Source organism: Heptranchias perlo, unplaced genomic scaffold, assembly GCF_035084215.1.
Source record: "Heptranchias perlo isolate sHepPer1 unplaced genomic scaffold, sHepPer1.hap1 HAP1_SCAFFOLD_50, whole genome shotgun sequence".
Taxonomy (NCBI): Eukaryota; Metazoa; Chordata; class Chondrichthyes; order Hexanchiformes; family Hexanchidae; genus Heptranchias; species Heptranchias perlo.
The window spans coordinates 7,507,529-7,651,707 of NW_027139516.1; the positions used below are offsets into that span (position 1 = coordinate 7,507,529).

The following is a 144,179-nucleotide window of genomic DNA, read 5'->3' on the forward strand; positions in this document are numbered from 1 at the left end:
GATCTTGAACTTCAAAGACTGAAAAGTACCCAATCACCCCACATGAGTGAAACAATTCCTCTGTTTCATACTATTACCTAACACAGCTGCCCAACTTGGTTTTGATGAAAGGTCATTGACCTGAAACATTAACTCTGTTTCTCTCTCCACAGATGCTGCCTGACCTGCTGAGGGTTTCCAGCATTTTCCATGTTATCAGAGTTTCACTTCCCTCATCACCGAACTACACTCCTCCACTAGATGCAGCCTTGTGGTGCAAGCAGGCTCCTTCCGCACAGCCAGGTGTTCTGCTTCAGGCATTAATTATCACTATAACTTTTTAACTTGTTAGTTGAACCATATGGCCTTGCCCATTGACCAGAAAGCAGAATGGTGTTTATCTCTCATCAGTACAGCCCTTTCCCGCTGCATCAGCTTGGAATGATACGGATCAATCATACAGATGTCACACCTCTCCTGCTTCCCTGTGAAGCTGGTAAGACGAATAGCACACAATGCTGTCTGACACACATACACACCAGCTCTGAATGATTTAAAGGCCTTGTTATGATTGTCAGAGAATTGTTTATATCAAAAGGATAATTAAACTTACGAGTATTATGATATCAGCTACAATCCAAGAGTTTCTGGACTTCAGAATCTACTATTAACCATATGCATGCATATAAAATGAAGCAAATCCGTCTTATGTTTGCAGTTTCATTCTCCCAAAAGAGATTTATAGTTCCTTACCTAAGAAGCAAAAGTTAAAGGTTAATATTACTTCAATATAAAGACTAAATCTTTCCTGACAATACAGCTACCCAAAACTAATATAACACCTCAAACTGATAGAGCTTCTCAAATTAAACAGTACCTCAAACTAATACCGTACCTCAAACAAATACAACACCTTAAACTAATACAGTACCTCAAATCGATACAGAACCTGAAACTAATATAATACCTCAAACTAATACAGCATCTCAATCTAATATAGCATCTCAAACTAATAAAGTACCTCAAATTAATAGAGCACATCAAACGAATACAACACCTTAATCTAATACAGCACCTCAAATTGATACAGAATCTGAAACTAATTCAATACCACAAAACTACTACAACACCTCAAAGTAATATAGCACCTCAAGCTCATACAGTATCTCAAACTAATACAGTACCTCAAACTAATACAGCACCTCAAGCTAATACAGTATCGCAAACTAATACAGCACCTCAAACTAATACAGCACCTCAAACTGATACAGCCCCTCAAACTGATACAGCACCTCAAACTAATACAGCACCTCAAACTGATACAACACCTCAAACTGATATAGTACCTCAAACTAATGTAGTACCTCAAATTAGTACAGCATCTTAATCGAATACAGCACCTCAAACTAATACTGTACATCGAATTAATACAGTATCTCAAACAAATACAGTACCTCAAATTAATACAGTACCTCAAACTAATACCATATCTCCGATTAATACAGTACCTCAAACAAATACAGCACTTCAAACTAATAGAGTACCTCAAACAATACAGCACCTCAAAGTAATAGCTTTCCTCAAACTAATACAGTACCTCGAATTAATGCAGTGCCTCAAACTAATACAGCACGTCAACCTAATAGTGTTCCACAAACAAATCCAGCACCTCAAACTAATAGTGTACCTCAAACAAATACAGCACCTCAAACTAATAGTGTTCCTCAAACAAATACAGCACCTCAAACTAATAGTGTTCCTCAAACAAATACAGCACCTCAAACTAATAGTGTTCCTCAAACAAATACAGCACCTCAAACTAATAGTGTTCCTCAAACAAGTACAGCACCTCAAACTAATAGTGTTCCTCAAACAAATCCAGCACCTCAAACTAATAGTGTACCTCAAACAAATACAGCACCTCAAACTAATAGTGTTCCTCAAACAAATCCAGCACCTCAAACTAATAGTGTACCTCAAACAAATACAGCACCTCAAACTAATAGTGTTCCTCAAACAAATCCAGCACCTCAAACTAATAGTGTACCTCAAACAAATACAGCACCTCAAACTAATAGTGTTCCTCAAACAAATCCAGCACCTCAAACTAATAGTGTACCTCAAACAAATACAGCACCTCAAACTAATAGTGTTCCTCAAACAAATACAGCACCTCAAACTAATAGTGTACCTCAAACAAATACAGCACCTCAAACTAATAGTGTTCCTCAAACAAATACAGCACCTCAAACTAATAGTGTTCCTCAAACAAATACAGCACCTCAAACTAATAGTGTTCCTCAAACTAATCCAGCACTTCAAACTAATAGTGTTCCTCAAACAAATACAGCACCTCAAACTAATAGTGTACCTCAAACAAATACAGCACCTCAAACTAATAGTGTACCTCAAACAAATACAGCACCTCAAACTAATAGTGTTCCTCAAACAAATACAGCACCTCAAACTAATAGTGTTCCTCAAACAAATACAGCACCTCAAACTAATAGTGTTCCTCAAACTAATCCAGCACTTCAAACTAATAGTGTTCCTCAAACAAATACAGCACCTCAAACTAATAGTGTACCTCAAACAAATACAGCACCTCAAACTAATAGTGTTCCTCAAACAAATACAGCACCTCAAACTAATAGTGTTCCTCAAACAAATACAGCACCTCAAACTAATAGTGTTCCTCAAACAAATACAGCACCTCAAACTAATAGTGTTCCTCAAACAAATACAGCACCTCAAACTAATAGTGTTCCTCAAACAAATACAGCACCTCAAACTAATAATGTTCCTCAAACTAATCCAGCACTTCAAACTAATAGTGTTCCTCAAACAAATACAGCACCTCAAACTAATAGTGTTCCTCAAACAAATACAGCACCTCAAACTAATAGTGTTCCTAAAACAAATACAGCACCTCAAACTAATCGTGTTCCTCAAACACATACAGCACCTCAAACTAATACATTACCCCAAAACTAATCATTAACTGAAATGTCAAAGTCCGAACAGGACAAGCAGGTTGACCTTGACTGGCGGCGGATCTGTTAAGAGGATATTAAGCTGCAGGAGAAAGTCCCGTTGAGGAACTGCAGTTGTATTCAATTAATTTCGAGTCTTTTCTCAACATTAGAGCAGAGAAACACGTGGTACGTAATATCACCACAGGGCCTTCCATTGTCGGCCTAATTCAGTGCAACATCCCCAGAACATTTCGTCTGAATCTCATCACCAGATGTCTTTCAAGTCATCTTTGCTGATTTGTTGCAGTTCAGTTTGGGTGTAAATAGAATTGTTTGTTTACCAGCATAGCTTTCTTGGGGCGAGGGGTATTTGAGTTTGTACCGGGCAATTTGCAGCTGCCCATTGCTAATTGATCCTCAATTGACTCAATACATTTCAATTAAACTATCACAAAAAGACGGACTATTCCTGCACCCACTCCCCGCCGCCCCCCCACCCCCCGCCAATGTTCCAAATTACGCCACTTCTCCATCGCAACTTCTGCAAATCTCTAACTCTGTCTCTATTTATAAATCTGTCTATCGTGCTCTCTTTCTACTAATTTTATGTTCCTTTATCTCTATCAAATATATACATTTTTTCCAAAAGGTTGGCCGCGCTGTCCTCCATTTTGTCCAAGGTGGTGGCCAAGCTGGCCTCCATTTTGTCCAAGGTGGTGGCCAAGCTGTCCTCCATTTTGTCCAAGGTGGTGGCCAAGCTGGCCTCCACTTTGTCCAAGGTGGTGGCCAAGCTGTCCTCCATTTTGTCCAATGTGGTGGCCAAGCTGTCCTCCATTTTGTCCAAGATGGTGGCCAAGCTGTCCTCCATTTTGTCCAATGTGGTATCCAAGCTGGCTTCCATTTTGGCATGGGAGCCGCGCCAGCGGCCTTTTTTTTAAATGGTGGTCGCGCTCGCCCCCATTTTGTCCGGGACGGACTCCCCGCTGGCCTCCATTTCGTCCAAGCCCGGCTGCCGTACCTGCAGCCGTGCTGACCCTGTGCAAATACACTTCAAAATATAACAAAACATCATAAATATACAGGTAATATACATATATTATAAACACAAGTTGTTGTTGTTGTTGGTGGCGGTGGTGGTCTGAAGATAAAGACCGCCACTCTGGCATCACTCTGGGCTGACTGGGTGCACCCTGGCATCATTCTGGTTTCACTGCGGGATCACTGGGGACACTCTGTTGGCTACTTGCTGCCATCTGACCAAGATGGCGGCGGCGCAGAAGCCTTTTTTCCAAAAGATTGGCCGCGCTGTGCTCCATTTTGTTCAAGGTGTCCGTCCCCTAATATCACCCAGTCATTTCTAGGATGCAATCCTCAACCTGCCCTTTAACTGTCCTCGTCTCAGAGACTCACAATTCATATTTTAACTGGGAAACTGCAGGAACAGAGTGAAACGGGTCTGCTTGTGTCCCTGGATTCAGTGCACACTGCGGAGACATCTGTCTAAATTATAAATGAAACACCAGGAGTGAACATGGTCAATATAGTTATATAAAAGCTGTAAATGAAGCCGTTTATTATTGTTGGATCAGTCCTGTATGAGAACAGATTTAAACGTTATTCCTGAGAGAGGTCTGATTAAGTAATATCGTGGACTTTGAGATGTTTGTGTTTTATTCACAACATTATTTACATCGGAGTCAAAGCTGCTGATATAATCTGTTTGTTAAACTGACTGTAACTAATAGCAATGTTCAGGAGTATAACCGTGTCAGTGGAGACTTATCCCCTGTATAAATCAGGGCTTGTTGGAATGGATCAGCTCAGAGTGCCTGCTGGAGCTGTGGTTTCCAGGCCAACAGAAGTCAGTGCTTCTCACAGAAATGGGACATTCAGTAATGATTCAGATAATGCTCATTTATTATCCTGTTCTTGCAGCCATTGGAGTTCCAGGTAAGCCGTTATCCTAGCTGTTAATGGTGTAAATCGGTGTTAACTCTGCTGCTGTACTTGGCAAATTGTTTTTTGTCCCTACATATTTTACACAGTGACCTGTTCTGTTCTATTGGTTGAATGATGGAATGTGTTAAGTCTCTGCTCTTTCGGTCTTGTTGGCGCTGCATTATATCTGTCATGAATTTGTCTATCCAACCCTGGCATTGTTACTCCATTATTCTCTGTACTGAACGTATTGGGATAAGAGTTGGTATCAGACCAACAGGAGATGATAACACTTTCATGTTGTGGAACTAACCTGTCCTGGAATATGTTTTCATCAATGTGTTTTCAGTGATTGATAATGAGACAGCTCACGGTCTCAGTGTTGCAAGGAGGCAGCGGAATGTCCTCCCTCTCCAATAACATGCTTCAGTTTAACTGGGATTTCAATGTATTTATTGGTGATCACTGTTATGAAATATTATTTCATTATGTGTGTATCTGACGCCGCCTCAAATGTCTGGTTATTGAACTGAGTTTTCTGCTGACTCTTTCACATCTCATTCTCTGCTTCACTGTGGATGAATTCACTGACTGTCACTGGACTTCACTGTAAAATGAAATGTTTTGATGTTTTGTGGTCTCAATTTGCACTGTCCCTGTTGGAATCAGCAGCCCTTCTATGTACCTGTAGGTTATAAGTATGATGTTGGCGTTTTGTTAATTGAACAATCCCGCCATCTATCCCTATACCCTATAATTACTGGAGAAGGAATCTCAATTATTGTGAGATCTGCCTGGGAGAGGGATTCGATTCTGTTCATTCCATGATTTGTTGATGAAGTGAACAGTGTAGGTGAACAGGTGGAGACTTGGACGATCTGTAGAAACATTAAACTATTCCACAAAGGCATCAGTATTTAACGAACTAACACTGAGAATAGGATCGGTGAAACACGGGGCTGGTGAACAGAATGCAGGCACAGGATGATAGGATTTAACCCGATATGAAAATGGACATGAGATAGGGAGTAGAGTGAGTGATGGAGAGGGCGACTGAGAGGGAAAGCGAGAGGCTGTGGTGTGAATAATTCATCAGAATGAGCTGCTGAAACTTCCAGTACAATTAAACAGAGAAAAAATGACTTGAAGGTGTTATTATGATGTGGTCAGATTGGGTGAGTTTTTATTGTGGGACTCGGTCCTCATGTTTATATCCCTGTCAGGTCTTCAGTCTGCTTTTGTGAATGTTCTTTGTTTTTCAACTTAACACTAAACATAATTAAAATTTGCTGAAAAAAATATGATCAGAAATGTCTTGATCGTAATGAATTGTTCGGATACATTACGTTAAAGTTAGGTGAATTCAATAAACAACGAGGTTGATTTAATTAAAACTTTTAAATTTAATTTCAAGTGAATTACAAAGTAAATTTATTGTACACATTTTAAACCCAACACATGTTTTCTGACACAAATAACCACAGAAATGAAATATTGAATGTAATAGTTGGATTGTGTTAGTGGGACCGATAGATTAGATTTCCTCTAACTCTCTGCTGCAATCTCTTCCTGCTAATCCCAGCCTCTCCTCTCACTGCATTGAATCCTCTGGCCACTCATCCCTTGGTTCACTTCATTCGCTTTCCAAACCATCTGCTCCTGACTCCCCTCCAGCTCCTACGTGTCCTTTTCCTTCTCTCCCTCCCAATCTCACTCACGGGCTCGGTCTCCAGCTGCCTTTCCCGTTTAGTGCCAGCCCCTGTCGGCTCACTTAACCCAGAAAAATAAACCAGCTGTACCTCCCTCTGTCCCCTCATATTCCCGACCCTTCCCTCTCTTTCCCCGTCCGTCTGGAATCCAAATCCGGCGTTAATCCACTGGATTCACGGTCTGTAAAACCCCTTCTCCCTTCCCCACAGGCACTGCGCCCTCACTCAGCCCTTCCAGTGGATCCGGTGCTCACTTTATTCACTTTCTGTCTCCATCTCCCAATTCATTATTGATCATTGTGTTTAAAAACATCTCTCTGCCCGAAAGCGCTGCCCAGGTCAATGAATCACTTTCCACCCTTCGATGCAGCAACAAAGCTGGAAATTTCACCCCAGATCCTCTCAAACTGCTGCTTTGGCTCCAGGTCTGATCAGTAATTTCTCTGATTCCTTTTCTTTCTCTTACAGTTAATTTGGTTGCGATTGTGATCCTGTCCCGAGGAAAGTGCGGTCTCTCCAAATGTATCAGTCGCTATCTGGTGGGAATGGCAGTGGCCGATCTCCTGGTCGTTATCATTCGTGTGGTATTGGTGGTAATTAATGCGCTATATTGCCCATGGCCATTCCTGCACATTACTCCTGTGTGTAGTCTTATTATCGTCTTGAGTGCTGCAGCCATCGTGGTTTCTGTCTGGTTCACAGTCGCTTTCACCTTTGATCGATTTGTGGCCATTTGTTGCGAGAAGCTGGAAACTAAATATTGCACCGAGAGAACGGCGGCTGTGGTTCTGGGAACAGTGAGTGTGCTGGGCTGTTTGGAGAGTGTCCCCTGGTACTTTACACTTGGACCTGGATACATAATTGATGACGTTCCCTGGTTTTGTGTGACTAACCCGAGCTTCCGTACTTCCCCCGCATGGGCCGCATTTGAGATGTTTCACCTCATTTTAACCCCTTGTGTCCCGTTCTGTCTGATTTTGCTGTTCAATGTTCTGACTGTCAGGCGTATTCTAATGTCCAGTCGAGTCCGCAGGGGACTCCGGGGCCGCAGCAATGGAGAGAATCAGCGTGATCCAGAGATGGAGAACCGAAAGAAATCCATCATTTTACTCTTCAGTATATCGGGCAATTTTATACTGTTGTGGCTGACAAAGGTTGTATTTAACATTTATGTGCGAATTGCAGACATTCAGTATTTTAACTCCTTCACTGACCCTGTTTTTCTCACAGATCAATCAGCAATAATGCTGCAGCTTCTCAGTTCCTGCACAAACACGTGTATTTATGTCCTGACCCAGACTAAATTCAGAGAGGAGCTGAAGAACGCGGTGAAATACCCACTCAATCTAATTGTGAAATTCGTGAAATCATAGAAAGAGCTGAAGGGTTTCAAGGACTAGAACGAAATCCCATTTCATACTCCATCCCTACACTTCCCGGGGGATGGAAAGTACATTTTATATTAGCAGCACAGAGCCATTAAATGATCTTAAATCTGAATCTGAGATTATATTTTATTGATAATCTGACCTATTGTGGCGGGATTTGCTTTGCAGATGATCCATGAATTGTTGTTCAAAATGACGGCACTAAAGAGCTCAGCTGGACTTTAATTAACTGACCGCAAGACCAAATGGATAAAGCTGGAAATCAAAGTCACTTCTGTGGACCTGATCAGGATGTGTGTACTTCACATAAATGGTGAGAGAGAGGGAGAGAGGAGGGGAGAGAGAGAGGGGAGACAGAGAGAGGGACAGAGAGAGAGGGGAGGGGGAGAACGGGAGAGAGAGAGTGAGAAAGAGGGAGTGGAGCAGCGAGAAAGAGCGAGAGAAAGGGCGAGGCAATTAGAGAGAGACAGAGACATAGAGAGGGAGACAGAGAGAAAGAGTGAGGGAGAGGCAGAGACAAAGAGAGAGTTGGAGAGAGACAGAGAGAGAGAGACAGAGAAAGAGAGACAAAGGGGAAGAGAGGGGGAGAGAGAGTGGGAGAGAGAGTGGGAGAGAAAGAAGGAGAGAAAGAAGGAGTGGCAGAGAGACAGAGAGGGAGATATAGAGAGAGGGAAGCGAGGGAAAGAGAGAGGCAGAGAGAGAGAAACAGAGAGAGTGGCACAGAGAGAGGCAGAGAGAGAGAGAGAGACCAGGAGAAAGACAAAGTGAGAGGTAGGGAGAGAGACACAGAGAGAGGGAGACAGAGAGAGTGGCACAGAGACCGAGAGAGAGACAGAGATAGAGACCAGGAGAAAGACGAAGAGAGAGGCAGGGAGAGAGAGAGACAGAGAGAGTGAGAGACAGAGAGGGCAGAGAGAGGGAGAGAAAGAGATAGATAGAGAGGCAGAGGGAGAGAGACGAGAGACAGAGAGAGGGACAGACAGAGAGAGAACCCAAGGACAAAATAAATGTACCACTGAGAAAACTGCAGAAATAAAGAGGGGCAGAGACAGATTTACTCAGAGACGGAGATAAATAAAGAGTAAGTTATTAAGACAAGAGAGAAAAATAAAGAGAGAACGAAATCATATCGATATATATTATATATATATATATATATTTTATATATATATACATATACACACATAATGAGAGTGAGAGACACTGCTGAATAATTACAAAGTGATTTGAGAGGAGAGGTAAATGGACAGATGAAATCAATTCAAAATAACTAGAGACTGAGGGAGAGTCAGAGCAGGAGAGTGTCAGACATAAAACGACAAAGAGAAAGAGAAAAATAGATACAGAACGCAGGGAGAAAATAGAAAAGTGGAGAGAGGAGGAGAAATACAAATATTAAAACAGACTGAGAAAGATGGAATGAAATACAGAAACAGATTCAAAGAAGAGTTCGAGAAGTCAGATAGAAACAGAGAGAAAGAAGTGGACAGAAGCAGAGCTGGAGAGAGTGAGAAGCAAACAGAATTAAATAAAGACAGATGGAAAGGGAAGGAGGAAGAGACAGATAGAGAGAAGGAAAAGGGAAAAGTAGATCCACAGGGAGAAACAAAGATAGAGGTTATGCCAGGAGGCTGCACAATAAAGTCACTCAGCCTTGTGTACCTGACCCTGACCATTACTCACTGCCGGAGTTTCCCAGCTGCTCTGTGCAGTAAACATTCATCTGATAAACGAAAGCCTGAGACTAAATCGGCTTCAGCATGTTCGAAGGAAAAGGACGATTAAAAGGAGGAAGGGCTGTTAGAAGGATTGTTAATGACACGTTGTGAAAGACCACACAGCAGAGGATAGATCACCATAGCAATAATAACGATTCCAGGAGGGCTGGAGATGGTTTGAACTCCTGCCGGCTTGAATTGGTTACGTTGTGGACACTGAGAGAAAACAAGTGAAGTGTCAATCAATCGTGGGTTGTATTTGTAGAAACTATTGTTGATAAACTAACGTCCCAGAGTTGTGTTTCTATGTTACAAAGAAGCTGAGCAGAAGTTGAGTGGAGAGAGACACAGATCCACCACTGCTGCTCCAACCTCATCTTTCGTTTCCTGGCAGCACCACCTCACCTGGAATCTACATGACTGCTCGCTACCTCCCAGCTTGATGCCTCGATGCTGGTTTACAGATTGCCTGTGAAGCAGATGACCTGGATACAAGAGAAAGACAGGCGACACTACAACGGTATCCATCAAAACGCCTTGAATCATCCAGGCAAGCTTGTGTCAACCATAAGGATATAACTTTTGTTATCAGCTTAGTCGAAGATAGACATTGGATTTCCAAACGGTTATGCATTTTGGGAATTCAGAATGTGTTGTTTTATTGGTGTTGAAGCAATTCTAAATCGGTTATAATCGCAAGATTTTGATGAAATTCTAATTTGAATTTTTCGAGTGTGTTAAGAATAATAAATGATTGTTTTGTTCATAAAGCCATGGTTTGTGCCTGAAGCTTCTTTAGGATAAAGAGCCAATTATTTAAATATAAATTTTAAACTTTTGGAGATAAAAAGGCACTGCCCCAAATTAAAGTGTAAAATCACTTTGCACCTTTTTATTCCTCCATCTGGACCATGTGTAACTTTCCCATTGAGCTGCTGGATTCTGTAATAAATCACAATGTACTCTTACCCCTTCTGCTGTGTTACTAAACTGGACAGGGTCCTGCAGCTCTCTCCTGATCTGTTACTGTTACAAATACTGTTTTTGTTTCAGATTAAAGAAAAATATGAATAATGGAGAAATGAACCAAATCCCAGATCAGAACTACATTCAGATTGAGTCCAATTTTACTCTGATTTATTTAATAGAAGCTAGAATTACATTCTCTACACAAAAATGGCTCATTTGACCTTCACTCCCAATGTCTGGTCTTTCCTTCTCCAGAAGCATTACGTCAAAATAACCAAATGTGAATCCATTTTTTTGCAGAAGTTCACATTTTGGACCTTGATTTCCTCACTGCTCTGCTGTCTTTGTGTTAAACACCAGCTAGTGCAAGTCTCACTCAGTTTGTATCTTTAACGATAGTTCAACAGTGATTTAACAGGACCAGCAAATGAACCCTCTCCGTGTCTCACAACACAACGAGCTTCATCTTGCCCCTCAGTAAGATGGCTGCCTTATTGGTGGCCATTAGGTTTCAGGATCAAGGCGCCCAACTTGTTTAAACTTCATGGCGGCAAATTTGATCAATATGACCATCTTGCCCCTCAGTTAAATGGCCGCCATGCCTCACAGTTAAATGGCCGCCTTGCCCCTCAGTTAAATGGCCGCCTTGCCCCTCAGTTAAATGGCCGACTTGCCCCTCCGTTAAATGGCCGCCTTGCCCCTCAGTTAAATGGCCGCCTTGCCCCTCAGTTAAATGGCCGCCTTGCCCCTCAGTTAAATGGCCGCCTTGCCCCTCAGTTAACTGGCCGCCTTGCCCCTCAGTTAAATGGCCACCTTGCCCCTCATTTAAAGGGCAGCCTTGCCCCTCAGTTAAATGGCCGTCTTGCCCCTCAGATAAATGGCAGACTTGCACATCAGTTAAATGGCCGCCTTGCCCCTCAGTTAAATGGCCGCCTTGCCCCTCAGTTAAATGGCCGCTTTGCCCTCAGTTAAATGGCCGACTTTCCCCTCAGTAAAATGCAGACTTGCACCTCAGTTAAATGGCCGCCTTGCCCCTCAGTTAAATGGCCGCCTTGCCCCTCAGTTAAATGGCCGCCTTGCCCCTCAATTAAATGGCCGCCTTGCCTCTCAGTTAAATGGCCGCCTTGCCCCTCATTTAAATGGCCGCCTTGCCCCTCAGTGAAATGGCCGCCTTGCCCCTCAGTTGAATGGCCGCCTTGCCCCTCAGTTAAATGGCCGACTTGCTCCTCAGTTAAATGGCCGCCTTGCCCCTCAGTTAAATGGCCGCCTTGCCTCACATTTAAATGGCCGACTTGCCCCTCAGTTAAATGGCCGCCATGCCTCACATTTAAATGGCCGCCTTGCCCCTCAGTTAAATGTCCACCTTGCTCCTCAGTTAAATGGCCGCCTTGCCCCTCATTTAAATGGCCGCTTTGCCCCTCAGTTAAATGGCCGCCTTGCCCCTCAGTTAAATGGCCGCCTTGCCCCTCTGTTAAATGGCCGCCTTGCCCCTCAGTTACATTGCCGCCTTGCCCCTCTGTTAATTGGCCGCCTTACTTCTCAATTAAATGGCCGCCTTGCCCCTCAGTTAAATGGCCGCCTTGCCCCTCAGTTAAATGGCCGCCTTGCTGCTCAGTTGAATGGCCGCCGTACACATCAGGTTAATGGCCGCCTTGCATCTCAGTTAAATGGCCCCTTGCCACTCAGTTAAATGTCCGCCTTGCCGCACCGTTAAATGGCCGCCTTGCCTTACAGTTAATGGCCGCCTTGACCCTCAGTTAAATGTCCACCTTGCCCCTCAGTTAAATGTCCGCCTTGCCGCACCGTTAAATGGCCGCCTTGCCTTACAGTTAAATGGCCGCCTTGCCCCTCAGTTAAATGGCCGCCTTGCCCCTCATTTAAATGGCCGCCTTGCCCCTCAGTTAAATGGCCGCCTTGCCCCTCAGTTAAATGGCCCCTTGCCACTCAGTTAAATGTCCGACTTGCCGCACCGTTAAATGGCCGCCTTGCCTTACAGTTAAATGGCCGCCTTGCCCCTCAGTTAAATGGCGGCCTTGCCCCTCAATTAAATGGGCGCCTTGCCCCTCAGTTAAATGGCCGCCTTGCCCCTCTGTAAATGGCCGCCTTGCCCCTCAGTTAAATGGCCGCCTTGCTCCTCAGTTGAATGGCCGCCTTGACCCTCAGTTAAATGGCCGCCTTGTCCCTCAATTAAATGGCCGCCTTGCCCCTCAGTTGAATGGCTGCCTTGCCCCTCAGTTAAATGGCCGACTTGCTCCTCAGTTAAATGGCCGCCTTGCCCCTCAGTTAAATGGCCGTCTTGCCTCACATTTAAATGGCCGACTTGCCCCTCAGTTCAATTTCCGCCATGCCTCACATTTAAATGGCCGCCTTGCCCCTCAGTTAAATGTCCACCTTGCTCCTCAGTTAAATGGCCGCTTTGCCCCTCATTTAAATGGCCGCTTTGCCCCTCAGTTAAATGGCCGCCTTGCCCCTCAGTTAAATGGCCGCCTTGCCCCTCTGTTAAATGGCCGCCTTGCCCCTCAGTTAAATTGCCGCCTTGCCCCTCTGTTAATTGGCCGCCTTACTTCTCAATTAAATGGCCGCCTTGCCCCTCAGTTAAATGGCCGCCTTGCCCCTCAGTTAAATGGCCGCCTTGCTGCTCAGTTGAATGGCCGCCGTACACATCAGGTTAATGGCCGCCTTGCCCCTCAGTTAAATGGCCCCTTGCCACTCAGTTAAATGTCCGACTTGCCGCACCGTTAAATGGCCGCCATGCCTTACAGTTAAATGGCCGCCTTGCCCCTCAGTTAAATGGCGGCCTTGCCCCTCAATTAAATGGGCGCCTTGCCCCTCAGTTAAATGGCCGCCTTGCCCCTCTGTAAATGGCCGCCTTGCCCCTCAGTTAAATGGCCGCCTTGCTCCTCAGTTGAATGGCCGCCTTGACCCTCAGTTAAATGGCCGCCTTGTCCCTCAATTAAATGGCCGTCTTGCCCCTCAGTTAAATGGCCGCCTTGCCCCTCAGTTAAATGGCCGCCTTGCCCCTCAGTTAAATGGCCGCCCTGCCCCTCAGTTAAATGTCCACCTTGCCCCTCAGTTAAATGGCGGCCTTGCCCCTCAAATAAATGGGCGCCTTGCCCGTCAGTTAAATGGCCGTCTTGCCCCTCATTTAAATGGCCGCCTTGCCCCTCAGTTAAATGGCCGCCTTGCCCCTCAGTTAAATGGCCGCCTTGCAACTCAGTTAATTGGCCGCCTTGCCCCTCTGTATATGGCCGACTTGCCCCTCAGTTAAATGGCCGCCTTGCCGCTCAGTTAAATGGCCGCCTTGCTGCTCAGTTGAATGGCCGCCTTGACCCTCAGTTAAATGGCCGCCTTGTCCCTCAGTTAAATGGCCGCCTTGCCCCTCAGTTAAATGGCCGACTTGCCCCTCAGTTAAATGGCCGCCTTGACCCTCAGTTAAATGGCCGACTTGCCCCTCAGTTAAATGGCAACCTTGCCCCTCAGTTAAATGGTCGCCTTGCCGCTCAATTAATTGGCAGCCTTGTCCCTCAGTTAAATGGCCGCCTTGTCCCACAGTTAAATGGCCGCCTTGCCCCTCAGTTAAATGGACGCCTTGCCCCTCAGTTAAATGGCCGACTTGCCCCTCAGTTAAATGGCCGCCTTGACCCTCAGTTAAATGGCCGCCTTGACCCTCAGTTAAATGGCCGCCTTGACCCTCAGTTAAATGGCCGCCTTGCCCCTCAGTTAAATGACCGCCTTGCCCCTCAGTTAAATGGCCGCCTTGCCCCTCAGTTAAATGGCCGCCTTGCCCCTCAGTTAAATGGCCGCCTTGCCCCTCAGTTAAATGGCCGCATTGCCCCTCAGTTAAATGGCAGCCTTGCTCCTCAGTTAAATGGCCGTCTTGCCTCACAGTTGAATGGCCGCCTTGCCCCTCAGTTAAATGGCCGCCTTGCCCCTCAGTTAAATGGACGCCTTGACCCTCACTTAAATGGCCGCCTTGCCCCTCAGTTAAATGGCCGACTTGCCCCTCAGTTAAATGGCCGCATTGCCCATCAGTAAATTGACAGCCTTGCTCCTCAGTTAAATGGCCGTCTTGCCTCACAGTTTAATGGCCGCCTTGCCCCTCAGTTAAATGGCCGCCTTGCCTCACAGTTAAATGGCCGCCTTGCCCCTCAGTTAAATGGCCGCCTTGCCCCTCAGTTAATTGGCTTCCTTGCCCCTCATTTAAATGGCCGCCTTGCCGCTCAGTTAAATGGCCGCCTTGCCCCTCAGTTAAATGGCCGCCTTGCCCCTCTGTTAAATGGACGCCTTGCCCCTCACTTAAATGGCCGCCTTGCCCCTCAGTTAAATGGCCGACTTGCCCCTCAGTTAAATGGCCGCATTGCCCCTCAGTTAAATGGCAGCCTTGCTCCTCAGTTAAATGGCCGTCTTGCCTCACAGTTGAATGGCCGCCTTGCCCGTCAGTTAAATGGCCGCCTTGCCTCACAGTTAAATGGCCGCCTTGCCCCTCAGTTAAATGGCCGCCTTGCCCCTCAGTTAATTGGACGCCTTGCCCCGCACTTAAATGGCCGCCTTGCCCCTCAGTTAAATGGCCGCCTTGCCCCTCAGTTAAATGGCCGCCTTGCCCCTCTGTTAATTGGCCGCCTTACCCCTCAGTTAAATGGCCGCCTTGCCCCTCAATTAAATGGCCGCCTTGCCCCTCAGTTAAATGGCCACCTTGCCCCTCAGTTACATGTCAGCCTTGTCCCTCAGTTAAATGGCAGCCTTGCCCCTCAGTTAAATGGCCGCCTTGCCCCTCAGTTAAATGGCCGCTTTGCCCCTCAGTTGAATGTCCGACTTGCCCTCAGTTAAATGGCCGCCTTGCCCCTCAGTTAAATGGCCGCCTTGCGCCTCAGTTAAATGTCAGCCTTGTCCCTCAGTTTAATGGCAGCCGTGCCCCTCAGTTAAATGGCCGCCTTGCCCCTCAGTTAAATGGCCGCATTGCCCCTCAGTTAAATGGCCGACTTGCCCCACAGTTAAATGGCCGCCTTGCCCCTCAGTTAAATGGCCGCCTTGCCCCTCAGTTAAATGGCCGCCTTGCCCCTCAGTTAAATGGCCGCCTTGCCCTTCAGTTAAGTGGCCTACTTGCCCCTCAGTTAAATGGCAACCTTGCCCCTCAGTTAAATGGCCGCCTTGCACCTCAATTAATTGTCAGCCTTGCCCCTCAGTGAAATGTCCGCCTTGTCCCACAGTTAAATGGCCGCCTTGCCCCTCAGTTAAATGGACGCCTTGCCCCTCACTTAAATGGCCGCCTTGCCCCTCAGTTAAATGGCCGCCTTGCCCCTCAGTTAAATGGCCGCCCTGCCCCTCAGTTAAATGGCAACCTTTCCCCTCAGTTAAATGGCAGCCTTGCCGCTCAATTAATTGGCAGCCTTGCCCCTCAGTTAAATGGCCGCCTTGTCCCACAGTTAAATGGCCGCCTTGTCCCTCAGTTAAATGTCCACCTTGCCCCTCAGTTAAATGGCCGCCTTGCCCCTCAATTAAATGGGCGCCTTGCCCGTCAGTTAAATGGCCGTCTTGCCCCTCATTTAAATGGCCGCCTTGCCCCTCAATTAAATGGCCGCCTTGCCCCTCAGTTAAATGGCCGCCTTGCAACTCAGTTAATTGGCCGCCTTGCCCCTCTGTATATGGCCGCCTTGCCCCTTAGTTAAATGGCCGCCTTGCCGCTCAGTTAAATGGCCGCCTTGCTGCTCAGTTGAATGGCCGCCTTGACCCTCAGTTAAATGGCCGCCTTGTCCCTCAGTTAAATGGCCGTCTTGCCCCTCAGTTAAATGGCCGCCTTGCCCCTCAGTTAAATGGCCGCCTTGCCCCTCAGTTAAATGGCCGCCCTGCCCCTCAGTTAAATGGCAACCTTGCCCCTCAGTTAAATGGTCGCCATGCCGCTCAATTAATTGGCAGCCTTGCCCCTCAGTTAAATGGCCGCCTTGTCCCACAGTTAAATGGCCGCCTTGCCCCTCAGTTAAATGGACGCCTTGCCCCTCACTTAAATGGCCACCTTGCCCCTCAGTTAAATGGCCGACTTGCCCCTCAGTTAAATGGCCGCCTTGACCCTCAGTTAAATGGCCGCCTTGACCCTCAGTTAAATGGCCGCCTTGACCCTCAGTTAAATGGCCGCCTTGCCCCTCAGTTAAATGACCGCCTTGCCCCTCAGTTAAATGGCCGCCTTGCCCCTCAGTTAAATGGCCGCCTTGCCCCTCAGTTAAATGGCCGCCTTGCCCCTCAGTTAAATGTCCGACTTGCCACTCAGTTAAATGGCCGCATTGCCCCTCAGTTAAATGGCAGCCTTGCTCCTCAGTTAAATGGCCGTCTTGCCTCACAGTTGAGTGGCCGCCTTGCCCCTCAGTTAAATGGCCGCCTTGCCCCTCAGTTAAATGGACGCCTTGACCCTCACTTAAATGGCCGCCTTGCCCCTCAGTTAAATGGCCGACTTGCCCCTCAGTTAAATGGCCGCATTGCCCATCAGTAAAATGACAGCCTTGCTCCTCAGTTAAATGGCCGTCTTGCCTCACAGTTTAATGGCCGCCTTGCCGCTCAGTTAAATGGCCGCCTTGCCTCACAGTTAAATGGCCGCCTTGCCCCTCAGTTAAATGGCCGCCTTGCCCCTCAGTTAATTGGCTTCCTTGCCCCTCAATTAAATGGCCGCCTTGCCGCTCAGTTAAATGGCCGCCTTGCCCCTCAGTTAAATGGCCGCCTTGCCCCTCTGTTAAATGGACGCCTTGCCCCTCACTTAAATGGCCGCCTTGCCCCTCAGTTAAATGGCCGACTTGCCCCTCAGTTAAATGGCCGCATTGCCCCTCAGTTAAATGGCAGCCTTGCTCCTCAGTTAAATGGCCGTCTTGCCTCACAGTTGAATGGCCGCCTTGCCCCTCAGTTAAATGGCCGCCTTGCCTCACAGTTAAATGGCCGCCTTGCCCCTCAGTTAAATGGCCGCCTTGCCCCTCAGTTAATTGGACGCCTTGCCCCGCACTTAAATGGCCGCCTTGCCCCTCAGTTAAATGGCCGCCTTGCCCCTCAGTTAAATGGCCGCCTTGCCCCTCTGTTAATTGGCCGCCTTACCCCTCAGTTAAATGGCCGCCTTGCCCCTCAATTAAATGGCCGCCTTGTCCCTCAGTTAAATGGCAGCCTTGCCCCTCAGTTAAATGGCCGCCTTGCCCCTCAGTTAAATGGCCGCTTTGCCCCTCAGTTGAATGTCCGACTTGCCCTCAGTTAAATGGCCGCCTTGCCCCTCAGTTAAATGGCCGCCTTGCGCCTCAGTTAAATGTCAGCCTTGTCCCTCAGTTAAATGGCAGCCGTGCCCCTCAGTTAAATGGCCGCCTTGCCCCTCAGTTAAATGGCCGCATTGCCCCTCAGTTAAATGGCCGACTTGCCCCACAGTTAAATGGCCGCCTTGCCCCTCAGTTAAATGGCCGCCTTGCCCCTCAGTTAAATGGCCGCCTTGCCCCTCAGTTAAATGGCCGCCTTGCCCTTCAGTTAAGTGGCCTACTTGCCCCTCAGTTAAATGGCAACCTTGCCCCTCAGTTAAATGGCCGCCTTGCACCTCAATTAATTGTCAGCCTTGCCCCTCAGTTAAATGGCCGCCTTGTCCCACAGTTAAATGGCCGCCTTGCCCCTCAGTTAAATGGACGCCTTGCCCCTCACTTAAATGGCCGCCTTGCCCCTCAGTTAAATGGCCGACTTGCCCCTCAGTTAAATGGCCGCCTTGACCCTCAGTTAAATGGCCGCCTTGCCCCTCAGTTAAATGGCCGCCTTGCCCCTCAGTTAAATGGCAGCCTTGCCCCTCAGTTAAATGACCGCCTTGCCTCTCATTTAAATGGCCGCCTTGCCCCTCAGTTAAATGGCCGCCTTGCCCCTCAGTTAAATGGCCGCCTTTCCCCTCAGTTAAATGGCAGCCTTGCCCCTCAGTTAAATGACCGCCGTGCCCCTCAGTTAAATGGCCGCCTTGACCCTCAGTTAAATGGCCGCCTTGACCCTCAGTTAAATGGCCGCCTTGACCCTCAGTTAAATGGCCGCCTTGACCCTCAGTTAAATGGCCGCCTTGCCCCTCAGTTAAATGGCCGCCTTGCCCCTCAGTTAAATGGCCGCCTTGCCCCTCAGTTAAATGGCCGCCTTGCCCCTCAGTTAAATGTCCGACTTGCCACTCAGTTAAATGGCCGCATTGCCCCTCAGTTAAATGGCAGCCTTGCTCCTCAGTTAAATGGTCGTCTTGCCTCACAGTTGAATGGCCGCCTTGCCCCTCAGTTAAATGGCCGCCTTGCCCCTCAGTTAAATGGACGCCTTGCCCCTCACTTAAATGGCCGCCTTGCCCCTCAGTTAAATGGCCGACTTGCCCCTCAGTTAAATGGCCGCATTGCCCATCAGTAAAATGACAGCCTTGCTCCTCAGTTAAATGGCCGTCTTGCCTCACAGTTGAATGGCCGCCTTGCCCCTCACTTAAATGGCCGCCTTGCCTCACAGTTAAATGGCCGCCTTGCCCCTCAGGTAAATGGCCGCCTTGCCCCTCAGTTAATTGGCTTCCTTGCCCCTCATTTAAATGGCCGCCTTGCCGCTCAGTTAAATGGCCGCCTTGCCCCTCAGTTAAATGGCCGCCTTGCCCCTCTGTTAAATGGACGCCTTGCCCCTCACTTAAATGGCCGCCTTGCCCCTCAGTTAAATGGCCGACTTGCCCCTCAGTTAAATGGCCGCATTGCCCCTCAGTTAAATGGCAGCCTTGCTCCTCAGTTAAATGGCCGTCTTGCCTCACAGTTGAATGGCCGCCTTGCCCCTCAGTTAAATGGCCGCCTTGCCTCACAGTTAAATGGCCGCCTTGCCCCTCAGTTAAATGGCCGCCTTGCCCCTCAGTTAATTGGACGCCTTGCCCCGCACTTGAATGGCCGCCTTGCCCCTCAGTTAAATGGCCGCCTTGCCCCTCAGTTAAATGGCCGCCTTGCCCCTCTGTTAATTGGCCGCCTTACCCCTCAGTTAAATGGCCGCCTTGCCCCTCAATTAAATGGCCGCCTTGCCCCTCAGTTAAATGGCCACCTTGCCCCTCAGTTACATGTCAGCCTTGTCCCTCAGTTAAATGGCAGCCTTGCCCCTCAGTTAAATGGCCGCCTTGCCCCTCAGTTAAATGGCCGCTTTGCCCCTCAGTTGAATGTCCGACTTGCCCTCAGTTAAATGGCCGCCTTGCCCCTCAGTTAAATGGCCGCCTTGCGCCTCAGTTAAATGTCAGCCTTGTCCCTCAGTTAAATGGCAGCCGTGCCCCTCAGTTAAATGGCCGCCTTGCCCCTCAGTTAAATGGCAGCATTGCCCCTCAGTTAAATGGCCGACTTGCCCCACAGTTAAATGGCCGCCTTGCCCCTCAGTTAAATGGCCGCCTTGCCCCTCAGTTAAATGGCCGCCTTGCCCCTCAGTTAAATGGCCGCCTTGCCCTTCAGTTAAGTGGCCTACTTGCCCCTCAGTTAAATGGCAACCTTGCCCCTCAGTTAAATGGCCGCCTTGCACCTCAATTAATTGTCAGCCTTGCCCCTCAGTTAAATGGCCGCCTTGTCCCACAGTTAAATGGCCGCCTTGCCCCTCAGTTAAATGGACGCCTTGCCCCTCACTTAAATGGCCGACTTGCCCCTCAGTTAAATGGCCGACTTGCCCCTCAGTTAAATGGCCGCCTTGACCCTCAGTTAAATGGCCGCCTTGACCCTCAGTTAAATGGCCGCCTTGACCCTCAGTTAAATGGCCGCCTTGCCCCTCAGTTAAATGGCCGCCTTGCCCCTCAGTTAAATGGCAGCCTTGCCCCTCAGTTAAATGACCGCCTTGCCTCTCAGTTAAATGGCCGCCTTGCCCCTCAGTTAAATGGCCGCCTTGCCTCACAGTTAAATGGCCGCCTTGCCCCTCAGTTAAATGGCCGCCTTGCCCCTCAGTTAATTGGCTTCCTTGCCCCTCAATTAAATGGCCGCCTTGCCGCTCAGTTAAATGGCCGCCTTGCCCCTCAGTTAAATGGCCGCCTTGCCCCTCTGTTAAATGGACGCCTTGCCCCTCACTTAAATGGCCGCCTTGCCCCTCAGTTAAATGGCCGACTTGCCCCTCAGTTAAATGGCCGCATTGCCCCTCAGTTAAATGGCAGCCTTGCTCCTCAGTTAAATGGCCGTCTTGCCTCACAGTTGAATGGCCGCCTTGCCCCTCAGTTAAATGGCCGCCTTGCCTCACAGTTAAATGGCCGCCTTGCCCCTCAGTTAAATGGCCGCCTTGCCCCTCAGTTAATTGGACGCCTTGCCCCGCACTTAAATGGCCGCCTTGCCCCTCAGTTAAATGGCCGCCTTGCCCCTCAGTTAAATGGCCGCCTTGCCCCTCTGTTAATTGGCCGCCTTACCCCTCAGTTAAATGGCCGCCTTGCCCCTCAATTAAATGGCCGCCTTGTCCCTCAGTTAAATGGCAGCCTTGCCCCTCAGTTAAATGGCCGCCTTGCCCCTCAGTTAAATGGCCGCTTTGCCCCTCAGTTGAATGTCCGACTTGCCCTCAGTTAAATGGCCGCCTTGCCCCTCAGTTAAATGGCCGCCTTGCGCCTCAGTTAAATGTCAGCCTTGTCCCTCAGTTAAATGGCAGCCGTGCCCCTCAGTTAAATGGCCGCCTTGCCCCTCAGTTAAATGGCCGCATTGCCCCTCAGTTAAATGGCCGACTTGCCCCACAGTTAAATGGCCGCCTTGCCCCTCAGTTAAATGGCCGCCTTGCCCCTCAGTTAAATGGCCGCCTTGCCCCTCAGTTAAATGGCCGCCTTGCCCTTCAGTTAAGTGGCCTACTTGCCCCTCAGTTAAATGGCAACCTTGCCCCTCAGTTAAATGGCCGCCTTGCACCTCAATTAATTGTCAGCCTTGCCCCTCAGTTAAATGGCCGCCTTGTCCCACAGTTAAATGGCCGCCTTGCCCCTCAGTTAAATGGACGCCTTGCCCCTCACTTAAATGCCCGCCTTGCCCCTCAGTTAAATGGCCGACTTGCCCCTCAGTTAAATGGCCGCCTTGACCCTCAGTTAAATGGCCGCCTTGCCCCTCAGTTAAATGGCCGCCTTGCCCCTCAGTTAAATGGCAGCCTTGCCCCTCAGTTAAATGACCGCCTTGCCTCTCATTTAAATGGCCGCCTTGCCCCTCAGTTAAATGGCCGCCTTGCCCCTCAGTTAAATGGCCGCCTTTCCCCTCAGTTAAATGGCAGCCTTGCCCCTCAGTTAAATGACCGCCTTGCCCCTCAGTTAAATGGCCGCCTTGACCCTCAGTTAAATGGCCGCCTTGACCCTCAGTTAAATGGCCGCCTTGACCCTCAGTTAAATGGCCGCCTTGACCCTCAGTTAAATGGCCGCCTTGCCCCTCAGTTAAATGGCCGCCTTGCCCCTCAGTTAAATGGCCGCCTTGCCCCTAAGTTAAATGGCCGCCTTGCCCCTCAGTTAAATGTCCGACTTGCCACTCAGTTAAATGGCCGCATTGCCCCTCAGTTAAATGGCAGCCTTGCTCCTCAGTTAAATGGCCGTCTTGCCTCACAGTTGAATGGCCGCCTTGCCCCTCAGTTAAATGGCCGCCTTGCCCCTCAGTTAAATGGACGCCTTGCCCCTCACTTAAATGGCCGCCTTGCCCCTCAGTTAAATGGCCGACTTGCCCCTCAGTTAAATGGCCGCATTGCCCATCAGTAAAATGACAGCCTTGCTCCTCAGTTAAATGGCCGTCTTGCCTCACAGTTGAATGGCCGCCTTGCCCCTCACTTAAATGGCCGCCTTGCCTCACAGTTAAATGGCCGCCTTGCCCCTCAGGTAAATGGCCGCCTTGCCCCTCAGTTAATTGGCTTCCTTGCCCCTCATTTAAATGGCCGCCTTGCCGCTCAGTTAAATGGCCGCCTTGCCCCTCAGTTAAATGGCCGCCTTGCCCCTCTGTTAAATGGACGCCTTGCCCCTCACTTAAATGGCCGCCTTGCCCCTCAGTTAAATGGCCGACTTGCCCCTCAGTTAAATGGCCGCATTGCCCCTCAGTTAAATGGCAGCCTTGCTCCTCAGTTAAATGGCCGTCTTGCCTCACAGTTGAATGGCCGCCTTGCCCCTCAGTTAAATGGCCGCCTTGCCTCACAGTTAAATGGCCGCCTTGCCCCTCAGTTAAATGGCCGCCTTGCCCCTCAGTTAATTGGACGCCTTGCCCCGCACTTGAATGGCCGCCTTGCACCTCAGTTAAATGGCCGCCTTGCCCCTCAGTTAAATGGCCGCCTTGCCCCTCTGTTAATTGGCCGCCTTACCCCTCAGTTAAATGGCCGCCTTGCCCCTCAATTAAATGGCCGCCTTGCCCCTCAGTTAAATGGCCACCTTGCCCCTCAGTTACATGTCAGCCTTGTCCCTCAGTTAAATGGCAGCCTTGCCCCTCAGTTAAATGGCCGCCTTGCCCCTCAGTTAAATGGCCGCTTTGCCCCTCAGTTGAATGTCCGACTTGCCCTCAGTTAAATGGCCGCCTTGCCCCTCAGTTAAATGGCCGCCTTGCGCCTCAGTTAAATGTCAGCCTTGTCCCTCAGTTAAATGGCAGCCGTGCCCCTCAGTTAAATGGCCGCCTTGCCCCTCAGTTAAATGGCAGCATTGCCCCTCAGTTAAATGGCCGACTTGCCCCACAGTTAAATGGCCGCCTTGCCCCTCAGTTAAATGGCCGCCTTGCCCCTCAGTTAAATGGCCGCCTTGCCCCTCAGTTAAATGGCCGCCTTGCCCTTCAGTTAAGTGGCCTACTTGCCCCTCAGTTAAATGGCAACCTTGCCCCTCAGTTAAATGGCCGCCTTGCACCTCAATTAATTGTCAGCCTTGCCCCTCAGTTAAATGGCCGCCTTGTCCCACAGTTAAATGGCCGCCTTGCCCCTCAGTTAAATGGACGCCTTGCCCCTCACTTAAATGGCCGACTTGCCCCTCAGTTAAATGGCCGACTTGCCCCTCAGTTAAATGGCCGCCTTGACCCTCAGTTAAATGGCCGCCTTGACCCTCAGTTAAATGGCCGCCTTGACCCTCAGTTAAATGGCCGCCTTGCCCCTCAGTTAAATGGCCGCCTTGCCCCTCAGTTAAATGGCAGCCTTGCCCCTCAGTTAAATGACCGCCTTGCCTCTCAGTTAAATGGCCGCCTTGCCCCTCAGTTAAATGGCCGCCTTGCCCCTCAGTTAAATGGCCGCCTTGCCCCTCAGTTAAATGGCAGCCTTGCCCCTCAGTTAAATGACCGCCTTGCCCCTCAGTTAAATGGCCGCCTTGGCCCTCAGTTAAATGGCCGCCTTGCCCCTGAGTTAAATGGCAGCCTTGTTCCTCAGTTAAATCGCCGTCTTGCCTCACAGTTGAATGGCAGCCTTGCCCCTCAGTTAAATGGCCGCCTTGCCTCACAGTTAAATGGCCGCCTTGCCCCTCAGTTAAATGGGCGCCTTGACCCTCAGTTCATTGGCTTCCTTGCCCCTCATTTAAATGGCCGCCTTGCCCCTCAGTTAAATGGCCGCCTTGCCCCTCAGTTAAATGGCCGCCTTGCCCCTCTGTTGATTGGCCGCCTTACCCCTCAGTTAAATGGCCGTCTTGCCCCTCAATTAAATGGCCGCCTTGCCCCTCAGTTAAATGGCCACCTTGCCCCTCAGTTGCATGTCAGCCTTGTCCCTCAGTTAAATGGCAGCCTTGCCCCTCAGTTAAATGGCCGCCTTGCCCCTCAGTTAAATGGCCGCCTTGCCCCTCAGTTCAATGTCCGACTTGCCCTCAGTTAAATGGCCGCCTTGCCCCTCAGTTAAATGGCCGCCTTGCGCATCAGTTCAATGTCAGCCTTGTCCCTCAGTTAAATGGCAGCCTTGCCCCTCAGTTAAATGGCCGCCTTGCCCCTCAGTTAAATGGCCGCATTGCCCCTCAGTTAAATGGCCGCCTTCCCCCTCAGTTAAATGGCCGCCTTGCCCCTCAGTTAAATGGCCGCCTTGCACCTCAGTTAAATGTCCGCCTTGCCCCTCAGTTAAATGGCAGCCTTGCCCCTCAGTCAGATGTCCAGCTTGCCCCTCAGTTAAATGGCAGCCTTGCCCCTCAGTTAAATGGCAGCCTTGCCCCTCAGTAAGATGTCCAGCTTGCCCCTCAGTTGAATGGCAGCCTTGCCCCTCACTAAGATGTGCAGCTTGCCCCTCATTAAGATGACTGCCTTCGTGGTGTCCATTGTGTTGCAGGTTCATGACATTGAAGTTGTTGTTCATCATTTTAAGGTTTCATGGTAACTATTGCAAAAGAGGAGGCCTTTTGGCCCACTGTGGCTGTGTCAGCTCTTTGAAAGGGCAGAGGAATTCTTCACATTTCCCCTTCTGCTCTTTCCCCACATACTTTATGGAGGCTTTGTAATCGTAGTTGTATTATGCAAATACATATGTATGTATACATGCAAATTTATGTTGTAGTCGTTGCTGTAATATATAAATACAAGTTGTTGTCGATAAATATTGTTTCTCAATCTTTTACTGCTTCGATTCTTCTCCTTTATAAACTGGGCTTTCTTTTTGTGTTAATGAATGTTGCTGAGAGATTGTCCCTGTAACTGAGTGAGGGATCATGCTGTGTGTTAGGTTTTTTAAAAAACGTTTTGCTTTGGCTGTTTTCAATGTCATGAATTTGTTTGAACTCGTTGGCTGATTGGAAAGAGCCACAAACTATAAGTTGACCACAAACTACAGGCTTTCTCTCCACAGGGCACTGACCGAGGCCTTTAACACAGGCTGCACCCAATGGGACTCACGTGAGTTTTGTCTGGGTCACTGTGGGGTCACAGGTTGCTGTGGGATAACTGGGACACTGCAGGTTCACTAGGATATTTTGGGATCACTGGGACACTGTGGGATCAGTGGGATCACTTTGAGAGAACTGGGGCACTTTGGGATCACTGAGACACTTTGGATCACTGCGGCAATATCACTGGGTGCACTGTCGGGTCACTGGGTCACGCTGCGATCACTGTGGGATCACTGGGTGCACTGTAGGATCACTGGGTCACGCTGCGATCACTGTGGGATCACTGGGTGCACTGTAGGATCACTGGGTCACGCTGCGATCACTGTGGGATCACTGGGTGCACTGTGGATCATTGGGACACTGTGCATGACTGAGGCAATATCATGAATGCACTGTGGTATCAATGGATCACTCTGCAATCACATTGGGATCACTTGGTGCACTTTAGATCACTGGGACACTGTGGATCAATGGGGCACTATCACTGGGTGTACTGTGGGATCACTTGGTCACTGTGGGAACACAGTGGGATATTTATTTACCCAGACGGGCGGAATGGCCTGTTTCTGTGACGTGCTGAATTCTATGTAATATTTATATAAAGATATATTGTATTGTCTTTTATATAAAAGAAGTAGCTGTCGTAAAACATACATATTAGTCCGGCCGAATGGACACTGCACTGTGCTGTACTGTGCATTCGATTTTAAATATATATAAATATAATATTTGATTATATATTGTATTATATTTCCTACTCCAGAAGTTGTTGTCAAATAAGAAATTCAGGGGAACTTCTTTACCCAGATGGGCTGAATGGCCTGTTTCTGTGTCGTGCTGTATTACATGCAAAATATATATAAAGATATGTACGGGGTTAAATTCGATAACCCCCGAATCCGGGTGCAGGGGGCGATGAACCCCCACGTGGTTAACCTGCACTCGGTCGTTGAGATGCATACAGCCCGTGAGATTGGTGCTGCCTGGTGATTTACCTGATTCCTGCGACCAGGGTGGCCACGATATTGCGTGAGTGGTTAACACCTCTTAAAGGTCGGCCGCACCTCTTAAAGGCAGGCTGTACCTCACAAAGTCAAACATTTGGTTCAGATACAAACCTCCGGGGTCATTTCTTCTCGTACAGTTTTGATTGGCAGTTTCTTTTCAATTAAACAGACCATTGTTTAAAATGACTGGCTCCCAGTCACTGTTTTGAAGCCATTTACCAGCCTGTCTTTTTCAAACTGGTGAGTCTGTTTGGAATCTCTGAGAATGTTCATCAAGTCGACAGCTTCCATAGTTTGTGAGAAAAAGACAACATAGAACCAGGATGTTCGAAAGTTCGGTCACAGTTTCGTATAGTATTTGTGAATTATTCATTATTTTCTTTTCCAATAAGGATCTGGTTGAGCTTTACAGTAAAACTGTTGTCTTACTGCTACTATTCTGTTTGTTCTCTTCCTGTTTCATCAATTTGTTTGGCAGTTAAAGTCTAAAACAAGGTCGAGTGTAGTGTGAATCTGTCACCCTCTGAAGAGCAGGCACTATTAGTTACTGGATAGAACGAGTGGGCTGAGATAATCTGAAGGGGTTTCACTGTTCATTACCTGGAGCCCTTCAAATGTTACATTGATATCAGGACAAGCGGAAACACTGAGACATTGGGAGTGAAGCCTCACCTAACAGAGGAGCTGATTCTTCAAGCTTAGAAATACAGCTGATTTTAAATCAGCAAAATTTAACTTTATTAAACTAGACAAAAAGGCAACTATCTCTGAACTGTCTCCACTATCTGAAAAACACGGACATTTTACTGATCGGGGAATAATGATCTCGTTCAAAAAGTACAAAATAAAAATCGGTTGCAATCGTTTTATAATAAAGACCTGATAGAATGCATTCCCCAACGAAACAAAAGCACCAAGCATCCCCAGGACATTGAGAGATAATGTGAGTGGGCAAAACTGTGGCAAATGGAATGCAATGTGGGGAAATGTGAGGTCATCCACTTCGGATCTAAGAAAGATAGATCAGAGAGTTTTCTAAATGGTGAGGAGCTCGGAACTGTGGGGAGCAGAGCGATTTCGGGGTCCAAGTACAGAAATCATTAAAAGCTAGTCGACAGTTTCAAAAATAATTAAAAAGGCTAATAGAATATCGGCCTTTATTTCAAGAGGGCTGGAATATAAGAACATGAGAACATAAGAAATAGGAGCAGGAGTAGGCCAATCGGCCCCTCGAGCCTGCTCCGCCATTCAATAAGATCATGGCTGATCTGATCCTAACCTCAAATCTAAATTGATGTCCAACTTCCTGCCCGCTCCCCGTAACCCCTAGTTCCCTTTCCTTCTAGGAAACTTTCTATTTCAAATAATATAAAGGGGTGGAAGTTATGTTACAGAAGTACAGAACTCTGGTTAGAGCCCATCTGGATGACTGCATTCAGTTCTGGGCACTGACCCTCAGGAAGGATATATTGGCCTTGGAGGGGTGCAGCTCAGATTCACCAGAATTATAGCCGGGCTAAAAAGTTTATATTATGAGGACAGGCTGCATCGACAAGGCTTGTATTCCCCTTAATATGGAAGAATAAGGGGTGATCTAATTGAAGTGTTTAAGATGATTGAAGGAGTTGATAGGGTGGATAGAGAGAAACTACTTCCTCTTATGGGGGAGTCCAGAACAAGGGAGCATAACCTTAAAATTAGAGTTGGGCCGTCCAGGGTTGATGTCAGGAAGCACTTCTTCACACTAAGGGTAGTGGAAATCTGGAACTCTCTCTCCCAAAAGTCTGTTGAGGCTGGAGGGTCAATATGAAATTTTAAAACGGAGATTGATAGATTTTTGTTAGGCAAGGTTATTAAGGATCAAGGAACCAAGGCGGGTAGATGGAATTAAGATACAGATCAGTCATCATCTAATTGAATGGCGGAACAGGCTCAAGGAATTGAATGGTCCACTCCTGTTCTTATATAACAGGCTCGTGGGGCTGAATGACCTCCTCCTGTTCGTGTGTAACAGGACCGAGGGGCTAAATGGCCTCGTCCTGTTCCAGTGTCATCGGCCGAAGGGACTGCATGACCTTCAGTTCCTGTATAACAGGCTCCAATGGCTGAAAAGCCTCATCCTGTTCCTATCCAATAGGCTCGAGGGGTTGAATGACCTCCTCCTGTTACTGTGTAACAGGTTGGAAGGGCTCAATGGCCTCCTCCTGCTCCTGTCCAATAGCCTTGAGGTGCTTTCCGCCATATTGACCAAGATGGCCGCCATACTTTCGGCAATAAATGGCCGCTGAACGCACGGCCGTTTTGTCCAAGATGGCCGCTGAACTTGCTGACATTTTGTCCTAGAGCGCCGTCATATTTTCCGCCACTCTGGGACCACTGTGGAGTGACTGGGTTTACTCTGGGATCCCCAGGTGCAATCTGGTATCACTCTAGGGTGACTGGGTGCATTCTGGGATCACAGGGTGCTTTCTGGAATTACTCTGGGGAGACGAGGTGCACCCTACGATCCCTGAGTGCAATCTGAGATCTCTCTGGGGTGACTGGCTGCACTCTGGGATCCCTGTGTGCACTCTGGTTTAACTCTGGTGTCACAGGGATATTGTGTGGTCACTGTGGGCTCACTGGGGACACTCTGTGCTGTACTTGCCGCCACTTTGATTAAGCTGGCTGCCGTACTCGCCTCCATTTTGTCCAATATGGCCTCCACACATGCCGCCATTTTGTCCAAGATGGCAGCTCTACTTGCCGCCATTTTGTCCAACATGTCTGCCTACTTTCCGCCATGTTGTCCGAGATGGCCGCCGTACTTGCCGCCACGCTGGCACTGTGTAAATACTCTGGGAAAATATTGGGGTGACTGGGTCCACTCTCAGATCAGTGGGTGCACTCTGGGATCCCAGTGTGCACTCAGGAATCACTCTTGTCCATGATGGCTGCTGTAATTGTCGTCGCTTTGTCCAAGATGGCCGAAAATGGTTGAGGGAGGGGCAAGACTGGCAGCTCAATATTCCGGGGTACAGAATCTTCAGGCGAGACAGAGGGGGAGGTATAATAGGAGGGGGGGTCGCAATATTAATTAAAGAATCAATTACTGCCATAAGGAGGGATGATATATTAGCAGGTTCCTCTAATGAGGCCATATGGGTGGAGCTTAAAAACAAAAAGGGGGCAAGCACTTTGATGGGAGTGTACTATAGGCCCCCAAACAGTCAGGGGGAGATCGAGGAACAGATATGTAGGCAAATCTCAGAAAATTGTGCAAATAATAGGGTAATAATAGTGGGGGATTTCAACTTCCCCAATATTAACTGGGATACTCAGAGTGTAAAAGGCTTAGAGGGTACAAAATTCTTAACGTGCATCCAGGAGAGCTTTTTGAGCCAGCATGCAGAAAGTCCGACAAGAGAGGGGGCGGTACTGGACCTAATTCTAGGGAATGTGGCCGGCCAAGTGGAAGAAGTGCTCGTAGGTGAGCACTTTGGTGACAGTGACCATAATTCGGTGAGATTTAAGGTGGTCATGGAAAAGGACAGGGAGCGGCCGGAAATAAAGGTTCTAAATTGGGGGAAGGCCGATTTTAATAGGATAAGGCAGGATCTGGCCAAAATGGACTGGGATCAGCTGCTTGTAGGAAAATCCGCATCGGAGCAATGGGAGTCTTTCAGAAGGGAGATTGAGACCATACAATGGCAACATGTTCCCGTAAAGGTCAAGGGTGGTTCCAAGAACTCCAGGGAAACTTGGATGTCAGGGGATATACGAGAATGGATTAGGAAAAAAATGAGGGCTTTTGGCAGATACAAAAGGCTAAAGACGGAGGAAGCCCGAGAGGAGTACAAAAAGTGCAGGGGGATACATAAAAAAGAAATTAGGAGATCAAGGAGGGGCCATGAAATAACACTGGCGAGCAAAATAAAGGAAAATCCTAAGATGTTTTATAAGTATATTAAGGGTAAGAGGATGACTAGGGAAAAAATAGGGCCCATTAGGGACAAAAATGGCAATCTGTGTGTGGAGCCGGCAGATGTAGGAGGGGTTCTAAATGAATTTTTTGCATCTGTTTTCACTATGGAGAAGGACGATGTAGACATAGAAATACGGCAGGGGGACTGTGATATACTCGAACATATTAACATCGAGCGAGAGGTGGTATTGGCGGTTTTAACAGGCCTAAAAATGGATAAATCCCCAGGCCCGGACGAAATGTATCCCAGGCTACTGTGTGAGGCAAAGGAGGAGATTGCGGGGGCTCTGACACATATATTCAGAACCTCTCTGGCCACAGGGGATGTGCCAGAGGACTGGAGAACTGCTAATGTAATACCATTATTCAAGAAGGGGAGTAGGGAAAAACCGGGGAACTACAGGCCAGTGAGCCTAACATCAGTGGTAGGAAAATTATTGGAAAAAATTCTGAAGGACAAAATTAGTCTCCACTTGGAGAAGCAAGGATTAATCAGGGATAGTCAACATGGCTTTGTCAAGGGAAGATCATGTCTGACTAATTTGATTGAATTTTTTGAGGGGGTGACTAGGCGTGTGGATGAGGGTAACGCAGTGGATGTGGTATACATGGATTTCAGTAAGGCCTTCGATAAAGTCCCCCACAGGAGACTGGTCAAGAAGGTACGAGCCCATGGAATCCAGGGTGCCTTGGCACTTTGGATACAAAACTGGCTTAGTGGCAGAAGGCAGAGGGTGATGGTCGAAGGTTGTTTTTGTGACTGGAAGCCTGTGGCCAGTGGGGTACCACAGGGATCGGTGCTGGGTCCCTTGCTGTTTGTGGTCTACATTAATGACTTGGATATGAATGTAAAAGGTATGATCAGTAATTTCGCTGATGATACAAAGATTGGTAGGGTGGTAAATAGTGAGGAGGATAGCCTCAGTCTGCAGGACGATATAGATGGGTTGGTCAGATGGGCGGAACAGTGGCAAATGGAATTTAACCCGGAAAAGTGCGAGGTGATGCACTTTGGAGGGACTAACAAGGCAAGGGAATACACAATGAATGGGAGGACCCTAGGCAAGACAGAGGGTCAGAGGGATCTTGGTGTGCAAGTTCACAGATCCCTGAAGGCGGCGGAACAGGTAGATAAGGTGGTAAAGAAGGCATATGGGATACTTGCCTTTATTAGCCGAGGCATAGAATATAAGAGCAAGGAGGTTATGATGGAGCTGTATAAAACACTGGTTAGGCCACAGCTGGAGTACTGTGTGCAGTTCTGGTCGCCACACTACAGGAAGGATGTGATCGCTTTGGAGATTCACCAGGATGTTACCAGGGCTGGAGCGCTTCAGCTATGAAGAGAGACTGGGAAGATTGGGTTTGTTTTCCTTGGAGCAGAGGAGGCTGAGGGGGGACATGATTGAGGTGTACAAAATTATGAGGGGCACAGATAGGATGGATACTAAGGAGCTTTTTCCCTTCGTTGAGGGTTCTATAACAAGGGGACATAGATTCAAGGTAAAAGGCGGGAGGTTTAGAGGGGATTTGAGAAAGAACTTTTTCACCCAGAGGGTGGTTGGAGTCTGGAACTCACTGCCTGAAAGGGTTGTGGAGGCAGAAACCCTCACAACATTCAAGAAGCATTTGGATGAGCACTTGAAATGCCATAGCATACAAGGCTACGGACCAAATGCTGGAATATGGGATTAGAGTAGACAGGGCTGATGGCCGGCGCGGACACGATGGGCCGAAGGGCCTCTATCCGTGCTGTATGACTCTATGACTCTAACTACTTGCCGCCATCTTGTCCAAGATGTTCACCGTACTTGCTGGCCCTCGTGTAAATACACATATACATCTCATATATAATATATATTATAAGTACAAGTTGTTTTTGTTGTAGTAGTAGTTGTTGTGATGTTTGAAATACAAAGACAGCCACTTGGGATCTCTCTGGGGTGAGAGGATGCACTCCGGGGTCAATTTGGGGTCACTGGTGCATTCGGGGTCACTGTGGGATCACTGGGGAAACTTTGCACGTGAATTGCCGGCATTTGGTCCAAGATGGCCGCCATTTTGTCCAAGATGCCGCCATGCTGGCCGTGTGTAAATATATATGTACATGGAATATATATGTATTATAAATACAAATTGTTGTTGTTGCAGTAGTAGTAGTGGTGTTGGGCTAAATATAAAGACTGCCACTCTGGGATCGCTGGGTGCATTCAGGGATCACTCTGGGGTGACTGGGTGCACTCCGAGATCACTGGATGCACTCTGGGATTAATCTTTGTTGACTTGGTGCACCCTGGTTTCACTCGTTTCACTCAGGAATCACTCTGGTCTTCCTGGGTGCACTCTGGGGTCACTGTGTGATCACTGAGCAATCTGTGCGCAGTACTTGCCTCCGTTTTGTACAAGATGGCCACCGTACTTGTCGCCATTTTGTCCAAAATGCCGACATGCTGGCCGTTTGCAAATAGACATATACAGTATATACATGTATATATATATTATAAATACGAGTTGTCGTTGTAGTAGTAGTAATTGTTGTGGTGGTGATCTAAATATAAAGATTGCCAATCTGCGATCACTCTGAGGTAACTGCGTGCAATATGGGATCCCTGCTGCACTCTGGGGTCACTGTTGTATCACTGGGGATACGCTGTGCGGTACTTTCCCGCCATTTCGTCCAAGATGGCTGCCATACTCGTGACATTTGTCCCAGATGGCCGCCGTACTTGCCACTGTTTTTATCCAATATGGCCGCCGAAATTTCCGCCATTTGTCCAAGATGTCGCCTTGCTGGCCGTCTGTAGTTGTTGTTCTGGTCGTGTTCCAAATCTAAAGGCTGCCACTCTTTGATCACACTGGGGTGCCCATTGCCTCCCTGACAGGGGAACGGCCGAGACCTCCTCCAAAGGCTGCATCCAAGTAGGGCCCAAGTGAGTTCAATCTGTTTATTGCCCTGGGGTTTAATTTCCTCTCTGAGCCCTGGTTTTGGGGCCTCGGTTTAACATGTTCCTGTTCGATTGTGACCGTTGTGAATTAATCAGGTTAAAGTAGCCCGGCCTGCAATGTTATACAAACACGTTAACCCAGTGTGAGACAAACAGGGGCCGAGAGGAGAATAACATCGGAAAATGAACTCCTGTACGGGCTTCGAGGGTTTGTTATAATTTCAAAATGATGATTGTGTTTCGGGGAGATGGAACAACTTTGAGGGGACAGAGCGGCCATTTGAGGTGTTTTGGTGGAGTAAATGAGGAGAAACTGTTTCCAGTGGCAGAGGGTCGGTAACCAGAGGACACAGATTCAAAATAATTATCAGAAGAGCCAGAGGTGAGATGAGGAAGGATTATTTTTTCTGCAGCGAGTTGTAATGATCTGCAATTCACTGCCTGAAAGGGAGGTGGAAGCAGATTCAATAGTAACTTTCAAAAGGGAATTAGATAATTACTGGAAAAGGAAAAGTGTGTTGGCCACGAGGAAATATCAGGGTAATGGGACTATCTGGTTAGCTTTTTAAAAGAGCCGACACCGGCACGATGGGCCGAATGGCTTCCTTTTGTGATCGATCATTCTGTGATTTTGCAGCGGGTCCACGTCGGCCATTTTGGGGCAGGTGTCTGGCGGCCATTTTGCGTTGCATGTCGGCAGGCCATTTTGTGGGGTCCCTGCTGAGTTCTTTTGCTCACAGTCCATCTCATCATTTCGTGTAAACAGCACATCCAGCCTCCCGAATAAGACTCCCCCGCCGTCCGCCCCGCTCACACACACACGTTTCACTCGACCAAACAGTCACGTCTGCGATGCCTCTTGGAGGAGGAGGGATGTAATTTCAAGGATCCCTTATTCAATATTTTAAAACACGAACACCATTAAGAAAAATAACGAGGTCAGGCCTGAGCTGAAGTAAGCGGTGGAGTTTTATTAAAACAGCACACAAACAACAACTTACATTTATATTGCACCTTTATAGTAGTAAAACGTCACAGGGCGCATCACAGGAGCGAATCCTGTGACACCGAGCCACACAAGGAGGTATTCGGACAGATGACCAAAAGCTTGGGCAAAGAGGTAGGTTTTAAGAAGGCTTTTAAAGGAGGAGAGAGAGGCGGAGAGGTTTAGGGAGGGAATTCCAGAGATTAGGGCCGAGACGGCTAAAGGTACGACCGCCAATGGTGGAGCAAAGGGAGTGTGGGATGTACAAGAGGCCAAAATTGGAGGATCACAGAGGTTATGGAGGGTTGCAGGGATACTTGTTACAGAGTCCGACTCATCACTGGGGGGGACTTACACCGTACAGAGGGACACTTGTTGCACTGGAAACTTCTCGTTTGATCATTCACCCAGTGTCCCACTGCAGCCCAGACTGAGCCCCACCCTGGGCCCTTCCTGTCTGTACATTGATCCAGTGTCCCACTGAAGCCCAGACTGAGCCCCACCCTGGGCCCTTCCTGTCTGTACATTGACCTAGTGTCTCACTGCAGTCCAGACTAAGCCCCACCCTGGTCTCTTCCTGTCTGTACCTTGACCCCGTGTCTCACTGCAGCCCAGACTGAGCCCCACCCTAGGCCCTTCCTGTCTGTATATTGACCCAGTGTCCCACTGCACCCCAGACTGAGCCCCACCCTAGGCCCTTCCTGTCTGTACATTGACCCAGTGTCTCACTGCAGCCCAGACTGAGCCCCACCCTGGGCCCTTCCTGTCTGTACATTTATCCAGTGTCCCACTACAGCCCAGACTGAGCCCCACCCTGGGCCCTTCCTGTCAGTACATTGACACAGTGCCCCACTGCAGCCCAGACTGAGCCCCACCCTGGGCCCTTCCTGTCTGTACATTGACCCAGTGTCCCACTACAGCCCAGACTGAGCCCCACCCTGGGCCCTTCCTGTCTGTACATTGACCCAGTGTCCCACTGCAGCCCAGACTGAGCTCCACTCTGGGCACTTCCTGTCTGTACATTGACCCAGTTTCCCACTGCAGCCCAGACTGAGCCCCACCCTGGGCCCTTCCTGTCTGTCCATTGACCCAGTGCCCCATTGGTGACCATCCAGCCCCGGATATCCGGCAGAATCAGCGCTGTGGGACCGGGTGACTGAGTCTCGTGACCCTGTCGCTGGGCCTCTGACGTCACAATGGGAGACGACGCTCGCTCAGCTCGAGCTGGAAATCGTTAAAGGGCAGTTAGGATTTAAACCTGGAGCGCGGCCGGTTAAAGGGGAGGGACAGAGAATCGGCCGAAATGTCCAGTTAATGAGACCAGGAATGGTTATAAATTGAAATGTTCATATAATGAGACCAGGAATGGTTATAAATTGAAATGTTCATATAATGAGACCAGGACTGGTTATAAATTGAAATGTTCATATAATGAGACCAGGAATGGTTATAAATTGACATGTTCATATAATGAGACCAGGAATGGTTATAAATTGAAATGTTCACACTCCCACTTTCAGTCCGGGTCTGGATTCCCGCAGTGACTTCAGCTGATTCTTTCCGTTTGAACCGAACTGATTCCCCCCCAGCCTGAAACAGATTAAAGATTAAACAGGAAATAAACAGATTGAACAACAGTGTAAATAACAGGGAGACTGGGGTTAATATTTCAATGATAATTACACACAAATATTCCCCATAAAAGGGACTGAATCCCAGTGATATTTTATTTATTGCATTAAACATTCACACAAACACTCACCAGATCCGCTCCAGACTCCTGCAGGTCAGTATAAGGGAGCGGAGAGCGGGGACAGATCGGTCTGTGAAGGAGTTTGATCCCAGGTTCAGACCCGTCAATGACCGGTTTGTACTGAGAGCGGAGACGAGATCCTCGGTACAAGAATCTGAGAGACCGACATTGTACAGACTGGGGATCAGAGAGAGAGAAATAACAGGAATCAGGGTGAATTCCCAGTATTTATTTGTATTATTATTGCTGATACTGATATTAATATACAGTGTTAGACATTCAGTTATTATAAACACAATCTCACAGTCTGATACTTACCCGAGTGTCTGTATTTTACAGTCTGGGTTCCTCAGAGCCGCAGACAGTAGTTTCACTCCTGAATCTCCCAGTTTATTATTACCCAGGTCCAGAACCATCAGTGACCGGTTTGTAATGAGAGCGGAGGAGAGATCCTCGGTACAAGAATCTGTAAGATCGTTATCACATAACCTGGAGATCAGAGAGAGAGGAGAGAGGGGGAGACAGAGGAATCAGAGTAAATTCCCAGTGTTTATTGAATTATTATTACTTGCACTGACATTAATGTACAGTGTTAGACATCCAGTTATTATAAACACAATCTCACACAGTCTGATACTTACCGCAGTTCCTGTATTTTACAGTCCGGGTTCCTCAGAGCCGCAGACAATAGTTTCACTCCTGAATCTCCCAGTTTATTATCACTCAGGTCCAGACCCGTCAGTGACCGGTTTGTACTGAGAGCGGAGGAGAGAACGTCGGTACAAGAAACTGTGAGATCGTTATCACATAACCTGGTGATCACAAAGAGAGGAGAGAGAGAGAAATAGAGGAATCAGAGTCAATTCCCAGTGTTTTTTGTAGTATTATATCTTATACTGATATTAATGTACCGTGTTCGACATCCAGTTATTTTGAACACAATCTCACACAGTCTGATACTTACCCCAGTTCCTGTATTTTACAGTCCGGGTTCCTCAGAGCCGCAGACAGCAGTTTCACTCCTGAATCTCCCAGTTTATTATTACTCAGGTCCAGAACCATCAGTGACCGGTTTGTACTGAGAGCGGAGACGAGATCCTCGGTACAAGAAATTGTGAGATCGTTAGCGCGTAACCTGGAGATCAGCGAGAGAGAAAAAGAGAGAGACGAGCAGAGATAATAGAAATCAGAGTAAATCCCAAGTATTTATTTGTATTATTATTACTTATACTGACATTAATGTAGAGTGTTAGACATCCAGTTATTATAAATACAATCTCACACAGTCTGATACTTACTCCAGTTCGTGTATTTTACAGTCCGGGTTCCTCAGAGCCTCAGACAGTAGTTTCACTCCTGAATCTCCCAGTTTATTATAACCCAGGTCCAGAACCGTCAGTGACCGGTTTGTACTTAGAGCGGAGGAGAGATCCTCGGTACAAGAAGCTGTGAGATCATTATCACATAACCTGGAGATCAGAGAGAGGAGAGAGACGAGCAGAGATAATAGAAATCAGAGTAAATTTCCAGTATTTATATGTATTATTATTACTTATACTGACATTAATGTACCGTGTTAGACATCCAGTTATTATAAACACAATCTCACACAGTCTGATACTTACTCCAGTTTCTGTATTTCACAGTCCGGGTTCCTCAGAGCCGCAGACAGTAGTTTCATTCCTGAATCTCCCAGTTCATTTCTCCCCAGTCTAAACACAAACAGACAGAGAGTGAGAAACAAACTGAATCCAATCCCCGATCTCACAATTTCTCTCTGATATTACAGGAAACACTGAAAAATCTTCAGGAAATTAATAACCAGATTTCCCTGTCACTGACAATGAATCTCATTCTGTCCAATGATCCATGTATTCAGCCATTGTCAGTAAATGTATTTACTAAATAAAGTGCTGACTGTGTGAAACCTTTAAATGTCCCTCAGTTCGGTCTCATTCCCTGATGATCAGAATCACCCTCCTGGAGGTCAGTGACCGGTCCCGTCATGTTTGGGGAAACTTTCTGCTGTTTCTCAAATCCGAGATTTTATGGGAATGGGGCGATTTTCACTTAATTAAATGATAAAGCGGTGATTACCTGTACTTTATGTAGTATTATATTAATCTATATAATATCTCGGGGTTAGGGATATATTGTGAAACGGCGTGAACTGCTGGTGCAAAATCCGTCCCCCAGGATTTTATGTAACAAGGAAAGTTTATTCTGTCCTGTTACAAGTTTTAAATGTCCCTGTACTCCTAGTTTATCGGGGAGGGGAGTCTCTCACTTTATTCCCATTAAACTGTCTCTACATTTATTTCAGGTGTAACGGGCCCGACAGTTTTTGGGGAATTTTCTGAAGTTCCCTCCTCGAGCGGGGCCTCACACACGTAACAGATTACGAGTAATTCCCGGGTTCACTGCTCCTGGTTAACCCAGGAGCCTCCCGCTGTGTCTGAGGCCCCACCGCTGACCGGTGTGTGTCTGTACTCATGGACTTTCAAAACCTGTTAGATTGGAAGCTTTTTACCGGCAGATTTTAGTTCCCAAATCCCACTGAAGTGTCGGCCTGGATTAATGAGCGAGGGGCCTGAATCCACGACATTCTGACTCAGAGGCACGAGTGCTGCCAGCTGGGTGAAGAGATGATGGATGTATTGGAGAGTGTGAAGGGCTGTGTCATTGATGAGTTAAGATAACGGACCGACGTCCTGCGGGGATAGCTCAGCCCACCCACTGGCGGTTGACTGCCCGAAAGCTGTGTTTTGCTCTTTGTTACTAAATGTTTGGTGTTTCTGCTTCCCTCTCCCACACACGATCACAGTCCGGTGACTGTTACTTGTCCACACACCTCGGTAAGAGGGTGGGATGCCCAGACACACAGACTGCTGCAGTTTGTGTCGGTCTACGTGTAAGTAACAGTGAGAAGGAGCCTCTTCAATGGACGTATCTCAGGCAGTGAGAAAAACAGCAATAAATATCATTTATTACAATTAAATTATCAGACTCTTTCAGTGACCTGTATTTACTGATCCGATAAAGACTGTAAAATCCCGACTTGATCACAAGGATCCATTTTAGATTCTCCAGTCCTCAGGGAATCACTAACCGATCCTCTTATCATTTGTCATATTTGTGTTGAATCTTCTTCTCTCTGGTTTAACTGAACTGTTTGTTTCCCTTCATTACGGAGCAACAATACAATCCGTGACTGTTCTACAATTGGCCGAACAGTAAGAGACAAATAAACAGTTACCTCAACACCTGACATTTGTGCAGTGCGGGTCCCAGCCGCTGGAGTCCTTCACACAGAATGAAGCAGTTCTCCAGATCGAGGACTTTTATTGTGTCACAGAGTCCAATGACATGAGACAGCACCGCACAGTCAATCGGAGTCAGTCCCAATTCCATAAATGTAAGTGTTTCCACAGATCCCACTGTTACCCGAGCCAGTGTTTGATTCTGAGACTCAAACAGGTAGTGGAATGTGTTCAGGAGGTCCCTTTTACCAGTTTCACTCGCTATGTTTCCAATCTGGACTTCAACCTTCTCCTTCACCCAGTCAATCACTCCGCAGATTGTTTGATGAAGAAATGGACCGAGAAACTCCTCCAGGGGCCGAGCTGACTGTGAGGAGGAGAGACCAACAACAAAACGGAGAAATATCTCAAATCGCCCATCTTCCTTGCTGTGGGCTTCAGTGAGGAGTTTCCGGATGTCCCCTGGATCTGGAGTCAGGAATTGTGCGAGTGCGGCTACAAACTCTTGGATTGTGAGGTGCGGGAATGTGTAAACCACACTCTGGGCAGAATCATCTCTCTCCAAAAGTTCCATCATGAACCCAGACAGGAACTGGGAAGGTTGCAGATTGTACTTGATCAAATCTCCATTTCTAAACACAATCTTCTTCTCGGAGACTCCTGTGAAGGCCATTTCACCGATCTTCAGTAACACATCACGGGGGGATTCAATCTCTCGGCCATGGTTTTTCAGAATGTTGTAAATATAGTAGGAATATAGTTGGGTGATGGTCTTGGGAACTCGCTGCTGTTTCCTGTCTCTTTGTGTGAAGAAGGGACCCAGTGACAGACCGAGGATCCAGCAGTAGGAAGGGTTGTAACACATGGTGTACAGGATCTCGTTCTCCTCCACATGTTTGAAAACAGCTGCTGCCACAGACTGATCTTCAAAAAACTTGTTGAAATATTCCTTCCGTTCTTCACCAACAAATCCCAGGATTTCAGCCCAGACACTGATCTCAGCCTTTTCCAATAAATGTAATGCAGTGGGGCGGCTGGTCACGAGCACTGAACATCCTGGGAGCAGCCTGTGCTGTATTAAACTGTACACAATGTCAGACACTTCACACTGGTCTTCAGGATCTGTGCACATGTACTGACTTTCTGTATTTCTCCGTTTGTCAGCAAAATCGATGCTGTCATTGAATTCATCTAAACCATCGAATATAAACAGTAATCTCTCTGGGTTCTTCCAGAGCTCTCCCAGAATATTCACAAAGTAAGGATGCAGATCCAGGATCAGATTTCTCAGGTTTATTCTACAGTTAATAGTGTTCAAATCCCGGAATTTAAAACTGAACAGAAATTGAAAGTGTGGGTATATTTTCCCAGTGGCCCAGTCATAAACAATCTTTTGTACCATTGTTGTTTTTCCAATCCCCGCGACTCCGCTCACTGCTGCTGAACTCCCTGATTTGGATTTTCTCCTGGAAAAACTGCTCTGGAACAATTGATCAGTTCGGATTTTTTCCAGTTCTCTCCGGAGATGTTTCTCTCTCCACTCTTCATGGTCTCGGCCTCTTGCCAGCAGTTCATGTTCTACAAGTGTCCGATCTCGAACAGTAGAAATGACCGTTAGCTCAGTGTATAGAGTGACCAGCTGGAAAATCTTAACCTTCTCCTTTATTAGGATCGTGTTCACTCTCAGTGTTTCAGTTTGGACCCGGAGTGTTTCCTTGTGTTTCTGTTGAACATCTTCAATTAGAACAGACAGAAAGTGGTTCTTAATGTTAGTTGTATTGACATAAAAAAAACGTTCTCAATATCACTTTACTATTCAGTAAAATGTTCCGAGAGTTAATTCACAGCTTCAATAGAGGTGCGAGCAGGAAATTAATCTCAGTTACTGAAAATCTCGCTTGAAATTGAACAACGGCAGAGACAAGTTTCAAATCCTCACTTGATTGTAATATTTATTGAACATGGAGATTTCTATGAAGGTGATATTTTCCGTCCAATGGTTAATACTGTCAGCCCTGCCCTGTACTACAGAAATCTCATTGCAAATCATCACATCGTCCTGGTTATATGAAAATTGAGGTTCTAATTTTCATTTGGAGAGGCAGGGAATGATTAGGAACAGTCAGCATGGTTTTGTGAGAGGAAAATCATGTCTCACGAATTTGATTGAGTTTTTTGAAGGGGTAACTAAGAAGATAGATGAGGGCTGTGCAGTAGACGTGGTCTACATGGACTTCAGCAAAGCCTTTGACAAGGTACCCCATGGTAGGTTGTTACATAAGTTTAAATCTCACGGGATCCAAGGTGAGGTAGCCAATTGGATACAAGATTGGCTTGAAGACAGAAGACAGAGGGTGGGTGTAGAGGGTTGTTATCAAACTGGAGGCCTGTGACCAGCGGTGTGCCTCTGGGATCGGTGCTGGGTCCGCTTATATTTGTTATTTATATTAATGATTTGGATGAGAATTTAGGAGGCATGGTTAGTAAGTTTGCAGATGACACCAAGATTGGTGGCATTGTGGACAGTGAAGAAGGTTATCTAGGATTGCAACGGGATCTTGATAAATTGGGCCAGTGGATCGATGATTGGCAGATGGAGTTTAATTTAGATAAATGTGAGGTGATGCATTTTGGTAGATCGAATCGGGCCAGGACCTACTCCGTTAATGGTAGAGCGTTGGGGAGAGTTATAGAACAAAGAGATCTAGGAGTACAGGTTCATAGCTCCTTGAAAGTGGAGTCACAGGTGTATAGGATGGTGAAGAAGGCATTCGGCATGCTTGGTTTCATTGGTCAGAACATTGAATACAGGAGTTGGGATGTCTTGTTGAAGTTGTACAAGACATTAGTAAGGCCACACTTGGAAAGCTGTGTACAGTTCTGGTCACCCTATTATAGAAAGGATATTATTAAACTAGAAAGAGTGCAGATCAGATTTACTAGGATGCTACCGGGACTTGATGGTTTGACTTATAGGGAGAGATTAGATAGACTGGGACTTTTTTCCCTGGAGATAAGGAGGTTAAGGGGTGATCTTATTGAAGTCTATAAAATAATGAGGGGCATCGATAAGGTCGATAGTCAAAATCTTTTCCCAAACGTAGGGGAGTCTATAACGAGGGGGCATAGATTTAAGGTGAGAGGGCAGAGATACAAAAGGGTCCAGAGGGGCAATTTTTTCACTCAAAGGGTGGTGAGTGTCTGGAACGAGCTGCCAGAGGCAGTAGTAGAGGCGGGTACAATTTTGTCTTTTAAAAAGCATTTGGACAGTTACATGGGGAAGATGGGTATAGAGGGATATGGGCCAAGTGCAGGCAATTGGGACTAGCTTAGTGGTATAAACTGGGCGACATGGACATGTTGGGCCGAAGGGCCTGTTTCCATGTTGTAACTTCTGTGATTCTATGATTCTGTAATGTATCAATCTATGAAACTCTCAGTGTTGCTCACCTTTTGTGGAAGTGGGAAATACGGTTTTGGGATAGGGACAGAATGTGAATGGACAGAAGTCCCAATATTATTGTATCAGACCTCGGGAAGGTTATCTGGGATATTGTGGGCACTGTGAGAGGGACAGACTGTGAATGGACCGAAGTTCCACTGTTATTGTATCAGACCTGGGGCAGGTTATCTGGGATATTGTGGGCATTGGGAGAGGGACAGATTCTGAATGGACAGGAGTTCCACTGTAATTGTATCAGACCTCGGGCAGTTTATCTGGGGTGTTGTTTGCACTGGGAGAGGTACAGACTGAGTAGTTAAATTCTTATTGTTTCAGGACTCGGGTATGTTATCTGAAGTATTACCTGCACTTCTATAGTCACCTGTTGACAGATAAAGGTCACTGCCATTCTGAAGGTACAGAGGGGAATGAGAAAGATGATGTAAGGTATTAGGAATTTAGATCTAGAAAATGGTGAGAGGGTATCATGTGTTTTGTTTGTGCAAGAGACTTCGGTATTGAAATGTTTCAATGTTGCAATATTAGTAAGGATACAAGAACATAAGAAACAGGAGCAGGAGTAGAACATACGGACCCTCGAGCCTGCTGCGCCATTCATTTAGATCATGGCTGATCTACATCAAATCCACTTTCCCGCCGTATCACATATCCATTGATTCCCTTGGTGTCCAAAAAATATGTCGATCTGATTCTTGAATATACACATCGGAAACAGGAAACAGGCTCAATCAACAAAATAATTAATATCGGAGAAGGGAAGTCAGGGTAATTTTCTCACCCAAAGGGTAAGAGGGTAGTGACCTATTACCAACGAAGGACACTAAAGGGTCAGTGTAAGTGGGGTGACGAGATAATTGAACGTGTTTCTGTGAATACACTGAGAGGAGCGGTAGTTTGAGTCATCTCTCTAACAGGGACAGTCTTATTTGCGCCAAATGACCTTTTCCTGTCCCTCATCATTCTCCTGTTTTATTTTGTCTCGGAAATTGCGAATAATTTTGCAGCAGTTTTGCACCTACATTGAATGTGTTTTTCGAATAGTCCTGTCATATCACCGATTAGAATTAGAATTAGGACTACTGCCCACATCACTCCGTGTAATGTTAGAGTAGTGATCATTCACAGTTCATTTCAACTGTTCTCACAATAATTAAACTCCGTTGTTTCATTTTGGTCTGAATTTCCAACAATGCAGGTTTGGGAAATTACAAATCTGTTTCCATTAGTCATTCCATTGGGTCTAAAAAGACCCTGAGATAAAGGACCATTCTGTGAGTAGAATAAGTTCTATCTTGCACTGCCATTAGTCATTCCATTGGGTCGAAAAAGACCCGAAGTTAAAGGACTATTCTTTGAGTAGAATAAGTTCTCTCTTTCACTGCAAAGAATAGTCTTTTAACTCAAGATCTTTTTAGACCCAATGGAATGACTGATGGCAGTGAAATAGAGAACTTATTCTGCTCAAAGAATAGTCCTTTAACTCAGGGTCTTTTTGGACTCAATGGAATGAATGATTGAATAGAATAAGTTCTCTCTTTCACTGCCATCAGTCATTATATTGGGTATAAAAAGACCGGTGAGTTAAAGGACTATTCTTTGAGTAGAATAAGTTCTCTCTTTCACTGCCATCAGTCATTCCATTGGGTCTAAAAAGACCCCTGAGTTAAAGGACTATTCTTTGAGTAGAATAAGTTCTCTCTTTCACTGCCATCAGTCATTCCATTGGGTATAAAAAGACCCCTGAGTTAAAGGACTATTCTTTGAGTAGAATAAGTTCTCTCTTTCACTGTAATCAGTCATTCCATTGGGTTCAAAAAAGACCCTGAGTCAAAGGACTATTCCTTGAGTAGAATATGTTCTCTCTTTCACTGCCATTAGGAAGCCAGCTCAAAACTTCCTAATTACCCTGAACATTGTCTTTCCCTCACATTTCTCCACGGATTAATGATCTATTGTGTGAACATCTGCGCATCTTCTCAGATCAGACCGAACACTTTGATGTCTCATTCTGTGCTGTGAAATGAAATCATTTTTAATGTTTTGCATTTCTCCACCAATTTCCCGACAGTTGATGGTGGTTCAGATATCTCGGGGAGCAGGTGACCCACAGCATCCGTCTCAAGGCACTGCTCTTTACTTGTGAGTCCAGAATGTCATGGCGGCATTTAGGTATCCTGCCAGGTGTGTATGCGGATTTCACAGTGTATCAGGAACTGCCAGGTGTGTATGGAGATTCATAGTGTCTCAGGATCCTGCCAGGTGTGTATGGGGATTCACAGTGTCTCAGGATCCTGCCAGATGTGTATGGGGATTCACAGTGTATCAGTATCCTGCCAGGTGTGTATGGGGATTCACAGTGTATCAGGATCCTGCCAGGTGTGCATGGGGATTCACTGTGTCTCAGGATCCTGCCAGATGTGTATGGGGATTCACAGTGTATCAGTATCCTGCCAGGTGTGTATGGGGATTCACAATGTATCAGGATCCTGCCAGGTGTGTATGGGGATTCACAGTGTATCAGTATCCTGCCAGGTGTGTATGGGGATTCACAGTGTATCAGGATCCTGCCAGGTGTGTATGGGGATTCACAGTGTATCAGGATCCTGCCAGGTGTGCATGGGGATTCACAGTGTATCAGGATCCTGCCAGGTGTGCATGGGGATTTCAAAAGTGACAACGATCAGCAGCTGGATAAAGTGAAATAATGCAACCTCCACATATTTATGGATAATTCAGAAATCTTATGATCTGTAATTTGAATCTATTCAGAATAGTTGAGTATTAATGACAAATCTGAACGAGCTTAATTTCTGTTTCCCAGCCCTTGAATTTCTGATTCCCAGATTGTGACAATCTCTAATAAATGACAACAGTCAAACATTCTTATTCTCAGAAGTGAAATAAACAGTTTGAAATCCCTATTTCACCACTTACCTTTCAGGTGATTGGGTATTTCATATAAACCTCGTCCGATGTTCATATAATCAAATGGATCAGGACCTGTTTAAATCAATGAGCTTTCATGAAATCTGATCTGTGTAATATTATAGTAAATTCTGTAGTGTTTCAATCTGAAATTGAATTCAGTGTATGATTTTACCGTACCAATTTCCTGCATCTCTTTAAGTATTTTGTCCAACTTTGGTACCGCATGGTGCATTTTCACAAAGGATTCCCACATCACCCTTCGGGCCCGAGAGCCTTTCTCCATCACCAGATTTAGGAGAAGTTTGGAACTGTCCGCCCTGTTTCCCTTCTCCACAAGATCAACGACTTTCTGTAAAGAATAATAATTAATATATTGGTCCCTCCTTTTCCCAGTCCCACAAAAACTGTTTCCATTTTGTTTTCAGACAACAGAAGAGTTATTCCCGAACCGTTCCCCTGCCCTTTATACAGATACTGATCGATCCGCTGGGGATTTTCACCTTTTCCTATCATTGTTTCAGATTCACTGTATTTTCAGTTTGATCCATTTCTTTCCTATTTGCCCTGTTTCTGTTCACTCACATTCTATAATTCAAAGATCTGATATCATTTTAGTTCTGTGATATTTAAATAATCCAAACTTATTCTGTGTCCCTCCCACTTACCCGATGTTCCTGTCCACTGAAATGCCTCTCGTACGTTAACAACGAGCTGACTCCGTCCACCCCTTCTTCAATCGCCTGTTCTAGTCTGTCCCGGTAGAATTTCGTCAACTGGAACAGTTGGTAATGGTCGCACTTTGTCAGGAACTCAGTGATTGCAGTGTTCGGATCTGTGAACAAAAATGGAGAAAACTAAACACATTATCGACTTTCTATCCGGGCGGCTACATTTCCTCTTACACCAAACGGATGAAGCCTCCTGTGAGTCACATTATGGAATACCTTCTGAAAACCCATATACACCAACTGTGCTACATCCCATCGACCTGTATGGTCACCTCTCAACAAAGCTGTATTAAATTTGTCAAATACGGCTTGTCTGCAGCGAATAAGTTCCATCCTCCCCTCATCATCCCCTGTATCTCTAAATATTCACTAATTCGACCTAGAATTACAGATTCGAGGAGTTTGCCCACTACTGACGGAGACTAATTGGTCTCCACTTACCCGTTGACCCTCTCTCCCTATTTTAACAGAGACATTACTTGGGCTCCTTCAGTCCACTTGGATATTTTTAATAACAAACGAGGATTGAGAAATTATGGTCAGAGTCCCTCCTCTCTCCTCTCTAACTTCCTTTAACAGCCTCGGGTGTGTTATCTCTGGGCCCAGTGATTTATCCACCTCGGCGATGTTTCTCATATCCAAATCCTTCTCTAACTATGGTCCCACATCCTCCTCCAGTGCACCAACATTTTCACTGCCTCCATCATTTTTAGAAATTGAAGGAAATAATTTTTATCTCCCCAAACCTTCATCCTCAACTAGTTTCCCCCACTTCCCCCTCTATCTCACCTCCACTGATTGCTGGCCTGCAAAACCCACCGAGAATTGTGCTATTTCCCTTCCTATTACTTAACTGTGTACATATGGATTCTATCTTATCACAGCTCCCTGGAACAGCCTTATTTTCTACACCTCTCCTCCTCTCCATCCCTCTGTTCTCCTTTTAGACTCTCCTTAAAACCTACCTCTTTGACCAAGCTTTTGGTCTCCCGTCCTCATATCTCCTTATTTGACTCAGTGACAAATTTTGTTTGATAATCGCTCCTGTTACACACACTGCGTCGTTTTACCACATTGAATTTGCGACATAAATGCAATTTGTTATTGTTCCAGCTCTGTCATTGAACCTTTATTAATACTGGCGACCCGAGGTATTTTTCTCTCCCGACAAAATGTTATAACCAGGAGCATTTCGCTCTGAGCCCTGTGTAAACTTAGGCCCTGTCTTACAGATACCAGATCACATCTGTCATGTTTCTGATTTTCCGAATGTGTTTGGAATGATTTTTCGATTCACAGACATAATAAACAATCCAAACTCCGAATTTTGAAATATTGACCCATTCTCGTTTCTTGTTTTTTTAAATACCAAGTGACTTTCTCTCTCAATATTTCAAAATCTCCTTCCTTTTTAACTACTAATAACTTTTCACTATTTCATAAATCGTCTGTTCTGTTACAACAGTTCTATTAATTCCACTCTCTTGTCTCAGATCCGGATATTTCCCACCCTCCAGTCATATCAGCTGAAACCCTCCCAATGCACCATTCACCCAGTCTGTAAAACCATTGTTCCTCGGTTCAGACCGTGACGGTCACTTCCCTTCTCCCTGAACTCACTCTAGTCCCCAAGACCGTGAACCCTTCCCTCCTGCTCCATTCACCCAGTCTGTAAAACCATTGTTGGTCGGTTCAGACCGTCACCGTTCCTTCCCTTCTCCCTGAACTCACTCTACTCCCCGAGACCATGAACCCTTCCTTCCTGCTCCAGCCCTGCAGTCACAAATTGACCTGCCTCATATTTCACTCAATCAGCGGCCCAGTGCAAAACTATCCGGAGATCACCACCTGGAGGCGTTGTTTTTTTAATCTACTGCCTTAATATTCCCTCTATAAATGTGTATCTATCAGTTTTATTGGTCCCGACCACGACTACTCACTGCTCTCCTTTCGTTCCCAGAGATGGCCCCATACGTTCGAGGTTGTTCTTCACTTTGACACCAGGAAGGTAACTTACCATTCGGGACCTGCTCAGGACTGCAGAAGAGTCTCTCCATTCCCCTGACTATAGAGTCTCCCACCACTATCGCTCTCCTATTCCTGTGTCCCACCTGCCTCTCACCGCCGCCCCTCTCCGGGTGTCCCCCTGCTCCCTAGTCTCACATTGTTACTCATGAAGACCATCCTCTGAGTCACTGTCTCTATCCACCTTATAGTCGCTAACCCCTATTATTAAGGAGGTTCAAGCAGGGCACGTAGAAAATTTCAATGCAATCAGGCAACGTTAACACGGTTTTGTGAAAGGGAAATCGAGTTTGACGAATTTATTAGAGTTCTTTGAGGAAGTAACAAGCAACATAGATGACGGGGATCCTGTGGACGTGGTGTACTTGGATTTCCAGATGGCTTTTGACAAGGTGCCACATTAAATGCTACAACACAAAATAAGAGCTCATGGTGTGGGGGGTAACATATTAGCATGGATAAAGCATTGGTCAGCTAAAAGGAAACAGAGAGGAGGCATAAATGGGTCATTTTCAGGTTGGCGAGATGCAACGAGTGGAGTGCCACAGGGATCAGTGCATGGGCCTTAACTATTTAAAATCTATATCAATGACTTGGATGAAGCGACCGAATGTATGGTTGCTAAATTTGTTGATGTCACAAACAATAGGTAGGAAAGTAAGTTGTGAAGAGGACATAAGGAGTCTGCAAAGGGATACAGATAGGTTAAGTGAGTGGGCAAAAATTTGGCAGATGGAGTATAATGTGGGAAAATGTGAACTTGTCCACTTTGGCAAGAGGAATAGAAAAGCAGTATGTTATGTACATGGAGAGAGATTGCAGAAGTCTGAGGTACAGAGGGATCTGGATGTTCCAGTACATGAATCACAAAAAGTTAGTAGGCAGGTACAGCAATTGGTTCGGAAGGCAAATGGAATATCGTCATTTATTGCAAGGGGAATGGGATATAAAAGTAGAGATGTTTTGCTCCAGTTGTACAGGGCATTGGTGAGACCACAACTGGAGTACTGTGTGCAGTTTTGGTCGCCTTATTGAAGAAAGGACATAATTGCTTTGGAGGCGGTTCAGAGAAGGTTCACTCAACTGATTCCTGGGATGAGGGTATTATGTTGTGAGTAAAAGTTGGACAAGTTGGGCCTGTATACAGTGGAGTTTAGAAGAATGAGAGGTGATCTTTTTGAAACATAGCGGATCCTGAGGGGACCAGAAGGGGGAGAAGTTGAGGGGATGTTTGACCTTGTGGGAGAGACGAGAACTAGGGACCACAGTTTAAAATAAGGAATCGCCCATTTAAGACGGAGATGATGACAATTTTTTTCTCTCAGAGGGTCGTGAGTCCGTGGAACTCGCTTCATAAGAACATAAGAACATAAGAAATAGGAGCAGGAGTAGGCCAATCGGCCCCTCGAGCCTCCTCCGCCATTCAATAAGATCATGGCTGATCTGATCCTAATCTCAAATTTAAATTCATGTCCAATTTCCTGCCCGATCCCTGTAACCCCAAATTCCCTTTACTTCTAGGAAACTGTCTATTTCTGTTTTAAATTTATTTAATGATGTAGCTTCCACAGCTTCCTTGGGCAGCAAATTCCACAGACCTACCACCCTCTGAGTGAAGAAGTTTCCCCTCATCTCAATTTTGAAAGAGCAGCCCCTTATTCTAAGGTTATGCCCCCTAGTTCTAGTTTCACCCATCCTTGGGAACATCATAACCGCATCCACTCGATCAAGCCCCTTCACAATCTTATATGTTTCAATAAGATCGCCTCTCATTCTTCTGAACTCCAATGAGCAGAGGCCCAATCTACTCAACCTCTCCTCATATGTCCACCTACTCATCCCCGGGATTAACCTAGTGAACCTTCTATGTACTGCCTCGAGAGCAACTATGTCTTTCCTTAAGTATGGACAGTAAAACTATATGCAGTATTCCAGGTGCAGTCTCACCAATACCTTATTTCACTGCAGCAATACCTCCCTGTTTTTATATTCTATCCCCCTAGCAATAAAAGTCAACATTCCGTTGGCCTTCTTGATCACCTGCTGCACCTGCATACTAACTTTTTGATTTTCTTGCACTAGGACCCCCAGATCCCTTTGTACTGCAGTACTTTCCAGTTTCTCGCCATTAAGATAATAACTTGCTCTCTGATTTTTACTGCCAAAGTGCATAATCTCACATTTTCCAATATTGTATTGCATCTGCCAAATCTCCGCCCACTCACCCAGCCTGTCTATATCCCCTTGTAGGTTTTTATGTCCTCCTCACTCTCTACTTTCCCTCCCATCTTTGTATCATCTGCAAACTTTGATATGTTACACTCGGTCCCCTCCGCCAAATCATTAATATAGATTGTAAAGAGTTGGGGACCCAGCACCAACCCCTGTGGAACACTACTGGCTACTGGTTGCCAGTCCGAGAATGAACCATTTATCCCAACTCTCTGCTTCCTGTTAGATAACCAATCCTCTACCCATGCCAGAATATTACCCCCAATCCAGTGATTCTTTATCTTGAGCAATAATCTTTTATGTGGCATCTTGTCGAATGCCTTCTGGAAGTCTAAATACACTACGTCCACTGGTTGCCCTTTATCCACCCTGTACGTTATGTCCTCAAAGAACTCAAGCAAATTTGTCAGACATGACTTCCCCTTCATAAAGCCATGCTGACTTTGTACTATTAAATTATTTTTATCCAGAGAGCGGTGGAGGCAGGGTTGGCGAATATTTTTAAGGCTGAGTTCGACAGTTTTCTGATTAACAAGCGAGTCAAAGTTTAGAGCAGGTAGACGGGAAAGTCGGTTTGAGGTCACAATCAGATCAGCAATGATCTTATCAAATGGCAGAGCAGTGTCGATGGGCCGAATGGCCTTCTCCTGCTCTTAATTCATATGTTCGCATGTTCGTATGTAACACCAGGTATCTATTGGACAGTTCCAGTACTCAGGAGATCCGTCCAGCTGTTCCTGCAACGTCCTTCTAGATGGTCACTCACTTCCCTCTAGCTACTCCGTGTCTGTGCTGTTACCTCTTCCTGTGTGAGCTGCAGATTCCTGCTCGTAATCTGAACCCTTTGTCAGGACAGAAATAATATTTCAAAGAATTTTCTGAACCTACCTGTTTCCATTCTCATTCTTGTTGAAGATGTTGGATCTTCTCCCCTGTTTGAACCATCAGCAATTGTGGTGACAGACGTTCCCAGATTCTGTTGCTCTGTAATAAATATAATATTAATAGGAGGGTTAGACAGAAATATTAAAATGTGCAGGAGAACGTTGCCTTGTTAAACATGATATCAAGTCCTTCCTCCCCCATCAGTACAACAGCTGTTAGCTCTGGGCTCGAGCATTTGCCAAGTGTTATGATCAACACTCCACATCAGAAGTGACACAGACAGCTGCCCAGTGAAATCCAGTGAGTCCCACTAATCTCCACAACCCAGTTCCAGACGGGCTCCTGTCGGCAGAGATTCTGCAATGGGAGGGCCGATTGGTAAGATTAACTCACAGTACATGCCAGCAATAACTTTATTCCTGAGGTAGTGAATATTCTGGAAGGAAATCTGGATGAATTGATGAATTCAATGACCCTTCACTCGGTTTTAGACAGTCTGGGGCAATTGGATTATTTTTACTCACAGATTTACATGAAATATTTTGGATTTGTTGAATTTTGATTTTAATTTCAGGTATCTTTATGATACCAAGCACATATACAATATATAGCTGGGTGTGATTCGTCTGGTCTCTATCGGCAGTGACAGTGTCCGTGTGTTCATGGAGAAGTGTCCTGGTTGATGCCTCTATTAGAATGTAATTACCACATTCCTCACGGTGTCAGCAAAATTATTACTGAGCACTGAAGGAGGTGAGGAGATTTACCACTGTTCTACTATTAACACTAATGAGAACTGTAGGAGGTGAGGAGAATTTCCCACTGTTCTAATATTAACATGAATCGGCACTGTAGGAGGTGAGGAGATTTACCACTGTTCTAATATTAACACTAATGAGCACTGTAGGAGGTGAGGAGATTTACCACTGTTCTAATATTAACACTAATGAGCACTGCAGGAGGTGAGGAGATTTACCACTGTTCTAATATTAACAGTAATGAGCACTGTAGGAGGTGAGGAGATTTACTACTTTTCTATTATTAACAGTAATGAGCACTGTAGGAGGTGAGGAGATTTACTACTGTTCTAATATTAACACTAATGAGAACTGTAGGAGGTGAGGAGATTTACCACTGTTCTAATATTAACACTGATGAACACTCTTGGATGTGAGGAGATTTACCACTGTTGCAATATTAACGCTAATGAGCACAGTAGGAGGAGAGGAGATTTCCCACTGTCACAAAATTAAAACTAATGAGCAGTGTTGGTGGTGAGCAGATTTACCACTGTTCGAATATTAACACTAATGAGCACTGTAGGAGGTGAGGAGATTTACCACTGTTCTAATATTAACACTAATGAGCCCTGTATGAGGTGAGGAGATTTACCACTGTTCTAATATTAACAGTAATGAACACTGTAGGAGGTGAGGAGATTTACCACTGTTCTAATATTAAAACTAATGAGCCCTGTAGATGGTGAGGAGATTTACCACTATCCTAATATTAACACTAATGAGCACTGTCGGAGGTGAGGTGATTTCCCACTATTCTAATATTAACACTAATGTATAACTTGTGAATGTCTAACTTTAAACATTCAGGTTTTGCACAGTATTTATTTACAGAATGTCGTCAGGGAATTTACAATCTCAATAAACACCATAAATATTCAAGTGGTAGATTTGACTGCTGTTATCCAATCACGTGTGTGTCTCGCTGTGGTGCGTGTGTCTCACGAACGTGCGTCCAATCGAACTATCAGTTAGTGTCCTTTCCTTTCCCCACTGTGGAAATGTAAAAGTGAATAAGTTACGGATCAGTAATTTCTCCAAACTGTAGTTGAAGTTATTCTCCGGCATTAATTTATAACCACGTTTGGGACTTTGTAAAATTGAGTTACCGCTGTTTCCCTCACAATGACACTCATATAATAAACACACAACAGCAACAACTTGCATTGCCACAGAGCCTTTAACATTGAAAAAAAGATCCCAAGGCGTTTCACAGAAGCCGAATCAGACAGAAAATGGTCAAAATTCTGGTAAAAGAAATGGGTTTTAGGATGGTCTTTATTCTGACACAACCCACAAAATAATCAAATAGAAGAAATTTTACAAATCTTTATTTTAAAAATGAGATTTAAACATCATTTTATCACCAATTCATATTTACAGGAGCAGTGTTTATCTGAGTCAATGGGACTTTCTCTTACCTTTCTCCCCAGTCGATCTATGGAAGCTCTTTGAATCGGAAGTGTTCTCTCTGGTTGCTGCTCTCACAATCCTGTGCTGATTCACCTGCTTTTGTTCCTCAGTCTACAATCCCTGTTTACTTCCAGCTGTGGACTTTTCTCAATCACTCCGTCATTCACCGGGCGATCTATTATGACAGGGCAGAAAATGAGTCCAATATTGACGATGTGAACTGGAATGTAATCTACATTTTTCCTCCAATGTTTAATTGGAACAAAAGTAATTTAAACTTAAACAATTAAAAAACTACAAATATTTGATTGAATAAACACAATGTTTGATTAACTCTGTTCTCACATTCCATGTCTCTTTACCACCCCGACCCCAATATGTGATCGTTTCATTCTCCTGCCCCAGTTAGAGACAATTCCTTCTCCACGCCCCGCCCCTGTTTTTAGAATCACGTTTGGTATTTTTGAATCAGTGACCATTCCTTTATATTTTCTGGCTGAACTCCATCCAGGGGCGAGACCCCCAGCTTCCAAGTGTATTTTAGTGGCATCATCGACAAACAGGGAGAGTTGATGGGGCAATATCCTCAGGGATATGGTTCTACCCACAGAAGGCATCTGTACTGCCACAACACCGTGACTGGGAAGTGTGACTATTGTAGTGAGTTCACTTCACTGAATATTTACAAAACACAACATAACATGGGACTGATTTATCACAAAAAGAAGAGATTTCCCTTGCTGTGAGTGTTACTGTTTCGTGTGGACACTCCGATGAGTATAAGTCCTATTAACAACTGTGGACCGGGTTTCTGACCGTCTTGAATTGACAGTTCCTGACTCAGAGGCTGGATGTGTCTCCAGTTCGCTGCAAATTCAAAAGTTCTGGCATGTGGGGATTGGAACGTTTGTAACTACAAGTGAGACATTTTAATTAGAATATTTAACCATCAAATAGATATTAACTGTAATAACAACACCTCAGTGTGGGAATGTGGTGGGAAATTTGACCATATTTAAGAGAACAAGAGAAAATAGAAGCTCTCAGCAATTAACTTGTTTCTATTTTGCTATAAATAGTCATTGATGCACACAACTGGACGATAGATTACAACTCATTCTCATGCCTGTAATAAAATATCTCTGATTAGATAAAATCAGGATCAGTAACTGAATGATTTGAAGTAGAATGTGTGAACAAATATGGCCCACTCTTGGTTTTAGGATAAATCAAATCACCATCTCCAAAAATATCAGTAGTTGAATGGGGAATTGGAGTTGAAAGATTTATCGGGGCCACTGTCCAATCACAATGGATATGATCGAAGGACTCACACTTTACGTGGGGGGGGGGGCACGGTGTCACCAAACGATGACATTGTACCGTGTCTGATGCAACGGGGTGGGGAGGGCACTTTGTCACCACAGGATGGCAGTGTACCGTATATGGCACAAGGGAGCTGGGAGGGCACCGTGTCACCACAGGATGGCAATTTACCGTTCCTTACACAAGGGGCTGGGCAGGCACTCGAGGCTACCGACCACAAAAGATGGCAATGTACCATATGAGATAGAGAGGAGGCGTGCGTATATCAGTCAGTGATTCTTTGTGTGTTTGATAGCGAGAGATAGGGGAAGTGAATGTGTGTCTATATCAGTGAGTGAATCTCAATGTTTGTGTGTACATGAGAGAGAGGGAGAGTGAAACAGATTTTATCAGTGGGCAACTGAGGATTGTGCGAGTATGCGAGAGAGACAATGGATGCCTCTGTCTAACTGTGAGACTCTGAATGTGTGTTTATGTGAGGGGGCCAGATACATAGTGCATCAGTGAACAACTGAGTGGGTGTGTGTGTGAGAGAGAGAGAGACAGAGAGAGAAAGAGAGAGAGAGAGAGAGAGAGAGGATGTGTCTGTATATCTGAGTGACTCTGAGCAGGTGTGTGTCTACGTGACGGAGGGAGACACATTGTGTATCAGTGAGGGACTGACTGAGTGTTTGTGTATGTCAGAGGCAGAGAGAGAGAGAGAGAAAATAGCTCTGCATATCTGAATGACTCTGAGTGAGTGTGTGTGTGAGAGAGGGAGACAGAGGATGCCTCTGTATATAAGTGAGTGACTGACTGTGTGTATTTTCTGTTGGGGGAGAAGCGGCAGGATGATGAAATATAACCTTTAACTATCAACCACTTCTAAGATCGTACACAGACCGGTATTTAACAAGTTAAATTGCCAGAAGACACGTGTCCATATCAAACGTTCAATCAGACACAGCAAGGGCAGACGACATGCAAAGTGCAAAAACCTCTTGCTCTTATAGATTAAAAGTTGGAGGAAGTGAGTTCCCACAAACGGAAACCGTTCAGCTCTGTCTCTGCAAGATTCAGCATTTTGCTGTTACTTTGTGTCACTCAGGGGCAGACATTTTGAGACTCACTCAGTACCCCCTTCAGTTAGATTTTTTTAGCAGAGGTTTATTCAATCCCATTAGTTCTGATTAAAGTAGCTCTGGGTTTCAATTCGACCCGAACATCCACCTGAGAATAATGGGGTCACCCGCATTTGGTGTTGATTAATTCTCTGCATTAGGTTTTATCGTTAATTCTGATCACCATCTGGTTTCCACCCAGAACCGTGTGTGTGACGAGATCTGCACTTAATGTAGAAATGTGTTTCCTTCTATATCATCCCCCACTCTCAGACATTCTCAGTCACTCACCCAATTCGTCCTTTGAAAAGACTGAAGCCACATGTGATCTGGTCCGCACGGGCCCTGTCGCCAGTCAGGACTTGATACCTAGGGATTAGGCTGATCTCCCCGCCTTGCTCTCCCTGTCCCCAGTGAAGACTCTGGTACTCGTGGATTCGGTTGATCTCCCCGCCTTGCTCTTCCTGTCCCCAGTGAAGACTCTGATACTCTGGGATTCAGCTGATCTCCCCGCCTTGCTCTTCCTGTCCCCAGTCAGGACCCTGGTACTCGTGGATTCGGCTGATCTCCCCGCCTTGCTCTCCCTGTCCCCGATCAGGACTCTGCTACTCGGGGATTCGGCTGATCTCCCCGCCTTGCTCTCTCTGTCCCCAGTGAAGACTCTGGTACTCGGGGATTCGCCTGATCTCCCCGCCTTGCTCTCCCTGTCCCCAGTCAGGACTCTGATACTCGGGGATTCGGCTGATCTCCCCGCCTTGCTCTCTGCTCGACACAATTTGGGTGGAGCGCTCCAGGAAGTGTCAGCGCACACCAATATCGCTGTCACCTCTTCCGCTAAATGTTACTGACATATAAAGTTCGTGTGGGGCATAACCCGAAACCTCGCGTTGCCTTTACTCTTCCTACCAGCTAATTCACGTGGGTTTGATGTGAGTTAAGTTTCGTATTAAGTGCTCAAATGATGTAAGTGCTTCGATTAAAAATCCCCCCATTGATTTGAATCAAACAAAACAGAAGGAGACCATTCGGCCCCTGGTGTCTGTGTTGGTTCTTTGAAAGAGGTATCCATTTAATCACACTCCCCTGCACTTTCCCAATGGTCCTGCAACCTTTCTCCTTTCTCCTTTACAAGTATTGATCCAATTCCTTTTTGAAAGTTCACCGCGAGCGACTGGACAGACAGACCATCCGTTATACACAGAGACATTGGGGTAGATTTTAAACACGAATCTGCTTCCACCGCCCTTTCAGGCATTGGGTTCCAGATCAGAACAATTCGCTGCGTGAAGATTATTCGACTCATCTCTCCCCTCCCCCGCTGGATTTTTCCAATTCTCATCAATCTGCGTCCTCTGGTTACCGACCCTCCTGCCAGTGGAAACGGTTTCCCCCGATCCACCCGATCAAAACTCCTCGATTAAATCTGCGACAAGTAGAGCAACCCAAGCTTTGAAGTCCCTGGGCCAGACGCAGAAAATTGCAGGATATTCGCTGGAAGTTAATTTTATTGAAGTCAATCGAAGCAGCTCAGTGATGTGAGAATTCTGAGCAGTCAGTAATTCACATTAAAACACGGAAACAAATTGTACAGATTAAAGTAAGGGGCTCTCTGTCATTCTCTCTATCCCCCCTTCCCACGCCCATCACTGATTAAAGTAAGGGCCTCCCTGTCATTCTATCCCTCCCCCCTTCCCCCGCCCATCACTGATTAAAGTAAGGGGCTCTCTGTCTTTCTCTCTCTCCCGTCTTCCCCCGCCCATCACTGATTAATATAAGGGCCTCCCTGTCATTCTATCACTCCCCCCTTCCCCCGCCCATCACTGATTAAATTAAGGGGCTCTCTGTCATTCTCCCTCTACCCACCTCCTCCCATCCATCACTGATTAAAGTAAGTGGCTCTCTGTCATTCTCCCTCTCCCCCTCCCCCCGCCCATCACTGATTAAAGTAAGAGGCTCTCTGTCATTCTCCCTCTCTCCGCCTCCCCCCGCCCATCACTGATTAAAGTAAGAGTCTCTCTGTCATTTCACCTCTCCCGCTCCCCCGACCATCACTGATTAAAGTAAGGGGCTCTCTGTCATTCTATCTGTCTCCCCCCACCCCGCCCATCACTGATTAAATTATGGGACTATCTGTCATCGTCCCTCTCCCCCTCCCCCCGCCCATCACTGATTATATAACGGGCTCTCTGTCATTTTCCCTCTCCCCCTCCCCCCGCCCATCACTGATTAAAGTAAGGAGCTCTCTGTCATTATCTCTCTCCACCTCCCCCCGCCCATCACTGATTATAGCAAGGGGCTATCTGTCATCCTCCATCAACCCCTCCCCCCGCCCATCACTGATTGAAGTAAGGGGCTTTATGTCATTTTCCCTCTCCCCCTCCCCCGCCCATCACTGACGAAAGTAAGGGGCTCTCTGTCATCCTGCCTCAACCCCTCCCCCCGCTCATCACCGATTAAATTAAGGGGCTCTCTGTCATTCTCCCTCTTCTCCCTCTCCCACCCATCAATGATTAAAGTAAGGGGCTCTCTGTCATTCTCCCTCTCCCCCCTCACCCGTCCATCAATGAATTATATAAGTTGCTCTCTGTCATTCTCCCTCTAACCCCTCCCCGAAACATCACTGATTAAAGTAAGGTGCTTTCTGTCATTCTCCCTCTAACCCCGCCCATCACTGTTTATCGTAAGGGGCTCCCTGTCCTTCCCCCTCGCCCACCTCAACCTGCCCATCACTGAATAAAGTAACGGGCTCTCTGTCATTTCACCTCTGCCGCTCCCCCCGCCCATCACTGAATAAAGAAAGGGGCTCTTTGTATTTCGCCCTCTCCCCTCCTCCACTCATCACTGATTAAAGTAAGGGGATCTCTGTCATTCTCACTCTCCCCCTCCCTCCACCCATCACTGATTTTGGGAAGGGGCTCTCTGTCATTCTCCCTCTCCGCCTCCCCCGCCCATCATTGATTAAAGTAAGGGGCTCTCTCTCATTCTCCCTCTTCCCCTCCCCCTCCCATCATTGATTAAAGTAAGGGGCTCTCTCTCATTCTCCCTCTCCCGCTCCCCCCGCCCATCATTGATTAAAGTAAGGGGCTCTCTCTCATTCTCCCTCTTCCCCTCCCCCTCCCATCATTGATTAAAGTAAGGGGCTCTCTCTCATTCTCCCTCTCCCGCTCCCCCCGCCCATCATTGATTAAAGTAAAGGGCTCCCTCTCATTCTGCCTCTCTCCCCCTACCCCTGACTATCACTGATCAAAGTATGAGGCTCTCTGTCATATTACCTCTCCCCCTTCCCCCGCCCATCACTGAATAAATTTAAGGGCTCTCTGTCATTCTAAGTCTCACCCCTCCCCCACCCATCACTGATTGAAGTAAGAGGCTCTATGTCATTTTCCCTCTACCCCCACCCACCGACCATCACTGTTTGAATAAGGGGGTGTCTGTCATTCTCCCTCACACTCACCCCCCGCCCATCACTGATTAAAGTAAGGGGCTCTCTGTCATCCTCCCTCACCCCCTCCACCACCCAACACTGATTAATATAAGGTGCTCTCTCTCATTCTCCCTCTCCCCCTCCCCCCGACCATCACTGATTAAAGTAAGGGGCTCTCTCTCATTCTCCCTCTCCCGCTCCCCCCGCCCATCATTGATTAAAGTAAGGGGCTCCCTCTCGTTCTGCCTCTCTCACCCTCCCCCTGACTAACAGTGATCAAAGTAAGAGGCTCTCTGTCATACCACCTCTCCCCCTTCCCCCGCCCATCACTGAATAAAGTTAAGGGCTCTCTGTCATTCTAATTCTCACCCCTCCCCCCCGCCCATCTCTGATTGAAGTAAGAGGCTCTATGTCATTTTCCCTCTCCCCCCACCACCCGACCATCATTGTTTGAATAAGGGGGTCTCTGTCATTCTCCCTCACACCCACCCCCCGACCATCACTGATTAAAGTAAGGGGCTCTCTCTCATTCTCCCTCGAACCCCTCCCCGAAACATCACTGTTTAAAGTAAGTGGCTCTTGGTCATTCTCCTTCTACCCGTCCCCCGCCATCACTGATTCAAGAAAGGGGCTCTCTCTCATTCTCCCTCTCCCCCCGCTCATCAATGATTAAAGTAAGGGGCTTTCTCTCATTCTCCCTCGAACCCCTCCCCGAAACATCACTGATTAAAGTAAGGGGCTCTCTCTCATTCTCCCTCTCTCAGCCTCCCCCCGCCCATCACTGATCAAAGTAAGAGGCTCTCTGTCATTCTCCCATTCTCCGCCTTCCCCCGCCCATCACTGATTAAAGTCAGAGTCTCTCTGTCATTTCACCTCTCCCGCTCCCCCGCCCATCACTGATTAAAAGTAAGGGGCTCTCTGCCATTCTCCCTCTGCCCCTCCTCCACCCATCATTGATTAAAGTAAGGGGCTCTCAGTCATTCTATCTCTCTCCCCTCCCCCCGCCCATCACTGATTAAATTAAGGGGCTCTCTGTCATTCCCCCTCCCCCCGCCCATCACTGATTAAATTAAGGGGCTCTCTGTCATTCTCCAGCTTCCCCCACCCATCACTGATTAAAGTAAGGGGCTCTCTGTCATTCTCCCTCTCCCCCCTCACCCGCCCATCAATGAATTATATAAGTTGCTCTCTGTCATTCTCCCTCTAACCCCTCCCCGAAACATCACTGATTAAAGTAAGGTGCTTTCTTTCATTCTCCCTCCAACCCCGCCCATCACTGTTTATCGTAAGGGGCTCCCTGTCCTTCTCCCTCTCCCACCTCAACCTCACCCATCACTGATTAAAGTAAGGGGCTCTCTATCATTCTCCCTCTCCCCCCAACCCACCCATCACTGATTAACGAAAGGAGCTCTCTGTCATTCTCCCTCGCCCCCCTCAACCCGCCCATCACTGATTAAAGTAAGGGGCTCTCTGTCATTTCACCTCTCCCGCTCACCCCGCCCATCATTGAATAAAGAAAGGTGCTCTCTGTCATTCTCACTCTCCCCCTCCCTCCACCCATCACTGATTTCGGAAAGGGGCTTTCTATCATTCTCCCTCTCCCCCTCCCTCCACCCATCACTGATTTCTGTAAGGGGCTGTCGGTCATTCTGACTTTCACCCACCCCAACAAATCACTGATTGAATTAAAGGGCAATCTGTCATTCTCCCTCTCCCGTTCCCCCCGCCCATCATTGTTTAAATGAAGGGGCTCTCTCTCATTCTCCCTCTCCCCCTCCCCCCTCTGATTAAAGTAAGGGGCTCTCTCTCATTCTCCCTCTCCCGCTCCCCCCGCCCATCATTGATTAAAGTAAGGGGCTATCTCCCATTCTCCCTCTCCCGCTCCCCCAGCCCATCATTGATTAAAGTAAGGGGATCTCTCTCATTCTCCCTCTGCCCCAACCCCGCCCATCATTGATTAAAGTAAGGGGCTCTCTCTCATTCACCCTCTCCCCCCTCCCATCATTGATTAAATAAGGGGCTCTCTCTCATTCTCACCCTCCCGCTCCCCCCGCCCATCATTGATTACAGTAAGGGGCTCCCTCTCATTCTGCCTCTCTCCCCCTCCCCCTGACTCTCACTGATCAAAGTAAGAGGCTCTCTGTCATATTACCTCTCCCCCTTCCCCCGCCCATCACTGATTAAAGTTAAGGGCTCTCTGTCATTCTAAGTCTCACCCCTCCCCCCGCCCATCACTGATTGAATTAAGAGGCTCTGTGTCATTTTCCCTCTCCCCCCACCCACCGGCCATCACTGTTTGAATAAGGGGGTGTCTGTCATTCTCCCTCACCCCCATCCCCCGCCCATCACTGATTAAAGTAAGGGGCTCTCTGTCATCCTCCCTCACCCCCTCCCCCACCCATCACTGATTAATATAAGGTGCTCTCTTTCATTCTCCCTCTCCCCCTCCCCCCGCCCATCAATGATAAAATAAGGGGCTCTCTCTCATTCTCCCTCGAACCCCTCCCCGAAACATCACTGTTTAAAGTAAGCGGCTCTCTGTCATTCTCCCTCTCCCCCTCCTCCATCCATCACTGATTAAAGTAAGCGGCTCTCTGTCATTCTCCCTCTCACCCTCCCCCCGCCCATCACTGATTAAAGCAAGGGGCTCTCTGTCATTTTACCTCTCCCCTTCTCCCTGGCCATCACTGATTAAAGTAAGGGGCTCTCTTTCATCCACCCACTCCCCCTCCCCCCACGCATCATTGATTAATTTAAGGGGTAACCTGTCATCCTCCCTCTCCCCCTCCCCCGCCCCATCACTGATTGAAGTAAGGGGCTCTCTCTCATTCTCCCTCTCCCCCTCTCCCCGCCCATCACTGATTAAAGTAAGGGGCTCTCTGTCATTCTCGCTCTCCCCCGCCCCCCACCCATCACTTATTAAAGTAAGGGGTTCTATAACATTCTCCCTCTCCCCTCCTCCACTCATCACTGTTTAATGTAAGGGGTTCTCGATCATTCTCCCTCTCCCCCTCCTCCACCCATCACTGTTTCAAGTATGGGGCTCTCTCTCATTCTACCTCACCCGCCCATCAATGATTAACATAAGTTGCTCTCTGTCATTCTCCCTCCAACCCCTACCCGAAACATCACTGATTAAAGTAAGGTGCTTTCTGTCATTCTCCCTCGAACCCCGCCCATCACTGATTATCGTAAGGGCCTCCCTGACCTTCTCCCTCTCCCACCCCACCCCACCCATCACTGATTAACGAAAGGAGCTCACTGTCATTCTCCCTCGCCCCCCTCCCCCCGCCCATTACTGAATAAAGAAAGGGGCTCTTTGTCTTTCGCCCTCTCCCCTCCTCCACCCATCACTGATTAAAGTAAGGGGCTCTCGGTCATTCTCCCGTTCCCCCTCCTCCACCCATCATTGATTTTAGGAAGGGGCTTCCTGTCAGTCTCCCTCTCCCCCCGCCTGCCCATTACTGATTAAAGTAAGAGGCTCTCTGTCATTTCCGTCTCCCCCTCCCCCCGCCCATCACTGATTAAAGTAAGGGGCTCTCTGTCATTCTCCCTCGCCCCCTCCCTCCACCCATCACTGATTTCGGTAAGGGGCTGTCGGTCATTCTGCCTTTCACCCACCCCAACAAATCACTGATTAATTAAAGGGCAATCTGTCATTCTCCCTCTCCCGCACCCCCCGCCCATCACTGATTAAAGTAAGGGGTTCTCTGTCATTCTCCCTCTCCCCCCACACATCACTGCTAAAATAAAGGGGAAATCCTTCATTATCCCTCCCCCCATCCTCCACCCTTCACTGATTAAAGAAAGGGGCTCTCTGTCATTCTCCCCCTCACCCCTCCGATCACTGATTAAAGTACGGGGCTCTCTTTCATTCTCCCTCTCCCCCACCCCCCACCCATCACTGATTAAAGTATGGGGCTCTCTGTCATTCTGACTCTCCCCCTCACGCCACCCATCACTGATTAAAGTAAGGGGCTCTCTGTCATTCTCCCCCTCCCCCCACCCATCACTGATTAAAGTAAGGGGCTCACTGTCATTCACACTCTCCCCCGATCCCCTCCCCCTCCCCCCTCCACCTCCCCCCTCCCCCCTCCACCTCCCCCTCCCCTCCCCCTCCCCCCTCCCCCTCCCCCCTCCCCCTCCCCCCTCCCCCTCCCCCTCCTCCCCCTCCCCTCCCCTCGCCCTCCCCCGCTCCTCCTCCCTCTCCCCTCGCCCTCCCCCCTCCCCCCTCCCCCTCCCCCCCTCTCCCCCCTCCCCCCTCCCCTCCCCCCTCCCCCCTACCCCACCCCCTGCCCCCCTCCCCCTCCCCCTCCCACCCTCCCCCTCCCCCCTCCCTCTCCCCCCTCCCCCCCCCTCCCCCCCCTCCCCCTCCCTCCCCCCCTCCCCCCTCCCCCCCTCCCCCCCTCCCCCTCCCTCCCCCTCCCCCTCCCTCCCCCTCCACCTCCCTCCCCCTCCCCCTTCCTATCACTGATTAAAGTAAGGAGCTCTCTGTCATTCTCCCTCTCCCCCCTCCCTCTCCTATCACTGATTAAAGTAAGGGGCTCTGTCTCATTCTCCCCTCCCCCGCCCATTACTGATTAAATTCCGTGCCTCTCTGCCATTCTCCCTCTCCCCCTCCCCCACCCATCACTGATTAAAGTAAGGTGCTCCCTGTCATTCCCCCTCTCCCCCTCCTCCTGCCCATCACAGATTAAAGTAAGGAGCTCACTGTCATTCTCCCCCTCCCCCCACCCATCACCGAATAAAGTAAGGGGCTCTCTCTCATTCTCCCTCTCCCCCTCCCCCCGCCCATCACTGATTACAGTAAGGGGCTCACTGTCATTCTCCCTCTCCCCCTCCCCCCACCCATCACTGATTAAAGTAAGGGGCACTCTCTCATTCTCACTCTCCCCCCTCCCCCCGCTCATCACTGAATAAAGTAAGGGGCTCTCTCTCATTCTCCCTCTCTCCCCTCCGCCACCCATCACTGATTAAAGGAAGGGGCTCCCTGTCATTCTCCCCCTCCCCCCACCCATCACTGATTAAAGTAAGGGGCTCTCTCTCATTCTCCCTCTCCCCCCTCCCCCCACCCATCACTGATTAAAGTAAGGGGCTCTCTCTCATTCTCCCTCTCCCCCCTCCCCCCACCCATCACTGATTAAAGTAAGGGGCTCTCTCTCATTCTCCAACTCCCCCCATAGATTTGGTCCCTTTTGGATCAATCCCGATTGACAAGTCCGTCCCCATTTCCTCCCTAACCGACTCCTCCCCCTGGGCCCATCCGGGGCGGGATCTGCGCACTGCGTGCTCGGGACAAATGAACGCCGAACCCACATGCACCGCCCTCTTTCACTTGATCGACCGCAGAAAGGGTCACGTGTCTCCAGATTTTTAAACCCTTTCGGCCGTTTCACCGACTCAGCGCGGGCCCGGATGCAGCGCGCTTGTGTGATGTCAGCAATCGGGTGGGGTCGCGAACTGACTGATTGGAGAGTCCAGGGGACTGGAGAGGATCAACCGGTCCCCATCCACCACCATCATCTCAATCCACCGCCATCCTCCCCCTGGAGAAGATCAACCGGTCCCCATCCACCGCCATTATCTCAATCCACCGCCATCCTCCCCCTGGAGAAGATCAACCGGTCCCCATCCACCGCCATTATCTCAATCCACCGCCATCCTCCCCCTGGAGAAGATCAACCGGTCCCCATCCACCGCCATCATCCCCCTCGAGAGGATCAACCGGTCCCCATCCACCACCATCATCTCAATCCACCGCCATCCTCCCCCTGGAGAAGATCAACCGGTCCCCATCCACCGCCATTATCTCAATCCACCGCCATCCTCCCCCTGGAGAAGATCAACCTGTCCCCATCCACCGCCATCATCTCACTCCAAGGCCATCCTCCCCCTGGAGAAGATCAACCGGTCCCCATCCACCGCCATCATCCCCCTCGAGAGGATCAACCGGTCCCCATCCACCGCCATCATCTCAATCCACCGCGATCCTCCCCCTGGACAAGATCAAACGGTCCCTATCCACCGCCATCATCTCAATCCACCTCGATCCTCCCCCTGGAGAAGATCAACCGGTCCCCATCCACCGCCATCATCTCAATCCACCGCCATCCTCCCCCTGGAGAAGATCAACCGGTCCCCATCCACCGCCATCATCTCAATCCACCACCATTCACCTCTGGGCGGAAGTGTGAATCAGGTGGTTAATCTGACTCATCCATCCCTTTATCACCTCCAGACTCCACTATTCCAATACTCTCCTGCCCGGCCTCCCATCTTCCATCCTCCATAAACATCCAAAACTCTGCTGCCCATGACAGAACTCGCACCAAGTCCCGTTCACCCATCACCCACTGTGCTCACTGACCTGCATTGGCTCACGATCCGGGAACGCCTCCATTTTAAAATTCTCATCCTGATTTTCAAATCCCTCTCCGACCCTCGCCCCTCTCCCCATTTCTGTAACCTCCTCCAGCCCTACAACCCTCCGAGATCTCTGCGCTCCTTCAATTCTGGCCTCCTGCCTATCCCCCGATTTCCATCGCTCCACCATTGGCGGAAGTGCCTTCAGCTGCTGGGGCCCAAAGCTCTGGAATTCGCTCCCGAAACCTCTCCACCTCTCTCTCTCTCCTCCTTTAAGACGCTCCTTAAAACCCATCTCATTGACCGAGCTCTGGACGGGCTCTGAACAGAGCTCTGTACAGCTGCAACATAACGTCCTCCCCTTTATATTCCAGCCCATGAGATAAAGGCCAACATTACATTTGCCTTTTTGATTACTTTCTGTACCTGCCCACTAGCTTTTAGAGATTTGTGTACTTGGACCCCTAAATTTCTCTGCTCATCCACAGTTCCCACACTCTTCCCATTCAGAAAATATTCCGATTTGTCTTTTTCTGATCGAAAGTGGATGACCTCATTAAACAGCATCTCCCACAGTTTTCCTCACTCACTTAGTTGGTCTGTGTGTCCCTGGTTTCCAGTTTCCCAATAGGGTCCGATTCTGTTTTCAGTACAAAGTAACAGGGAATCAAATCTACCCTTTTATTAGCTGGATCGAGGTGATAGGAAGTTGAGGTACAGTTCGGCTACGATCTAATAAAATGGGGGACAGGGTCGAGGGGATGAATGGCCTCCTCCTGTTCCTGTGTAACAACCTCGGGGAGCTGAACGGCCTCCCCCTGTTCCGGTGTAACAGGCTCGAGGGGCTGAACGGCCTCCTACTGTTCCTGTGTAAAAGGCTCGAGGGGCTGAATAGGCTCCTCCTGTTCCTATATAATGTCATTGGTTGTGTTGTGAAACACACGGGTAATGATACAGTATCAAACCCTTTGTGGAAGGCACTGGGTCACCACACAATGGCAGGGTACCGTGTGAGAGACACAGTGTGAAAGGATGTGTGTGTGTATCAGTGAGTGAGAGTGAGAGAAAGAGGATGCCTCTGTATATCAGTGAGTGTGTGAGAGAGAGGATGCCTCTGTATATCAGTGAATGAGTGAGTGTGTGTGAGACAGAGGATGCCTCTGTATATCAGTGAGTGTGTGAGAGAGAGGATGCCTCTGTATATCAGTGAGTGTGTGAGAGAGAGGATGCCTCTGTATATCAGTGAGTGTGTGAGAGAGAGGATGCCTCTGTATATCAGTGAGTGTGTGAGAGAGAGGATGCCTCTGTATATCAGTGAGTGTGTGAGAGAGAGGATGCCTCTGTATATCAGTGAGTGTGTGAGAGAAGATGCCTCTGTATATCAGTGAGTGTGTGAGAGAGAGGATGCCTCTGTATATCAGTGAATGAGTGAGTGTGAGCGAGGGTGCCTCTGTATATCAGTGAATGAGTGAGTGTGTGAGAGAGAGAGGATGCCTCTGTATATCAGTGAGTGACTCGGAGTGAGTGTGTGAGAGAGAGGATGCCTCTGCATATCAGTGAGTGTGTGAGAGAGAGGATGCCTCTGTATATCAGTGAGTGTGTGAGAGAGAGGATGCCTCTGTATATCAGTGAATGAGTGAGTGTGTGTGAGAGAGAGGATGCCTCTGTATATCAGTGAGTGTGTGAGAGAGAGGATGCCTCTGTATATCAGTGAGTGTGTGAGAGAGAGGATGCCTCTGTATATCAGTGAGTGTGTGAGAGAGAGGATGCCTCTGTATATCAGTGAGTGTGTGAGAGAGAGGATGCCTCTGTATATCAGTGAGTGTGTGAGAGAAGATGCCTCTGTATATCAGTGAGTGTGTGAGAGAGAGGATGCTTCTGTATATCAGTGAATGATTGAGTGTGAGCGAGGGTGCCTCTGTATATCAGTGAATGAGTGAGTGTGTGAGAGAGAGAGGATGCCTCTGTATATCAGTGAGTGACTCGCAGTGAGTGTGTGAGAGAGAGGATGCCTCTGCATATCAGTGAGTGTGTGAGAGAGAGGATGCCTCTGTATTTCAGTGAGTGTGTGAGAGAGAGGATGCCTCTGTATGTCAGTGAGCGAGTGAGTATGTGTGTGTATTTTGTGTTGGGTATAAGTGGCAGGATGATGCAACCCGACCTTAAACCATCAACAACTTGTAAAATCCGACACAGACTGGGACTGAACAAGTTAAATTCCCAGAAGACACGTGTCCATAACACAGGTTGGATCAGACACAGCAAGTGGTGTCTCGGGACAAAGGATCACAAACCTCTTCCTCATATTGACCCATTCAGCAGAGGGGGGTGATGCAACAGATCTACTTTACCCCCCAGTCTCCAGGTTACAAACCACAGTCAGCAGAGGGGGGCGATGCAACAGATTTACTTTACCCCCCATTCTCCAGGTTACAAACCGCAGTCAGCAGAGGCGGGCGATGCAACAGATCTACATTAACCCCAGTCTCCAGGTTACAAGCCTCAGTCAGCAGAGGCGTGAGATGCAACAGATCTACTTTACCCCCCAGTCTCCATGTTACAAACCGCTGACAGCAGAGGGGGGGGGGGGGGGCGATGCAACAGATCTACTTTACCCCCCAGCCTCCAGGTTACAAACCTTTATCAGCAGAGGCGGGCAATGCAACAGATCTCGTTTCCGTTCCTTGAGCTCGCTGACAACTTACAGCTGCCAAATGGAAAAAAGTGTTTTGAAGTTTGTGTCGCTGCAATTATGCTTGTTTTTCATAGAACATTTTATAAACCCGCCATTTCTTAACAACTGTATTACTTATCATGATCACTTTGTAATATGAAAGTTACATGACACGCCAGATTGTACATTAATCTAAAGGGCCTGTCACTCACTGATGTTTTGAAAACACGGTCCTCTATTTATACCTGTTAAGTTGGATTAAATATAATTATAAATCGATAAACGGATGGTTAGAAAAAAGGCTTTTAAGATTAACATGTGTCGATAACCAGGGGAGACAGATTTAAGACAATTGACAAAAGAAGCAGGCGGGGGGTGATGGAGAGATTTTCATTTTGATGTGGCCAGATATTATGATCTGGAATGCACTATGAACGGGTGGTGGAAGCAGATTCAATAGTAACTTGAAAAAGGAATTGGATAGAATAACGGAATGATTACAGCATCGATTCTATGATTCTATCCAAGTTACATAATTGGTTTAATATTAATTACTTGGGATACAATGAAATATATGAATCGTTATCACAATTAAAACAGCATGGCGGCACTCCAATTTTCCTGCCAGCTATCGGGGCAGGTGGCCCTGTTGTGCCTGTATAAGTGTGTACCACGCACCCAGATTATTTAAATGACCCTTTCTCTGTGATTTTGGATGGGGTCTACAGCGGTAGCTGCATTTCCTACGGTGGAGTGGGACTCCCAGGATTTCAGGTCCAAGTTGTCTGGGCAGGGTAAAGAAACTTTATACCTGGCTTGGGAATGCTTGATGTTGATATTCAATGTCCAGAATGGAAATCCCAAGCACAAATATTCCCGCACCTGGATGAGCACAAAATTCACTGAAAAGAGTAAATAGATAAATATCTCAGATTAAAGTAAGGAGGAACGTGGTCTACATGGACTTTAGACAAGGTACCGCATGGTAGGTTGTTACATAAGGTTAAATCTCACGGGATCCAAGGTGAGGTAGCCAATTGGATAGAAAATTGGATTGACGACAGAAGACAGAGGGTGGTTGTAGAGGGTTGTTTTTCAAACTGGAGGCCTGTGACCAGCGGTGTGCCTCAGGGATCGGTGCTGGGTCCGCTGTTATTTGTTATTTATATTAATGATTTGGATGAGAATTTAGGAGGCATGGTTAGTAAGTTTGCAGATGACACCAAGATTGGTGGCATTGTGGACAGTGACGAAGGTTATCTAGGATTGCAACGGGATCTTGATAAATTGGGCCAGTGGGCCGATGAATGGCAGATGGAGTTCAATTTAGATAAATGTGAGGTGATGCATTTTGGTAGATCGAATCGGGCCAGGACCTACTCTGTTAATGGTAGGGCGTTGGGGAGAGTTATAGAACAAAGAGATCCAGGAGTACAGGTTCATAGCTCCTTGAAAGTGGAGTCACAGGTGGATAGGGTGGTGAAGAAGGCATTCAGCATGCTTGGTTTCATTGGTCAGAACATTGAATACAGGAGTTGGGATGTCTTGTTGAAGTTGTACAAGACATTAGTAAGGCCACACTTGGAATACTGTGTACAGTTCTGGTCACCCTATTATAGAAAGGATATTATTAAACTAGAAAGAGTGCAGAAAAGATTTACTAGGATGCTACCGGGACTTGATGGTTTGACTTATAGGGAGAGGTTGGATAGACTGAGACTTTTTTCCCTGGAGAGTAGGAGGTTTAGGGGTGATCTTATAGAAGTCTATAAAATAATGAGGGGCATAGATAAGGTAGATAGTCAAAATCTTTTCCCAAAGGTAGGGGAGTCTATAACGAGGGGGCAAAGATTTAAGGTGAGAGGGGAGAGATACAAAAGGGTCCAGAGGGGCAATTTTTTCACTCAAAGGGTGGTGAGTGTCTGAAACGAGCTGCCAGAGGCAGTAGTAGAGCGGGTACAATTTTTTCTTTTAAAAAGCATTTGGACAGTTACATGGGCAAGATGGGTATAGAGGGATATGGGCCAAGTGCAGGCAATTGGGACTAGCTTAGTGGTATAAACTGGGCGACATGGACATGTCGGGCCGAAGGGCCTGTTTCCATGTTGTAAACTTCTATGATTCTATGATTCTATGAAGGAGGCCGTTCAGGCCATCGAGCCTGTGCCGGCTCTTTGTCAGAGCATTCATGTTAATCCCATTCACCCGCTCTTTCCACGTAGACCTGCAAATATTTTCCCTTGCACAATTTATCCAATTCGCTTTTGAAACTGCTTCCACCATCCCGTCAGGCAGCGCATTCCAGACCATTAAACTCACTGCATTTGGTTCTTTCGCCAATCACCTTAAATGTGTGTCATCTGGTACGTGACCCTTCCGCCAATGGGTACTGTTTCACTTTATCTACTTAATCTAAATCGCCATGATTTTGAACACTTCTATCGAATCAAAGAGCAAGGAAATGAATCTGGATTGTATCGGGACAAACATCGCTCTCAGTTTATTAAAAAGAACCCTCGGCCGAGACTGGATCAGGTGATCACCCAGAACATTATTCTGACAACACACAAAATAATCAATTGGAAGAATTTTTACAATCCATTAAATAAGATTTGCGTATCATTTTATCACCAGTTTATATTTAAATGATAATAATTTAATTCAACTGCAAGTGTGAAGTCCGGAAATAAATTTACCAATGAGAAATAATATTAAGCAAAACACAGTATCTAGTTCAGAATTGTAAGATGGTTGATTTTGATGGATATGAAATATATTTGAATTCAGTAACACTGTCTGGCATTACATTAATACACAGTATAATATCGATATTATGGAGGCAAGAAAGGTGGGTTCTTTCCAAGTTGGTGCTGGGGGCGGGGAGACACTGTAAACCTGATGGGCTCTGCCTCAGACTGGAGTCACCTCTTCGATCAAACCCCTTTTCTCTAAAACACACGCAAGATTCATTTGTGACTGTGTGTTTTGAGACAGAAACTGATCTCACTTCACATTTCATTGCACGGCCTCATGCTGGATAATTGTACTCGGTGATCAGACTCTCCCAGTCTCATTCTCACCATTTCCCTCCTTACCTTGTAACCTTTGTGGACTGTCTACAGGACCAGTGTTTATCTGAGCAAATGGGACTTTCTCTTCCCTTTCTCCCCAGTCGATCTATGGAAGCTCTTTGAATCGGAAGGGTTCTCTCCAGTTGCTGCTCTCACAATCCTGTGCTGATTCACCTGCTGTTGTTCCTCAGTCGACAATCCCTGTTTACTTCCAGCTGTGGACTTTTCTCAATCACTCCGTCATTCACCGGGAGATCTAATGATGGCAGGATAGAAAATGAGACCAATGTTGACGGTGTGAAGGAGAATCTAATCTGCACTTTCCCTCGCTGCAGAAATTTATGCCGCTCATAGAGTCCGCCCCATCCATTGGTTCAAAACAAGTGATTGATAACCCCACCCGCCAATCAGGGCCTGGTCCCACACACAGCCCCACGCCCGCTTGTTATGAACCAATAGAATAGAACCTCCCTTCCGATCAGCACTGTGGGAGAACCTTCACCACACAGACTGCAGCGGTTGAAGAAGGCGGCTCACCACCACCTTCTCAAGGGCAATTAGGGCTGGGCAATAAATGCCGGCCTCGCTAGCGATGCCCACATCCCATGAATGAATAAAAAAATAATAGAAGGGGCGGAAGTCACTCGCCTATGCGAATCTCTATCGGAGTTTTTTGAGGATGTCACGAGCAGGGTCGATAAAGGGAAACTAGCGGATGTTGCTTATTTCGATTTTCAAAAGGCAGTCAATAAATTGCCACACAATAGTTTGTTACACAAGAGAAGGGCTCATTGGGTTGGGCTAATATTGAGGATTGAGAATTGGTTCACGAACAGAAAACAGAGAGTCGGGATAAACGAGTCATTTTCAGGTTGGCAGGCTATAACAGTGGAGTGCCACAAGGATCAGTGCTTGGGCCTCAGCTATTTACAATCTATATTAATGACTTAGATGAAGGCACCGAGTGCTGTGTATCCAAGTTTGCTGACGATACAAAGCTAGGTGGGAAAGTAAGCAATGAGGATGACACAAAGAGTCTGCAAAGGGATATAGACAGCTTCAGTGAGTGGGCAAAAATATGGCAGATAGAGTATAATGTGGGGAAATGTGAGGTTATTCACTTTTGTCCGAAGCAAAGAAAAACAGAATATTTTTTAAATGGTGAGAAACTGTTACATTTTAGCGTTCAGAGGTGTCCTCGTACAAGAAACAAAGAAAGTTAACATGCAGGTACAGCAAACAATCATGAAGGCAAATAGCATTTTGGCCTTTATTGCAAGGGGTTGGAGTTCAAGAGTAAGGAATTCTTCCGAGAATTGTATCGGGCTTTGGTGAGACCTCACCTGGAGTACTGTGTACACTTTTGGTCTCTTTATCTATGGAAGGATATACTTGTCTTACAGGCAGTGCAAGATGGGTTCACTGGATTGATTCCTGGGATGAGAGGGTTGTCCTATGAGGAGAGATTGAGTAGAATGGGCCGATACTCTCTGGAGTTTAGAAGAATGAGAGGTGATATTATTGAATCATATAAGATTCTGAGGGGTTTTGACAGGGTCGATGCTGAGAGGTTGTTTCCCCTGGCTGGAGAGTCTAGAACAAGGGGGCATAGTCTCAGGATACGGGGTCGGACTTTTAGGAATAAGATGAGGAGAAATTTCTTCATTCAGAGGGTTGTGAACCTTTGGATTTCTTTTTCCCCAGTGGGCTGTGATGGTCAGTCGTTGAGTATATTCAAGATTGAGGTTGAGAGAATTTTGGACTGTAATTGACTCAAGGGATATGGGGATCAGACGGGAAAGTGGAGTTGAGGTCGATGATCAGCCATTGAATGGCGGAGCAGGATCGAGGGGCCGTATGGCCCAGCCCTGCTCCTATTTCTTATGTTCTAATGAGGTGACCCAGGGGATGGACCGGGCTGTGAGACCAGGCAGTGAGACCGGGCGGGGAGTGCGGTAGTGCAGCTCCTCACTGACTGAGGCCCGGGGTTCAAGGAGGGGGAGATTTATCTGAGCCACAAGCACATTCCCCGGAGCTGCCACACGTTCCCGGGCCCAGAGAGAGGAGCAACACAGTCACTCACATGGCCCTCCGTGCACCCTCATTCACGTGCCTCTCCCTCCACAGTCACCCACATCCCTATCCCTCCACCGTCTCTCACATCCCCCACCCTCACCCTCACCCACATCCCCATCCGTCCACCCTCTTTCAGATCCCCTCCCTCCGCTCTCACTCACCTCACCCTCCCACAACACTCATTCACATCCCACTACTTCCACTCTCACTCACATCCATTTCCGTCCAGCCTCACGCATATGCCCCTCACTCCACTCTCACTCACATCACCCTCCTTCAAAACTCACTCATATCCCGATCCCTCCATCCTCTTTCACACCCCCTCGCTCCACTCTCACTCAGATAACCCTCAACCCACTTTCATTCACATCCACTTCCGTCCAGCCTCACTCACATAACCCTCCCTCCACCCTCACACACACCCCACTCCCTCCATCCTCACACACATCCCACTCCCTCCTCCCTGACTCATAACACCCTCCCTCCACTCTCACTCACACATCCCCCTCCCTCCACCATCACACACAATCCCCTCCCTCCACTCTCACTAACACATCCGCCTCCCTGCATCCTCACTCACAACCCCCTCCCTCCACCATCATACACAAACTCCTCCATCCACACTCACTCACATCGTTCCTATCAACCTCATTCACATTCACCTCCTTCCCTTCTCACTCACATTCGCCTCCCTCTACCCTCACTCATATTCCCCTCCCTCCACACTCAATCATATATCCTCCTGTCTCTACCCTCACTCACATTCCCTTCCCTCCCTTCTCACTCACATCACCGTTAGTGCACCCTCATTCACGTCCCCCTCCCTCCACCCTGACTCACATAACCCCCTCTCTTCACCCACACTCACACATTTCCCCCCCTACGCCACCCCCCACACACAATCCCCCCTAAGCCACCACCCACACACAACCCCCTTCCACAACACTCACTCACATATCTACCTCCCTACACCCTCATTCCATCTCCCTGCCTCCACCCTCATTCAAATCCCACTCCCACCACCCTCACTCACACAACCTCTTCGCTCCACGCTCACTCAGACATCCCCCTCATTCCACGCTGACTCACACATTCCCCTCCCTTCACCGTAACTCACACAGCCCACCCTCACCCACATCCCCCTCCCTCTACCCTCACACATACTTCCCCGTCCCTCCTCCATCAATCACATATTCACCTCCCTCTACCCTCAATCACGTCATCCTCTCTCCAGCCTCACTCACACATCCCCTACTTTCAAACTCACTCACATCCCCTCAGAGTCATTCACATTCCACTCCTGCCACACTCATTGACACATCCCTCTCCTTCCATCCTCACTCACACACCCCCCTCACTCGACCCTCACTCACACATCAAGCTCCTTCCACCCTAATTCACACATCCCACACCCTCCACGCTCATTCACATTCTCTGCCCTCCTCCCTAACTACCACACCCTGCCCTAACTCACATCTCCTCCGTCCGCCTGCACACATACTTCACCCTCCTTCCACCATTATTCACATCCCCTTCCCTCCAACCTCACTCCCATTGACCTACCACCAACCTCACTCACATCCCCCTCCATCCACCCTCACTGACACATCCCCATCCACCCTCACTCATACATCCCATCCCTCCACCCTCATACAAACATCCCACTAACTCACCATCACACACACACCATTCCTCCAACCTTATTCACTCATTCCCCGCCCTCCACCTTCACTCACACATCCTCCTTTCTCTACCATCACTCACTCATACCCCTCCCTCCATCCTCACTCACAAATCCACTCCCACCACCCATCCATCCTGAGTCAATCACACATCCACCTCCCTCCAACTTCACTCACATATCCTCTGCCTCCGCCCGCACTCACATCCCTTCACCTCACCCTCACTCACACACAGCCCACCCTCCACCATCAATCACACATCCACCTCCAGCCACTGTCACCCACACATCCCCCTCCCTCCAGAGTAACTCACACCCCTCCCCCTCCTGCCTCACTCACACATCCCACTCTCTCTACCCTCACTCACACATATCAAGCTCCACCCAAACTAACTCACATGCCTCCCTCCAGCCTCTCTCACACATCCCCCTCCATTCTCCTTCACTCGCATAGCCTCCTCCCTTAACACTCACTCACGTCACCCATCCTCAATCGTCACTCATGCATCCCGCTCCCAAAACCCACATTCACACAACCCACTCCCTCGCCCTCACGCACAACCCCTTCCCTCCACGCTCACTCACATCCCCCTCCATCCACCCTCACTCACATCCCTCTACATCCACCTTCACGCACACACGATCCCTCCAAACTCACTCACACATCCCACGTCCTCCACCCTCACTCACACCTCCCGCTCCCTCCACCAACAATCACACATACCCCTCCCTCCATCCTCACTCACACATCACACTCCCTCCACCCTCACACACATCACCCTCCCTCCACCCTCACACACATCCCACTCCAAAAACCATCATTCACATCGGCATCCCAACCACCGTCACTCACCTCCCTCTCCCTCCAACATCACTCACATCCCCCTCCCTCCAAACTCACTCGCATCCCCCTCCATCCACCGTCACTCAAAACCCACACCCTCCAACCTCACTTCCATCGCCCTACCTCTACACTCACTCACATCACCCTCCCTCCACTTTCACTCACACATCACCCTCACTCCACTTTCAATCAAACATTCCCCTCACACCATCCTCACTCACACATCCAGCTCGCTCCACCGTCACTCACACATCACCCTGCCTCCACTGTCACTCACATCCTCCTCCCTTCACCCTCTAACAATCATACCCCACACTCCACCCTCACTTACACATCTCCACACTCCGCCATCATTAAAACATCCTCCTCTCACCACACTCACTCACATCCCCTCCCTCCAAACTCACTCACAACCCCTTCCATCCAGCCTCACTCACATCCACCCTTCTACCCTCACTCACACACCCTCCCACCACCTTCACTCATACATCCGCCTCGCTCCACCGTCACTCACACATTTCCCTCCCTCCAACCTCACCCACAACCCCTTCCTCCAGCCTCACACACATCCCTATCCCTCCAGCCTCACACACATCCCTCTACATCCGCAGTAACATGCCCTCCCACCACCCTGACTCACACATACCTCTAGCTCCACCGTCACTAACACAACCAACTCCCTCCACCCTCACTCACATCCCCCTCCCTCCAGCCTCACTCACACAACCCCTCCCTCCTACGTCACTCACACAGACTCCTCCCTCCGCCCTCACTCACGTCACCCACCCTCACTCACACATCTCCCACCCTCAAACGTCAATCACACCCTCCCCCATCATCGTTAACAACGAAACACATCACACTCACTCAGACTCCTTCCCTCCACCCTCACGCACATCACCCTCCCCCGTCCCCATTAACACCCTCACACACCAAGCTCACTCACACTTCTTCCCTCCACCCTCATTCACATTCGTTTCCCTCCACCTTCACTCACACACCATCCATCCAACCTCATTCACATATCCCACGCCTTCCACCCTTACTCACACCTCCCTCTCCCTCCACCTAAAATCACACATTCCCCTCCCTCCATCCGCACTCACATATCACCCTCCCCGCACTCCCACTCACATCGCACACCCCTACATCCGCACTCACATCCCACAACCCCACCCTCACTGACACATCCCCTCCCTCCGCTCTCACTCACACGTCCCACTCCCACAACCATCATTCACATCAATATCCCAACACCGTCACTCACATCCCCCTCCCTTCAACATCATTCACATCCCCCTCCATCCACCCTCACTCACACACCATCCCTCCATCCTCACTCACATCTACCACGACCTCCACGCTCACTCACAGCTCCCATTCCCTCCACCCTCACACACACATCCTCCTCCCACCACCCTCACTCACATTCTCCACCCGCCACCCTCACACACATCTCCCAACATCCACCCTCACTCTCACATTCCATTTCGTCCACCCTCATTCACATCCCTCAAACTCCACCTGCACTCAGACCCCCTCCCTCCACCTTCACTCACACATCACCCTCAAGTCACTTTCACTAAAGCATTCCCCTCCCGCTACACTCATTCTAAAATCCTGATCTCTCCACACTCAATCACACATTACCCTCAACGCACCGCCACTCACACATCACCCTCCATCCAAACTCATTCATGCCCCCCCACCCTCACTCACTCTTCCCCTCCCCAAGCCCTCACTCACACATTCCCCTCCCTCCACCCTCACTCACACATCCCCCTCCCTCCACCCTCACAAACATCCCCCTCCTGCCATCCTCACTCACATCGCCACATCACTCCACCCTAACTCAAACATATTCCCCTTCCTTCACACTCACTCAGCACACCCTCCTCCACCCTCACTCACTCATCCCCCTCCCACCGCCCTCACTCACACATCCCCCTCCCTCAATCCTCACTCATATAGGCCCTCCCTCCACCTTCACTCGCAAATACCTCTTACTCCACCCTCACTCAAACATCCTCTCACTCCACCCTCACTCCCATCGCCCTCCCTCCACCCTCACTCACATCCCCAACCCCCAACCTAAATCACTCATCCCCCTCCCTTCATCCTCATTCACACATTCCCCTGCCTCCACCTTCTCTCATACACCCCCCTCCTTCCACCGTCACTCACACATCCTCCACCCTCTACCCTCACTCACATATCCCACTCCCTCTACCATCATTCACATCCTGCTCCCACCACAGTCACTTACACCCCACTCCCTTCATCATCACTCACATCCTCCGCCCTCCACTCTCACTCACACTTCTCTCTCTGGGCCCGTCCCCGTTCAATCATGGCCTTCAAAAGGGAATTGGATAAATACTTGAAGGGAAAAAAATTGCAGGGCTACGGGGATAGGGCAGGGGAGTGGGACGAGCTGGATTGCTCTTGCAGAGAGTCGGCGCGGAGTCGACGGGCCGAATGGCCTCCCTCTGTATTGTAACCATTCTATGATTATATGACTTAGATGAAGGGACCGAGTGTAATGTCTCCAAGTTTGCTGACGATAAAAAGTAGGTGGGAAAGTTAGCTTTGAGCAGATCACAAAGAGTCTGCAAAGGGATAGAGACAGGTTAAGTGAGTGGGTAAGAAGTTGGCAGGTGGAGTATAATGTGGGGAAATGTGAGGTTATTCACTTTGGTAGGAAGAATAGAAAAACAGGATATTTTTTAAATGGTAAGAAGCTGTTGAATGTTGGTTTTCAGAGAGATTCGGGTGTCCTCGTTTCATGGTCTGAATATATCAATAGGAGTTTACACTGAATGTTTCATGGTCTGAATATATCGATAGGAGTTTACATTGAATGTTTCATGATCTGAATATATCGATAGGAGTTTACACTGAATGTTTCATGGTCTGAATATATCGATAGGAGTTTACATTGAATGTTTCATGATCTGAATATATCGATAGGAGCTCACACTGAATGTTTCATGGTCTGAATATATCGATAGGAGTTCACACTGAATGTTTCATGGTCTGAATATATAGATAGGAGTTTACATTGAATGTTTCATGGTCTGAATATATAGATAGGAGTTTACACTGAATGTTTCATGGTCTGAATATATAGATAGGAGTTTACACTGAATGTTTGATGTTCTGAATATATCGATAGGAGTTTACACTGAATGTTTCATGGTCTGAATATATCGATAGGAGTTTACACTGAATGTTTCATGGTCTGAATATATAGATAGGAGTTTACATTGAATGTTTCATGGTCTGAATATATAGATAGGAGTTTACATTGAATGTTTCATGATCTGAATATATCGATAGGAGTTTACACTGAACGTTTCATGGTCTTTCGGATATAAATTGGAACCAACGCCTCTTGCACTGAGATCTGACAGATTGTTACCCTGGCAATAGAGGAAATCACTCAACGAAAATAACTGAAACGGAAATAACAAAAACTACCGTCGTGTTTGGAGTTTAGTTAAGATGAACATTAATCCTAAACATTCAGACACTTTTTCTAACCATAAAGCTGCCATTCCAATAACGATTTTTTTTACACCACGAGACCTGATACTGGGAATTTACTGAATGTACCGTCAGTTCGAGCTCCACAGAACATTAAGCAGCACCGTATCTACAGAAGGATCAAACAGTCACATTATTAAAAACAGACCCCATCTGCTCTGAAAATCTGATTGTCTTAAACCATCTAAACCTGTAACTGTTAGCAGTGACCATTTAAATTACTGCCACAATACTGAATTCGATTGCAAAACATCTGATCGTCATATTCTTTATACATCTGGAATGCTACAAAGTTTGGATGAACAACATTTCTGGAAACTCCAGTTAGTGTTTAAAAGGCTGAAAGACAGTGTTTATATTTTCTGCTGAAAGCATTATCAGAATACGATTTACGTAATATTTTATCACCAGTTTATATTTAAATGATAATCATTTAATTCAACTCCAATTCTAAAATCCAGAAATAGATTTACTGATGGGAAATAACATTAAGTTAAACCCAGCTTCCAGTTCAGAATTGTAAGATGATTGATTTTGATAGTTGGATCTGAAATATATTTGAATTCGGTAACACTGTCTGGCACTACCTTAACACACAGTGTAATATCGATATTATCTGGGCTATAAAGGTGGGTTACTTCCGAGTTGGTGTTGGGGGCGGGGAGACACTGTATATCTGCTGGGATCTGCCTCAGACTGGAGTCACCACTTAGATCAAACCCCTTCACTCGAAAACTCAAACAAGATTCATGTGTGACTGTGTGTTTTGAGACAGGAACTGATCTCACTTCACATTTCATTGCACGGCCTCATGCTGGATAATTGTACGTGGTGATCAGACTCTCCCAATCTCATTCTCACCACTTCCCCCCTTACCTTGTAACTTTTGTGGACTGTCTACAGGACCAGTGTTTATCTGAGGAAATGGGACTTTCTCTTACCTTTCTCCCCAGTCGATCTATGGAAGCTCTTTGAATCGGAAGGGTTCTCTCCAGTTGCTGCTCTCACAATCCTGTGCTGATTCACCTGCTGTTGTTCCTCAGCCGACAATCCCTGTTTACTTCCAGCTGTGAACTTTTCTCAATCACTCCGTCATTCACCGGGAGATCTAATTATGCCAGGGCAGAAAATGAGACCAATGTTGACGGTATGGAGGAGAATCTAATCGACACTTTCACTCGCTGCAGAAATTAATGCCGCTCACTGAGTACGCCCCTTCTCTTGGTTCAAAACAAATGATTGATACCCCACCCGCCAATCAGGGCCTGGTCCCACACACAGCCCCACTCCCGCTTGTTATGAACCAATTGAATAGAACTTCCCTTCCTCACAGCACTGTGGGAGAACCTTCACCTCACGGACTGCAGCGGATCAAGAAGGCGGCTCACCACCACCTTCTCAAGGGCAATTAGGAATGGGCAATAAATGCCGGCCTCGCCAGCGACGCCCACATCGCATGAACGAATAAAAAAATAATAGAAAGGGCGGAAGTCACTCGCCTATGAGAACCTCTATTGGAGTTTTTTAAGGATGCAACGAGCAGGGTAGATAAAGGGGAACCCGTAGATGTTGCATATATAAATTTTCAAAAGGCATTCAATAAATTGCCACATAAATGTTTGTTACGCAAGATAGGGGCTCATTGGGTTGGGGGTAATATTGAAGATAGAGGAATGGTAAACGGGCAGAATATGGAGAGTCGGGATAAACGCGTCATTTTCAGGTTAGCAGGCTCTAACTAGTGGAGTGCCACAAAGATGAGTGCTGGGGCCTCAGCTATTTACATTATATATTAATGACTCAGATGAAGGTACCGAGTGTTATGTATCCAATTTTGCTGACGATACAAAGCTAGGTGGGAAAGTAAGCTATGAGGAGGACGTAAGAAATCTGCAAAGGGATATAGACAGGTTCAGTGAGTGGGCAAGACGATGGCAAATGGAGTATAATGTGGGGAAATGTGAGGTTATTCACTATTGTGGGAAGAATAGAAAAACAGAATATTTTTAAATGGTGAGAAACTATTACATTTTGGTGTTCAGGGAGATCTGGGTGTCCTCGTAGAAGAAACACAGAAAGTTAACATGCAGGTACAGCAAACAATTATGAAGGCAAATGGCATGTTGGCCTTTATTGCATGGGGGTTGGAGTATAAAAGCAAAGAAGTTTTCCGACAATTGTACTGGACTTTGGTGAGACCTCACCTGGAGTAATGTGCACAGTTTTGGTCTCCTTATCTCAGAAAGGGTGGACTTGCCTTACAGGCGGTGCAACAAAGGTTCACGAGATTGATTCCTCAGATGAAGGCGTTGTCCTGTGAGGAGATATTAAGTAGAATGGGCCTATACGCACTGGAGTTGAGAAGAATGAGAGCTTAGAAGATTGAGAGCAATACGATTCTGAGGGACTTGACAGGGTAGATGCTGAGAGGTTGTTTCCCCTGGCTGGATTGCCTCGAACAAGGAGGCATAGTCTCAGGATATGGCGTCGGACATTTTAGTTAAGGACTGAGATGAGGAGAAATTTCCTCACTCTGAGGTTTGTGAATCTGTGGAATTCTCTTCCCTAGAGGGCGGTGGGTGTTGAACCGTTGAATATATTCAAGGCTGAGATCGATAGATTTTTAGACTCTTAGGCAATCAAGGGAAATGGGGATCGGTAAGGAAAGTGAATTTGAGGTCGAAAATCAGCCAGGATCTTCTTGAATTTCGGAGCTGACTGGAGTGGGCGTATGGCCTACTCCAATTCTTATGTTGTTATGAGGCGACCCAGGGAATGGACTTGGTGGATTGAGATGATGGTGGTGGATGGGGACAGGTTGATCTTCTCCAGGGGGAGGATGGCGGTGGATTGAGATGATGGCGGTGGATGGGGACCGGTTGATAGTCTCCAGTCCCTTGGACTCTCCAATCAGTCAGGTCGCGACCCCGCCGGATTGCTGACATCAAACAAGCATCTGGGCCCGCGCTGAGTTGGTGAAACGGCCGAAAGGGTTTAAAAATCTGGAGGCACGTGACCCTTTCTGCAGTCGGTCAATCAAGTGCGGTGTCTGTGGGGTAGGCGTTCATTTGTCCCGAGTAGGCAGAGCGCATATCCCACCACGAATGGGCCCAGGGTGGGGGGGAGTGGGTTGGGGAGGACATGGGGAGGGAATTTTCAATCGGGATTGATGCAATAGGGACCAAAACTATGGGGGGAGAGGGAGAATGACAGAGAGCCCCTTACTTTAATCAGTGATGGTTGCAGGGAGGGGAGAGGGAGAATGAAACAGAGTCCCTTACTTTAATCAGTGATGGGTGGGGGGAGGGGGAGAGTGAGAATGACAGAGAGCCCCTTACTTTAATCAGTGATAGGCGGGGGGAGGGGGAGAGGGAGAATAAGAGAGAGCCCCTTACATTAATGAGTGATGGGTGGAGGGAGGGGAGAGGGAGAATGACAGAGAGCCCCTTACTTTAATCAGTGATGGGTGGGGGAGGGGGAGAGGGAGAATGACAGAGAGCCCCTTACTTTAATCAGTGATTGGTGGGGGAGGGGGGAGAGGGAGAATGAGTGAGAGCCCCTTACTTTAGTCAGTGATGGGCGGGGTGAGGGGGAGAGGGAGAATGACAGAAAGCCCCTTAATTTAATCAGCGATTGGTGGGTGAGAGGGTGGGGAGGGAGAATGGCAGAGAGCCCCTTAATTTAATCAGTGATTGGTGGGTGGAGGGTGAGAGGGAGAATGACAGAGAACCCTTTACTTTAATCAATGATGGGCGGGGGGAGGGGGAGAGGTAGAATGACAGACAGCCCCTTCCTTTAATCAGCGATGGGCGCGGGAAGGTGGAGATGGAGAATGGCAGAGAGCCCCTTACTTTAATCAGTGATGGGCGGGGAGAGGGGGAGAGGGAGAATGAGAGAGAGCCCCTTACATTAATCAGTGATGGGTGGGGGAGTGGGAGAGGGAGAATGACAGAGAACCCTTTGCTTTAATCAGTGATGGGCAGGGGGAGGAGGGTGAGTGAGAATGACAGAGAGCCCCTTACTTTAAACAGTGTTGGGCGGGGGAAGGGGAGGGGGAGAATGACAGAGAGCCCCTTACTTTAATCAGTGATGGGTGGGGGGAGGGGGAGAGGAAGAATGAGAGAGAGCCCCTTACTTTAATCAGTGATGGGCGGGGGGAGGGTGAGATGGAGAATGACAGCGAGCCCCTTACTTTAATCAGTGACGGGGGGAGGGTGAGAGGGAGAATGACAGAGAGTCCCTTACTTTAATCAGTGTTGGGTCGGGGAGAGGGAGAGGAAGAATGAGAGTGAGCCCCTTACTTTCATCAGTGATGGGTGGGGGGAGGGGTGAGAGGGATGATGACAGGGTGCCCCTTACTTTAATCAGTGATTGGCGATGGGAGGGGGCAGAGATAGAATGACATAGAAACCCTTACTTAAAACTGTACTATTGGTTTACGTGTTTTGATGTAAAATTCTGACTGTTCAGATTTCCCTCATCCCTGATCTACTTCCATTGACTTCAATAATAGGGCGGCAGAAGCAGATTCGTTTTTTAAATCCCGCCAATGACTCAACGTATAACTGTTGCTCTGTCTGTCCAGTCGCTCGCGGTGAAATGACGCAGTTTAGTAATGGAATTGGATAAATATTTGAAAAGGAGAAAGTTTGCAGGGCCATGGGGAAAGTGCAGATGAATCTGAAAAAAATGGATAACTCTTTCAAAGAGCCAGCACAGACACCAGGGGCCGAAAGGCCTCCTTCTGTGTTGTTTGATTTAAATCAATGGGGTGATTGTAAATCGAAGCATTCATATCATTTGAGCACTTAATAGGAAAGTTAACTCGCATCAAACCCACGTGAATCAGCTGGTCGGAAGAGTAAAGGCAACGCGAGGTTTCGGGTTATGCCCCACACGATATTTATATTTCAATAACATTTAGCGGAAGAGGTGACAGCGAGGTTGATGTGCGCTGATACTTCCTGGAGGCTCCATTCAGATTGTGTCGAGCGGAGAGCAAGGCGGGGAGATCAGCCGAATCCCCATAGTATCAGAGTCCTGACTGGGGACAGGAAGAGCAAGGCGGGGAGATCAGCCGAATCCCGGAGTATCAGAGTCCTGACTGGGGACAGGGAGAGCAAGGCGGGGAGATCAGCCGAATCCCCGAGTATCAGAGTCCTGACTGGGGACAGGAAGAGCAAGGCGGGGAGATCAGCCGAATCCCGGAGTATCAGAGTCCTGACTGGGGACAGGGAGAGCAAGGCGGGGAGATCAACCGAATCCCGGAGTATCAGAGTCCGGACTGGGGACAGGGAGAGCAAGGCGGGGAGATCAGCCGAATCCCGGAGTATCAGAGTCCGGACTGGGGACAGGGAGAACAAGGCGGAGAGATCAGCCAAATCCCCGACTACCAGAGTCCTGACGAGGGACAGGAAGAGCAAGGAGGGGGGATCAGCCGAATCCCCGAGTATCAGAGTCCTGACTGGGGACAGGAGCCGTGCGGACCAGATCACATGTCGCTTCAGTCTTTTCAATGGATGAATTGGGTGAGTGACTGAGAATGTTTCAGAGTGGAGGATTATAAAGGGAAAGGAGAGAGTGAAAGTGATGGATTGGAGAAAAAGATGGGGAAATGAAAGGGGCACCTTAGTTATTTGGACTCGGAGTCTACTATTATATAGAAGGAAAAACATGAATACATGAAGTGCAGATCTCTCGTCTTTCTCTCGTCACACATACGGATCTGGGTGGCAACCAGATGGTGATCAGAATTAAAGATAAAACCTAATGTAGAGAATTAATCAACACCAAATGCGGGTGACCCCATTATTCTCAGGTGGATGTTGGGGTCGAATTGAAACCCAGAGCTACTTTAATCAGAACACAATGGGATTGAATAAACCTTCTGGTAAAAAATTAAACTGAACGGGGAACTGAGTTGGTCTCAAAATGTCTGCCCCTGAGCGACACAAAGTAACAGTAAAATGCTGAAACTTGCAGAGACAGAAGCGAACGGTTTCCGTTTGCGGGAACTCACTTCCTCAAACTGTTTATCGATAAGAGTAAGAGGCTTTTGCACTTTGCATGTAATCTGCACTTGCTGTGTCTGATTGAACATTTGATATGGACACGTGTCTTCTGGCAATTTAACTTGTTAAATCCCGGTCTGTGTAGGATTTTAGAAGTGTTTGATGGTTAAAGGTTAGTTTTCATCATCCTGCCGCTTCTCCCCAACTGAAAATACACACAGATACTCAGTCACTCACTGATACACAAGGCATCCTCTGTCTCTTTCTCTCACACACACACTCACTCAGATATCCAGAGCCATTGTCTCTCTCTCTGCGTCTCACATACACACGCACTCAGTCAGTCCCTCACTGATACACTGAGTGTCTCCCTCCATCACATATACACACACCTGCTCAGAGTCACTCAGATATACAGACGCACCCTTTGTCTCTCTCTCTGTATGTGTCTCTCTCATACTGACACACTCAATTAGTTGTTCACAGATATACTATGTATCTGGCTCTCTCAGATAAACATACATTCAGAGTCTCACAGAGTTATACAGAGGCATCCATTGTCTCTCTCTCACATTCATACAATCCTCAGTTGCCCACTGATAAAATCTGTTTCACTCTCATATACACACACATTCAGATGCACTCACTGATATCGACAGGCATTCACTTCCCCTATCTCTCTCCATCAAACACACAAAGAGTCACTGACTGATATACACACGTCTGCTCTCTATCTCATATGGTACACTGCCATCGTTTGGGGTCGGTGCCCAAGAGTGCCTGCCCCGCCCCTTTTGTAAGGAATAGTAAACTGCCATTCTGTGGTGACATAGTGCCCTCCCCGCTCCTTTGTGTCAGACACGGTGCACAGACATCGTGTGGTGACACAGCGCACTCCCGCCCCCTTGTGCCATAAACGGTACACAGCCGTCCTGTGGTGACACAGTGCGCTCCCCGCCCACTTGTACCATACACGGTGCATTGCCATCCTTTGGTGACACCGTGCCCTCCCCAAAGTGTGTGTCCTTTAATCATATCCATTGTGTTTGGAGAGTGGCCCCGATAAATTTTCAACTCTAATTCCCCATCAACTACTGATATTTTTGGAGATAGTGATTTGATTTATCCTAAAACTAAGAGTAGGCCATATTTGTTCACACATTCTACTTCAAATCATTCAGTTACTGATCCTGATTCTCTCTAATCAGAGATATTTTCTTAAAGGCATGAGAATGAGTTGTAACCTCTAGTCAAGTTGTGCACATCAATGACCATTTAGAGCAAAATAGAAACAAGTTAATTGCTGAGAGCTTCTATTTTCTCTTGTTCTCTTAAATATGGTCAACGTTCCCTCCATATTCCCACACAGAGATGTTGTTATTACAGTTAATACCTATTTGACGGTAATTTATTCTTATTAAAATGTCTCACTTGTGGTTACAAACGTTCCTTCCCCACCCCACATGCCAGCACTTTGGAATTTGCAGCTAACTGGAGACACATCCAGTCTCTGAGTCAGGAACTGTCAATTCAAGACGGTTAGAAACCCACTCCACAGCTGTAAACAGGAGATTTACTCATCGGAGTGTCCACACTAAAGAGTAACACTCACAGCAAGCGAAATCTCTTCTTTCTGTGAGAAATCAGTCCCATGTTATGTTATGTTATGTAAATATTCAGTGAAGTGAACTCACTGCAATAGTCACACTTCCCAGTCACGGTGTTGGGGCAGTACAGCTGCCTTCTGTGGGTAGAACCATGTCGCTGTGGATATTGTCCCATCAACTCTCCCTGTTGTCGATGATGCCAGTAAAATACACTTGGAAACTTGGAGTCTCGCCCCTCGATGGAGTTCAGGCAGAAAATATAAAGGAATGGCCACTGATTCACAAATAGCAAATGCGATCCTAAAAACAATGACGGGACATTGAGAAGGAATTGCCTCTAACTGGGGTTGGAGTATGAAACGATCACATATTGTGGTCGGGGTGGTAAAGAGACATGGAATGTGAGAACAGAGTTCCTCAAACAGTGTGTTTATTCAATCAAATATTTGATATTCAATTGTTTAAGTTTCAATTACTTTTATTTTAATAATACATTAGAGGGAAAGTGCTGATTAGATTCTCCTTCACACCGTCAGTATTGGTCTCATTTTCTGCACTGCCATAATTAGATCTCCCGGTGAATGAAGGAGTGATTGAGAAAAGTCCACAGCTGGAAGTAAACAGGGATTGTAGACTGAGGAACAACAGCAGGTGAATCAGCACAGCATTGTGAGAGCAGCAACCAGAGAGAACCCTTCCGATTCAAAGAGCTTCCATAGATCGACTGGGGAGAAAGGTAAGAGAAAGTTCCATTTACTCAGATAAACACTGGTCCTGTAGACAGTACACAAAGGTTACAAGGTAAGGGTGGAAATGGTGAGAATGAGGCTGTGAGAGTCTGATCACCGAGTACAATTATCCAGCATGAGGCCGTGCAATGAAACGTGAAGTGAGATCAGTTTCTGTCTCAAAACACACAGTTACAAATTAATCTTGTGTGTGTTTCAGAGTGAAGGGGTTTGATCTGAGAGGTGACTCCAGTCTGAGGCAGAGCCCAGCAGATATACAGTGTCTCCCCGCCCCCAGCACCAACTCGGAAATAACCCACCTTTATAGCCCCCATAATATCGATATTACACTTTGAGTTAAGGTAGTGCCAGACAGTGTTACCGGATTGAAATATATTTCATATCCAACAGTCAAAATAAATCAACTTAAAATTCGGAACTGGATACTGGGTTTCACATAATGTTATTTCCCATCAGTAAATCGATTTCTGGATTTCACAATTGTAGTTGAATTAAATGATTATCATTTAAATATAAACTGGTGATAAAATAATACGTAAATCTTATTGAATGGATTGTAAAAATTCTTCCTATTGATTATTTTGTGTGTTGTCAGAATAATGTTCTGGGTGATCACCTGATCCAGCTCCCGGCCTCGGCCGAGGGTTCTTTTTAATAAACTGAGAGCGATGTTTGTCCCGATACAATCCAGATTCATGTCCGTGCTATTTGATTTGATAGAAGTGTTCAAAATCATGGCGATTTAGATAAAGTAAATAAAGGGAAACGGTTCCCATTGGCGGAAGGGTCAAGAACCAGATGACACACATTTAGGGTGATTGGAGAAAGAACCAAATGCAGTGAGTTCAATGATCTGGAATGCGCTGCCTGACAGGGTGGTGGAAGCAGATTCAATAGTAAATTTCAAAAGCGAATTGGATAAATTGTGTAAGGGAAAATATTTGCAGGTCTACATGGAAAGAGCGGGGGAATGGGACCAACTGGAATGCTCTTAAAAAGAGCCGGCACAGGATCGATGGCCTGAATGGCCTCCTTCGATGCTGTAATCATTCCGTTATTCTATCGAATTCCATTTTGAAAGTTACTATTGAATCTGCTTCCAACACCCGTTCAAGTAGTGCATTCCAGATCATAATATCTGGCCACATCAAAATGAAAATCTCCATCTCCCCCCGCCTGCTTCTTTTGTCAATTATCTTAAATCTGTGTCCCCTGGTTATCGACACATATTAATCTTAAAAGCCTTTTTCTAACCATCCGTTTATCGATTAATAAATATCTTTAATCTAACTTAACAGGTATAAATAGAGGACCGTGTTTTAATATGTGATTTTAAAACATCACTGAGACAGGTCCTTTAGATTAAAGTACAAGTCTGGCGTGTAAAGTTACTTTCATATTATAAAGAGATCATTTTCAGTAATACCATTGTTAAGAAATGGTGGGGTTATAATATGTGTTCTACGAAAAGCAAATATAATTGCAGCGACACAAAGTTCAAAACATTTCTTTCCATTTGGCGGCTGTAAGTTGTCAGCGAGCTCAAGGAACGGAAACGAGATCTGTTGCATCGCCCCCCTCTGCTGACAGCGGTTTGTAACCTGGAGACTGGGGAGTAAAGTAGATCTGTTGCATCGGCCGCCTCTGCTGACAGCAGTTTGTAACCTGGAGACTGGGGGATAAAGTAGATCTGTTGCATCGCCCCCCTCTGCTGACTGAGGTTTGTAACCTGGAGACTGGGGGATAAAGTAGATCTGTTGCATCGCCCCCCTCTGCTGACTGAGGTTTGTAACCTGAAGACTGGAGGGTAAAGTCAATCTCCCCTCTTTCTCTCGTCACACACACGGTTCTGGGTGGAAACCAGATGGTGATCAGAATTAAAGATAAAACCTAATGCAGAGAATCAATCAACACCAAATGCGGGTGACCCCATTATTCTCAGGTGGATGTTAGGGACGAATTGAAACCCAGATCTACTTTAATCAAAAAGCACTGGGATTGAAGAAGCCTTCTGGTAAAAAAATCACACTGAAGGGGGAACTGAGTGGGTCTCAACATTTATGCCCGAGTGACACAAAGTAAAAGCAAAATGCTGAAACTCGCAGAGACAGAAGCGAAAGTTTTCCGTTTGTGGGAACCTCACTTCCTCCAACTTTAGATCGATATGAGGAAGAGGTTTCTGATCTTTTGCCCCGAGACGCCACTTGCTGTGTCTGATCCAACCTGTGATATGGACACGTGTCTTCTGGCAATTTAACTTGTTCGATCCCTGTCTGTTTCGGATTTTACAAATTGTTGATGGTTAAAGGTCGGGTTTCATCATCCTGGCACTTCTCCCCACACAAAACATTCAGTCACTCACTGATGTTCAGAGGCATCCTCTCTCTCTCTCACACTCATTGATGTTCAGAGGCATCTTCTCTCTCTCACACTCATTGATATTCAGAGGCATCCTCTCTCTCCCACACTCACTCAGTCATTCACTGATAGACACACACATCCTCTCTCACTGTCTCTCTCACATGGTACACTGCCATCGTGTGGTGACACAATGCCTTCCCCAAAGTGTATGACACTGTGTATCATTACTCGTTTGTTTCACACTCCACCCAATGACATTATACAGGAACAGGAGGACGCCGTTCAGCCCCTCGAACCTGTCCCGTCACTCTATTAGATCGTAACCGATCTGTACCTCAACTCCATTTCCCGCCTTAGCTGCATGTCACCTTAATATACCTAATAAAAGGGTAGATTTCATTACCTGTTACTTTGTGCTGAAAACAGAATCTGACCCTATTGGGGAACTGGAAACCAGGGACACAGACAGACTCAGTGAGTGAGGAAAACTGTGGGAGATGGTGTTTTCTGTGGGCAAGTGTGAGGTCATCCACTTTGGATCAGAAAAAGACACATTCCCCTTTGTGTCTGGAGAGGCCCCGAGAGATGTTTCCCCTCAATTCCCCACCAACTATCGATAGTTTCAGTGATTGGGTTTATCCTAAGACGAAGAGTGGGCTGTATTTCTGGTCATTCATTCCTTTCTGGTGCAAAAACACAAAAGGAAACGTGGCTCCGCCGAGGCTAACAAAAGAGATTAAGGATAGATTCAAAGAAGAGTCATATAAAGTTACCAGAAAAAGCAGCAAACCTGAGGATTGGGAGCAGTTTAGAATTCAGCGAAAAAGGACCAAGATGATTAAGAGGAAAAACAGAGTATGAGAGTAAACGTGGAAGGAACATAAAAGTGGACTGTAAAATCTTCTACAAGTATTTAAAAAGAAAAAGATTAGTGAAGACAAATGTGAGTCCATCACGGTCAGAAGCGGGAGAATTTATGGTGGAGAACAAGGACTCAGTGGGTTTCACTGGGCAGCTGTCTGTTTCACACCTGATGCGGAACGTTGATCATAACACTCGTGAAATGCTCGATCCCAGAGCTAACAAATGTTGTACTGATGGGGGAGGAGGGACTTGGTATCATGTTTAACAAGGCAACGCTCTCCTCATTTTAATATTTCTGTCTAACTTCATATTAATATATTTATTACAGAGCATCAGAATCTGGGAATCTGTTACCACCATGGCTGAAGGTTCAAACAGGGGAGGAGATCCAACATCTTCAACAAGAATGAGAATAGACACAGGTAGGTTCAAAAATTCATCAAAATATAATTTCTGACCTCACAAAGGGTCCAGATCACGAGCAGTAACCTGCAGCTCACCACAGGAAGAGGGAACAGCACAGATACTGTGCAGATAGAGGGAAGTGAGTGACCATCTAGAGGGACAGTGCAGTCACAGGTGGAGGAATCTCCTGAGTACTGGAACTGTCCAATAGATAACTGGTGTTGGGTACTGTAAGGTGGATAGAGACAGCGTCTCAGAGGATTAACAGTGTGAGACCGGGGAGCAGGTGGACACCCCGAGTGGGGCAGGGGTGAGAGGCAGGTGGGGCACAGCAATAGGAAAGCGATAGTGGTGGGAGATTCTATAGTCTGGGGAATATACAGACTCTTCTGCAGCCCTGAGCAGGTTCCAAATGGTAAGTTGCCTCCCTGGTGTCAGAGGGAAAAATTTCCAGGAACAGGTGGGACGATCTCTGGAAAGGAAAGGGGAGCAGAGAATAGTCATGGTCGGACCCAATAACATGGATAGAAATACGATTATACAGGGAATATTGAGACTGAGGCTCGACACATTAAACAAGGCCTTCAGGTGTTGATCTCTGGATTGTTTTACGGTGGGCCACTTAAAGAGGGAAATATGCGGCAGGTCAATGTGTGGCTGCAGGGCTGGAGCAGGAGGGAAGGGTTCACGGTCTTGGGGATAGAGTGAGTTCAGGGAGAAGGGAAGGGACGGTCACGGTCTGAACCGAGCAACAATGATTTTACAGACTGGGTGAATGGAGCAGGAGGGAAGGGTTCACGGTCTTGGGGACTAGAGTGAGTTCAGGGAGAAGGGAAGGGACGGTCACGGTCTGAACCGACCAACAATGGTTTTACAGACTGGGTGAATGGAGCAGCGCGGAAGGTTTCAGTTGATATGACCGGAGAGGGGGAACTATCTGGATCTGAGACTTAAGCGTGGAATTAATAAAACTGTTGGGGCAGGAACAGATGATTTATGAAGTAATGAAATGATATTGGCAGGAAAAAGGGTAGGAGGTTTTTAAGTATTGCGAGATAAAGTTATGGATGTCGAGGGGGGAAAGAAAAACGAATTATAGGTAAATTACCCCCAAAATCGGAGTTTGGATTAAGTTATGTGTCTATGAATGTACAAATCATTCCAAACACATTTGGAAAGTCAGAATCATAAGAGATATGGTCCAGGAGCTATCAGACCACATGGTTTAGGTTTACACGGATTCAGCGAAATCTTCCTGGTTATAACATTTTGCGGGGAGATTAATGAAGATTCTAACACTGATGGTGTTAGTGGGAATGTCGGTGTACTGGAGGAGGATGTCAGAGATAACTGGAGAAGGATTTGGATCTGAGAAAAGTAGAGAAGCGGCTGGACCTACAACCAATGCGGTTAAATGAAGTCAGGGAGGAGACTTTGGAAATAAAAACGGATTAGAAAGAGACAAAGAAATGTATCTGTTCAAGAGGGAGAGAAGGTAAACCCGGTAACTGGAGATCAATTAGTGTACGTCAGCAGTGGGCAAACTCCTCAAATCTGTCATTCCAGGTCGAATTAATGAACATTTAGAGACACGGGATGATCAGGGGAGGCTGGAACTGATTCGCTGTAGACAAGCCGTGTTTCACATATTTAAACACCGGTTTTTAAGAATTGACTGTACGGAACGATGGAAGGCAGCACATGCGGTGTTTATCGGTTTTCAGAAGGTGTTTGATAATGTGACTCACAGGAGGCTTCAGCCGTTTGGTATAAGAGGAAATGTAGCCGCCCGGATAGAAAGTCGATAATGTGTTTAGTTTTCTCCATTTCTGTTCACAGATCCGAACCCTGCAATCACTGAGTTCCTGACAAAGTGCGACGATTACCTGCTGTTCCAGTTGACGAAATTCTACCGGGACAGACTAGAACAGGCGATTGAAGAAGGGGTGGACGGTGTCAGCTCGTTGTTAACGTACGAGAGGCATTTCAGTGGACAGGAACATCGGGTAAGTGGGAGGGACACAGAATGAGTTTGGATTATTTAAAAGTAACAGAAGTGACAGAATATCACATCTTAGAATCATAGAATGTTACAGGACAGAAACAGGCCAAATAGGGAAGAAGTGCATAAAACTGAATATATTTGAATCTGAACCAATGATAGGAAGAGATGATAATACCCAAATGGATCAGTCAATATCTGCACAGAGAAAGGACAGGGTAACGACAACAGCAACATGCATTTATACAGCGCCTTTTCACAGAAGCGATTATCAAACAAAATTTGACACCAAACCACATGAAGAGATATTCGGAGAGGTGATCAAAAGCTTGGTCAAAGAGGCAGGTCTTAAAGGAAAGGAGAGAGAGGTAGAGAGGCGGAGATGTTTAGGGAGAGAATTTTCACAGCTTATGGACTCGGCAGTTGAAGGCAAAACCACCAATGATGGAGCAACGACAATCGGGGATGCACAAGAGGCCAGAATTGGAGGATGGCAGAGATCTGAGGGGTTTGTAGGGCTGGAGGAGGTTACAGAGATAGGGAGAGGCAACGTCATGGTAGGATTTGTGCACAGCGATGAGAATTTTAAAATCGATCAGTTTCAGGATCGGGAGCCAATGTAGGTCGGCGAGCACAGGGGTGTTGGGTGAACGGGACTTGGTGTGAGTTAGGCTACGGGAAGCAGAGTTTTGGATGAGCTCAAGTTTACGGAGGCTGGAAGGTGAGAGGCCGGCCAGGAGACCATTGGAATGGTGGAGTGTGGAAGTGACAAAGGGATGGTTTCGGTCTTCCCAATATTTAATTGGAGGAAATTTCCTCCGGACGCAACTATTCCGATGCTCTCCTGGCCGGCTTCCCATTCTCCGCCTTCTTTAAACTTCAACACATCCAAAACGCTGCTGCCTGTAACCTGTCCCTCGCCCATCCCGCTCACCCCTCACTCCTGTGCTCGTTCACCTATCGCAGTTCTCGAATAACTTCAATTTTCAATTCCCATCCTCCTGTTTAAATCACTTCATGGTGCCGCCCCTCACTAGAAATGTATATTGCTCTGACTCTGGCATCTTATGCCTCTCCCCATCGCCCGACCAGCGGTGGCCTAGCATTCTGTAGTTTTTGGACCCAGGCTCTGGAATTCACTCCCTAAACCCCTCCACCTCTCTACCTCCCTCTTCTGCTGAAAATTTGATTCTTTATCCAGCTTTTGGTTACCCCGAATAATATGCCTTCCTTTGTCTCGGGCCCATTGTATGATTCCACTCCTGTGAATCGCTGTGGGACATTTTTCTACATTAAAGGTGCTATGTTTTTGTTGATGAATCAAGATGTTTACAGAATATTTTGCCCATGTTCAGAATGGATCAGTACCCGGCCCAGTGATTACTTTCAGTGCTCAATATAAACTGGGAGATCCCATCACGGAGCAGCTCCTTTCCTTCTCATTCTCAGTCTTTGTCTTTCACTCCACTCAATATAAACTGGGAGATCCCACCACGGAGCAGCTCCTTTCTCTTTGGGTATAGAATCTAAAAACAGGGAGGTATTGGGGCAGTTATATAAGGTATTGGTGAGACCGCACCTGGAATACTGCATACAGCTTTAGTCTCCATACTTAAGAAAATACATACTTGCTCTTGAGGCAGTACAAAGAAGTTTCACTCGGTTAATCCCAGGGATGAGGGGGCGGACGTATGAGGAGAGGTTGAGTAGATTGGGACTCTACTCATTGGAGTTCCGAAAAATGAGAGGCGATCTTATTGAAACATGTAAGATTGTGAAGGGGCTTGATCGGGTTGATGCAGTAAGGATGTTCCCAAGGTTGGGTGAAACTAGAACTAGGGGGCATAATCTTAGAATAAGGGGCTGCTCTTTCAAAACTGAGATGAGGAGAAACTTGTTCACTCAGAGGGTAGTAGGTCTGTGGAATTTGCTGCCCCAGGAAGCTGTGGAAGCTACATCATTAAATAAATTTAAAACAGAAATAGACAGTTTCCTAAAAGTAAAGGGAATTAGGGGTTATGGAGATCGGGCAGGAAATTGGACATGAATTTAGATTTGAGTTTAGGATCAGATCAGCCATGATCTTATTGAATGGTGGAGCAGGCTCGAGGGGCCGATTGGCCTACTGCTGCTCCTATTTCTTATTCTCAGTTTTTGTCTTTCACTCCACTCCTCAATATAAACTGGGAGATCCCATCAGAGAGCAGCTCCTTTCCTTCATTCTCAATCTTTGTCTTTCACTCCACTCCTCAATATTTTCATTATTATTCTTTACAGAAAGTCACTGAGCTCGCGGTGAAGGGAAACAGGGCGGACAGTTCCAAACTTCTCCTAAATCTGGTGATGGAGAAAGGCTCTCAGGCCCGAAGGGTGATGTGGGAATCCTTTCTGAAAATGCACAGGTTACCAAAGTTGGTCAAAATACTGAAAGAGATGCAGAAACTTGGTACGGTAAAATCACACACTGAATTCAATTTCAGATTGAAACATTGCAGAATTTACTATAATATTACACAGATCTGATTTCATGAAAGCTCATTGATTTATACAGGTCCTGATCCATTTGATTATATGGACATCGGACGAGGTTTATCTGAAATACCCAGTCACCTGAAAGGTAAGTGATGAAATGGGGATTTCAAACCGTTTATTTCACTCCTGAGAATCAGAATGTTTGACTGTAGTCTTTTGTTTAGAGATTGTCAGAATCTGGGAATCAGAAATTCAAAGGGTGGAGGAAAGAGAATAAAAGTTCATTTCGATTTGTCGTTAATCCCGTGAAACCACTTGCATCTGGCAGGATCCTAATACACTGCAGCGCTTTATATTCGTCTGTGAGATGCCCTGGTATAGCAGGAAAAAAATGCTTTGCGCAGCTTGAAGATAAAAGTCACTACTTGTTTTGAATTATTGGTAAGTTTGTATTACTCCAATTAATCCAACTGCATACATTCCTGGCAGGATCCTGAAACGCTATGAATCCCCTGACACACCTGGCAGGATCCTGATACACTGTGAATCCCTATACACACCTGGTATGATCCTGTTACACTGTGAATTCTCATACACACCTGGCAGGATCCTGATACAGTGTCAATTCCCATACACACCTGGCAGAATCCCGATACACTGTGAATTCTCATACACACCTTGCAGGATCCCGATACACTGTGAATTCTCATACACACCTGGCAGGATCCTGATATACTGTGAATCCCCAGACACACCTGGCAGGATCCTGATACACTGTCAATCCCCACACACACCTGGCAGGATCCTGATACACTATGAATCCCCATACACACCTGACAGGATCCAGATACACTGTGAATTCTCATACACACCTGGCAGGATCCTGATACACTGTGAATCCCCATGCACACCTGGCAGGATCCTGATACACTGTGAATCCCCTTACACACCTGGCAGGATCCTGATACACTGTGAATCCCCATACACACCTGGCAGGATCCTGATACACTGTGATTCCCCATACAAACCTGACAGGATCCTGTTACACTGTGAATTCTCATACACACCTGGCAGGATCCTGATACACTGTGAATCCCCATGCACACCTGGCAGGATCCTGATACACTGTGAATCCCCTTACACACCTGGCAGGATCCTGATACAGTGTGAATCTCCTTACACACCTGGCAGGATCCTGATATACTGTGAAACCCCTTACACACCTGGCAGGATCCTGGTACACTGTGAATCTCCTTGCACACCTGGCAGGATCCTGATATACTGTGAAACCCCATACACACCTGGCAGGATCATGATATACTGTCAATCCCCATACACACCTGGCAGGATCCTGATATACTGTCAATCCCCTTACACACCTAGCAGGATCCTGATATACTGTCAATCCCCATACACACCTGGCAGGATCCTGATACACTGTGAATCCCCATACACACCTGGCAGGATCCTGATACACTGTGAATCCCCTTACACACCTCGCAGGATTCTGATACACTGTGAATCCCCTTACACACCTCGCAGGATCCAGATACACTGTGAATCCTCATACACACCTGGCAGGATCCCGATACATTGTGAATCCTCATACACACCCGGCAAGAACCTTTTGCACTGTGAATCCCACAGTGCAAAAGGTTCTTGCCGGGTGTGTATGAGGATTCACTATGTATCGGGATCCTGCCAGGTGTGCACCGCACAGATGCTCTAGGCTCAAATTTAATGAGCAGTGCCTTGAGCCAGATGTTATGGGTTACCTGGCACCCCCCTCCCAGAAATCTTCCCACCATCAGCTAGAGGGAAAGAGGTGGAGAAATGCGAAATATTAAAATGTTATCATTTCACAGCACAGAATGAGACGTTAAAGTGTTCGATCTGATCTCAGAAGATGTGCAGATGTTAACACAATAGATCTTTAATCCGTGGAGGGAAAGACAATATTCAGGGTAATTCAGAAGTTATGGGTTAACTTCCGAATGGCAGAGAAAGTGAGAACCTTATTCTGCTCAAAGAATAGTCCTTTAACTCAGGGGTCTTTTTAGACCCAATGTAATGACTAATGGAAAGAGATTTGTAATTTCCCAAACCTTCATTATAGGAAATTCAGACCAAAATGGAACAATGGAGTGTAATTATTGGGTGAACAATTGAAATGAACTGTGAATGTTTTCTGCTCCACCAGCACACTGAATGATGTGGGCAGTAATTCTAATTCTAATCGATGATATGACAGGACTGTTATAAAAACACATTTAATGAATGTACGTGAAAAACTGCTGCAAAATTGTTCACAATTTCTGAAACACAATATAAGAGGAGAATGAGTAGAGACAGGAAAAGGCCATTTGGCCCATATAAGCCTGTCCCTAAGAGAGATGACACCAACTCCCCCTCCTCTCAGTGTATCCGTAACACATTCAATTATCCCTTTACCCCACTTACACTGCCCTTTTAGTGTCCTTCCCATGTTTCTCTGGCCCTTTGTGTGAGAAAATTACCCTGACTTCCCTTTTCCGATATTAATTATTGTGTTGTTTGTGAGCCTGTTTCCGGTTTCCATTCAGTATATTCAAGACTGAGATCGATAGATGTTTGGACACGAAGGGAATCAGTGGATAAGGGAATTGGGCGGGAAAGTGGATTTCAGGTAGATCAGACATGATCTGATTGACTGCTGGAGCAGGCTTATGGCCCACTCCTCCTATTTCTTATGTTCTTTTGTCCTAACTAATGTTGGGAATTCCATTAAAACATTTCAATTCCGAAGTTTCTTGCCCAAACAAAATACATCAAACCCTCTCACCATTCCTTCAACCTGAAGTCCAAATACCTTAATTCATCTTTCTGATTCGCCTCTGTACCTTCAGAATGGCAGTAATCTTTACCTGTGATCAGGTGACGATAGAAATGCATGTAATATCCCAGATAACCCCACCGAGTCCGAAAACAACAGCAACTTAACTCCTGTCTATTCAATCTTTCACTCTCCCAGTGCACACAATATCCCAGATAACCTGCCCGAGGTCTGATACAATAACAGTGGAACTTCTGTCCATTCACAGTCTATCCCTCTCCCAGTGCTCACAATATCTCAGATAACCTGCCCGAGGTCTGATACAATAACAGTGGAACTTCTGTCCATTCACAGTCTGTCCGTCTCCCAGTGCCCACAATATCCCAGATAACCTGCCCGAGGTCTGATACAATAACAGTGGAACTTCTGTCCATTCACAGTCTGTCCCTCTCCCAGTGCCCACAATATCACAGAAAACCTGCCCGAGGTCTGATACAATAACAGTGGAACTTCTGTCCATTCTTCGCCTGTCCCTCTCCCAGTGCCCACAATATCACAGAAAACCTGCCCAAGCTCTGATACAATAACAGTGGAACTTCTGTCCATTCACAGTCTATCCCTCTCCCAATGCACACAATAACATATTTCCCATTTCCGCAAAAGGTTAGCACCTCTGACGGTTTCATAGGATAATCCACTAGAACCTCCAGTTTCGTAGAACCAGAATCACATTTAGATTTGTAATGAGATGTCCATGGTTCAGGCCAGGTCTGATAGTATTAATCATCAGAGGGAAAATATCACTTTCACAGAAATCTCCATGTGCAGTCAATATTTGAATCGTGAGGACTTGAAACTTCTCTCAGCCGTTATTCACTTTCAAGCGAGGTTTTCAGTAACTGAGTTTAATTTCCTGCTCGCAACTCTATTGAAGCTGGGAATTCAATCTCGGAACATTTTACTGAATAGTAAAGTGATATTGAGAATTTGGTTTTATGCCAATACAACTAACATTAAGAATCACTTTCTGTCTGTTCTAATTGAAGATGTTCAACAGAAACACAAGGAAACACTCCGGGTCCAAACTGAAACACTGAAAGTGAACACGATCCTAATAAAGGAAAAGGTTAAGATTTTCCAGCTGGTCACTCTATACACTGAGCTAACGGTTATTTCTACTGTTCGAGATCGGACACTTGTCGAACATGAACTACTGGCAAGAGGCCGAGACCATGAAGAGTGGAGAGAGAAACATCTCCGGAGAGAACTGGAAAAAATCCGAACTGATCAATTGTTCCAGAGCAGTTTTTCCCAGAGAAAATCCAAATCTGGGAGTACAGCAGCAGTGAGCGGAGTCGCGGGGATTGGAAAAACAACAATGGTACAAAAGATTGTTTATGACTGGGCCACTGGGAAAATATACCCACACCTTCAATTTGTTTTCAGTTTTAAATTCCGGGATTTGAACGCTATTAACTGTAGAATAAACCTGAGGAATCTGATACTGGATTTGTATCCTTACTTTGGGAATATTCTGGGAGAGCTCTGGAAGAACCCAGAGGGATTACTGTTTATATTCGATGGTTTAGATGAATTCAAGGACAGTATCGATTTTGCTGACAATCGGAGAAATACAGAGGCTGATTACATCTGCACAGATCCTGAAGACCAGTGTGAAGTGTCTGAAATTGTGTACAGTTTAATACATCACAAGCTGCTCCCAGGATGTTCAGTGCTAGTGACCACCCGCCCCACTGAATTACATGTATTGGAAAAGGCTGAGATCAGTGTTTGGGCTGAAATCCTGGGATTTGTTGGTGAGGAACGGAAGGAATATTTCAACAAGTTTTTTGAAGATCAGTCGGTGGCAGCAGCTGTTTTCAAACATGTGGAGGAGAACGAGATCCTGTACACCATGTGTTACAACCCTTCCTACTGCTGGATCCTCGGTCTGTCACTGGGTCCCTTCTTCACACAAAGAGACAGGAAACAGCAGAAAGTTCCCAAGACCATCACCCAACTATATTCCTACTATATTTATAACATTCTGAAAAACCATGGCCGAGAGATTGAATCCCCCCGTGATGTGTTACTGAAGGTCGGTGAGATGGCCTACACAGGAGTCTCCGAGAAGAAGATTGTGTTTAGAGGTGGAGATTTGATCAAGTACAATCTGCAACCTTCCCAGTTCCTATCTGGGTTCATGATGGAACTTTTGGAGAGAGATGATTCTGCCCAGAGTGTGGTTTACACATTCCCGCACCTCACCATCCAAGAGTTTGTCGCCGCACTCGCACAATTCCTGACTCCAGATCCAGGGGACATCCGGAAACTCCTCAGTGAAGCCCACAACAAGGACGATGGGAGATTTGAGATATTTCTCCGTTTTGTTGTTGGTCTCTCCTCCTCACAGTCAGCTCGGCCCCTGGAGGAGTTTCTGGGTCCATTTCTTCATCAAACAATCTGCAGAGTGATTGACTGGGTGAAGGAGATGATTGAAGGACAGATTAGAAAGAGCGGTAGTAAAACTGGTAAAAGGAACCTCCTGAACACACTCCACTACCTGTTTGAGTCTCAGAATACAGCACTGGCTCGGGCCACAGTGGGATCTGTGGAAACACTTACATTTGGAGACAGGGAAGCAGAGTGCACATTGCAACTGACCCCGATTGACTGTGCGGTCCTGTCTCATGTCATTGGACTCTGTGATACAATAAAATACCTCGATCTAGAGTACTGCTCCATTCAGTGTGAAGGATTCCAGCGGCTGGGACCCGGACTGCACAAATGCCAGGTGTTGAGGTAACTGTTTATTTGTCTCTAACTGTTTGGCTAATCGTAGAACAGTCACGGATTGTATTGTTGCTCCGTAATGAAGGGAAACAAACAGTTCAGTTAAACCAGAGAGAAGCAGATTCAACACAAATATGACAAATGATAAGATGATCGGTTAGTAATTCCCTGAGGACTGGAGAATCTAAAATGGATCCTTGTGAACAAGTGGGGATTTTACAGTCTTTATCGGATCAGTAAATACAGGTCACTGAAAGAGTCTGATAATTTAATTGCAATAAATGATATTTGTTGCTGTTTTTCTCACTGCCTGAGTTACGCCCATTGAAGAGGCTCCTTCTCACTGTTACTTACACTGAGACCGACACTAACTGCAGCAGTCCGTGTGTCGGAGCATCCCACCCTCTTACCGAGGTGTGGGGGCAAGTGACCGTCACCGGACTGTCAACGTGTGTAGGAGAGGGAAGCAGAAACACCAAACATTCAGTAACAAAGAGCAAAACACAGCTTTCGGGCAGTCAACCGCCAGTGGGCGAGCTGAGCTTTCCCCGCAGGACGTCGGTCCATTATCTTAACTCATCAATGACACAGCCCTTCACACTCTCCAATACATCCACCATCTCTTCATCCAGCTGGCAGCACTCGTGCCTCTGAGTCAGAAGGTCGAGGATTCAGGCCCCTCGCTCATTAATCCAGGCCGACACTTCAGTGGGATTTAGGAGCTGAAATCTGCCGGTAAAAATGTTCAAATCTAATGGGTTGTGAGGGATTAGCCCAGGAGTGCAGACACATACCGGCCAGCGGTGTGGCCCCACACACAGCGGGAGGTTCCTGGGTTAACGAGAGGCAGTGAACCCGGGAATTTCCCATAATCTGCCCCCTGTTTGTGAGGCCCCGCTCGGGGACGGAACTTCAGAAAATTCCCCACAAATTGTCGGGCCCGTTTCACCTGAAATAAATGTAGAGCCAGTTGAATGGGAATAAAGAGACTCCCCTCCCCTATAAACTAGGAGTAAAGGGACATTTAAAACTTGTAACAGGACGGAATAAACTCTCCTTGTTACATGAAATCCTGTGGGACGGATTTTACAGCCGTTTCACAATATAACTCACCCCGAGATATTACACAGATTAATATAATACTGCATAAAGTACAGGGAATCACCGCTTTATCATTTAATTCAGGGAAAATCGATGGATTCCCATAAAATCTGGGATTTGAGAAGCAGCAGAAATGAGACAATTTCGCCAAACTTGACGGGATCGGCCACTGATCTCCAGGAGGGTAATTCTGATCATCAGGAAATGAGACCGGACTGAGGGACATTTATAGGCTTCACACAGACAACACTTTATTTAATAAATACATTTACTGACAGTCCCTGAATATATGGGGAGCTGGGCAGAGTGAGATTCATTGTCAGTGACAGGGAAATCTGGTTATTAATTTCCAGAAGATTTTTCAATTGTTTCCTGCAATATCAGAGATAAATTGTGTCAGGTCAGGGATTGGATTCAGTTTGTTTCTCACTTTCTGTCTGTTTGTATTTAGACTGGGGGCCAATAAACTGCGAGATTCAGGTGTGAAACTATTGTCTGCGGCTCTGAGGAACCCAGACTGTAAAATACTGAGACTGTGGTAAGTACCAGACTGTGTGAGATTGTGTTTATAATAACTGGAAGTCGAACACTGTACATTAATCTCAGTATCAGTAATAATAATACAAATAAACTTTGGGAATTTACTCTGATTCCTGTTATCTCTGATCGTCTCTCTCTCTCTCTCTGATCTCCAGGTTATGGGATAACGGTCTCACAGCTTCTTGTACCGAGGATCTCTCCTCCGCTCTCAGTACAAACCGGTCACTGACGGCACTGAACGTGGGTTGCAATAACCTGGGAGATTCAGGAGTGAAACTATTGTCTGCGGCTCTGAGGAACCCGGACTGTAAAATACAGGAACTGGAGTAAGTATCAGACTGTGTGAGATGGTGTTCATAATAACTGGAAGTCTGACACGGTACATTAATGTCAGTATAAGTAATAATAATACAAATAAATACTGTACATTATTAGTATCAGTAATTGTGTTATTAATTAACACTGGGGATTCAACCTGATTCCTGTTATTTCTCTCTCTCTGATCCACAGTATAAGTGATAACCGTCTCACAGATTCTTGCGCCGAGGATCTCTACTCCGCTCTCAGAACAAACCGGTCACTGACATGGCTGAATCTGAGAACAAACTCGTTCACAGACCAATCTGTCCCCGCTCTCCGCTCCCTCATACTGACCTGCAGGAGTCTGGAGTGGATCCAGTGAGTTTAAAGTAATATATAAAATATCAATGTCATTCAGTCCCTTTTATGGGTAATATTTGTCTGTAATTATTATTGAAATATTAACCGCAGTTTCCCTGTTATTTACACTGTTGTTCAATCTGTTTATTTCCTGTTTAATCTTTAATCTGTTTCAGGCTGGTGGAGAATCAGTTCAGTCCAAACGGAAAGAGACACCTGGAGTCACTGCGGGAATCCAGACACAGACTGAGTGTGGCAGTGTGAACATTTCAATTTATAACCATTCCTGGTCTCATTATATGAACATTTCAATTTATAACCATTCCTGGTCTCATTATATGAACATTTCAATTTATAACCATTCCTGGTCTCATTATATGAACATTTCAATTTATAACCATTTCTGGTCTTATTCTATGAACATTTCAATTTATAACCATTCCTGGTCTCATATGAACATTTCAATTTATAACCATTCCTGGTCTCATTATATGAACATTTCAATTTATAACCATTCCTGGTCTCATTATATGAACATTTCAATTTATAACCATTTCTGGTCTTATTCTATGAACATTTCAAATTATAACCATTCCTGGTCTCATTATATGAACATTTCAATTTATAACCATTCCTGGTCTCATTATATGAACATTTCAATTGATAACCATTTCTGGTCTCATTATATGAACATTTCAATTTATAACCATTCCTGGTCTCATTATATGAACATTTCAATTTATAACCATTCTTGGTCTCATTATATGAACATTTCAATTTATAACCATTCCCGGTCTCATTATATGAACATTTCAATTTATAACCATTCCTGGTCTCATTATATGAACATTTTTGGCCGATTCTCTGTCCCTCCCCTTTAACCGGCCGCGGTCCAGGTTTAAATCCGAACGGCCCTTGAACGGTTTCCAGCTCGAGCTGAGCGAGCGTCGTCTCCCATTGTGACGTCAGAGGCCCAGCGACAGGGTCACGAGACTCAGTCACCCGGTCCCCCAGCGCTGATTCTGCCGGATATCCGGGGCTGGATGGTCCCCAATGGGGCACTGGGTCAATGTACAGACAGGAAGGGCCCAGGGTGGGGCTCAGTCTGTGCTGCAGTGGGACACTGTGTCAATGTCCAGACAGGAAGGGCCCAGGGTAGGGCACAGTCTGGGCTGCAGTGGGACACTGGGTCAATGGACAGACAGGAAGGGCCCAGGGTGGGTCACAGTCTGGGATGCAGTGGGACACTGGGTCAATGTCCAGACAGGAAGGGCCCAGGGTAGGGCACAGTCTGGGCTGCAGTGGGACACTGGGTCAATGGACAGACAGGAAGGGCCCAGGGTGGGGCTCAGTCCGGGCTGCAGTGGGACACTGGGTCAATGTACAGACAGGAAGGGCTCAGGGTGGGGCTCAGTCTGGGCTGCAGTGGGACACTGGGTCAATGTACAGACAGGATGGGCCAGGGTGGGGCTCAGTCTGGGCTGCAGTGGGAAACTGGGTCAATGTACAGACAGGAAGGGCCCAGGTTGGGGCTCAGTCTGGGCTGCAGTGGGACACTGGGTCAATGTACAGACAGGAAGGGATCAGGGTGGGGCTCAGTCTGGGCTGCAGTGGGACACTGGGTCAATGTACAGACAGGAAGGGCCCAGGGTGGGTCACAGTCTGGGATGCAGTGGGACAGTGGGTCAATGTCCAGACAGAAAGGGCCCAGGGTAGGGCACAGTCTGGGCTGCAGTGGGACACTGGGTCAATGTACAGACAGGAAGGGCCCAGGGTGGGGCTCAGTCCGGGCTGCAGTGGGACACTGGGTCAATGTACAGACAGGAAGGGCTCAGGGTGGGGCTCAGTCTGGGCTGCAGTGGGACACTGGGTCAATGTACAGACATGATGGGCCAGGGTGGGGCTCAGTCTGGGCTGCAGTGGGAAACTGGGTCAATGTACAGACAGGAAGGGCCCAGGGTGTGGCTCAGCCTGGGCTGCAGTGGGACACTGGGTCAATGTACAGACAGGAAGGGCCCAGGGTGAGGCTCAGTCTGGGCTGCAGTTGGGCACTGGGTCAATGTGGAGACAGGAAGGGCCCAGGGTGTGTCTCAGTCTGGGCTGCTGTGGGGCACTGGGTCAGTGCACAGACAGGAAGGGCCCAGGGTGGGGCTCAGACTGGGCTGCCGTGCGACACTGGGTCAATGTACACACAGGAAGGGCCCAGGGTGGGGCTCAGTCTGGGCTGCAGTGCGCCACTGGGTCAATGTACAAACAGGAAGGGCCCAGGGTGGGGCTCAGTTGGGCTGCAGTGCGACACTGGGTCAATGTACAAACAGGAAGGGCCCAGGGTGGGGCTCAGACTGGGCTGCAGTGGGACACCGGGTCAACATTGGTTCAATGTTTATCGGAGCACCAGGGACTCCCCATCTCTTCTTCAGTTATTGTTCCTGGATCTGTTCCGTCCACTGAAACAGACAGAGTGAGCTCTGGTTTCGCATCTCATCGGTGAAAGCAACAATCAATGGAAAATAAAATCAGTCAGACTGGAAAAAGAGCTGCCAATTCGCTATCGCCTGTTTTGCTCCAATGCCCGAGGTGAATTTATTCTCTGATCTATTGCCCAAGCTGGCGATCGAATGGGGTTAAATTGTCAGATATCTTAATGGTGAATCCGAAATTAATCTCACCAATCTGCAGTCGTGTCAGACACTGATCTGAATTATAATGTGATAATCAGTGATCTAGCTAATGCTGAATTACGGTGATACTCTCAGCTGCTTTTATAATCGGTTATTCATTGTGTTAATTATCTGCCTATTAATTATTTATTATTAACATTGTTCGGTGGCTCTGTTTATATGTAATTATTATTGTTATACTCAATGGTTAAATAATGATAATTATGAATTCCAAGTTAATAAATCACTGTTGTGCATGATTTGCCCTCTGACTTCTCCTTTGAAGATTTGGGAGGAAAGTGTTAATCCATTCACTCAGTCGCTTGTGGGGATCCTAATTAATGGTCGCTGAGGTGAACTCATTCAATCTGAACTGGGAGATGTCAGACAGTTCAGCGAGCAATATTAGGCATCATTCACTTCTAGACATAGGCTACAATCGAACAGGAATATGTTAAACCCAAGCCCCAAAACCAGGGCCCAGAGAGGAAATTAAACCCCAGGGCAATAAACAGACCGAACTCAGGTGGGCCCTGTTTGGGTGCAGCCTGTTGAGGAGGCCCCGGTCGGTCCCCACTGGGGGAGGCGTCATACGGTCTTCTATGGGGGAAACAATGGTCGGTCCCCTCGGGGGAGGCCCCGGTCGGTCCCCTCGGGGGGAGGCCCCGGTCGGTCCCCTCGGGGAGAGGATTCTGTCTGTCCCCTGCAGGGGAGGCAATACGCACCCCAGAGGGATACCAGAGTTGCAGTCTTTATATTTAGACCGCCACCACAACAACTACTAGTGCAACAACAAATACTTATATGCATAATATATATTATTTATGTGTATTTACACACGACCAGCACGGTGGCAGCTTGGACAAAACAACGGAAAATACGGCGGCCATCCTGCACAAAATGGCGGCAAGTCAGGCGGCCTTCTAGGGCAAAATGGTGGAAAATACCGCGCAGAATGTCCCCAGTGATACCACAGTGATCATACAATGTTCCAGTGACCCCAGAGTGCACTCAATCACCCCAGTGTGATCCCAGACTGCACCCAGGGATCCCAGAGTGCACCCAGTCACCCCAGAGTGATCCCGGAGTGCACTAGGGACCCCAGAGTGCACCCAGTCACCCCAGAGTGATCCCGGAGTGCAATAGAACCCCAGAGTGCACCCAGTCACCCCAGAGTGATCCCGGAGTGCAATAGAACCCCAGAGTGCACCGAGTCACCCCAGAGTGATCCCAGAGTGGCAGGCTTTATATTTAGACCACCACCACAACTACTACAATAACAACAACTTGTATTTATAATATATATATATATACTGTGTATAAATTTATTTACACACGGCCAGCAGGGTGGCATTTTGGACAAAATGGCAGAAAGTACGGTGGCCATCTTGGACGAAATGGCGGAGATTACCACGCAGATTGTTGACAGTGATATGACAGTGACCCCAGAATGTCCGAGTGAACACACAGTGATTCCAGAGCGCACCTCGTCACCACAGAGTGATCCCAGAGTGCATCCACTCACCCAGACCTGACCCCAGAGTGCTCGCAGTATCCCAGAGTGAGTCCAGTCACATCAGAGTGATCCCAGAGTGCATCCACTCACCCACACCTGACCCCAGAGTGCTCGCAGTATCCCAGAGTGAATCCAGTCACATCAGAGTGTTTCTGGAATTCACCCAGTCACCCGAGATTGATCGCAGAGTGCGCCCCGGGATCCCAGAGCGCACTCAGTCACCTCAGAGTGATCCCAGCGTGCCAGTCTATATATTTAGACCACGACCACAACTACACAAGTTGTATTTATAAGGTATGTATCATATATATATATTTGACATATATATGTGTATTTACACACGGCCAGCAGGCGGCAAATACGTTGACCATCTTGGACAAAATGGCGGCAAGTACCGCTCACAGCGTCCCCAGTGATCCCACAGTGAATCCAGAGTACACCCATTGATCCCAGAGTGCAACGATTCACACCAGAGTGATCCCAGAGTGCACCCAGGGATAACAGAATGCACCCAGTCACCTCGGAATGATCCCAGAGTAGCAGTCTTTATGTTTAGACCACCACCACAACAACGAGTACTATAAAACAAAAACCTGCATTTATAACATATATATATATATATATATATGCATGTGTGTGTATTTACACACGGACCGCATGACGGCAAGTACGGTAAGTATCTTGGACAAAATGGCGGCAAGCACCGTGGCCATCTTGGGCATAATGGCCACAGGTATGACGGCCACCTTGGACAAAATTACGGCGATTACGGCAGCCATCTTGGATGAAATGACTGAAAGCACCTCAAGGCTGTTGGACAGGAACAGCAGGAGGCCATTCAGCACTTTGAGCCTGTTACACAGTAATAGGATGCCAATCAGCCCCTCAAGCCTGTTAGGTCGGAACAGGATGAGGCTTTTCAGCCCTTGGAGCCTGTTATACAGGAACTGGAGGTCATTCAAACCCTCAAGCCGATGACACTGGAACAGGACGATGTCATTCAGCCCCTCAAGCCTGTTACACACGAACAGCAGGCCAATCGATCACTCAAGCCTGTCAGACAGCAACAAGAGGAGGCCGTTCAAACCCTCGAGCCTGTTACTCAGGAAGAGGAGGCTAATCAGCCCAATTAGCCCTTGATGCAGGAACTGAAGGCCATGCAGCCACTCGAGCCTATTAGGTCGGAACTGGAGGAGGCCATTCAGCCCCTCAAGGCTGTTACATAGGAACAGGACTGGAGAATTCAGCTCCTTGAGCCTGTTCCGACATTCAGTTCGATCATGACTGATCATTATCTTAACTCCATCTGCCGCCTTGGTTCCTTAATCCATAATACGCTTGGCGAACAAAAATTTATCAATCTCCGTTTTGAAATTTCGTATTGATCTCTACCTCAAATTTGTGGGAGAGAGTTCCAGATTTCCACTTGCCTTTGTGTGAAGAAGTCCTTCCTGACATCACCCCTGAACGGCCCAGCACTAATTTTAAGGTTATGCTCCATTGTTCTGGACTACCCCACCAGGAGAAGGAGTTTCTCTCCATCTACCCTATCAAATCCTTTAATCATCTTAAACACCTCAATTAGATCACCCCCTTAATCTTCTATATTCAGAGGAATACAAGCCAAGTCTATGCAACCTGTCCTCATAATTTAACCCTTTCAGACCCGATATCATTCCGGTGAATCTGCGCTGCAGCCCTTCCAAGGCCAATATATCTTTCCTAAGGTGCAGTGCCCAGAACTGAATGCAATCCTCCAGATGGGCTCTATCCAGAGCTCTCTACAGCTGTAACATAACTTCCACCCCTTTATATTCCAGCCCTCTTGAAATAAAGGCTGACATTCTATTAGCCTTTTAAATTATTATTGTAAATGTCCACCAGCTTTTAATGATTTCTGTACTTGGCCCCCTAAATCTCTCTGCTCCCCCACAGTTCCGAGCTCCTCACCATTTAGAAAACTCTCTGATCGATCTTTCTTAGATCCGAAATGGATGACCTCACATTTCCCCACATTAATCTCCATTTGCCACAGTTTTGCCCACTCACATAATCTCTCAAAGTCCTCGGAATGCTTGGTGCTTTTGTTTGGTTGGAGAATGCTTTATATCAGATCGTTATTGTAAAAAGATTAGAATTGATTTTTATTTTGTATTTTTTGAACAAGATCATTATTCGCCGATCAGTAAAATGTCTGTGTTTTTCAGATAGTGGCGACAGTTCAGAGATAGTTGCCTCTGTGCCTACTTTAATGGAGTGAAATTTTGCTGATTTAAAATCAGCTGTATTTCTAAGCTTGAAAAAGCAGCTCCTCTGTTTGGTGAGGCTTCACTCCCAATGTCTCAGTGTTTCCGCTTGTCCTGATATCAATGTAACATTTGAAGGGCTCCAGGTAATGAACAGTGAAACCCCTTCAGATTATCTCAGCCCACTCGTTCTATCCAGTGCCTAATAGTGCCTGCTCTTCAGAGGGTGACAGATTCACACTACACGAGGCCTTGTTTTAGACTTTAACTGCCAAACAAATTGATGAAACAGTAAGAGAATAAACAAATAGTAGCAATAAGACAACAGTTTTACTGTGAAGCTCAACCAGATCGTTATTGGAAAAGAAAATAATAAATAATTCACAAATACTATACGAAACTGTGACCGAACTTTTGAACATCCTGGTTCTTTGTTGTCTTTTTCTCACAAACTATGGAAGCTGTCGACTTGATTAATATTCTCAGAGATTCCAAACAGATTTACAAGTTTGAAAAAGACAGGCTGATAAATGCCTTCAAAACAGTGACTGGGAGCCAGTCATTTTAAGCAAAGGTCTGTTTAATTCAAACGCAGCTGCCAATCAAAAATGTGACCCCGGAGGTTTGTATCTGAATCAAATGTTTGACTTTGTGAGGTGCAGGCTGCCGTTAAGAGGTGCGAACCACTCACGCAATATCGGGGCACCCCTGCTGGTGAGAATCTGCTCAACAGCGCAGCCAGGCCTGACTGCTCGCAGGAATCAGGTGAATCACCAGGCAGCACCAATCTCACGGACTGTCTGCATCTCAACGACCGGGTGCAGGTTAATCACGTGGGGGTTAATCGCCCCCCGCGCCCGGATTCGGAGGTTATCGAATTTAACCCCGTACATATCGTTATATATACATATATATATATATATATATATATTGCACAGAATACAGAACGACACAGAAACAGGCCATTCAGCCCATATGGATAAAGAAGTTCCTCTGAATTTCTTATTTGACAACAACTTCTGGAGTAGAAAATATAATACAATACATAATGTAATATTCTACGTATATATATTTAACATCGAATGTATAGTAAAGCACAGTACAGTGTCCATTCGGCCCGACTACTATTTCTGCTTTACAACAGCTACTTTTTTAACATAAAATACAACACAATATATCTTTATATAAATATTGCATAGAATTCCGCACGTCACCGAAACAGGCCATTCGGCCCATCTGGATAATTAAATATCCCACAGTGTTCCCACAGTGACCAAGTGATCCCACAGTGCACCCAGTGATAGTGCCCCATTGATCCACAGTGTCCCAGTGATCCTACAGTGATCGCAGCGTGACCCAGTGACCCTACAGTGCACCCAGTGATATTGCCGCAGTGATCCAAAGTGTCTCCTTGATCCCAATGTGCCCCAGTTCTCTCAAAGTGATCCCACTGATCCCACAGTGTCCCAGTGATCCCAAAATACCCCAGTGGACCTGCAGTGTCCCAGTTATCCCACAGCAACCTGTGACCCCACAGTGACCCAGACAAAACTCACGTGAGTCCCATTGGGTGCAGCCTGTGTTGAAGGCCTCGGTCAGTACCCTGTGGAGAGAAAGCCTGTAGTTTCAGGTCAACTTACAGTTTGTGGCTTTTTCCAATCAGCCAAAGAGTTCAAACAAATTCATGACATTCAAAAGAGTCAAAGCAAAAAGCTTTTTAAAAAACCGAACGCACGGCAAGATCCCTCATCAATTACAGGGACAATCTCTCAGCAACATTCATTTACACAGAAACAAAGCCCAGTTTATAAAGGAGAAGAATCTAAGTAGTAAAAGATTGAGAGACAATCTTTATCGACAACAACTTGTATTTATATCTTACAGCAAATACGACAGCATCAATTTGCATTATTACATATATATGTATTTGCATAATACAACTACTATTACAAAGCCTCCATAAAGGATGTGGGGAAAGAGCAAAGGGGGAAATGGGACTAATTCGACAGCCCTTTCAAAGAGCTGACACAGGCACAGTGGGGCGAAAGGCCTCCTCTTGTGCCATATTTACCATGAAACCTTAAATCTATGAACAACAACTTCAATGTCATGAACCTGAAACAAAATGGACACCAGGAAGGCAGTCATCTTACTGAGGGGCAAGCTGGACATCATACTGAGGGGCAAGTCGGCCATTTAACTGAGGGGCAAGTTGGCCAAATTACTGGGGGACAAGATGATCATATTCAACAAATTGGCCGCCATGAAGCTTAAACAAATTGGGCGCCTTGATCCTGAAACCTGATGGCCACCAATAAGGCATCCATCTTACTGAGGGGCAAGATGAAGCTCTCTGTGGTGTGAGATATGGAGAGAGTTCATTTGCTGTTACTGCTAAATCACTGTTGAACTATAGTTAAAGATACAAATGGAGTGAGACTGGCACTAGCTGGTGTTTAACACAAAGACAGCGGAGCAGTGAGGAAATCAAGGACCAAAATGTGAACTTCTGCAAAAAATTGGATTAACATTTGATTATTTGGGCGTAATGCTTGTGGAGAAGGAAAGACCAGACATTCGGAGGAAAAGTCAAATGAGCCGTTTTGTGTAGAGTTTGTAATTCTAGCTTCTATCAATAAATCAGAGTAAAATTGGACTCAATCTGAATGCAGGTCTGATCGAGCATTTGGTTCATTTCTCTGTTATTCATATTTTTCTTTAATCTGAAACAAAAACAGTACTTGTAAGAGTAACAGAACAGGAGAGTGCTGCGGGACACTGTCCAGTTTAGTAACACAGCAGAAGGGGTAAGAGTACATTGTCATTTATTACAGAATCATGGGTATGATCTTGTGGCCATTACAGAATCATGGCTGCAGGGTGACAACGACTGGGAATTAAATATGCCAGGGTATTTAACAATCAGGAAGGACAGGCAGGAAGGAAGGGGAGGTGGGGTGGCTATGTTAATAAAGGAAGGAATCACTGTAACACAGAGAAATGATATTGGGACAAAGCATCAAGATAATGAAACAGTTTGGGTGGAGATAAGGAATAATAAGGGAAAAAAAAACATTAGTGGGCGTAGTATATAGGCCTCCTAATAGTTGCAACTCTGCTGGAAGAAGTATTAATCAGGAGATAGTCGGGGCATGTAATAAGGGAACAGCCATAATTATGGGGGATTTTAATTATCATATTAACTGGACAAATCAAATTGGGCAGAGCAGCCTTGAGGACGAGTTCATTGAATGCATCAGGGATGGATTTCTTGAGCAGTATGTCAGTGATCCTACAAGGGGGCAGGCAACCTTGGACCTGGTCCTGTGTAATGAGTCAGGATTAATTAATAATGTCCTAGTTAAGGATCCCCTTGGAACGAGCGACCACAACATGGTTGAATTCCATATCCAATTAGAGGGTGAGAAGGTTGATTCTCAAACAAGCGTACTGAACTTGAATAAAGGAGACTATGATGGTATGAGAGCGGAATTGATTAAAGTGGACTGGGAAAATAGATTAAAGGGTAAGACGGTACATGAGCAGTGGTGTTCATTTAGGGAGTTATTTTACAACTTTCAAAATAAATATATTCCACTGAGGAAAAAAGGGTGTAAAAGAAATGACAGCCATCCGTGGCTAAGTAAAGAAATCAAGGATAGTATCCGACTAAAAACAAGGACATATAAGGTAGCCAAACTTAGTGGGAGGATAGAAGATTGGGAATTCTTCAAAAGACAGCAAAAAGTAACTAAAGGATTGATTAAGAAAGGGAAGTTAGATTATGAAAAGAAATTAGCAAAAAATATAAAAACAGATAGCAAGAGTTTCTATAGTTATATAAAAAGAAAAAGGGTGGCTAAGGCAAACATAGGTCCCTTAGAGGATGAGACCGGGAAATTAATGGTGGGAAACATGGAGATGGCAAAAATGCTGAACAAATATTTTGTTTCAGTCTTTACAGTAGAGGACACTAAGAATATCCCAACACTGGACAAACAGGGGACTCTCGGGGGGGAGGAGCTAAATACGATTAAAATCACTCAGGAGATGGTACTCAGTAAAATAATGGGACTCAAGGCGGATAAATCCCCTGGACCTGATGGCTTCCATCCTAGGGTCTTGAGGGAAGTGGCAGTAGGGATTGTGGATGCTTTGGTGATAGTTTTCCAAAATTCCCTGGACTCAGGAGAGGTCCCGGCAGATTGGAAAACTGCTAATGTAACACCGTTATTTAAAAAGGGTAGTAGGCAGAAGGCTGGAAATTATAGGCCAGTTAGCTTAACATCTGTGGTGGGTAAAATTTTGGAGTCTATTATTAAGGAGACAGTAACGGAACATTTAGATAAGCATAATTTAATAGGACAAAGTCAGCATGGCTTTATGAAGTGGAAGTCATGTCTGACAAATTTGCTTGAGTTCTTCGAGGATATAACGTATAGGGTGGATAAAGGGGAACCAATGGACATAGTGTATTTAGACTTCCAGAAGGCATTCGACAAGGTGCCACATAAAAGATTATTACTCAAGATAAAAAATCACGGGATTGGGGGTAATATTCTGGCATGGGTGGAGGATTGGTTATTGAACAGGAAGCAGAGAGTTGGGATAAATGGTTCATTTTCGGACTGGCAACCAGTAACCAGTGGTGTTCCGCAGGGGTCGGTGCTGGGTCCCCAACTCTTTACAATCTATATTAACGATTTGGAGGAGGGGTCCGAGTGCAACATATCAAAATTTGCAGATGATACAAAGATGGGAGGGAAAGTAGAGAGTGAGGAGGACATAAAAAAACCTGCAAGGGGATATAGACAGGCTGGGTGAGTGGGCGGAGATTTGGCAGATGCAATATAATATTGGAAAATGTGAGGTTATGCACTTTGGCAGGAAAAATCAGAGAGCAAGTTATTTTCTTAATGGCGAGAGACTGGAAAGTAGTGCAGTACAAAGGGATCTGGGGGTCCTCGTGCAAGAAAATCAAAAAGTTGGTATGCAGGTGCAGCAGGTGATCAAGAAAGCCAACGGAATGTTGGCTTTTATTGCTCGGGGGATAGAATATTAAAACAAGGAGGTATTGCTGCAGTTATATAAGGTATTGGTGAGACCGCACCTGGAATACTGCATACAGTTTTGGTCTCCATACTTAAGAAAAGACATACTTGCTCTCGAGGCAGTACAAAGAAGGTTCACTCGGTTAATCCCGGGGATGAGGGGGCGGACATATGAGGAGAGGTTGAGTAGATTGGGACTCTACTCATTGGAGTTCAGAAGAATGAGAGGCGATCTTATTGAAACATATAAGATTGTGAAGGGTCTTGATCGGGTGGATGCAGTAAGGATGTTCCCAAAGATGGGTGAAACTAGAACTAGGGGGCATAATCTTAGAATAAGGGGCTGCTCTTTCAAAACTGAGATGAGGAGAAACTTCTTCACTCAGAGGGTGGTAGGTCTGTGGAATTTGCTGCCCCAGGAAGCTGTGGAAGCTACATCATTAGATAAATTTAAAACAGAAATAGACAGTTTCCTAGAAGTAAAGGGAATTAGGGGTTATGGGGAGCGGGCAGGAAATTGGACATGAAGCTGAGTTCGGATCGGTCAATGCCCTGTGGGTGGCGGAGCGGGCCCAGGGGCTGTGTGGCAGGGTCCTGCTCCGACTTCTTGTGTTCTTTAGATTTGTGGTTGGGATCAGATCAGCCATGATCTTATTGAATGGCGGAGCAGGCTCGAGGGGCCGATTGGCCTACTCCTGCTCCAATTTCTTATGTTCTTATGTTCTCCATAGCTATCTTAAAACTAATGGAATTATGATCACTGGTCCCAACGTGATCCCTCACTAACACTTCTGTCACCTGCCCTTCCTTATTTCCCAAGAGGAGGTCAAGTTTTGCCCCCTCTCTAGTCGGGCCATCCACATACTGAATGAGAAATTCCTCCTGAATACACTCAACAAATTTCTCTCCATCCAAAACCCTAATGCTATGGCTGTCCCCTTCAATGTTGGGAAAGTTAAAGTCCCCTACTATTACCACCCTATTTTTCTTGCAGCTGTCTGTAATCTCCTTACATATTTGCTCCTCAATTTCCCGTTGACTATTTGGGGGTCTGTAGTACAATCCTATCAAAGTGATCTCTCCCTTCTTATTTTTCAGTTCTACCCATTTCGACTCCGTGGGCGAACCCTCGGATATATCCTCTCTCACTACTGCCGTGATGTTCTCCCTAATCAAGAACGCAACTCCCCCTCCTCTCTTACCTCCTGCTCTATCTTTCCTACAGCATCTGTACCCTGGAATATTTAGCTGCCAGTCCTGCCCCTCCCTTAGCCATGTTTCAGTAATAGCTATAACATCCCAGTCCCATGTACCCATCCATGCCCTGAGTTCATCTGCCTTGCCCATCAGACTTCTTGCATTGAAATAAATGCAGTTTAGTCTGGACTTCCCTTGGTCTTTGCCGTGCTTTCTCAGACCATTTGTCCGGTCATGTTTTGTGCACTCTCCCTTACTGCCTTTTGTTTCTGTCACCACTTTACTTCCCACTGACTTCCTGCATCGATTCCCATCCCCCTGCCACTTTAGATTAAACCCTCCCTAACAGCACTAGCAAACACTCCCACTAGGACATTGGTTCCAGTCCTGCCCAGATGCAGACCGTCCAATTTGTACTGGTCCCACCTCCCCCACAACCGGTTCCAATGTCCCAGGAATTTGAATCCCTCCATCTTGCACCATCTCTCAAGCCACGTATTCATCCTATCTATCCTGTCATTCCTACTCTGACTAGCCCGTGGCACTGGTAGCAATCCTGAGATTACTACCTTTGAGGTCCTACTTTTTAGTTTAACTCCTAACTCGGTAAATTCAGCTTGTAGGACCTCATCCCGTTTTTTACCTATATCGTTGGTACCTATATGCACCACGATAACTGGCCCGGATCAGACTTGTACTGTACCCGGCTGGAAGATCTCTGATAGCCTCGTGCTGCTCAGGGATCACCCTGGACCAGGAGAAGGCATTTGACAGTATATCCCACACGTGGGCGTGCTCTCCAAAATGTGTTTTGGGGATGGAATCCGCGATTGGATCTGGCTGCACTACGCAGACATCCAGAGCACAGTCCGAACCAACGCGTAAGTGTCGGAGAGCCCTCCATCAGATATGGAGTCAGGCAGGTCTGTCCTCTCTCCGCGGCCTTGATCGTATGTTGCATCGAGCAGTTTGCTGCGTTGATCAGGTAGGATGCAGACATCAGGGGGTCACTACCCTAGGCAGCGGATGCTCTCAGGTTAAGGCCTCCCAATAAATGGACGACGTCACCGACGTTTGCTCCGATCAGCAGTAAGTTCACTGTCCTCAGCACCACCGTGAGCTTCCCTCGAGGCTGCGGCGGGCAGGAGATCGTCGTCCATCTCCTGGTGGGCTGCTCTTTGGTGCAGAAGGTGTGGAAACAGATGCATTTGTATCTGTCCCGGTTCATCCCCAACGCCTCAGTAACACAGGATGCTGTGCTCTACCGGCAGTTCCCCAGGACCCACACCAAGACAGATATATCAACTGCTGCTGGAAGACCATCAACTCGGTGAAGGAGGCCCTTTGGTCCGCCCGAAACCTTATGGTCTTCCAGCTGATGGAGCTGTCCATGATCGAGTGTTGCCAACTGACATACTCCAAGATCAAGGAGTACGTGCTGAGGGATGTAATGAAGCGAGGTGCGGCCTATGCAAAGGGTCTATGGGGAAAGGCTGCCGTGTCAGGTCATTTCACATTGTTTTGCACAGAATGTACTAGAAGAATAAAATCTTGGGGCACAAATACGCAAATCACGAAAAGTAGCGACACAGGTTAAAAAAGGCAAATCACGCACTGGGCTTCAAATCTAGAGGGATAGAATTTACAACTAATGAAGTTATGTAAAACTTGTGTGGAGCCTAGGTTAGGCCACACTTGTGGTATTGCGCACAGTTCAGGTCTCCATATTAAAAACATATATAAAGGCATTGGAGAGAGTGCAAAAAGGATTCGCAATGTTGATTCCAGAACTGAGAGGGTATTCTTATCAGGAAAGGGTGAACAGGCTGGATCTCTTTTCTGTAGAAAAGAGAAAGGTGAGGGGTGACCTGATGGAGGCCTTTAAGACAATGATGGGGTTTGATAGGGTAGACGTAGAGAAAATGTTTCCACTTGCGAGAGTCCAAGATTAGAGGTCATAAATATAAGATAGTCACTAATAAATCCAATAGGGAATTCAGGAGAAAGATCTTTACCAAAGAGTGGTAAGAATGTGGAATACGCTGCCATAAGGAGTAGTTGCGGCAAATAACACAGAGGCATTTAAGGGGAAGCTCGATAAGCACAAGATGGAGAAAGGAATAGGGTATCCTGATAGGGTTAGATGAAGTGAGAGGGAGGGGGCTCGTGTGCAGCAACATAACTGGCATAAACCAGTTGGGCCGAATTGCCTGTTTCAGTGCTGGAGTTTCGATGTAAGTCAATGTACTATTTTGAGGGTGGTGGATGAGCAGAGGGACATGGGGGCGCATATTCACAAAACTTTGAAGGTGGCAGGGCAAGTTGATAAGGCGGTTAAGCAAGCGGATGGGATGCAGGGGTTTGTAAATAGGGGCATTGAATGCACAAATAGGGAAGTCATGTTAAACCTTTACAAAAGACTGGTTAGGCCTCAGCTGGACTATTGTGTACAACACTGGGTATCACACTTTCAGAAGGATGTCAAGGCCTTGGAGAGGGTTCAGTGCAGAATTACCAGGGTGAAACCAGCGATGAGGGACTTCAGTTATGTGGAGGGATTGGAGAAGCTGGGATTGTTCGCCTTAGATCAGAGAAGGTTAAGGAGAGGTGTTCACAATAATGATGTGTTTTTATAGAGCAAATATGGGAAATTGTTTACTCTGGCAACTGGATTGAAAACCAGAAGTCATAGGTTTAAAATAAAATAAAGACGGGGATGTGAGGAGAATAGTTTTCACGCACAGTGTTGTTAATCATTGCCTGAAAGGATGGGGTCCCTTTTAGAGGCTGCCTTCGTGTCAGAGACTCCAAATTCATATCATAACTGGGAAACTGCAGGAACAGAGTGAAACGGGTCTGTTTTTGTCCCGGGATTCAATGTATAATATGGAGAAATGTGTAAAATGTATAAATGAATCAGCAGGAGTGAACATGGTCAATACAATTAGATGAAAACTGTAAATGAAGCCGCTCATTGTTGGACCAGTCCTTTCTGAGCACAGATTTTTACTTTATTCCTGAGAGAGGTCTCATTAAGACAAGGTTCTGAACTTTGAGAAGTTTGTGATATATCCACGTCATCATTTACATCGGAGTCAAAGCTGCTGAAGAAATGTGTTTGTTCAGATGACTGTAACTAATAGCAATGATCAGGGGTATAACCGTGTCAGTGGAGATTTACCCCCTGTATAAATCAGGGATCGCTGTAATGAATCCACACAGACTGCCTGCCGGAGCTGCGGTTTCCAGGACAACAGAAGTCATTGCTTCTCACAGAAATGGGATATTCAATAATGTATCAGATAGAATGTATTTATTATCCAATTCTTGCAGCCGTTGGGGTTCCAGGTAAGCCATTATCTCAGCTGTTCATGGTGTAAATCGATATTAACTCCGCTGCTGTACTTGGCACTATTTTTCGCCCATCATGTATTACGCAGTGGACTGTTCCGTTCTATCAGTCTGCTCTTTTTGTCTTGCAGCAGCTGCATTGTATGCGGTATGATCTTGTACATCTAACCTTGTCATTGTTACTGAAATATTCTCTGCACTGAATGTATTGGAACCCAATTGGGCTAATAGCTGGTATCAGACCACCGGGAGCTGTTAACCGTTTCATGTTGTGGAACTAACCTCTCCTGGAATATTTTTTCATCAATGTGTTTTCAGTGATTGGTCATGAGACAGCTCACGGTCTCGGTGTTACAAGGTGGCAGCTCAATGTCCTCCCTCCCAGATAACATGGTTCAGTTTAACTGGGATTTCAATGTATTCATTGGTTATCACTGTTATGAAAGATTATTTCATTGTGTGTGTATCTGACGCCGCTTCAGATGTCTGGTTATTGAACTGAGTTTGATGCTGATTCTTTCACATCTCATTCTCTGATTAACTGTGGATGAATTCACTGTAAAATGCAATATTTTGAGGTTATGTTGTAATCAGTTTGCACTTTATCTGTTGTAATCATGAGCCCTTCTATTTATCTGTAGTTTATAAGTAGCAGCGGTGATGTTGGTGTTTTGTTGATTGAACAATGCCGCCATCTAACGCTGTACTTTTTAGGAATTTCAATCACGGAGAGTTGTTTCTGGAAGTGGCATTCGATTCTGTTTATTCCATGCATTATGGATGAAGTGAAGAGTGTAGGTGAACAGGTGGAGACTTAGACGATCTGTAGAAACATTCATGGAGGCGTCACCATTCAACAAACTGACACTAAGAATAGAATCGTTGGAACACGGGGCTGGTAAAGAGAAAGCAGGCGCAGGATGTTAGTATTTACTCCAATGGGAAAAGGGGCATTGAGAAAGAAAGTAGACACATTGCAGAGAGATAGAGAGGAGCGAAATAGAACGATACTGAGAAGGGAAACGAGGGAGGGGGAGAAGTAATGAGAGGAAGAGAGAGAGAGAGAGAGGCAGGGGGAGAGAGAGAGAGAGCGGAGGAGGTGAGAATAATTCATCGAAATAAATTGCTGAAACTTCCAGTACAATTCTGATGCGGAAATTTGACTTGAGAGTGTTATTAGGATATTGTCAGCTTGTGAGAGTTTTATTGTCGCCTCGCCGAGTGTGTTCATCGCTATCAGGTCCTCGGTCTGTTTATGTGAATGTTCATTTTACTTGTTTACTGATTGAATACATAAAATAATTCAACTGTATTTGAAGAATACAATCAGTGATTTCTTGATCGCATTGAATTATTAGGATACTCTATTCTAGAAGCTGTGTGTCAGATTAATTCAATTAAGAATTAGGCAAATTCAATTCATGCATTTTGATTTAGTTTTCATTGAATGTGCAAAGTAAACTTATTGAACCAACGATTTGTTCCGTGACATCAATAACCACAGACATTAAAGTTGAATTTATTAGTTGCATTGTGTTGCTAGGACCTATAGATTAGACTTCCTCTGACAATCTGCTGCCGTCTCTCCCAGTGAATCCCAGCCTTTACACCCACTGCATCTGTCTCCTCATTCGTTGCTTCAGTTACACACTTCCCAAACCATCTGCTCCTGACTCTCCTCCAGCTCCTACATGTCATTTTTCTTGTCTCCCTCCCAATCTCACTCACTGTCTCGGCCTCCAGCTGCCTCTTCCAATCCGATCCGAAGTTTCAAACACGCTGCCGCCGATCCCAATCTTTCCCTTTTTGTGCCGGCCCCTGTCGGCCCACTTAACCCAGAGCAACAAACCAGCTCCACCTCCCCCTGTCCCCTAATCTTTCCGGCTCTCGCCCACTTTCTCGTCCATCTGGAGCCTAAGTCTGGATTTAAACCGTTGGATTACTGGTCCGTAAAACGCCTTCTCCTTCCCCACCAACACTGCGCCCTCATTCGGCACTTCCAGTGGATCCGGTGCTCACTTTATTCACTATTTATATCAATTTCCCAATTCATTACTGATAATTTTGTTTAAAATCATTTCTCTGCCCAGATTCGTGATTCAGTTTCCACCGTTTGATGCAACAATAAAGCTGAAATTTCACCCGAGATTCTGTCAAACTGCTGCTTTCGCTCCAGGTCTGATGTCTCTGTCTCCTTTTCTCTCTCTTACAGTTAACTTGGTGGCGATTGTGATCCTGTCCCGAGGAAAGTGCGGTCTCTCCAAATGTATCAGTCGCTATCTGGTGGGAATGGCAGTGGCCGATCTCCTGGTCGTTATCACTGATGTCATGTTGTGGCGCATTGTTGATATTTATTTCCCAGTTTCATTCTTGACCATCACCCCCGTGTGCCGTCTCATTGACGTCCTGAAATTAGCAGCTACAACGGCCTCTGTCTGTTTCACAGCGGTTTTCACCTTTGATCGATTTGCAGCCATTAGTTGTCAGAAGCTGAAAACAAAATATTGCACCGAGAAAACGGCGGCTGCTGTTATCGGGGTGGTGAGTGCGCTGAGCTGTTTACTAAACATTCCCTGGTACTTTGTACTTGACCCGGAATATAAAATGGACAATATACCCCGGGGTTGTGTCTTGAAAGCGATGTTTTTCACTTCGCCCGCGTGGGCAGCGTTTGAATTGTTTTATCTTGTGTTAACTCCTTGTCTCCCATGCATTCTGATTTTGTTGTTCAATGTTCTCACCGCCAGGCACATTTTAGCGGCTAATAGAGTTCGCAGGGGACTCCGGGGCCGCAGCAATGGAGAGAATCACAAGGATCCAGAGATGGAGAACCGAAGGAAATCCATTATTTTACTCTTCAGTATATCAGGCAGTTTTATATTGTTATGGAGCACACTCGTTTTCTTTGTTATCTCTCTGCAGACAACAAATGTCCAGTACTATCCTGCCAGTGACATTGAGTCAGCCGGATTCATGCTTCAACTTCTCAGTTCCTGCACAAACACGTGTATTTATGCTGTGACCCAGACTAAATTCAGAGAGGAGCTGAAGAACGGGGTGAAATACCCACTCAATCTAATTGTTACATTAATCAAATCATAGAAACATCTGAAGACTTTTCATCCAAAATTAAATAAAGAGTCAACTAGAGTAGATTTTCAAGTTTGGCGCTGGCGTAAGTCGGGCGGTAGTAAATTGGGCGCCCGTTATTCACCGCGCCTGATTTTACCATCCATTGACATCAATGAGTTCACTAAAGTAACTGATATCAATCCAATGCTTTAATAAAATTTGGAAATCCCAGACAGGAATTATATTTTACCCGATAAATGCAATATTGTGAAATGATAAAAGATGTGATTCTAACATGAAATGGTTTGCTGTTATTAGTTTGGAAATAATATGATTTCAATATTAAATGTTTGATCCTGAAATGAAAACAATCAAATCCTCCTTTTCGGTTGATGTTTATTTCCCATCACACACTGCCCGATGGGATGGACTGAGGGTGAGCTGTCAGGGTCAGACAGCGTTCTGTTCATTGGGGCATTTGATTTGACCAGAACAGAATAATAATGGACCAAGACCCGGACCATTACTAACTGGTAAAATATTAATGTAATTTCAAACTCCAGTGGGGAGTTCTGGAGATCGTTTGCTCTCTGAGCTGCTGTGCAGCAATGTTTACTCACTGCAGGGAGATTAATGGGACATGAGGCTGGACCTGGTTACACAGGTCTATAAGGAAACCTCCTGATACATTTCGGAGACGATCAGGGGTCGGGAGATTTCGCTCGACCGCAGCAGGCCAAGGGAAAGCTCTCCTGCTCCTCTTTGCCCCAGAAATTATCAGTTATTAAGAAACTTCTCCGTGTTCTGGACCACTCAATGCCCATCGACAGGGCGGCACCTCCACCCATTTGTAACCAACATTTAATGGTGTCCCGTGTACGTCATAATACTCTGATTTACATATTACACGTGGCCTGACCGGAAACAGGTGGGTGTTGCTCCGTCTGCTCTTCTCAGGACCCTACCCACGATGGTGGAGGCAGCAGCGCCAGTGTTAAAGGGGCGGTAAGTGACCTGACAGCATTTACCAGTCTCTCCCACCCCATTTCCGCCAGGCGGAGATACTTAAAATCGGCCACACCTTTCCTGACCTCCGCCCTAGTATCAATCTTCGAAGTCCATAAGCTGGTCCATTGTCTCAAATTGCCTGTATTCACAATACGTGGAGGGATAATTTCACCATCGCTGGGGGCTGAACTGGTGGAGCGGATCACCCGCCCCTTATAGAAATGGCCCGATTTTAATTTCTGCTCCATCAGTTTACCGACCAAGCAGTGAAGGTGAAATTACCCCCTCCGTCTCTGACCCCAAGGTTCGACAGGTGTGTGAAAGACATCGGACAGTGTTCGCCAAACATTGACATGAATGCGGTCGAATGGATCCGTGTACTCGGGTAAAAGGTGATAACCCCCCTCCACAGAGACAGAATCCCGATACCATGGAGTCGAAGAGGGGTTCACCCCCAACAGTTCAGTAACACAGGACGCTGTGCTCTACGGACTGTTCCCCAGGATACACATTGAGACATATCAACTGCTGATGGAAGACCATCAACTCGGTGAAGGGGGCCGTTTGGTCATCCCGAAACCTGCTGGTCTTCCATCTGAAGGATCTGTCCATGACTCAGTGTTGCGGACTGGTACACTCCAAGGTCCAATAGTACGTGCTGTGGGACGCACTGAAGCAAAGTGCGACCTGTGCAAAGGCTCTATGGGGAATGGCCACTGTGTAAGGCCATTTCACTTTGCATTGTACAGCATGTATTAGAAGATATGTCCCCAGTTTTGAATTGTAATAGTGGAATCGGAGTGTGTACGATCTGTATTGTATTGTTTTGAATTGGTTAAGTGATATTTACATAGAACTGTGTGTGCCAATTAATTTAATGAAATAAAGTATATTTCGAAATCTAAAAAATGTTAAAGTCTCACCGTGTCTGTTATTATTGGACAGTGAACAGTGGAAACATAGCCGGACAGTAAAGATGTGGGGAGTTATACAAAGAGCATTTATTGCAGGCATCAGGTGAGAAATAGGAGTAATTTCTTAATGGTGAGAAACTAGTGACTGCAGAGGAGTAAAGGTATTTGGATGTCCAGGTACACCAATCAATAAATGTTTGTGCACATGTATAAATAATAATGATCCCAATTTCAAGACTGTCACAGATTTATGTGAGTTTGGACATTTCTGTTTTAAATGCAGATTATTGCATTTGCGTTTTTTTCCCTTTTTTGTACATTTTTTGTCTTTAATTCATTCTTGCAGATTTTGCATTTTAAACAAAATCTCCAAACCCTGTGCGCTGTGAATGCTGACTCCAGGCCCTTTGATTGACAGCTCTCACCTCCAACCCAGACCCCCGCCTCCTCCTGGGCTGACTCCTCCCATCACGTGACACGCGAAAGCGACATGAAGCGGACGTCGCGCCCCCATCCGAGGGACGCCGCGCATGCGCCGCGCGGTCCCTGTGCCACATTCCCACAGCAACAGGCCGGCGCCGGGAGGATGATGATGGCGGCCTCGGGCCGGGCTTGGCGGGCGGGGGCGAGACCGACAGAGGGAGGGCCCGCACACGGAGGGCGGTCCGAGCTGAAGCTCATCCGATTCCAAGCCCGAGCGGCGTTAATGGGGCCGCGACCCCGGGATGGGGGGACCGAGACCCCAGGAACGGAGGGCCAGAGACCCCGGGACGGAGGGACCGCGACCCATGGGACGGAGGGACCCAATCTCCAGCCGATGTAGCAGCAAAAAGCGCGACTTGGAACATCAAGGCAGGAAACGGGAGGGGGAGGGTCTGATGGCGGAGAGTTGGGGAGACGGGAGAATGGAATGATGGGGGCTGGGGAGGGTCTGAGGGAGGGGACGTTGGGAGAAGGGGAGGGGAGTGACTGAAGTGGGAGACGGGGAAGGATGGGAGGGTGAAGGTTTGAGGGGGAGAGATGGCGAGACGGGAATGGGAGCACTGAGTGGTGTAACTGCGGGAAGGAATGAAGGAGAGGGGGAGGGCCTGATGGCGGGAGGTAGGGAGACAGGAAGGGGAGGGACTGAAGTGGGAGAGGGGAGAAGGGACTGATGGGGATGGGGAGGGACTGAGTGCAGAGAGATTGGGAGATGCGGAGGGAGGGACTGAGCGGGGAGACGGGAGAAGGGACTAATGGTTGACACGGGAGAAGGGACTGATGGGGGAGTGAGATGGTCTGAGGGCGGAGATGTGGAGAGACGTGGAGGGGAGGGACTGAAGGGGGAGACTCGAGAAGGGACTGACGGAGGGAGGGTCTAAGGGTGGCGAAGTGGGGAGACGGGGAGGGGAGGGACAGAAACGAGAGAAAGGAGACGGGAGAACGGCCTGCTGGGGGAAGGGGAGGGTCTGATGGCGGAGAGGTGGGGAGATGGGAAGGGTATGGTTTAAAGGGGGAGATGGGAGAAGGCATTAATAGTGAAGGGGGGCTTTTGATGGCGGAGAGTTGGGCGACGGGGAATGGAGGTATTGAGGGGTAGACGGACGGAGGGGCTGATGTGGGATCGGTGGGGAAACTGGGAGGGGAGGGACTGATTGCGGAGATGGGTGGAGGGACTGATGGGGGAGAGTGGAGAGGGAATGATGGGTGATGGAGAGGGACTGAGTGGGAAGAGGTGGAGAAATGGGAAAGGGAGGGACTGAGGGGTGGGAAGGATCTCTGGGTGAGACGGGGAGGGACAGGATGGTGAAGCTCTGAGGGTGAGAGGTAGGGAGATGGGAATGGGAGAGACTGAGGAGGGTAACTGGGGGAAGGACTGTCGGGGAAGGGGACGGTCTTACGGAGCAGATGTGGGGAGACGGGTGGAGTTACTAGGGGCCTCCTGCGGGCCCTGTGAATATTGACTCTCGCAGCGCCCGGTGTCCAGCTGGTGTTATAACTGGAGATCCATGTGTTGAAGGATAGAATACTAAAGCCTGGTGTTCAGTTGCCTCCAAGTCTTTATTCACAGAGAACCAACACAATCCACCCTCTGGATAAGCTGTCATTTTTATTGACACAAGAGAGTCCCCAATTGATCCGCACCAGCTGAATACAATTAACACTAATTGATATAAATCACATGGATACAATTAACAGCTGGGCTCGGGGGAAGGGGAGGATGGAGCGGTCACTCTGCCGTCTCCCAGTCAAATGGGCAGTGAGTCGGAGCCCAAAAGTGACCGAAAATCAAACAGCACAGGAAGAGGCCACTCAGCCCATCGCGCCTGTGCCGGCTCTGTGAAAGGGCGAGCAGATTATTCCAACTCCACTGCTCTTTCCCCACAGTCTCGCAAATTTCCCCCTGCAAGGATTGATCCAATTCCCTTTTGAAAGTTATTATTGAATCTGCTTCCACCACCCTCGTCTCCTCACCTCCGCGCCTGGCTCTTTTGCCGATTATTTTAAATCTGTTTCCTCTGATTACGGACCCTGGGAGTAACCCCAGCTTCTCCGGTCTCTCCGCAAACCGACGTCCCTCATCCCTGGTACCATTCTGGTAAATCTGCTCTGCACCCTCTCCAATGCCTTGACATCCGTCACAAAGTACAGTGCCCAGAATTGGACAGAATTATTCCAGCTGGGGCTTAACCAGTGATTTATAAAGATTTAGCATAACTTCCTTGCTTTTGTACTCTGTGCCTCTATTTATAAAGCCACTGATCCCGTGTACTTATTTAACAGCCATAGCATCGCCCGGCCATCATAAAGTCTCTCTATTCCTGCACCCCATTGAAAATTGTACAACAAAAAAAAAACGTAATTGTTTCTTTTTATTAAGTGAGTTGCGCTGGGTATCTGGAGGCTGTAATTCGGTGCGTTGGAAGCAGTGGGAGGATAAGTCTGCAGATTGATTTTGGGCGATGGAGATGATGGCGAACGTGGATTCAGACAAGGGAGGGAGGTGGTCTTTGAGACCGTCCGTGCTCTGTTGTAAGATCTCTGTGTGTGTGTCTTGTTCCCGCAGTTCCCATTTGTACCTGTAACCTGACTGGGGGAGTCTGTGAACTCGCCTGTCGCAGTGACCCTGACTGTTCCCCCTCGGACATCAATGTCTTCTCCACCTGTCTGCCGGGCAGTGAACCGTATGTTTCTGTTCGTGTGTTACTACATTGGCTCCCGCTCCGGCAATGCCTCGATTTTCAAAACCTCACATCGTGTTCAAATCCCTTCCTGGTCTCGCCCCCTCCCTAATTCTGTCACATTCTCCAGCCCAACGGCCCTCCGAGATCCCTGTGCTCCTCCAATTCTGGTCTCTTGCACATCCCTAGTTTTGATTGCGGCACCTTTGGCGAGTGTGCCTTCAGTTGTCTTTGCCCTAAGCTCTGGAATTCCATCTCTAAATCTATACAACCTCTCCCTTTCCTCCTTTAAGATGCTCCTGACAACAGACTTTCTTTGCTCAGTTAACTGATCTCACCCGGTGTGGAACTGAGCCCCAGAAAGTTTCAATACAGAATAACTGAAACCAGGGAGTGAGTTCCAGACTGGAATGTAATCGAGGGCTTCGGGTCGTTTATATATGGAAGAGCAGGTATCCAGGAGTGAGTTACAGGCTGGAATCTAATCGAAGGGTTCAGATGGTTTATATATAGAATAACGGATACTCGGGAGATTTACAGGCTGGAATCTAATCGAGGTGTTCGGGGGGCGGGGTTAAAAATAGAATAACGGATACCCGGGAGTGAGTTAGAGGCTGGAATCTTATCGAGCTGTTTGCGGGTGGGGGGTGGGGGGTGGGGGGTTATAAATAGCATAACGGATACCTGGGAGTGGGTTGCAGGATGAAATCGAATTGAACGAAGCTCAGGGGAGTTCTCTGCGGCCAAATGGTTTCTGGAAGACTATGAACACTCTCCCCTATCATGAGCTCTACCCACCCATTTTAATCTCCCCACGCAGCCCATGTACACTCTCCCCCATCATGAATTCTATCCACCCATTTAATCTCCTCCCACAGCCCATGAACACTCTCCGCCTTCATGGATTTAACAACCCATTTCATCTCCTCCCACACTGCATGTACACTCTCCCCTATCATAGACTCTACCCACCCATTTCATCTCCTCCCACACCCCATGTACACTCTCCCCTATCATAGACTCTACACACCCATTTCATCTCCTCCCACACCCCATGTACACTCTCCCCTATCATAGACTCTACCCACCCATTTCATCTCCTCCCACAACCCATGTACACTCTCCCCTATCATAGACTCTACCCACCCATTTAATCTCCTCCCACACCCCATGTACACTCTCCCCTATCATAGACTCTCCCCCACCCATTTAATCTCCTCCCACACCTCATGTACACTCTCCCCTATCATAGACTCTACCGACCCATTTAATCTCCTCCCACAGCCCATGGACACTCTCCCCTATCATGGAATCTACCCACCTATTTAATCTCCTCCCACAGCCCATGTGCACTCTACAGTTCCGGTCTTCATATTATCAAAAATAAAGAGAGGCACTGGACAAGTTGCAAAAAAGATTGACAAGGATGATGCCACAACTGAGAGGTGATAAGTGTCAGGAAAGATTGAGCAAGCTAGAGCATTTTTTTCCAGAAAAAAGACTGAGTGAAGACTTGATATAGGCTTTTAAGATTAGGAAAGCGTTTATTAGGGTGGAATTAGAAAAGATGTTCCCACTTGCAGGGAGACAAGAGCTTTACTCAGAGAGTGGTTAGAATGTGCAACTCGCTTTCATGAGGAGTTGTTGAGGTGAATAGCATAGATGGATTTAATGGGAATTTAGATAAACACATGAGGGAGAATTAAATAGAAGAATATGCTGATAAGGTTAGATGAAATAGGGCGGGAGGAGGCTTGTGCGGAGCTTAAACACCGGCATTGACCTGTTGGGCCGAATGGCCTGTTTCTGTGCTGTGCATTCTATGCAATACTCTATCAGGGACTCTACTCACCCATTTAATTTCCTCCCACCACCCATGTACACTCTCCCCTATCATCGACTCTACCGACCTATTAACCTCCTCCCACATCCCATGTGCAGTCTCCCCTATCATGGACTCTACCCACTGTTGGGACTGGAAAAGTAGGCTTGTGAACAGAAATCCAAAACCTCCAGCCTCCCCTCACCTAACCATTTATATATATATATATATATATATATATATATATATATATATATATATTAAAGAATGATTAGCCACTCCTTTCCCCAAATACATAAGTAGTTAAATCGCACACGCAGCATTTAGGTAGCAGCAAATCGTGATGGGATACCCGACCATTATGATAGCAGTTCGTAACCCACACTGTAAAAGCTGACAAAGGCAGGTTTGTTGGATTTATGGCCACCCCCTCGCTTATCTCCAGAACACATTAAGGAATGTTTAACAAGGGCGAGGCTGACATTGTTTATCCTAACCAGCTTACTTCGGATGATTAAGGGAGGAGCGGTGCAGATCTCCAAGGTCACCCCAGCACAAAAGGGAGTGAGGGATTAACGGATCAAGGGTTTGGGAAGACCCTCCGTGTAGTCTCAATGTCTGGGACTTATGTGATTACTGATAAGGGTCCTCCTCAGGAATGTGAGATGTTTAATGTTATGGGATGACCCAAGGCAGCCCCTGACAAGTGAGTGGCAGACGATACCACCCTTTGAAACCCACTGTAGTTACGTAAACATGTACCCTCACCTTTCACAGCAGGTGGGTGTTGCTTATTGAAGGTATAAAGATGCTTGTAGTGCTGATGTTCCTTTGAGAGTTTGGTGCGAGCTTCAGGAAGCTTACCACTCTCCCTTTGTGTGCAAAGCTTTCGAATAAACTTTAACTTGGTCAGCAGTTCCGTCTCCATCTGGTTTTGCTCCAAAAATTCGAGTCTAACAGTTGGTGTCAGAAGTGGCATACTGCGCTGCAGATCGGCTAACGGATCCTGTATTGGAGGGGACGTGGTAGTATCGTGAGACAGGTTAGCCCTGTGCTCGAGACAGGGGGTGCCCCTGTATAAAGCCCTCGAGGGTGAGGCCGGTACCTATGGTAGGGGCTCGGCTCATCATTGGAGACAGGATTGGCAATGGCACTTGCCACAGTATTAAAATTATCCATGTAGTAAAATTCCTCACGGAGACGACGGATTGACGGAATTGACTAGACCTGTAGGTACATAAGATAGAATATAAGTGTTTGTTTACTTATAGTACAAGTTTATGCTGTTATTCCGATACAGTATAAGATTGGATTTTGAGAGTCACATGGTGATCAACATGGACAAGGGTGGCGGTTTATCTCAAACACCGAGCCTGAGTCTGAATTAAGAGGACGTAGTCCCACGTGACGGCCAGGATTAAGTAGGCGTCGGGAACTACAACCATCACAGGATTGTGATCCCATGACTAGTGAGTGTGTATAAATTAGAGTATAAGGTGATCCGTTTGTGCCGATTAAAGTGTAAGATTAGAGTAAAATAAATTAAAGTATAAGATAGAGCATAAGGATATACATAATGATTGACATGAGTAACGAGGGGTAACCCCTTCCTCCGGACGTCCCGCCTATGCCCACCAGCGTTGCTGTTGTAAAACGAGTCCAAGAGGCTACTTTAAAATATCAAAGTGAAATGATCAGGAACGGAAGGAAGGAGACGAGTCCAGTAGTTGATCAAATTAAGTGGTGGGCGGGGCAAAAGGCTGCTAAACAAGCTAATTATGGTACTGTTCTGCTCGCTAGTTGGGCAGGTCAGACAGGACCTTTCATCGTGGACAAATGGGGGAGACTGTATCATCTGCAGGACTTTTTGAGACCTGTACAAGAGGCTAAATCTCGAGTTAGCAGTCTTTTGGATCTGGAAGCGCCAGCAACGGAGGAGTTAGACGATTTACAGGATTGGGGGGGGGGGAATTGTTAAGGCAATGGAGGCTCAGCAGCACAAAATGCCGCAGCCGGAGTGCCTGCCCGAATACAACCGTATCTGCCCTTCGACACCGGTACAACCTGGAAATGGGGAGCCGAAATCCATGACCCCTGTCCGAGTAAACCCAGCCGGAGGGGCAGCAAATGGGGAAATGGGAGGCAGGGGGACACTGGGGAGATCTCAGCCTTTTACACCACAGGAGAGATCCAGCGTGATCCTTCTCATTCCCGACTTGAAGCGACATAACCCCAATGTTGACGTCTGGGCAAAGATACGCAGCGCAGCGCGACATTTTAATCTGTCCATGCAGGACATAAAAGATATCATTGAGGTTAAGTGCCCCTCCGCTGTCTATGGGGCGTTGCCCCCTTGGAGTTTGCAGGTCCCAGCCACTATGGTAGAGTATAACACCCAATTTGACGGTCTAAGGACCCGGGTTCAAACTGGATTGGGAAACGGCACTGCTACCTGGAAAGGACTCACGGCCCTACGACAAAACCCGGGGGAAGACCCCAATGCGTATATTGACCGGGTAATTGAATGGTGTGAACATTGGGGACAGACCAACGGCATCCCCGCTAACCGCAACGATCCAACATTTATAGATAGCTTAATTCGGGGACTGGATAAACCATACCAAACAGCGCTTCGGATGGGGGCCAGTCCACAGGCCACTGAGGCAGGGCTTCGGAAATGGACGAGTCGGCTTTTCGGGTTCCATCTGACACACACCCACACTCACCGCCAGGGCCACACCCCATCCGTCCTGCCGTGGACCCCACACCACACTAGCCCAAAAATTAAAAGAGAACCAGTAGCAGCAGCCCGAGAGGATCGTGCCTGCTATAATTGCCAGGAAACAGGCCATTTATATCGAGATTGCCCCGTGAAAAGGAAACCATGCACCAATTGTTGGCGCCCGGGGCATAGCCAAACCATGTGTTACAGAAAGGAGGGGCAAGGGAGGACAGGGGCCCCGGGGGACCATCAGGGGTCGCAGAGACCACCAAAGGGGGGTTTATCTGACCGTGAATTGGAGGGACTGCGAACTCTCCTCCACCCATCTTCCCCTCATCAAGGTCTCCGTCGGATAACCGGGGGCCACCCGCCCGTGTCTAAACGTCCTGTTAGGAGGCCCGAAGTATTGTGCTCTTTCGACACGGGAGCCTCGGTGTCGATAACCGACTCAGATTTTCCTACCGTAAACAAAAAAATACATATCAGCGGGGTTAGTGGGGAGAGCGTAATCATTCACCGGAGCATCACAATTCCCATACAGCTATCCCCCGGAGGATGAACCTGGTGGGTCACGCTCTGGGTAGGTCCCAATAACGAGGGTCTGATTCTGGGAATGGACATCTTGCACCAGATAGAGGCGAACCTGCTTCTAAGTGACCATTCAATGCAAATAAGGGGGCCGGGAGGGGGGAGGTTTCCCTTTTCAGCAGATTCTACCCAACAGTGTAGGGTACAGGTCCTCCGATCGATTGAGCGTGCTTGAGCGGAGGACGGGCTCCGGGGGAAAGTTTGCGCAGTTCACCCTCTCACATGGGCCACCCACAAGCTAGATTGCGGTCGGGCACAGATGGACCCTGTCAGGTCCACGGACCCTACCACGAGGCTCACCGGCAGTATCCCCTTCGGCTGGAGGCCCAACGTGCCGTTGAGTCAATAGTGGGAGATTTGTTGGAAACCGGGATAGTGATTGAGACCCGTTCCCGGCAAAAGCCAGATGGGTCCTCGAGGCTGATCATAGACTCTACGGCCCTGAACAAAGTCACAGACAAACTCCATGCTCTCGTAGCAAACCCCGCTATCAAACCCTGGCCTCCACCCAGGTCTGTCCATATTTACGGCACTGGACATCCAAAACGGGTTCTGGACCTGTCCTCTGGACGTTGGGTCCCGGGAACGTTTTGCCTTCACTGTGCGGTCCATTCAATATACCTGGACGCGGCTGCCCCAGGGATTCCACAATTCCCCCATTATTTTTCACGAGAGTCTGGAAAAGGCTCTCCAACCGGCAATGGTGGATGTCCGCATGCAAACCTCCGCTGGTCTCCAGTATGCAGACGACATTCTCATCGGAAGCCCTTCACTCTCAGATCATTTAGACGCCCTAACATGTGCCTTGGAGACGCTAATCGTAGGAGCTTTTAAACTGAATCCGACTAAGGCCCAAGTGGGGCTCCCACGGTTTATCTATCTGGGTCAGATCATCTAACCAGAAGGGAGAATGTTAACCCCCGAGAGGGTCCAAGCACTTTTACAAATACCACGACCGGCAACCGTCTCCGGCCTGCGGAGTGTAATGGGTTTGTTCAATTACTGCCGCATGTACATAGCCGATTTCACCGAATTGACAAGTCCCTTAAACGACCTCCTAAAGGGAGGGCCCCCGGGAGAGGCGAGACTGGATTGGACACCTGAGGCAGTCGAAGCCATTGAAATGGTCAAAATCACTTTGGCTAATGCACCTTCCCTGGGTCTCCCGGACCCTGCAAAACCCTTCCTTTTGTGGATTTGGGTGGGCAATCGGGCGTATAGTGCGGTGGTGGGACAATTTCGGGACGTTCGCATCCGGTCGATGGGGTACTAATCCTGCACAATACCATCCTCCATGGCAGGACAGTCTCCATGTCCAGCCGCCAGCGACTGGGCGGCATGGGCTGTAGAAGCAATAGAGCCCATCGTAGATCCCGGTAAAGTTATCCTACACACCCGGCACAGCCTCGTTAAACTTCTCACAGGCAGCCGAAAACCAATTTCCAATCAGAGCCGTGCGAAATGGGAGGCGTGTTTGTTCGGTCAGGGTATCCGGGTCGAGGTGATAACTGACACTCGAATGAACCCGGCGCCTTTCCTGATTGATGAAGGGACCCCTCATGAATGTACGACTATTTCACGCTGCGAGAGTCAAGGACCTCTCCTGACGGAACCCACAGTCGGGGCCTGTTTGGAAATGGATGTGGACGGGTCCAGCTTTTACCACGAGGGCCAACGGGTCACCGGATGGCAAGTGGTAGGTCCGTCAGGACAGACCCTTGTTCAAGGGACCTTGGGACCGGGGTGGGGGGGTGGTGGGGGGGCAACTTGCAGAGATCACCGCGCTCACCAAAGCCCTCCAATTGGCGGAAGGGACAACGGCGAACATATACACCGACAGCCAGTATGCTTACTCTGTCGTCCATGATTACTCGCGCCTCTGGCAGCGACGAGGCTATTTGACCACCTTAGGCCACACAATTAAGCACGCCCCTGCGATCGCCGAGCTTATTCGAGCAGCGGTTGGTCCCACCTTGGGGGCTGTCATTAAGGTTCGCGCCCATCAGACGGGGGAGACCCCGGAAATCAGAGGGAACCGGGCTGCGGATTGGCCGCTAAGCAGGCTGTCTTCACCCTTCCTGTGACGGCTCCTAATTCTGCAGAGGGGAAGCACAAGGGAAAATATTCCCAAGCTAGCGAGGTAACAAGGGAGTCCCTTCTAACCGCGTACCTTTCTGAGTCTCCCGAGAATATCCACCTCTGTGTACCAGAGTGAGCACATCAAGAAACCCAGGGGTTTTGGCTTCATGAGACCCGGTATGTGGTCCCTGCAGCGCTTAGACGAGCCCTGATACAATCATACCATGAACCCGCACACTTGGGAGGGTACAAATTATACTACCTCACAGCTGACACCTGGTAGTGGCCCAGCATGGCCAGGGAAATCCACGAAGATAGATGAGGGCTGTGCAGTAGACGTGGTCGACATGGACTTTAGCAAAGCCTTTGACAAAGTACCGCATGGTAGGTTGTTACATCAGGTTAAATCTCACGGGATCAAAGGTGAGGTAGCCAATTGGATACAATATTGGCTTGACGACAGAAGACAGTTGCAGAGGGTTGTGTTTCAAACTGGAGGCCTGTGACCAGCGGTGTGCCTCAAGGATCGATGCTGGGTCCGCTGTTATTTGTTATTTATATTAATGATTTGGATGAGAATTTCGGAGGCATGGTTAGTAAGTTTGCAGATGACACCAAGATTGGTGGCATTGTGGACAGTGAAGAAGGTTATCTAGGATTGCAACGGGATCTTGATAAATTGGGCCAGTGGGCCGATGAATGGCAGATGGAGTTTAATTTAGATAAATGTGAGGTGATGCATTTTGGGAGATCGAATCGGGCCAGGACCTACTCCGTTAATGGTAGGGTGTTGGGGAGAGTTCCAGAACAAAGAGATCTAGGAGTACAGGTTCATAGCTCCTTGAAAGTGGAGTCACAGGTGGATAGGGTGGTGAAGAAGGCATTCAGCATGCTTGGTTTCATTGGCCAGAACATTGAATACAGGAGTTGGGATGTCTTGTTGAAGTTGTACAAGACATTAGTAAGGCCACACTTGGAATACTGTGTACAGTTCTGGTCACCCTGTTATAGAAAGGATATTATTAAACTAGAAAGGGTGCAGAAAAGATTTATGGGATGCTACCGGGACTTGATGGTTTGACTTATAGGGAGAGGTTGGATAGACTGAGACATTTTTCCCTGGAGAGTAGGAGGATTAGTGGTGATCTTATAGAAGTCTATAAAATAATGAGGGGCATAGATAAGGTAGATAGTCAAAATCTTTTCCCAAAGGTAGGGGAGTCTATAACGAGGGGGCATAGATTTAAGGTGAGAGGGGAGAGATACAAACGGGTCCAGAGGGGCATTTTTTTCACTCAAAGGGTGGTGAGTGTCTGGAACGAGCTGCCAGAGGCAGTAGTAGAGGCGGGTACAATTTTGTCTTTTAAAAAGCATTTGGACAGTTACATGGGTAAGATGCGTATGGAGGGATATGGGCCAAGTGCAGGTAATTGGGACTAGCTTAGTGATATAAACTGGGCGACATGGACATGTTGGGCCGAAGGGCCTGTTTCCATGTTGTAAACTTCTATGATTCGATGATTCCAGTATGGGCGCTTATGTTTGCCCTTTCTCCAAACTGGAATTGGGGGTCACGTACAGAAATAGACAGTTTCCTACCAGTAAATGGAATTAGGGGTTCCGGGGAGCGGGCAGGAAATTGGACATGAATTTAGATTTGAGGTTAGGATCAGGCCAGCCATGATCTTATTGAATGGCGGAGCAGGCTCGAGGGGCCGATTGGCCTCATTCTGCTCCTATTTCTTATGTTCTTATCACAGCGGTTCCATATCCCCTACCATCCTCAATCGTCTGGAATGGTAGAGCGAATGTACCATCACGAAAGCCATTCTGCAGACCGGTAAATGGTGGCACACCGTCCTCCCCGCTGTTCTTTGTGGATTACGGGCCACGCCAGCCAAAAGCACCGGCTTTGCACCATTCGAACTAATGACTGGACGGGCCATGGTGTTACCCCAAGACGGTTACCCCGATATCTCCACCATCACGGAAGCCAGTCTTCGGCCAATTCGATTCACTCCACGTGATATCAAGATACGGCTGAGTGCACTGGATACAGCAAAGGCTATGGGCCCCGACAACATCCCAGCTGTCGTGCTGAAGACATGTGCTACAGAACTAGCTGCGCATCTAGCCAAGCTGTTCCAGTACAGCTACAACACTGGCATCTACCCGACAATGTGGAAAATTGCCCAGGTATGTCCTGTCCACAAAAAGCAGGACAAATCCAATCCGGCCAATTACCGCCCCATCAGTCTACTCTCAATCATCAGCAAGGTGATGGAAGGTGTCGTCGACAGTGCTATCAAGCGGCACTTACTCACCAATAACCTGCTCACCGATGCTCAGTTTGGGTTCCGCCAGGACCACTCGGCGCCAGACCTCTTTACAGCCTTGGTCCAAACATGGACAAAAGAGCTGAATTCCAGAGGTGAGGTGAGAGTGAATGCCCTTTACATCAAGGCAGCATTTGACAGAGTGTGGCACCAAGGAGCCCCAGTAAAATTGAAGTCAATGGGAATCAGGGGGAAAACTCTCCAGTGGCTGGAGTCATACCTAGCACAAAGAAAGATGGTAGTGGTTGTTGGAGGCCAATCATCTAAGCCCCAGGACATTGCTGCAGGAGTTCCTCAGGGCAGTGTCCTCGGCCTAACCATCTTCAGCTGCTTCATCAATGACCTTCCCTCCATCATAAGGTCAGAAATGGGGATGTTTGCTGATGACTGCACAGTGTTCAGTTCCATTCGCAACCCCTCAAATAATGAAGCAGTCCGAGCCCGCATGCAGCAAGACCTGGACAACATCCAGACTTGGGCTCATAAGTGGCAAGTAACATTCGCGCCAGATAAGTGCCAGGCAATGACCATCTCCAACAAGAGAGAGTCTAACCATCTCCCCTTGACATTCAACGGCATTACCATCGCCGAATCCCCCACCATCAACATCCTGGGGGTCACCATTGACCAGAAACTTAACTGGACCAGCCATATAAATACTGTGGCTACGAGAGCAGGTCAGAGGCTGGGTATTCTGCGGCGAGTGACTCACCTCCTGACTCCCCAAAGCCTTTCCACCATCAACAAGGCACAATTCAGGAGTGTGATGGAATACTCTCCACTTGCCTGGAAGAGTGCAGCTCCAACAACACTCAAGAAGCTCGACACCATCCAAGATAAAGCAGCCCGCTTGATTGGCACCCCATCCACCACCCTAAACATTCACTCCCTTCACCAGCGGCGCACTGTGGCTGCAGTGTGCACCATCCACAGGATGCACTGCAGCAACTCGCCAAGGCTTCTTCGACAGCACCTCCCAAACCCGCGACCTCTACCACCTAGAAGGACAAGAGCAGCAGGCGCATGGGAACAACACCACCTGCACGTTCCCCTCCAAGTCACACACCATCCCGACTTGGAAATATATCGCCGTTCCTTCATTGTCACTGGGTCAAAATCCTGGAACTCCCTTCCTAACAGCGCTGTGGGAGAACCGTCACCACACGGACTGCAGCGGTTCAAGAAGGCGGCTCACCACCACCTTCTCGAGGGCAATTAGGGATGGGCAATAAATGCTGGCCTCGCCAGCGACGCCCACATCCCGTGAACGAATAAAAAAAAAACCCAAGACGCACCCCGACAGGGCACAGGGGACACTTCCCAGTTCCAAAACACCCTGCTGACATACCAGCGTCTGCACAGTGAGCCCAACCAGGTTAATCATTTCCGGGTTCAGCATTTACAGGAGGCACAGGATGCTAAGAAATTGGAAGGGGTTTGGAAAGCACCCCCATGTGTGGGACAATGAGTGATGGTTCAGCGACCGGTTCGAGGTAATTTTGAGCCACGATACCGGGGAGCGGAAGGCCATGTGCTGCCAGAACAACCAAGGGATTTGGCATCCCTCATGTACACCCAGCAGGGTTAAGTGTTTACAATACGGAAAGAGAGAGCCAATTGACGGCCCTACCCCACCGATAGTTCACTGCTATAGGGGGCATGATCCGCCCCAAGTAATTGCAGTCACCCAGGCATTCGATCCATTGATCTGTCCGGCTATGGAAGAGTGGCCCGCCAGCGGGCTGGTATTCACTTTGGCTGAAAATGTGTTGTTTGACAACATACGACATGAATTCGTTTCAGTAGTCCTTAACCTGACTGACGCCGCCCGACCCTTTTGGTGTTCGGTACAGACCCAACAAATGTATCAACGCCTCATAACACAGGTGCTGAGACAAGGTGCGGTCCGCAGTGGTGGCGGATATAACAAAAAGAGCAGTGGCGACAAAGGAGGGATTTGCTTAATGACGCAGCCACAATCTTTCATACGGGCGTGTCAGTTGTTAACACTATCGATCTGGCCACGGTAGATCAGAAGATTCGTAGCCTCAGCTCGCAACTAAAAGCTATTCTCAGACAACAAAATAGCGACGGGTGTCGGAGTCCAGCGAAAATTAGATTTTAACCATATACCTCCAGGATATAGCTACCGTGTTAGAAACACACGCCCAGACAATAAATAAAATAGTTAAAGAATAATATAACGCCTCACAGCAGGCAGCGGCAAACGATGCTTGTCGCACCTATGGTAACTGGATGGTTGAGCAGACTCGAGAGAACCGAGAACAGATATAGGGTGGGGAGGTACCCTTGTGGATCACCAACCAGCAGTTGAAGGGGACATTGGTCCGCGGGCATGTTGGAAAGGGTACAACCACACGCCTTCTGACTGGCCTCAATATGACTACCTGTCAATTTCGGGCCATGATAAGGGTATATCCCACCAAGTGGAGTGCAATCCGGATGGGGGCGGGCTCCTGGGTCTGGTTCTGGTCATCCCAGTCCTGACCCCGGAGACTCGGGGGCGAGAGATGTATCGGGTGCAGAATATTAGTGTAATAAAAGACGGCATGCATGTATCTCACCGCAATGTGTTACCTTATGCAGCGATGACAAACGAAAATTTGGCAGGAACCAAATTGGAAGGATGTGTCTCTCGACATGCCATCATAGTCTGTCCACATACGATCAGCCGAAGCCCACAAGCCCAATGCGGATTTAACAACACTGACCTGGAAATTAACTGCACCATGGAGGCACTGGACGCCGCCACAAAATCCACTCAAGTGGCTTACGCCGGAAAAGGCAAATATTGTGTGACGACTCATTTAAGCTTGTTCGAGTGTGCCTACTTAACGTGTGCCATCCCCAGTCCAGAGTTTTCCTTCACCCCTGAAATTCCCGTCCGAATTGGACATGAGGACCTGGTGGACATACTCCAGTACAACACTACCTTTCTTCAAGTGTCCGAAGACATTTGGAACGACGTATGGAACTACATCAACACGTTTGGATATCCAATACCTCCATTGCCCGAACACCTAAGACAGTTACGAGAGAAGGTTAAACATTCCCAGCAGGTGTATTATACCATGCAACAGCGGAGCAAGGAGTTGAGGAAAGACATCGACGCGATCAGGGTGACCACGTGGTGGGATGACTTTTGGGACTGGGGGCTAAATGTACAGATTCACCCATGGATTCGACTAACTTCCCATGTTTTGGTTATGGTGCAGTTAATACTGATCTCTATTCTGCTATGAATGGCATGTAAGAAATGTAAGCGGGCTGAGGCAAAACATCTTGCGAGACAGGTGGTTAAAACAGTCTGCGCATGCGCCCCTCCCCCACCCTTGTTTCAGACGATTTCAGCCGCTTGTGGGAAAAATCAAGTGTGTCGGTGACGAGGGCAGCAGGAGATTGAATCGGGAATGGTTTTAATGTAAATGACTAATTACCCTCTTTTGATGCATACCCGGCGCATCGACAGGCGGCCGCCTCGACAGGATTCATACCGGATCATATGTGACCAATAGAGGATCCCCCTGGAATAGCCAGTGGGCTGGGGAGGGGAGAGGGGGAGTAAATTAGGCTGATTATTATACAAAACCTCAGTCACTTGCGTTCTTGCTTTTCCCTGAATAATCCTATTTCCAAACCCAATGTAAAGGTGTTTTTCGGGGTTGGAGCGGGGACTGTTGGACTGGAAAAATAGGCTTGTGAACAGAAATCCAAAACCTCCAGCCTCCCCTTACCAAACCTGATATATATATATATTAAAGAATGATTAGCCACTCCTATCCTCACATATATAAGTAGTTAAATCGCACATGCAGCATTTTGGTAGCAGCAAAGCATGATGGGATACTTGACCATTATGATAGCAGTTCGTAACCCACACTGTAAAAGCTGACAAAGGCAGGTTTGTTGGATTTATGGCCACCACCTCGCTTATCTCCAGAACACATTAAGGAATGTTTACCCAAGGCCGAGGCTGACATTGTTTATCCTAACCAGCTTACTTCGGATGATTAAGGGAGGAGCGGTGGATGTCTCCAAGGTCACCCCAGCACAAAAGGGAGGAAGGGATGAGCTGATCAGGACTTTGTGAAGACCCTCTGTGTAGTCTCAATGTCTGGGACTTAAGTGTTTACTGATAAGGGTCCTCCTCAGGAATGTGAGATGTTTAATGTCATGGGACGACACAAGGTAGCCCCTGAGAAGTGAGTGGCAGACGATACCACCCAATGAAACCCACTATAGTTACGTAAACATGTACCTCCACCTTTCACAGCAGGTGGGTGTCGCTTCTGGAAGGTATAAACATGCTTGCAGTACTGATGTTCCTTGGAGAGTTAGGTGCGAGTTTGAGGAAGATTGCCACTCTCCCTTTGTGCACAAGGTTTTCTAATAAACTTTAACTTTGTCAGCATTCCGTCTCCGTCTGGTTTTGCTCCAAAAATTCGAGTGCAAGACTGAGGAATGAATTTACATTTGATTGTTAAATTGGACATCATAACCAATACACTGGGCAATTAATTTTCAGTTGTTTGTTAATATAGTCATGAAAACCAATACACTGGGGAATCAATTTACAGTTTATTGTTAATATTATCATGACAACCAATACAATAAGGAATGAATTAAAAGTTTATTGTTAATAAAGTCATGATAACTAATGCACTTGGAAATGAATTTACAATTCATTGTTAAATTGGACATGATAACCAATGCACTGGGCAAGGAACTCAGAGTTGATTGTTAACATAGTCATGGTAACCAATACACTGAGGAATGAATTTCCTGTTGATTGTTAATATAGTCATGATAACCAATGCACTGGGGACTGAATGTACAGTTGTTTGTTAATATGTTCACGATAACCAGTACACTGGGGAATGAATTAACAGTTGTTTGTTAATATAGTCATGATAACTAATACACTTGGGAATGAATTTACAGCTGTTTGTTGAATTGGACATCATAATCAAGACACTGGGCAATGAATTTACAGTTGATTATTAATATAGTCATGAAAACCAATACACTGGGGAATGAATTTACAGTTGTTTGTTAACAGAGTCATGATAACCAATACACTGGGGAATGAATTTACAGTTGATTATTAACATAGTCATGATAACCAATACACAGACGAATGAATTTACAGTTGATTGATAAAATAGTCATGATAACCAATTCACTGGGGAATGAATTTACAGTTGTTTGTTTATATGTTCATGATAACCAATACACTGGGGAATGAATTTACAGTCATTAGTCAATACAGTCATGATAACCAATACACTGGGGAATGAATTAACAGTTGTTTGTTAATATACTAATGATTACAAATACATTCGGGAATGAATGTTCATGTTTGTTCATGTATTCATGACAGCCAATACACTGGGGAATGGATGTACAGGTGTTTGTTAATATAGTCATGATAAGCAATACACTGGGGAATGAATTTACAATTGTTTGTTAAATTGGTCATAAAAACCAATAGACTGGGGAAAGAATTTAATTTTTAAAAAATATAGTCATCATAACGAATACACTGGGGAATGAATTTACAGTTATTTGTTAATGTAGTCATGATAACCATACACTGGGGAATGAATTTACAGTTGTTTGATAATATAGTCATGATAACCATACACTAGGGAATGAATTTACATTTGATTGATTACATAGTCTTGATTACCAGTACACTGGTCAAAGAATTTACAGCTGTTTGTTGAATTGGACATGATAGCGAATACACTGGTGAATAAATTTACAGTTCATTGTTAATATAGTCATGATAACCAATACACTGGGCAAAGAATTTACAGTTGATTGTTAACATAGTCATGATAACTAATATACTGGGGAATGAATTTACAGTTGTTTGTTAATATAGTCATGATATCAATACACTTGAGAATGAATTTACAGTTGTTTGTTGAAGTATTCATGATAACCGATTTACAGGGGAATTAATTTACAGTTGTTTGTTAATATAGTCATGACAATCAATACACTGTCAAAGAATTTACAGTTTTTTTGAATACATTCATGATAACCAATACACTGGGGAATGGATTTACAGTTGATTGTTAAGATAATCATGATAACCATGAGATGAGGAATGAATTTACAGTTGTTTGTTAATATAGTCATGATAACCGTACACTGGGAAATGAATT

The 144,179-nt window shown here is 46.9% G+C and overlaps 2 protein-coding genes across 5 annotated transcripts; one reads left to right on the forward strand and one right to left on the reverse strand.

Moving 5' to 3' along the window:
* Positions 1-34,262: 34,262 nt before the first annotated feature.
* On the reverse strand, positions 34,263-81,095 carry LOC137314018 (NACHT, LRR and PYD domains-containing protein 12-like). 3 transcript variants are annotated; one of them, XM_067979710.1, is made up of 16 exons: positions 80,827-81,095; positions 71,763-71,994; positions 53,789-53,955; positions 53,237-53,360; positions 51,574-51,669; positions 46,366-46,532; positions 45,878-46,049; positions 45,707-45,772; positions 39,306-41,043; positions 37,675-37,761; positions 37,348-37,518; positions 37,014-37,184; positions 36,691-36,861; positions 36,368-36,538; positions 36,059-36,226; positions 34,263-35,886 (listed from the first exon to the last, which is right to left on the reverse strand). In XM_067979710.1, exons 5-16 carry the CDS (start codon positions 51,587-51,589, stop codon positions 35,799-35,801), a joined length of 3,186 nt encoding a protein of 1,061 aa, XP_067835811.1. In that variant the 5' UTR covers positions 51,590-51,669; positions 53,237-53,360; positions 53,789-53,955; positions 71,763-71,994; positions 80,827-81,095; the 3' UTR covers positions 34,263-35,798. The 3 variants fall into 3 exon arrangements, with proteins under 3 accessions (XP_067835811.1, XP_067835809.1, XP_067835810.1); XM_067979708.1 differs by lacking the exon at positions 53,237-53,360; XM_067979709.1 differs by lacking the exons at positions 53,237-53,360; positions 71,763-71,994; positions 80,827-81,095 and adding an exon at positions 56,498-57,179.
* Positions 81,096-84,816: 3,721 nt separating this feature from the next.
* LOC137313995 (NACHT, LRR and PYD domains-containing protein 3-like) lies at positions 84,817-104,776 on the forward strand. 2 transcript variants are annotated; one of them, XM_067979679.1, is made up of 11 exons: positions 84,817-85,413; positions 88,073-88,239; positions 91,806-91,899; positions 93,722-93,888; positions 96,162-96,330; positions 96,436-96,501; positions 100,215-101,970; positions 103,514-103,600; positions 103,758-103,928; positions 104,113-104,280; positions 104,439-104,776. In XM_067979679.1, exons 3-11 carry the CDS (start codon positions 91,836-91,838, stop codon positions 104,524-104,526), a joined length of 2,736 nt encoding a protein of 911 aa, XP_067835780.1. In that variant the 5' UTR covers positions 84,817-85,413; positions 88,073-88,239; positions 91,806-91,835; the 3' UTR covers positions 104,527-104,776. The 2 variants fall into 2 exon arrangements, with proteins under 2 accessions (XP_067835780.1, XP_067835781.1); XM_067979680.1 differs by having other exon boundaries at positions 104,113-104,291; positions 104,439-104,525.
* The last annotated feature ends 39,403 nt before the right edge of the window (positions 104,777-144,179 follow it).

What these genes read in the sequence shown, in the direction of transcription:
- LOC137314018 (XM_067979708.1), bottom strand. An exon ending in AATACCCAATCACCTGAAAG is followed by an intron (nt 41,044 to 45,706) that starts GTAAGTGGTGAA and finishes TTCTAATTGAAG; the next exon opens with ATGTTCAACAGAAACACAAG. An exon ending in AGGAGTCTGGAGCGGATCTG is followed by an intron (nt 35,887 to 36,058) that starts GTGAGTGTTTGT and finishes AATCTGTTTCAG; the next exon opens with GCTGGGGGGGAATCAGTTCG.
- LOC137313995 (XM_067979679.1), top strand. Translation starts at nt 91,836, where the DNA reads ATGGCTGAAGGTTCAAACAGGGGAGGAGATCCAACATCTTCAACAAGA. An exon ending in AAGAATGAGAATAGACACAG is followed by an intron (nt 91,900 to 93,721) that starts GTAGGTTCAAAA and finishes TTCTGTTCACAG; the next exon opens with ATCCGAACCCTGCAATCACT. An exon ending in GAAAGAGATGCAGAAACTTG is followed by an intron (nt 96,331 to 96,435) that starts GTACGGTAAAAT and finishes TGATTTATACAG; the next exon opens with GTCCTGATCCATTTGATTAT.